The sequence below is a fragment of the Populus trichocarpa genome, chromosome 17, assembly GCF_000002775.5.
Source record: "Populus trichocarpa isolate Nisqually-1 chromosome 17, P.trichocarpa_v4.1, whole genome shotgun sequence".
Classification (NCBI taxonomy): domain Eukaryota; kingdom Viridiplantae; phylum Streptophyta; class Magnoliopsida; order Malpighiales; family Salicaceae; genus Populus; species Populus trichocarpa.
Genome location: NC_037301.2, coordinates 816,810 through 957,227, shown reverse-complemented (window position 1 = coordinate 957,227; position 140,418 = coordinate 816,810). Strand labels below are relative to the sequence as shown.

The following is a 140,418-nucleotide window of genomic DNA, read 5'->3' as shown; positions in this document are numbered from 1 at the left end:
GAAAATTGATTTTTTTTAAGTGTTGGATGATTTTAATGTATTTATATTGAAAATAAAAATAAAAATATTATTTCAATATATTTTTAATTAAAAATATTTTTAAAAAGCACTCTACATCACAATAACAAGACACATAAATTCCTTAAAATTTATACAAAGAATAGTTCAAATGTGAAATAACATAGTGACATGACACGATCCCACATAATCAAATTCTAAATAATGGAATCATATAAAAAGTGGTCCAATAGTAAGAGTTTGAATTAAATCAAAGGATTTGCTCCCCCTGTAATTTTAAGTTTAAGTTTTATAGTTACTAATATTAATAGCCACTGAAAATTTATATAATTATTAATTTTAGAGTTTATAAAATTAATTAAAATGAGCAAGCTGTATCCATGTTAACCTATAAAAAAAAAAAAACTAGATAGCGGTAGAGACAGCATAAAAATATTGATATTCATCTTCTCGTGAATTGCACATGTAAAACCTCTTATCATTATTGTGGATGAAAAATACATAAAATAATATTATTTAATTATATATATATATATATTCGCGCGCGCGCGCCCGCTTTACCAGCCCTAATGGCGACGGGCAACTGTGTTAGGAGTGGCGGGTGGGAAATTGAAAGTCGGGTGAGAGGGGACAACGTGGAGCCATGACAGCACGTGAAACGGTGACTTACGGCGTAGAGAAGCCGCGAGGTAATTGTGACGTGTCGACATCACAGAGACAAATGTTATCAGTGTGCTTCAAGATGTTCTTCAAAATATTTCTATATAAAAATATTTTAAGATAATATTTTTAAAAAATTTACAACATCAAAATAATAAATAAACACAAAAAAAATAATTTTTTAAATTTTTTTAAATTTGCTGAAACTTTTGATACAAACGCAACCTAAATATTACTAAATATAAAGAAAATTAATTGTTTTTTTAAAAAATCAAGTAAAAAGCTACCATGGCGCCTGCATACCTGCTGCCACTGTTTTGGACTTTTTATTTCCTCAAGTTCGGCGGTGGGACCTACCACCGCACAAGCTCACATCTTGCCAGCACGCTCGGGTTCTTTCCCTCTAAGCCAAACATCATGCTGGGCCCCAGGGATGGCTTTTCAGTCACGACAGATGTAGTTTCCCTATGACCATGGCTGGTTTCTGGCTCGCCTAATTGCTAAGGTGTCATGACGACGGCCATCTCTGCCCCTTTTTGAGAATCCCTCTTGTCTCCTTTTCGTCAAGTTCAATATTACTAGTCTTGAATCTTGATGCTGAAGCTTGATGAAGAATATAATAATAAACATATCAACATCCATCATACATATAACAATAATAAAATTTAGAGCTCTAAAAAAATAGAGCTTTTTTCATTCAAAAGCTAAAATATTTTAAAATTAACTAACATTAATCTTTCTTATTTCAAGTATGTTATATTTGCATGCATCTTAATCAAGTTATTTAGTGATTCCATGTATAAATTACAATCTTTTGTACGATAATACCCTGTTTGTTTTTTGCTTTAAAAGCATTTTTAAAAAAAATTAAATTACATTTTATTTTATTTTTTTCTTTACTTTAAATTAATTTTTTTTAGTGTTTTCAGATCATTTTAATGTACTGATATTAAAAATAAAAAAAATATTCTTTTAATGTATTTCTTAGTAAAAACATTTTAAAAAACAACTGCAATCACACTTTTAAACATGCTCTAATTTGTAACTTGGGAGGTGACTAAAAGAGTGTTTGAAATTATAGTGGAAAGTGTTTTTTAAAATAATTTTCTTATTTGAAAACATAAGAATTATTTAAATAAAAATATTTTTAAAAATATCTATAAATGAAAGTAAAAATTGTGCGGAACACGCTCTGAGGAGAATTTGAAGACAAGGGCTGAATTTCACATGGATTTTATTAATAAAATTGGGTTGATTGCAAAATCCAATTGACTGTAATAAAATGAGAAGAAACAAATTTGGTGATCAATTCGAGACTCGGTGAGAAAACAATTCAGAAATCTCCCATTTATTTTATCGAATCGTGCATCATATAAATTAATAAGGTTTATTATAACCCTTAATAAATGACCAAGACAAAACGCCCGCCCTAATTGACGTTTTTATTATTCACCGACGTTGCCGTTTTTAGCTATTCAAATCCAGCTGTAAGCCGCTCCAGTTGACGTGTCATCATCCGGTGCTATAGAGAAGCTAAACCGTTGGATTTGATTAACTCTAACTCTCCCCAGGACTTCAGTCTCTTGGGTTTATTTTCTGCGCAGCCAGTGTTCGATTAAGCTGTTTACATTCTATTTACTACAAAATCTAAATTACCACTACTACTTCTACAATTTATTTTTTAGAGAAATTATTTATTTAATTCAAGTAATTTTATCAACAACATAATACTAGTTTGTTACCAAACAACTTGATCCATTTAATTTTATAACAAAACATATATTTTTAGAAACTTCGAAGGATCATTCTGATGATTAAGAAGATATGCTTACTTCAAACTTCTTTAAAATTTATTATATATAAAATCTAATCTCGAGCTAATTCAAGAATATACTTTGTTAATGTGGTATAAGTTACTTTTTAAAGTATTTTTTTCACTTGAAAATATATTAAAATAATATTTTTTATTTTTTAAAATTTATTTTGCCATAAACATATCAAAACGATCTAAAAATACAAAAAAAACTAATTTTAAAAAAAAATTTATTATTTTTTTAAAAATAAAGCCTAACCACGAAACAAACCGAACTTTTATTATACATAAAATAGTGTTTGATATGCTAAATAATATTAATTGGATTGAACTAGACAAGGCTGGACATGACAGATAAATGTCTTGTCTTGTGTCTTGTATGTAGTGGACTGGATTGAACAATTTATTCTATTTTTGTGTTTGGTAGACATCAGGCAAGATAGAATAATATATTGTAATGATAATAATACACTTGTCTTGTTTAATGTTTGGAGTATAGATTATAATATATATTTTAACCAAAAAAAATAATTTATTTTGTTTTTAATATAATAAATAAATATTTTTTAGAAAAGCATTATTAATATTTATTTAATATTATTTTATATTGAACAAAATCTATATTTTTTATGTTAATTAACACGTTTTTTTAATAATCAACTAACTTGAAAGCACTTGTAACTGCGTAAAATTATCTTATATTTGGATTTTCGAAACAACTCCAAGTGAAAATTTTCAATTCTTTGATTTATTTTTATTTTTAATATCAAGTCATTACTTATTTATAGCCAATACTGTCTTGTATATCTCATAAACTTATGAAAAACACAGATTATGTTGAAATAAAGATAGCTATCAAAAAATTGATTGACATCGAGTTTTCAAGACTATCTGAGAATAAATAAAAACTTTTCTCTATAAGAAAGAAAGAAAGAAGGGATTGGATATCATTTTGGCAAACAGTTCTTATTCACCCCACTTTTGCTACAAGCATGCTGAAAATATCCAAACACGCAATTCAACATATGGATCACCATTGTTAGATTCTCAGCCATGAATGAAATCGTACGTGTAAGCTACAATAAAAAAGCCAGGTTCTTAGTGAAAAACATGCAAAGAAAATACCAATCAGCAGTAGTCTTCATCTTAAGATGGGTCTCATCTCCCTTAGGCTGATCCAAATTCCGGGAACCACCCCCCCTGCTTCTCCATATCTGCTTGGGAAATACTGCGCTGAACCTTCCACAAGGCTTCTTCAAAATCACACATTGCAACAGGATCATTTGAAATCTCATCCTTAGGCATGTTCTTAATCTCATCTCGTGCCTTGCTTGTTATCTTTCACCTCATGCCATTCAAAGAAGCATCTCTGCAAACGTTAGTTAGAGCATCTTCACTGTATCCCTCCGTCCTGCGAGCAACTTCATCAATATCTACATCAGTGGCAACCTGTATAATAACAATGATAATCAACGTGTACTCTATATGGAATCAAATGGACTAGCATGGTTGAGATTGCTATTTACAGGGAACCTTTGTAACAACAACACCAGATGGCAAAGTAAGGAAATGGAAGCAAACCCCAAAACAACTTGAGCTCTACATAAATCAAAGATCTTATTCCTGGAAATAAAACTTCATATATCTTGAATTAAATGATAGTAGTCACACAGGCAGAAAAAGTTGTCATGCAGCCAAGTATAGGAGTGCAGATCATATGATCAAGAAATGATATATTAAGCCATTTCATAACCGAGGAATTATTGAAAATCATCACAATGGCTTCATAGTATCAATGTTGTAGCATGGAATTATGAAGATATATCAAATATGCTCCAGTGAATGTGTACATTTATGTCCTAAATTGCTAAATCCATGTTTAGATATGATACGTGTTACACGAGTTATGATCCCAAAGTCAAGAGGTATTCAAATGATTAGCCTACAGAAATTGGCCGGAAGGTCTTGCAATAAATCTACAATGGCTAATCAACTTGCACCTCTGGCGCATTACCCTCTTTCCAAACATCCCACTGTCTGGCTACCTAGGTTAGGTAACAAAAGGCCTCACAAAATTTACAAATGACAGATAATGTTGGCTTGAGATTCTTAGCAAAGGCAAGTAAAAATATATATATATATATATATATATTATGAAACCTTTATGCGGATCATTAAAATTGCAGCCCTTTCATTCAACTCTTTGTTATCCACAACAATTGACCGGAGTTGGTACCATAGACAAGTGAATCAGGCAAACTATTCGTAAGATTCTGATTTTACTTATATTCTATTCTTTCATTCCAAAAAACAACCTAGAAACTAAAAACTGTCACTTGTGAATAATTCAAATTGGAATTATGCAGAACCCTTCTTAGCAATTGTCCACTTTCAGTTTCCGTTTGCCACCTTATGCTGCTTAGCATGGCAGTTTAACCCCAATGCTCAATTACATAGTTTATTATTACGTGAAGGAATTTCCTTCAAACCATCATATAGATTTTTACTACATGCTCAATTACATGGTTTATTATTAAGTTAAGTAACGTTGTTTAAAAGAATTATATTCACAATAGTCTTTATTCTTAACAAAAAAGAGGAACAGAACAAAGGTATCATAGATCAATACCTCTAGGTGACAAGGCGAAGTGTGGCCTAACAATAAAAACTCAAAGAATGATTTGATTTGATCCAAGATCTGTAATATACACCATGGATCAAAATGGAGAAAGACCTTAATCCAACAATACTGCTAGATATAATATCAGTTGGTATAGTCAATTTACCTCAATAGTTTTCAAATTGATCCTAATAAGCTCTTTACGACTCTCAAAATTTGGAAATGGAATATAAATATGCTTTTCCAACCTCCTGCATTGCATTTATATCACATAAGATAAAGCCAGAGTAATGAGGATGCTGTATTACATCTTGGATAGATTGCCATTTAGGATGGATCTAAGAATTCCAGAAGGCAAAAAAATCTCAAAAATATTTACCAGAAGACAACGAACCAATCTTAGTGCCTCATCTATGTCCCAAGAAAAGTTTGTAGCTGCCAAAACCATCACTATTTTCCGATGGCCATCTTCACAAGTGGGAATATTGTTTACACCATCTACCTGAACCAGAAGTTCAGATTTGACCCTTCGAGATGATTCATGTTCCCCTGAAGATTGAGATCATACGAAACCAGATTCAATCTTACGATAGAAAAAATAAATGATGTCATTTAAAAAAGCACATTTCTAACTCTAGCTAATTTTCAGACTTTAGCTACATTTCAAACTGAATGAGTTCCATTTTGTTTAAAAAAGCACCACCGCAACAGATGATTCCTTCAACAACTCATGAATGAACTACACGATGGTTCTTTACGTAGATTTTCCTAAAGAAAAGTCAATATGCTAATGGACAAACCACACTACCAAATCATCAGAGTCAATTATTGCCAAAATACTACAGTTTGCAAAGATAGAAAAAGCACCATTTCACCTTGTAGAGTTCAACTAGCACATTCTCAATAGATTCCCGAGAATCATAGGGGTAGAGATGACGAAAAGATTTGATCGCCTCATCAGCCCCATCCAATTGCTTCATCACCACTGCCATGTCTTTCAAGGAACTATTAACCCGATCCCCAGCATTGATAGCAGCCCATGATAGGGAAACAACCTTGTTTGGATCCTTATTCGTTAACTGTAATTAAAGATTCAATTATCAAAATCACAAACAAACACAGTAACCGAACCACGAGCATTGCAAGCAGCATAGAAAGCAGGTTAGTACATCTCGATCTTCTTCCCAGGCTCCCTCGGTGCCGGGACCACAAATCTGCCACTGCTCTTGCTGTCCATAGTGGTCGTTGACGACGATGAAGACGGAGAAAGCGATGGTTGTTCGGAGTGGAGGAGGTTAGAGAGGGAGAAAGGTTTAGCGGAGGAAGAAGAGGAGTAGAGGAAGCTAGGGGTCAGTGACTGTTGTCTGAGAGAATCCATTTTTGAAGAGAAATGAGAGTTTTTTTTTACGGCAACAGATACACAGAGATGAAGAAAAGATAACAAAATTGTTATATTTATAGAAAAGGGCAGTATAGTCATTTCACACCCCAACATAGCCATAACCATTTCCATCTCGAGCCATCGACCACGGGCAGTCTTCTCTCAAATCTGGCATACCCATTCCCTTTAGCGGGCCTATCAGGCCCAATAACCAAACCGGGTCCAGGTGGGTTAACATTTTCTTTTCTTTTTATACAAAGCAGCATTTACGAACAGGAAACTTCCTCATTTCATCCAACGGCTTTTTCTTCTCCCTCACAAGTCAAACACTGCTAACGTCCACACCCAAACACCTCTCCTCCCCCAGCTCTCCTCTCTCCTCCTCCTCCTCATATCCAAAAGTCAGTTACGGTAACGAATGCGTAGTCGTCTGGAGTTGATGATGTAAATCAATCAATCAAAGTCAATCAAAGAAAATGAAGCGGTTCGTCTACATCAACGACGATGAGTCATCGCCTACACATGATCTTTACTGCGACAACCGCATTTCCAATCGGAAATACACTCTCCTCAATTTCCTCCCTAAAAATCTCATGGAGCAGTTCAGGTCCTCTCTCTTCTTTAAATTTCAATTTGTAGTTCCACGTTAGCTACATAGGCCTTTCGGTATCTGATCGATACAATTTGATCATTTATTTATAATATTATTTTTCAGAAGAATCAGAAATGAAAATTATGATTGCTAATTTTGTAATTTCACCTGAAATAAGGGTTATCTATGCAATTTTGTGAGGAGATGGTGTTGATTTGATTAGGGTTTGATTTTGCAGTCGGTTTATGAACCAGTATTTCTTGTTGATTGCGTGTCTTCAATTATGGTCGCTTATTACCCCGGTGAATCCGGCGAGCACTTGGGGGCCGTTGATTTTTATATTTGCTGTGTCTGCGACGAAAGAGGCTTGGGATGATTATAATAGATATTTGTCTGATAAGAAGGCGAATGAGAAGCAAGTTTGGATTGTTAGGAAGGGGATCAAGAAACATGTATGGAAATGCTACTTACTTTTGGATGCTTTGGGCTTTAGGATTGATGTGGTTGTTGATTTTTTGATGTGTTTGTTGTGTGTGATTTGTAGATTCAAGCGCAGGATATATGTGTCGGTAATTTAGTGTGGCTTCGTGAGAATGATGAAGTGCCGTGCGATCTTGTTTTGATTGGTACATCAGATCCTCAAGGGCTTTGTTATATAGAGGTAAATGGTTGTTTGTATTAATCAGTGTTGTTAAAATTTTGTAGTGATCGTTGTTTCATTGTTGCATCTGCAGGGAAGTATGGATAACATATGTTAACAAATGTCGGGATATTCACAGCTTTAGAGCTGTGTTGATAATTTAACATCTACATTTTCTAGCTGGGATATGACTTCCTGTATATTAGATTGCATACAATTTTTGGTCTCTTTCAAGATTGAAATAGTTTGACTGCGTAAGGTTAAGGAAGATGAATTAGGCTATAACAACAACAACAAGGTGTTATACAAATGGTTTCTTAATTTCAATAAAGTATTTAGAACATTCCTGTGATTAAGCCTTCTAAGCAGCTGCGGGATGGATGTTCTCGAGTCATGAAACCATCTTTCTCCCTTTGTAGGAGCTTCAACTTACCAAAGTTCTTTGTTTGTCACTTTTCTTGAATTGATTTCTTGCTTTCCTCTGACATTATTGTTAATATATATGTTAAAGGTTCTTTTGTTTATATTGGAGTGATGGGTGGAAGCTCCATTGTTGGAGAGATATCTTTTTCTGTATGAAGCTTCTTTCACACCCATTGTTAGATTTTTTTTAATGTATATGTATGCCTTAATTCATCTAAAGTGTAAGCTTTCAGTTTTTGTATAAATATCCTTGCACGTTCTAGCTAAGCCTGTGGACTGGGATCCAATTTCCTATAGCATATTCTAACTCTTGTCCCCCCCCCCCCCCATCAAATATCTAGACCTGACCCTTGATTAGAAACTCAAAATTACCCCTTCCCCTGTCCAAATGGTAACTGCAATGTTCAATATGGTGAAAGATTGTAGTATGACTTTTGAAGTATTCTTTTTCCAAACATTTCAGGATCCTGATAATATAACATACTTTGCAGACAGCCGCTCTAGATGGTGAAATTGATTTGAAGACAAGGGTAACACCCTCTGCCTGCATGGGGATAGATTTTGAATTATTGCACAAAATTAAGGCAAGTTTTTTTTTTTTTAATTAAGATTTCATGTAAAAGTCATTTGTTTGTATTCCATTGGTCAATCATTCATTGTTTCCTTGTTTATCCTTAGGGTGTCATTGAATGCCCCAATCCTGATAAGGACATCCGACGACTTGATGCAAATTTACGCTTGTTTCCTCCATTTATTGATAATGATGTATGCCCATTGACCATAAAAAACACAATTCTTCAGTCATGCTACTTGCGTAACACTGAGTGGGCGTGTGGAGTTGCTGTCTACACAGGCAATTTCCTACTTATTGAAATGCAGTGAGCTTAACTATTTTGTGTTATTAGTTTATTATTCTCAACTTGCATAACCTTTTATGCACAGTGCCTTGGTATGGATTAGATTATTGATGCATTTCCAATTGTCTCAGTGAATTGCAGCAGAGTTAAATTATGCAATTTCTGTATTTGATACTTCCTTTTCAGGTAATGAGACTAAGCTGGGTATGAGTAGGGGTATACCTGAACCAAAGCTGACAGCTTTGGATGCCATGATTGACAAGTTGACTGGAGCTATATTTGTTTTTCAAATAGTGGTTGTTATGGTTCTAGGGATAGCCGGGAATGTCTGGAAGGACACTGAAGCTAGAAAGGTAACGTTGTTGTGCTTGCCAGACTGTGATGCTCTATTATTATTTTTCAGATAAAAGAAAATGCTATATTAATGAAAATGTAAAAGAATAGAAAGACAAATGAAGTCAAGTCATTCTCCATGGAAGCACAATAACAAAACAGAACACTTATAAATTGGGCACTGCTATCCCATAGAATGTCAACCATGGATAACCCTTAGAAGTGACAGGAAGCATGGCGCCATAAAGATACCATATCAAATTTCTAGAAGTATACTGGTTCTGAAAAACTCTTGCATTTCTCTCTAATCAAATGCACCAAAAATTGCACTGATTGCACATTGTCGTAAAACCTCAAATCCTTCTCTCAAATACCAAATGAGATCAGCATACAATCAGCCATTGTACTTGCAAATACTTCATATTCACCACCATAGCCTAATAATTAATATACGCTGTATAATTATTAAGCTGAACTTGAGGTCTCTGTTAAGTCGTTTGCACCTCTTAAGAATGTTGATTTCGAATAACATTGCCTTAACCAGGAAACATACTGGTTTCATAATAGTAGCTCAATTTGCCTCTTATTTCCATCCCATAACGTGGAAGTTTTATCTTGTAGTGAATTTTTTTTCTATGTTTTTTGTGTATGAAAATGTTAGCTCTCAAACACGTACTCAAGTTTTGATTTTGCATCCTTTGCAGCTATGGTATGTTTTATATCCAGATGAGGGTCCTTGGTATGAGCTACTAGTGATCCCTCTACGGTTTGAGCTTCTCTGTTCCATCATGATTCCGATATCGATTAAGGTAAGTTTGCATAATGTGGTAATTATTTTAGAGCACCCATATTATTGTTGTTTTGATGGTTTGGCTTCGATTTCACTCATGCCTCATGAATGCTGGAAGAATCATAGTCCAGTTGAGCAACTAAGGACATCATGGGCCTGTTCACTCCCCTGTAAAAGGATGGATGAGATCTTAGAGGGAGAAAAACTAAAAAAAAACAAACTGATTTTTCTACTCCTTTCAGCTAGAAGCTGAAGATTTCTCTATTATCCCATGTATGAACTCTAGAGAAGCTATAAATTGTTATGGCAGATTTATTTTTATTCATGAAAAAGATTTTGATTATTTGGAGGCCTTTGGTAATCGATCTTGTATAACTGTTGGAAAATTGTGAAGGGAGGGTTTATTTTTGTGCTCATGCCATATCAGTCTAAATTTCCAATCACTGGTGTGAGATTTACAATCCTGAAGAAATTACAATGATACTTTCTGCTTAATTTTAAAGTTACAAGTTTTGCCCTGTTATGTGTTGACACTGCAAACCATCTATCATTTTTCTGGTGCAATGTGATGATGAGTTTATTGATTTTTTATGATCACCATCTAGGCCAGTGTGTAAAATCTGAACTTCTTTCTGCAACAGGTATCTCTGGATCTTGTTAAGAGCTTATATGCAAAGTTCATTGATTGGGATAGGGAGATGATTGACCTAGAAACCGAGACTCCATCCCACGCGACAAAGTAAGTTATAGAATGAAAGTAAAGCACTTGTTTTGAACTAGATATGTAAATCCAGATATTCGAACACGTAATTGAAGTATCATTTGTTTTATGTGGCAGCACAGCAATAAGTGAGGATCTTGGGCAAGTTGAGTACATTTTGACTGACAAAACCGGAACCCTCACTGAAAATAAAATGGTTTTCAGAATATGTTGCATCAGTGGCAATTTTTATGGGAATGAGGCTGGGGATGCTTCGAAAGGTTTCTTTCCCCCCTCCCCTCACACTTTCTCTTGATTTTTCAAGCTCATCTTTTTTCCTCAAATTCAGACTTAATCAATTAATACATTTTCTTCACTTGTAGTTGCTGCACTTTGAATGCCTTCTGTTGTTTTGAATTTACTGTTTTAAGCTTAGTTTTGGAATCAGGTTAGAAGCTGTTAAGTCAATTTTGTGCCTGCATGTGTGTCGTATATAGATCAGTTACTTCTATAGGCATTTATAGTTGAGTTTCTTCTACAAGTTTGTTTCCTGAATAGCCGAGATTAGTTGTTTCAAAGCATACCTTGTCCACAACCTGTTAATTTTAATTATGCAATCTCCATAGATCCAAGACATATGTTGGTTTAATCTCTAGAATCAAACTCTTCACCATATTGCCATTTGTATGACTGGCGATGTAAAATATGTTTTCATTTTGAAGAATGCTTATGAGAAAGCATTCTGTTTTCAAGATCTACATGTAGATGTGTGTATGATTTCAAGGTTCCATAAATTAGAAATAGATAAAGCTTAAGTATGCATACACTTTTATGGATGTTTTGATCCATGTGTGTCATTTGTCTTTATTATATTTCTTATGTCTATGCATCTGAAGAATGAAAATATAAGTTAATGGAATTCATTGGAGCAGAATGCGACTGTCATGCTTTTAACTTTTTTTTTTATGAGATGGGAAAATCTTTGAAATAGAAAAAAGGCACAAAGGCCTATACAATTGTCATCATGCTGGCATCTGTTTCAGTAACTCATGCTTTGAACAAAAATTCCAAGTATTTTGCATTTTAGATCCGATGGGGAATGCCTTTTACTTCCAATCCTTGACCATATCACACTAATTTAAGTTTGAATTTTTTGACATTAGATTTCTGCTGTAATCCATCCAGGTTCTGTCATGCTTAAGTGCATTACCAGTGCCCCATCATCATTAGATTCATTAATTTCTTGCTTACTTCAACTCATAGTTAGTTAAATTTTGTATGATCAGAATTTAAATTTATTCCTCTATTTTCTTGGAAATCATTTAGCTTGCATGAGAATATATGGTTATTTATTGCTTACGTTTCTGGTTGAATATTCTTACTTTTGAATTCTGAACTTATGTTGCCATGAATCATAAAGAACAACAGATATTTAGATTTGTGTTTCTAATTTATTTATTTATTTTTAATTCATGCATGTTTTCTTGCATCAAAAATACTTTTCTGACGTGGGTATTCTTGGATTTTTGCTTCTAACTGTTCCCATTCTTGTTGCACAGATAAGCAACTGTTAAATGCCATTTCTAGTGGATCTCCTGATGTTGTTCGGTTTCTCACAGTCATGGCAATATGTAATACTGTTATACCTGTCCAAAGGTGACTCACATTCTTTTAATGATTAAATTTTTTTCCTTATATTCTTTAAAGTTCTTTTCCTTGTATTGAGGTTTTATCCTCACGTGCAAACCCATCAATGTGCTTGATAGCAACATCGTCTCGTCATTCTAAAATATTCGTTCTTGGCTTTTTCTGTTTGTAGCAAAACTGGAGCTATCTTGTACAAAGCGCAATCCCAGGATGAGGACGCACTTGTCCATGCTGCTGCTAAGTTAAACATGGTCCTCGTCTGTAAAAATGGAAATATTCTTGGTAAAACTCATTTTCATCTGGCTGTTGAGATGGCTCCAAAACTGGATATGATAAGATAAGTTTAATTATTTTAATGTTGTGCAGAGCTTAGATTCAATACTTCAGCAATTCAGTATGAAGTACTGGAAACTCTGGAGTTCACATCTGATAGGAAAAGAATGTCAGTAGTGGTGAGAGATTGCCAAAATGGAAAGATTTTGCTTTTGTCAAAGGGAGCTGATGAAGCAATTCTTCCTTATGCTTCTCCTGGTAAATTTATATATAGGAGCTGCTAATTGATTGTTGTAGGATAGCAAGAAAACATTTTAAGTTGCATGGATAAAATTATTCTTCCACATACATGTTCTCCACTTGATGGATTATGATGCCTTTCCATCCACATAATATTCTCCATGAATTTAGACCCTCTTGATTGTCTATATTATATAATTTAGGTAATCCAGAAATCAACTTGCTCCTACACTGTACTTGTAAGCATGAACCTCTTACAGTCTTTACTCCTCTTGTTCTTCTTGAGCCATATTATCTTTGAGCAATTGCATTTTTGCTTTAGGGCGCTAATGGTAATCCGGCACCATATCATGTCTTGTTAGGTGCAGCTGCTCTATAATGTGTTCCAAGTGGATTTTTTTGTTTACTTGGATGTCTGGGACCTTGAGTCATGGGTCTTTGTGGAGTTTATTGTGCTTTGTCTTAGAAAAAGGTCTATAAAGTGTCTACTCTACATTCAAAGATAAGGGCCCAAATTGACAACTTTGGGACCAGCTTCCCCATAAAACTCAAGCACCTCTCTCTCTCTCTCTCTTTTGTTTTTTTTTTTAAGATCCATGTTCAGATCTCATTCAAGCTGAGAACTCCACAGCTTCCGAACTCCTTGCACCAAGACTTTGAAATGTTTTCTTATTACATAACTGCTTTCTTGTCATTCTTAAGTTTTGGCCCATTGTTTCAGGCAATCAGTTGGCATCGTCCTACCTTTCATATTGAAGGATTGCCTATTTTATTTTGGATATTTTTCATTAATTGTTTAGGATTATTTTAAGGCACATGAGCTGCCTTCGCTCATCTCGAAAGCTTTGTTGTGCTTGTAGTATATTTGCTAATAGTTATCATCAATAGGATTGCATTCATCCATATCACTGTGGTTGTTCTGGGGTTATAACCCCAGGGATGATGCTATTACCTATACAGAAAGAAGTGTGCTTTAGTAGTTGGTGAACATTATTAGTGGTGGTTACTGGTCAGCTATTTCAATTTGTCATAGTTGCGGGTGTAGAACCCATATTTCAATTTGTCATTGCTTGACTTTGAATTTGATAATCTCAAATCAATTTCAGGACAACAAACAAGGATATTTAATGAGGCTGTGGAACAATATTCTCAATTGGGGCTGCGCACATTATGCTTGGCTTGGCGGGAATTAAAAGAAGATGAATATGAGGAGTGGTCTTTTATGTTTAGAGAGGCCAGTAGTACTTTGGTTGATAGGGAGGTAAAGGATACATCTCACTATCTCTCTGTTCATACTTAATTTTCTTAAAGGAGTACTAATTCAATAATGAATACACATGATCGGGTCTTATATGTTACTATTTCCTTCAGTGGAGAATAGCTGAGGTCTGCCAAAGATTAGAACGTGATCTTGAAGTTCTTGGAGTTACTGCCATAGAGGACCGTCTACAGGTGAATATTTTCAGAGTTATGACACTGAGATCCAACCTTTTGCTTTTAGATACAGACATTTTTCATCTCTATTTCTGACAAATATTTCAGGATGGTGTTCCAGAAACAATTTACACTTTAAGAAAAGCAGGAATACATTTTTGGATGCTTACTGGAGACAAGCAAAATACAGCCATACAAATTGCTCTCTCATGCAACTTCATTTCACCAGGTTGATTGAAATTCTTTGTAGTCCATTTTCTTGTCATGTGGAAGTCATTTGTTTTAATTTTCTCAATAGTAATAATTGTCAAGGTAGATGCATACAAATTTCTCTCTCAAGCAACTTCATTTCACCAGGTTGATTGAAATTCTTTGTAGTCCTTTTTCTTGTTATATGGAAGTCATTTGTTTTAATTTTCTCAATAGTAATAATTGTCAAGGTAGATGCATTTGTTCCAAAAAGCTGAGACATATAAGATGCATTCTTCAGCAACCATCACTTGTCCGTGATCTTCCTGCTTGTTTACATTAAATTTATCTTCCCTCTTTCATTCTGCTAAAAATCCGCTGGCAACCTAGAACTCTCTATGTTTCCATTATTGGTTCTTTATTTCTACATTTCCTCAATCCACATGACATTTTTTTTCCACAATCAAAATATAAGTAATCCTATATCTTGCATTTCTTTTGTCTAATTTCTTAACAGAGCCAAAAGGTCAGCTTCTATTAATTGATGGAAAAACTGAAGAGGAAGTTGGTAGAAGTTTAGAGAGAGTTTTACTTACAATGAGGACAACAGCTTCAGAACCAAAGGTACATCCAACACACTCCATTTTCAGTTTCAATTCATTGATGAGTTCCTTTTCCATCATTTGTCCTCAAATTCAATAGTCCCTTATAGACTTATTTATGTTGATCCCTCCATCTAACATATTAGGTTTAGTTAGGTAGATTTCACATTAGCAGCTCACTCTGTTCGTACTAAAGATTGTCTTCAGGAATGTTAGCTAACCAGGAGCTATAGCCCCTTGGTAGCTGCTGTAGTAATTATTGCCATTGTCGATAGAACAATGCACTCATGGATGTAATAGTCAAAGAGCCTTGTTTGGCCATAAATATTACGATGATTTTGGTATGCTGAATTTCTAGAGAGACTAGACAGATGAACTGCAGAATTACTTTTTACATCATCCTCAATGGTGCATGCTTTGAGTAATTTTTATGACACATACTTTTCTTTACAGGATGTTGCATTTGTTGTTGATGGCTGGGCTCTTGAAATTGCACTGAAGCATTACTGGAAAGCATTCACTGAATTAGCAATATTATCAAGAACTGCTATATGTTGCCGTGTGACACCATCTCAAAAAGCACAGGTGATCTTTGGCAGGTTTCAGTAATGCTGGCATTTCTTTGCATGCCCGACTTGGACTTCAAAATTAAACTGAGACTTTGAATGTTACTCAATTAAGTCCCTTTTTATCTTGATCCTTTAATTTTTATATATTAAAGTTTGATGTCACCGTCAACATAAGAAAAATTAGGTCTATTGAATAGCATCCTAAGCTTTATTGCGGAGAAGGATACAGGCTTCATTCATTTGGAAAAATAAAATGAATTGTTAAAATCTTTAGTGGAGGTAAATATGCGTATGCGGATGAGTTATCTGTCTATTAATTATGGCGGATGTTGATGGCATAACTAGATCTAGTCTGGTCTTGCTTCTACCTTTGAAGGGCTCAATAGCTGTTGAATGAATCTCACTTTTTCAAGAGACACTAGCCATGCAGTACCAAAGGAGGACAGAAAAAGATGAAGATGGGTAGATGAACACTTCGTTTGGGAGTTTGAAGGGAGGAAGAAGAGGGTATAAGGCTTAAAGGAGAACAAATAGTTATCCTCTACCTTGTTGATAGTCTTGCTCCTGTCTGTTCTAAAATGATGTATATATATGGAATGGAAAAGGTGTATTGTAGGAATCACAAAGACAATTCATCAATGTCTTATCTGTTTAAATTCTCTCAACATGGGGAAATTAAAGTGGGTTTGATAGGAGTAAGGAACCTCTTCTGAATGCCCAAAATCCCTCCCTCTCTGATAAAAGTACTCCCACCTACAACAATTTTCCTTTCATTGCCTTTCCCTAAGTCTTTCCATCAACCTAGGAGGAATTTTATGATCACATGGCACTCCTATCTTGCTCCTCTTATCTTTTATTACACAGGGATATCATTCTCAAGGGCCCCCTACCTTTGTATGGCAGAATTTCAGTTTGAAAAAATTGATCAGCTGTTGAAACAAACAAAACATCATTTGCTGTCGTCGGTGTGACCAAAATTGCAAGCTTGTATTCTGTTCATCTTGTAGAGGTTGGAACTCTTAGATTTAGGCCAGTCCTTCATTTCTCTTACTTTTGGTTTACCTGTGCTCTAGTTTTTTCTGTTGCTATGCTATCAGTAAATGCTATGCACTATGTGATATCTTCCTTGCTATCCCTAGTTAGCAGACAAAACAGCATCATGGTTAGTTTTCTCTCTAAAATATGATGGATGTCCAGGTAATATGTTTATTTGTGTCTTTCTCCAAGTCACTGTAGAAAAGATAATTCAATGACTCATGGAAACTTGTTTTTGCAGCTTGTACAGATCTTAAAATCATGTGATTACCGGACTTTGGCAATTGGCGATGGTGGGAATGATGTGAGAATGATACAACAAGCTGACATTGGGGTTGGCATTAGTGGGAGAGAAGGACTGCAGGCAGCCAGGGCAGCTGATTATAGCATTGGAAGTAAGTTTTTTCCTATTCTTTTTAATTTGCGAGTCATGTCTCAGTTTTATAAGGTTTGCATTGCATGATATAACTATTATAAGTTAGATGCTTAATGTACTGACTTGATTTAGAAAACTTGCTGCTAGCTGCTTACACTGTTGCTTCTTGTTTCTATTAAGGAACCACTCTCGTACTTCCAGGCATCAACAGTTAGAATCAAATCCTCTATCATGTTTGGATGCTAATGGTTTCAAAATAACTGTTCTCAAGCTGTTGGCGTTGATGACACTTGTTTAGATTTTAGGAACATTAATTTTTTTATTAAAAACTTGAAAGCATTAAATAAACAAAATGCTGGTTAATGGTTACTACCTAATAGTTTAAGATACATGATTTTACTAGTGCACTTCAGATTTGTAATTGTGAAACAGTGATCTTCTTGAAGACATGATCAAAAACTTGCACATGGTTTCTGGAAGCAAGGTTTACAAGAACATTACTATACCAAAGCCTAGATGAGAGATATTGTTAGCCGCCGTGTGACATGCAACTTTTCTTGACCAATGTATTCATGGGGCCTGTTCCACCCCCCCTCCCTTTCCTTGTTTTGTTGGAGGAAGAAACTGTAAAATTTTAATCATGACAGCTTAAATATTTCGACTGTTTTAATGCATGACATCACCCGAGACAATTTTTTTGAAAATTATAATCAATCACATAAAGTGGGGAATTTCCACCAACTCTTCTTGTCTTGTATATTTTGCAAGATTAGTTGATTGATGTTATGCAAATATTGTTTAATGTTATTTAATTGTGACATGCAAACCACCAATGAAAGAGGAAGTTATGTTTAGTATGTTTTGTTGTCGCAGTTTGATTCTCTTTTCAATTAGTTCTTCATGTTTGGCCTTTCCTGACCTACACTATTGGTTTCAGGATTCAGATTTCTAAAAAGATTGATTCTTGTCCATGGCCGGTATTCGTATAACCGAACTGCATTCCTGTCCCAGTATTCTTTCTATAAATCCCTACTGATATGTTTCATCCAAATCTTGTGAGTTTTTTCCACATTCAATGCCTTCTTTTGTTGCTTTCCCCATCTTGGTAGTAAACAGTTAGCACATTACTTTTGGTGGGATGCACTTTATGGCCTTTGTTTTCCCATTGCTGACATTAGTGCATTTTCAGCTTCTCTTTTATTTCAGGTGTCTCTGGGACCAGTCTTTTCAATTCTGTTAGTTTGATGGCTTATAACGTTTTTTACACCAGCATACCTGTTCTAGTTAGTGTCCTTGACAAAGATCTTAGTGAAGAAACTGTAATGCAGCATCCACAAATTCTGTTTTACTGTCAAGCTGGGAGGTACACCTTTTCTCTGGTTTAAACGAGATAGGTTGACAAATCTATAGGTAACTACAGTTCTTGTTATTACATAATCATTAAACTAAGTTATGATCATTCTGGATGCAGGCTTCTTAACCCAAGCACATTTGCAGGATGGTTTGGCCGGTCCCTTTTTCATGTGAGTGCCATTTCATTCCTTTTGTTTCCTTTCTGCTAATATTATGTGACTAGTGGATAATCAATGCTTGCAACTGAGATTTGAAGAAATGTCAAATGACACCGATGAAACTTGATATCAGTGATGGAAACATCAATGTATAAAGGACAACTGATTCCTTGGCTAATTTTAACAGGAAATGAACTAGTTGAAATAGTGAGATTCCATGGTTGAGAATGTTTACTTGTGAAACTGAAAGCACAACTTTCTACGAGATGTGGTTTATGGATCTTCTAAATGCTCAAATAATTGCCTTTTCTGATGGCTCAAATAATTGCCTCTTAGGTGTTAAGGTTTTGCATACATATACTTCATTTTCAGATTTTTCAACTGTAGAAGTTCCAAAATATTGAGCTTGTACAAGTGTGTGTGTTAGATCATGTGATTACACAATTAAAAATTCTTCTTTTTGTTATTCTATCTTAAAAAATGTTTTTGAAAGTTTACTTCATGAAAGAAACCCCAAAGTGATATGAAGATTTTCTATAAAATATTTGTTCATCTTGTGACTTTTATATTGATACTGGGATGACTTGCAGGCGATTGTTGTATTTGTAATCAGCATACATGCCTATGCATTTGAAAAAAGCGAAATGGAGGAGGTTGGGATGGTGGCACTCTCCGGATGTATATGGTTACAGGCTTTTGTTGTAACATTAGAGACCAAGTGAGCATCCATCTCTCCTCTGTCTTTTGTAATGTTCGAAACTTTTCTTTTGATTTTTAGACAAGTGAAATAAGGATGAAAATAGCTGCTGCATACAAAGGTTGCACAGGCTTTGTCTCTTGAATGCCCTGCGCTATGTGATTTAATAGTGGAAGATGTGCATGCTTGTGTTTGGTTGTTATATTTCTGTGAGCATATGAATCTATTTGGTGTTTCTAGGGAATAGAAGATCTACCATATGAATCTTCTGAATTCTGTAAATCAGAGAGTGAAATGGCGGATCACAATATTTCATGCCTCATTGAGGAGGAAAACGCTCAAGTCATCTCAAGAAATCATTGAGAGATCTGTCATTTCTCATGAAACTTTTCAAAATTGAAGTCAATGACTGTAAACATGGTTGAATAAATTTGTTTGTAACTGTCTTGAATTTGGCTCATGTGCAGCTCCTTTACAATTTTGCAACATCTTGCCATATGGGGGAACTTGATTGCATTTTATGTCATCAACTGGATTGTCAGTGCCATTCCATCATCAGGAATGTACACAATAATGTTCCGGTTATGTAGACAACCATCTTATTGGCTAACTATACTGGTAAGTGTCTCTTCCATCTTTTGCTTTATTCTTGTGCCTTTACTCCCCCTTTGGTCCAATAGATATAGGTCATAGAAAAGCCTTAGGCCCTTCTTTATTCCTTAACGGTCACAAATCCAGATGAAAATGAGTTTTGATCGAATGAAAATTGTTAGAAATCTTAGCAACAACTGTGTGATTTGATGAGCTAGAATAGCAGCTCCTCTCTTGTTTCCACCCCTCTCACTTACAAGTGACTGCTTACAGCATGACGCACCGTGGTATGGATGCTGCTGCTGTGCTCTAGGAAAATCTTAGTGTAACAGTTCTTTTTGGGCGTGGTGCTGCAATGACAGAGTTGATGTTCCAAAATGCAGCATCTCCCAAAAATGGTCTCCAAAGAGAGAACCATTTCCCGTTCTATCTGTAGTTATCTGTTTGTTGTCTGGTCAAGGATGGGGGAGTTGCATGCTTTCAACCCCCCCCCAAGACTTGACACTATTTTGGTTGCTAGAAAACCCGAGAGCAGCTTTGAAATAGCCTGGAACTCTTTTCCAGAACCGCGATTCATATGTTTGCTCATTTTTTGCAGCTCATCGTTGCGGCGGGGATGGGTCCAATTCTAGCTATAAAGTACTTCCGTTATACATACAGACCCAGCAAAATCAACACCCTTCAGCAGGCAGAACGTCTGGGTGGGCCAATTTTGTCTCTCGGTAATATCGAGCCACCACAACAACGATTGATTGAGAAAGAAGTTGCTCCATTATCAATTACTCAATCGAAGAACAGAAACCCGGTTTACGAACCTCTTCTCTCCGATTCTCCTAGCACCAGAAGGTCTTTCGGACCAGGAACTCCTTTTGATTTCTTTCAATCACAATCCAGATTATCTTCAAACTACACAAGGAACTGCAAGGACAATTGAGTTTTACGGGGTTGTTCTTCTTCTTCGCTGCGATAACCAACGTATAGATGACATAGTCGAGCTGTAAGCCGAAGCTTATTTATACATTACTTGTAGTCTCTAGATTGTAAAGGATACATTCCCCCCTCCTTACCCGATTCTGTTGCGCGCTTCCCCATATTTTTGCATCGGATATCAATTCATCCTCAGTAAATGTTTAAAACTCGCATTGAGCAAATTTTACGTTAAATGAAGTAAAATTCAAGCTGTAGTAAAGTTCGAGAAATTATCACGTGGATCTGCTCCTCTTGAATTCAATCAATTATATTTCAGTGATTGGCTACCTTTGTAATCATGTTGGGTTCATTTCCTTCAGTGTTTTTAAAATTCAAAAATCCCTGGAAGCATGGCTAGATCTGTGCTGCTCTAGCCGGATATTAATGAGGTCGGTCTAGCCACGGTCGAATGTCCATAGTTATTGGTAGTTAATGTCATAGTTGTCGTGGATTTTTTTATTTTGTGTTTTAAAAATATTTCTAAAAAATAATTTTATTTAATTTTAAAATAATAAATTTTTAATGTTTTCAATGTGTTGATTTAAAAAATAATTTTTTAAAAATAAAAAAAATATTATTTTAATATATTTTTGAGTAAAAAACATTTTGAAAAACAATCGGTATCATATTTGCTAACATCCTTTTAAAACAATGATATAGATTAACGAGTAGTCAGGTTGGGATGAAAGTAATTCGGGTCATTAAAAAACCAATTAGGGCTATCGGATTTTATCATGTTAATATTTGTTAGGTTAAATAAATTCCTAGATTAAGTTAGGTTTTGGATATCAAGTTTCCCGCGTAAACTCGGTGAACTAGATTGAGTTTTAACTAGTATAAGATCTGTGATGAGTTGAGAAGTTGGTAATTTAAAATCGTATAATTAATACAACATTCAGCCACCACCAGCTAAAGGATAGTACTCCCTCCATAGCTCCGACTGTCAATTTATCACTGCAGGGAAAATAATGGACATAGGGACTGACCATGCAGAAATAGATCTGCAAGAACGAGTATCCAAAAACGAACTCACTTTCACAGGTGTCAGCCATACCTGGCGTGAAGTGAAGGAGTCGCAGGCAGGCATTACAAAGTATGGGCTTCTTCTTGTCCCTTTCCATTCCTCCATTAATGAAATGAAACTTGTCATCCCCAAGCTCAGGGGAGGTGGTGGGACCCTCAAACACCGTCCATAGCCATTTTAGCATGGGCTGCTCCCTCACCTCCACACACCATTTCCTGTGAGTCGAAAACCTTCACCACCTAACCCCTACACTGCACCGAGACAACAAACCCTACCCTAAAGTAAGAATCATTCCAAACACTCCCTTATAGTCCTTTCCCTACCATCATAGCTGTCTTTTCAGATGAGTACTACTCCTAGGAAACAAATAATATGCCATCGTTGAGGCCACATCAATCTAGTTCTGTGCATCTTCAGCCGTTGATTGAGTCACAGGACCTTCTTCGGGTCAAGTTTTACATTAGATTAGTTCAAGATTTAACTAGGTGGGTCAACTCATTACTCGATGATCAAAAACCCGAGTGAAAATCAATTCATTTTTATAACTAAGAAGATCTGAATTAACTAGTATATGATAATTAAACTTGAACTATGGTTCAGGTTTTTTTTAGTTTAACATGGGTGTCCGGGCCAGTTTGCGTGCACCTCGACTAATCCCACGGGCCCTGAAGTTAACGACCATGTAAGCCTCCAATGGCCATCATATGAGCAATCACAGGGCTCGAACCTGAGACCACAGAGGGAGCAAACCTCTTGATCCCAAGTTTTTACCACTGAGCCACCACCTAAATGGTTACTATGGTTCAGGTTTTGCATTTTAAAATTTATATCGTTGAATCGATCAAAACCCGAGTAAAAATTAATTTATTTTTTATAATTAAGATGTTTTGAATTAATTATATAAGGCTGGTTTCGAGCATGGTTTCCAATTATTTCATGCTTTATTTATGCAGTAATCCACCAATAATTAAATGGCTGAAAAATGTAGGTGGCTGCATTAAAGCCAATGGTAAATATTGTCGTTAACTAGGATTATCATCAGTGACATTAAATAGAGTAGCCATTTTTTATGAAAGTAGACCGGTTTCTATGTACTGTACTAGAGGGCCTAGCTAGCTCCACTTCATGCATGGTGGTTGGGATTTTAAATCGTAGTGTATCTTCAGTCCAAGCATCCTATCTCCAAGGGCACCATATTATCTACCGACATATAGCATAAATTAAATCATATATATATATATATATATGTGTGTGTGTGTGTGTGTGTAACATCTATTAATTAATTATCAAGACATAACAAAGATCTTGAACCTATGATGTTTTTTTTCAAGTTATTAATCTAAGATAATAAGTATATTAATCTTCGAAAATGTTTGAAAAGTCTATTGCTTGAGAGAGTAAAACGACATTAAATCCCATGTTGGTTTTGTTAGAAGATGATATATTGTAGGTATTTGATTGTAAGATATATTGACAGGAAGGAGTCATGAAAATTTCTTAGGGGCCAAGATTAGAAAAAGTTAAAATTTATTAGTTTGAGCTCTAAAATTTAAAATAGTTTTTTCTATAATATTAATGTTTTTTTTTATATAAAGGCCTGGACTCCTGCCAGCCCCCCGTGTATTTAAGATGAGTTCCGTTGCATGAAAAATATTCTGAAGTATTCGTTTATCAGTTAATTAAGAAATATATATATACATGTAGTCCAACATTTCGATTTTGCATTAAAAATTTAAAACCTGAGATGCAATAAAGATGAAGATGTAACTGATCTTACAACATTCCCTACAATGGAAAAAATAAACCAGCACCGAAAATAAAAATCAATTAATTAATGGCTGGTGCATACATTATGTTTGTTTTTGCCATTGTAGGAAACATTACAAGAGTCATAATATAATGTAAGCTCTCCAATTAATTTATGCTTCTAATAAAATTTAGGTTAATTAATGGTTTGGTGCATGAATTTATGAAGAAGTCATAATGTATGCTCTCTCTAATTTACTGTCTCTACTTACTCAAGACCCTAAAATTAATTGCATTATTTGAGCTCTATTTATGTCTACAAGACCAAAAAGACTAAAACTTTCCCTTTTAAGCTTTCAACCTTGCAAAAAGAAAATTGCTTCTTCAACTGGGATTTTTTTATAGTGTTCGAACTGTAATTATCAAACATTAATATTTATTAATATAGAATAAAAATAAACATAATAATAAGAAGAAATAACATTCGAAACCATAAGAATTGGTAAGAATTCTCGATAAATTTTATGATGCTCAGTGAATAACTCGTGATATCCTATTAATCAGTTTGACCCGTTTTAAAGAAAAAAAATAAATTCATAGAAAAGAGATATCTAGGTAGATATATTTTCATAATTTTTTGTGGTTCATGGGCTTTGTTTTTTATCTCCTCTTTTTGTGTCTGTTTTTTTTTTAAGATGGTCTGAAAAATAACTAATATGATGCCACTAATTACTCCCGAGTGTCATAATGTTTTTTAAAATTCTCACATATTTTAAAATTATTTTGAATTCTCTCATGTATTTTTCTTTTTTCATTGTTTTTCGCTCATATACTATAAATATCTAATAATTACACTACAAAGAACTTAAAAAAAAAAAAAAACAGTTGATGAGAAATTCACTGAAAAAATTCATTATTACCAATACGAAATTCAAATTCGAAATCTATGATAAAAAATTGTAAACTCGAGATCTATAACAAGAAAGAAAATAACTAATATAAGTTTGAAGAAACCTATTTAATGTTAATTACAACTATATAAGTTTATTATTTTATTATTTTGGTAGCTAAGAAATAGAGTTTGAAGGAATCCATGGGACAAGCATCTTCAGACATGTAGAAAAAGCCAAAAAAATATCTGATGATAAGATTAGATCACTTTAGCTTAGCCTCAAAATCCTCACCTTCCCTGCATGCATATTTGCCACGTATCCATTATTCACTATGCCACCTAAGCATTCTATATAATCACCAAATTAATTAAATATTATACCTCTACATATATATATATATATATATATATATATATATATATATATATATATATATGAACCCTATAAAACCCTTCAAGATTTAGCTCGACCTAGCTTGAGTGGTAATGAATGGTAAATGGATTTTTTTTTAACTTTCACTTAATTTTGATATAAATCAAGAACTTAATTATCCAAGAATAATAAAAAAGAAGAGTATTAAAATAAAGTTGAAAAGAGTAAAAATGAATTAAGAAATAATTAACGAAAGATAGCCATTCCAATTGAAGATTTAATTAAATCTCAATACATATATATTCATCAAACATTAATTAACACTTCTTGAAAAGAACTTGAAGATTCAAGAACTCGAGGAACATAAGTACTTAAACCGCAAAATACAAACTAAATTAATAATAACATGATCATCATCAAAAGGAAATTAATCAAAAACTTAAAAGAGAAAGCAATAATAACAGCAATTTACACCAAATCCACACACACACACATATTTATAAAGCTCCATATGTACGGCTGGTGCTGCTGGCCTGACTTGTATGTACACATGATCCAATCATCTCCATCTGATCCATTCCCATCATCATCAGCTCCATCTGCTCTACATTAAGAGCTCATTAACCCATCCAAGGTCAGGATCAGAAGTACAAGCCAAACCACCATCACCAATATTATTATGATCATTAATCTTGTCATCAACGAACAGGCCCTTATTGCTTGAACAATCTCCATTGAAAAATTTTGATGAAGGGGTTGGAGTTGAAGGTGAAAGAATGAATTGTGGCTGATCTTCTCCACTGAAAGAGACATCAATATTCCATGGAGTGGTGCTGTTGACATTCCTGTTGTGATTAGTAGATAAGGACATAGGTGAAGAAACACTCGCTCCTTCGTTGAAATTCATTGCTTCTAAAGAACTCATTAGCTCACTGAGCACATCTTTGTAACTCACAACTCCAGCCCTAAACTTGCTCAGCGTTTCATTATATCGGGAGATTGGCGAAAACCCGGATAAGGATTGGTGTTTCACCGGTGATAGAGGTGGTGATAATGATGGTGACAATGGCGGTGACATGTGGGACATACCAAGGAGAGTAGAGGTCGGAGAGGAAGTCATAGAATGGCAAACAACACAACAATGACTATGATTGAGAGATGAACATGGTGAAGCCAAGCTCTTATTGCGTGAAGAAACCTCAGGCAAAATGCGAAGTTGGCGAGGGGAGTGAGCGAAGAAACAAACCTTTCGCTTACAATTCTTGCCATCTTTGCAAGCCTCGGTTCGATAACGAGAAGGGTGCAGCCAACACTCAAAAACACCATGAGAAAACTCACAATTCTCTCCACGGCTACACCCTCCACGCTTAAACTCAGGGCAAACAATTCCAGAGTAGTGAAACCTACGAGGGTCTCTCCTACGAGCCTTTTCGCCAGGATGAGCAAAGGGGCAGTCGGTCCAGTCATGGCTACGGCTGCGCGTGCAGCGACGAACTTTGAACTCATACATGCGGAAATGGTCAGAAGAGTACGGATCTAGCTCACCATCAAGAACCTTCTCATTGCTGTAGTCATTATAAGGAAGGAATCTCTGAAGATTAGTCTCATATGGAGACATGTCTAGGGTTTCTTGATGGGTTTTCTTTGTAAGGAGTTTTCCTGGTAGAATCTCAAGATCTCTGAAGGGTCTCTTGGGAGAAAGAAGTTGGTGAGGAGTGTAGGGCTTGTGTTGCTCGGCACAAATGGTGCTCATCTCGTGGCTAAGTATAAGCTAAAGGGTATAATAGTTACTAGTTAGTGATCTATCGAAGAGGGTGATGAAAGTAAGAGAGGAGGAAGGGGAACAAGGAGAAGATGTTGAGGGAGAAGGAAACAAATGGTGGGGCTGGATATATAGGTGGTTAGGGGAGGGAGAAAGGGAGAGAAATGTTGAAGGATGGAGGTAATTAAGGTATGGGAAAAGAAACGCGTGGCTTCATAGTATTAGGGTTCATCATGCAAAAAGAGTAGGTGGCATCTTCTCACAATTCATAGCCCACAATGCTTTGCTATGTGTATTCACTAGGGTTTGTTACCACGAAATTATATATATATATATATATATATATATAAAATCCATTGTCACTATACCAAGGTTTGGATTTTCTTTGGTAAAATGTTTTGGTCGCATTGATTGAAGAGTAGCTAGGTTGCATATATTGCTTTAGATATTATAGGTGTAAAAATTTATCCAAAAAAAAAAATGTAAGAGTCCACTCAACTAGATGCCAAAAGAATCGGTATCGAGAAATTTTTTTAAAATATTATTTATTTGAAAATATTGAATAATAATATATTTTAAAATTTTTTATATTAATACATCAAAATTATTAAAAAAATACTAAAATAAAATATTAATTTAATATTTTTTCAAAATAAACACATCAACTAAAATTAAAAACCTAACACCAAACAAGCTTTTGATTTCACCAGGAGGCCACAAATAATTATTTACTTAAAAGGCTCATTGCTCACGAGAGTTGGACTGTAAGCTTGTTACAGCTAGAGTCCCAAGCACAAATTTTTTATGATTAAAGTTTTCCTGGGACCATAGAATAGACATAAATATATTAATTTGGGTTAATCCTCTAAGATTTTATTCACAAAAATATTCTATATTGATTATGGTTTATAATTCAACTCCATCGAGTTGTAAAATCTAATTAATTAAATGTTCAAGGTAAGATATATAAAAATTATATATTAATAAGAAAGTAATTATAAATAATTTGTATTTTTTTTTTCATATTATTACATTAATTATTGGTATGCTTCTCTCAACTTGTTTAATCAGCAATTAACTTGACTTAGAAGTTGACATAATACAAAGTTTGAGTTACAATGTGTACGGATTAACCTGAATTATTTTAATATTTTTTTTTAAATCCTAAACAGCATCATTTGAAAATAACCTTTTTTTTAAAATTAACAAGTTTTTGACGTGGTTTTCACTAGACCAAACCAGCCATAAGGTAATTTGAGTTTTTACTCAGTCACTAGTGATCAACTTTCCTGGGTTATTTATAAAGAAATAATTTCAGGAGTGTGGTTGCAGTTATTTTTTAAAGTGTTTTTCATGCCGAAATGTATCAAAATGATATTTTTTTCATTTTATAAAAATTATTTTTGAGATCAGCATATTAAAACGATTCAAAATACATAAAAAAAATTAATTTTTAACAAAAATTAAAAAATTAAATTTTTAAAAAACACGATTTACTAAACATAATCGAAACCAGTACTAATTTCATATCAACTAGCCGGAACAGACCGGGTGTAATAAATACCTTGTTTGAAATTAAGGTAGATGTTGCCGAGCAATTCATGCTTGGTTGGTTGCCGACAGTGGAACTTCTTTTATTGGTGGCAAAATTGTGCAGTTAGTTTCTTCCAAGAGGAACCATGCTTCATTGGTCTCTACAGGCCTAAGCCCATTAGATTAGTTCCAGGCCCATCCTTTCCTAGGAAAATATGCCCTAAACCTCCTCCTTTTGTCCTCTTCTCCATCAATGGCAAGCCATGTAGTTAATGCAATTTTCAAAGAAGAAGAAGAACAAATTAATGCGAGGAATCAATTTTAAAGTACTCTTTTGTTTTTAAGAAATTTTCAATATTTTTATAGAACTTTTTTTTTAAAATTTCATTCTTAAATTTTTAAAAATGATTAACTAGGGACTTTCATCCATTCTTAAAGCTTTTCATCTATATTTTCATTCAAATTTTATTTTTATTTTGATAAAAAATAATATCTTTTTATAAAAAAAAATTAATGATTTTTGTTGAATAATTCTAGCAAAATCTTTAATTGAGAAATCAAAATAATTTCTAGATAAAATTGATATAAAAAATAGTTTGAAAATAAAATTAATATTTACAACTTGGGGATATATTTGATTTTTTTTAAACTATGTCAATTTTAAGTTAATTTTTTTTAAAACCCAGCTTAGATTGAAAACCATGTTAGCTAGGTTCTAAGTTGACTCCCGGCCAAGCTAGAATTTTAGACGGTGTTTGACATTTCATTCAATTATATTTTTGAAAACTTTTGAATTTTTTTTAGTTTTAAAATGGTTTTTTTTTTTTATTTTTGAATTGTTTTGATATACTAATATAAAAAATAAATTTATATAAAAAAGTATTATTTTAACATGTTTAAAAAACTATAAATAAAAAAAACAACATTTACCATGTTTGCATTTTAGCTACTCCACAAATATCCTGAAACTCGTGTACTTTGGTATGAACTTCTGGCCAATTTGGACGACACCGTTATCCCTAACACAACCTTAATGAATCATGCAGACCTCCCTTGCTAATTACCAGGACTGTCACTTGTAACTCTCTCTCTCTCTCAAGTCTCAACACACATTCACACGCGTAAAACAGACGACAGCATTGATTTCTATCTCCCTTTCTGCAGCATTGGCTCACAGATTTCTGGGCAACAACCGTAAGAATTCCTAGTACAGCAGCCTGATGTGCTGAACTCAGACAAGGAAGTTGATTTGAGCAAAGATGAAAACCAGAGAAGCATATGACTATGAACGTTTTGCGCATAAGAATCGAATAAAGGAAATGAACACAGTAGTTCTTTTCTCCCAGTTAATAAGATGCTATAAAATTAAACAGTAGTATTCGTAACCAAAAGTCCTTCATGAAATCACCAAACGAAAGCAACTGAGGATTGCCAGTCGTGAGTTTTCCCATTGCGGTAGAAGAAGATAGATATTCTCCCTGCCCCCAACAGCCAAGATACAAAGCTTTTGACCAACTTGAACCTTGCAATCTCAGCTCTTTACAATTTGAGCCAGGGCCAGGGTAGCAGAATGGGAACAGAAAATTCTCTAGTTTCTGTTCTCCAATAATGACGCCGGAAACATCTCGAAAAAAGAAACCTAGATGACTCAAACGACCTTTCTTATGAAAAGAACCTAATTTTTAATCTGATTGTTTATTGGATTGGGTTGTTGAAATTTTACGAGCATGTTATACATACGAGGATCGACTGGCTTTCATTTTCATGTCCAAATTAAGCTAGAAATTGTTTTCAAAATTATTCATTATTTTTGTAGTAATTCTAGTATTTCTTTTCTGGTTAGGTTTTAAATTTTTATTTGGTTTAGGTTTCTTTACCCAGGTCTTAGCTTTCATTTAAACAACTTTGTGTGTAATTTTTTTTATAAGAGATCATTTGATATTATTCGGAATTCATAAAAACATATATTTTCTCTACGATTTTCAATCTTTTCGCTATACGCTGTGTTAGGGAAGAAAGGAACAACAGAAAAGGGGTGGAGCTCATTGGATTCCATCCTGTTGATACATGATTTTCCTAAGAAGAAAAGCTTAAAATAGAGTCCGTTGTCGATCCTCACCCCTCCCAATACCATTCCTTAGCATTGCTACTGTAACAACTTTCACTCTGACAGATTATGCTACCATAGTTTGATAGAAATGTAATATGAATAAAACAATAATACAGACATAGTTTTACAGATTCCACTCTCCATGCAATTCAGCTATTAATTTCAGCATCTGAGGAAGAATTTCAAGTAATAAGTGAACTTTATTTTCTCAATTGTAAATGCAACAATGATTACAACATTCTATATAACAGAAGGGGAAAAGGTCTATGTATAGTATAGATGCACATATTAGCTAGCATTTCCACCGTTAATGGAAATCTCAGATTCTGCTTTCCCAAAGATAGTTATCATCGAAACCTTACAACTATGCAAGATATGTCATCCTTACTTTTCCTGGAAAGTGCCTCTTCTACCAGGTTCTTCGCTGCTGAATGAGCATCCTTAATGTGCTTTATACAGTCTACTGCTTCTTGGTTTGACATCACCTGCTCGGAGGTTGAGAAGGCATTAGAATATATGATACCTCGTTCAGTAATCGTGCATAGAGATTTTTCATAAATTACAAGTCTATTCTCTCATCTTTCCTAGAAAGATAAACAGAAAGAACATGCAGGCAATACATCAAAGAGTGACAGAGGCCAACCTTCCATATGCCATCACTTGCCAGAATGAGAAACTCTATATCATTGTGAATCATCTGCTCGGACATATCAGGTTCGGAACTGAGGTGTATCTTCAAGCTCTTGTTACCAAATGCCCTCGCTACAGCAAGCTGCCCATCGACTCGTGGGACATCCCCTGCAAGTAACATAGGCCGAGAAGTTTATTCTATGGCATGTTTGGTTATTTGACGTTTAGCAACAAGAAAAAGTCCAGACATGTCAAATGAGCTTTATGACGGAAAAAAAAAAAAAAACCAGCAGAATTTTTATCCAGCTATTGGTTTAGACTGAAATTTAGCGAGCGTGTTCTACAAACCCAGTTTGATTGCGTCATTATTGAAACCAGGCTGGTAAATTAATATAATGTTCACATAGCATAATCTATCGTCACCAAAGATGGATAAATGCTCAAATTACTTCTTAACAAAGATTCCCCCAATAATAGCCTCAGCTGCTGGACAACCATCCAAGAATCAATTTCAACTAAGCTAACCTAGTTTTTTATTTTTCTCATATATTCAAACTGTTTTGATGTGAAACAGAAACCAGTGGTATATGCATGGCTACGTACCAGGAATATTTGACACAAAACCACCTCGACTCTCGATCATTCCCTTTTCCCTGCTTGGCTCATGATCAACAGACAGCTGTTTGGCCACACCATTCTTGCACATAACTGCTCGAGAATCTCCCACATTTGCTACTACTAGCTTCTGGCCATTGATCAGTATTGCTGTAACAGCAGTTGATCCTCCCTTTCCTAAGGCAATCGCATTCTCCAATATCTCAGCATCCGTTGCACGATAAGCTCTCCTTATTGCACTCTCCGTATCAGTCCAGAAGTCATGCTGCTTGAGGAAAAAAAAAACAATAACAATAAAAATCTGCTTCCAATAGCTAGCTGCAGCCTGCATATATATCAATGACGCATGGCCTGAGTGGGCAAGATTTAGATCAATAAAAACCGATGTTGTTTTGATTTTTTTTTTTAAATCAAACTGGGTTTTGGTCAAGTCAACTCTCACATAGTTTTTTTTGAAACCTAACCTAGCCAAGTCTCGGATAAGCGGGTCACATTAAGTTGACCAGCCATGACAGGCCGGGTTTAATATATATTCACACACCAAATGCGAGAAAAATGAAATCATACGGCATATATAATTACCTCTTTCAAGATATTATCGAACAAATGTGTTTGTAAGTAGCTTGCAACATCATGTCCCAAATGACCATCAAATATAGCAAATAAGCCCAACTCTTTGTCATGCACTTGCTTGAAATCAGAGACTACATAATCTTCCATGGCATGATTTGATTTTCCCTCCACCGTATGATAACCATGTGTAATATGCTTTGACATCTTGCTCTTGCCTTTCCCTGTGTCACCAGATGCAGATGAACTCAATCCAGCCTTCACCTATAGGACCGACAATAATTAACCAATGGAACTATATTATATAGTGAATTGATAGGATCACTAAGAATCAACCAAACTACAATTTCAGGGAGTTTCATAATTAGATGCTCCATAGCCATTTGCCAACAATTACCTTAGTTCTCATCGGTTTGAGTTATCAATTCAATTTGGACGACAACCTATGAAAATTCTTTGTTACCAAAGTATAGGTACTCATGAACCACCCTAACTTTCATCAGTCCAGGCGTGTATTTGTTAACGCGGCCAACTGCGCAGTTGATCATGTTAACAAACAAAGCCTAAATTCGTGTTTAGTAACGCGGTGCAGATGCTATTGCAAAGATGATTTTGAGCTAAAAGTTCAATATTTGATGCATTTTTAGTTGTTTTTTCAGTAATTTTGACATTTTCATATCAAAATCATCCAAAAATTACTACTCCAAGACTTATCAAACCTCCCAACAAACACATCCAAGACTCATCAAGGTTGTCATCCCAATATGATTCACATCCCATGTGATAATATATATTGAAGCAAATTATGAAAAGCCTATAATTTTCATCATTCAAAATTCTCATTTTCCGCAATGAATCATACTATACATCCAATAAAGATTCCAAGTAAGAAACTTTAAGACTTGTTCAACAACACCCTTTTCTTCAAAATGAAAAAAAAAAAAAAAAAACTACATACCCAGTTTCCAAAGTACAGCTCAAAATTTCGAATACTAACATGAACTGCATATACATTAACAACACCAAGATCATCTCTTTACCTCCTACAAATAACACCAAAAGGTACGAAGTACATATGAAAAAAAAGAAAAAGCTTCCACTAACCTTCATCTTGTGGAGAATCTCCCTGCCCGTACTAGTCATGGTGTTGTGCTCTTTAGAGAGAGAGATGACTTTCTTCCTGTTAAGTTTTTTACAGGATCGAAGGGACAAAGTGGTTGGCATATATTTATATATATAGGTGAGGTTTGACCAATAAGCACACGTGACCTGCGTGTCACTTTTATCTTTCTCTTTTGGCGCGTTTCTTCTTCTTCTTCTACAAAAGTACGCGCTCTTGCCGACGACCTTTTCTTGCATGCATTGTTATTATTATTATTATTATTATTATTTCTCTCTATTTAAATATTTGCAAATTTTTTGAGTTCTTTTTTTTTTTATCATTTTAATGGTCAGATTTATTATTGAATTAATTTTTATATTAATTCTAAAAAATATATTTATAAAAACAAAAATGAAACTAAAAATACGCATTAGGAGAATATATGATTTCCTTTTGTTTTTGTTAATGAGACTAGATTACATTATTAGGGTATTTATTATTGACAATATTGATTAATTGCAAACTAAGTGTATTTGTCATGAAAAAAATATTAAATTGATTTTTTTTATTTTTTAATAATTTTAATGTATTGATGTAAAAAAAAATCTATAAAAAAATATTTTAGTATATTATCAAACAAAAAATATTTTTGTTTTATACAAAATACCAAATACATATATATAGTAAATAATTAAAAAAATTAAAAAAAAATACATGAGATATTGAATTAGTAAAGCCCATCATTAGGTATCAAATTAAAATCTTGATCCAATAAATCATCATGAGCTATTGAATTGTTTTTTTCACCCCAGTAATTTATGTGCATGTATTTTTTAACAATATTATCTTTAATGCTTTAATTATTGTTGAGATTTTAATATACTGATGTTAAAAATAAAAAAAAAATATAAAAATTTATTTTAGTATATTATCAAACAAAAATATTTTTATTATATACAATACCAAACACATAATAAATAAAAAAAAGAAATTAAAAAACAACTCATAAGGTATTGAATTAGTAAAGCCCATCATTAGGTATAAAATTAAAATCTTGATCCAATAAATCATGAGTTATCACATGAGCTATTGAAATTTTTTTTTCACCCCAAATAATTTATGTGCATGCATTGTTTTCATAATATTATCTTTAATGCTTTAATTATTGTTGAGATTTTAATATATTGATGTTAAAAATAAAAAAAATTATAAAAAATTATTTTAGCATATTACCAAACAAAAAAATAATTTTTTTCTATATAATAATATCAAACACATAATAAAAAATAAAAAATAAAAAACACATGAGCTATTGAATTAGTAAAGCCCATCATTAGGTATCAAATTAAAATCTTGATCCAATAAATATATCATGAGTTATCACATGAGCTATTGATATTTTTTTTTTCACTCCAAATAATTTACGAGCATGCATTTTTCATAATATTATCTTTAATGCTTTAATTATTGCTGGGTTTGCATATAAATGACAAATATATATTAAAAAAACTAGAAAAACAAAATAATTATATTTATATATATATAATAAATCTATAACTAAGTGACATGACTTCTTTAAACTTTAATTTTTTGTTAATTATATCCTTTAATTTAAAATTTATTTTATATATAAAATGCAGGTCTTGCAATCCCAACTCCTAGAAAATCATATATCAACCAAATCTGGTACTTCCATCCCTGTCTATATATAACATTATATTATTTTAGGTTTTTGAGATAAAGATAATGCCCATCAACTCTTACTAGTGCAATTAATTCTACGCGCAATTCTGAGCGACTTTTCAATACAACAATATTTTAAAAAATTAAGCTACGAATCATTAAAAATATTTCCAAAGAAAAAAATAGTTGTGTTACGGAGTGGAAAATAATAATATTTAATATTATAATAATTATTATTTTTTAAGCATAATAACTGTGATTCGAAGATGTCTGCTTCATCATAGGGTATAGCTTGTCGTCTATGTTTGATTCTTTCCCCGTAGCATCAAATTAGGTCAGAAAAGAAAGAAAAAACATTTAATTAAGTCCATATGTTCAATTTTTAATCCATTTATCTTAAAGTCAATGTGGCCAATTTGACAAGTTGAGTTCTCCATCTTTAAATCTTAGATAAGGTTTAATTGGCTCCCAATTAGATTTTTCTTTTGATTCAATAGTGGAAACAATTATTTGTATATTATTAGTGGCGTTTATTTTTTGTTTGTTTATACTTAAACGTATAACATTTTATTCTAAAATTAATCTAGAAATTGATTTGTTTTATTATATTTTTGTTGTTGTTTTTTCAATTAAATATGTTTTTGCCCTTGTTTCGAGACTTAACGTGAGTGTCCGGGCCAGTTTGTGCGCATCTTGACTAATCCCACGAGCCCTGAAGTTAATAACTATGTAAGTTTTCAGTAGCCCCGAAGTTTGTGAGACTCGAACTAATAATCTTTAGAGAAATAAACTTAGAATCTAAATAGTTGAGCTCCATTCATTAAAGTAAGATTTATATATGATCTTTGACGAGAGAGCAATCATAATGATGGAGAATGTTTATAACTAAGACTATTATTCAAGAAAATAAATCACACAAAATTCTCATGTTAATATATGTAATAATTAAAATTCTCATGAGAGATCAGTTATTTATTTATGAAACTTAATTAATACAACAATAGATATGAAATCTTAGTATGCATAGTTTATTTTTTCAAATCATTTCCCATTAAACAAGGTGTGCTCTATTTTTTTTTCCCATCAAAATTGAAAATATTAGATGCTTACCAAGGCATACGGAAAAAATAATATATGTGATAAGAGATAGCATACGATAAAACGCGGGAAAAAATAAATGAAGCTAGGCCCTAGCCTTAGTCATCATGGTATGTAATGATACCGACTTCTGATGCAAAATTGACTTGTTTCTAGGTTTAAAAATATATATATATATATATATATATTAAATTAATATTTTTTAATGTTTGTATTAATATATTAATGTTACAAATAAATTTTAAAAAATAAAAACAAATATTTAATAAATTTTTAAATAAAAAAATATTTTAAAGCATAACCAGATTTTAAGATACGGGAACTTCCGAGTTTAAGATCTCAATAACCGGTTCATGGACAGCCTAGTTGTAGAAACTGTCTTCGAACAAAGTCCCTGACAGCAATTTTCATGCCAATCCTGTCGCTTTTCATTCGCTTTATGCTACGGCGCGGAAATTAAGGTTCAGAGGAACTTGCTTTCGCACTCAAGTTCTCTGATTCAAAAGTCAAAACAACATAATATTGCTCAGCATCAGTTAAACATTGAGTGTTGATCCAGGAATAGGACTGTTTTAGATTAATTAAGTTCATGTTGATCCAGAAACAGGACTGTTTTAGATTAATTAAGTTCATGAACTCTGCCTCTCACAAATATTAAGCTGTGATTACCAAACTTAAGCAGCTAATGACAGTGGATGCATGCATGGTAGCCAGACGCAGATTGTCAGCAGTGTGGTGAATGGCTACAGTCATAATAAATTTTCCATCTCCAAGAAAACAAGAAAACAGAATCATACATGTAGTTCTTGTAATCAAAATTCTGCTGCTGTGAAAATTTATTGAGATATACCAATCTGATATCATTAGACTGCGTTGTTTAACATACACCATTTAAGACTCTGGCTTTATAGTTTATGCTTCTCAATCAAGAAGGCATGCTGTCCTGTTATCCCCAGATCTTCAACCTCTTATACAATCCTGCATCGATCCAAGAACAATTGGTCAATAAAAAGTTTAGGAGTGAGGGAAGCTGACTGAAAACGATAAGAGGCTATACGTATTGCAGTCCTTCCACTCAGAAATGGGGAAACTAAGATGTGTTTGGCACTTGGTAGGAAGTTCACTTATCCGATCAGCCCTTATTTGAGGCTCTGTGCCCCTCACCATGTATTCAATGCACCAACAGATCAACTGTGCTCCCAGTCCACGCTTCGCTAATCTGTTGAGTTTATAGATATGATCACAACATCTTTTTGATGGTTTATTGTAATAGCCTGTGAGAAAATCCAGGCAATAAGGGAAGTACTCGAACACAGGCTCGCATTTACTCTCCGAATAAGCAATATCTAGCCCAGAAGCCAGGAGGACTAGTAAGCAGCACCCAGCGAAACGCAGCATTGCTGGTTCAAGCAGGAGTTAGCTGGTATTGTTGGAAGCTGGAAATGCCAAAGATATCGTCGCCATTTATACCACTGAATCCAATAGGAGTTTTACTTGGCTTCATTGTCATGCAAATATCATGAGCTGCTGCTCTTGCTGGTTAGAATTCTCTCATGTAAAGAATCTGCTGCTTATACGCAAGAACCTGCTGGCTTACATACTTGCGGGAGCAACTCACTGTGACTGAAGCAAACTAAGAAGCAAGGAAACTGTTTAGTCTGGAAACCAGGAAATAAGGATCAGTGGTATAAATGGCTAGACATGTATCTGTCTCCAACAAATTATATCATACGTTTTTTGGACTAGTAAGAGAAGGTTAGACCAAAGAGAAGTTCTGGTCATGTAAAATCAATATAATAATTTAAAAATATTATAATATTTTATCTTACTTGGATTGAGTTTAAATTTTTATAGAAGGTTCCAGAAGTCCATTTCCTTAAATTAGGCTCACAAGATTGCAAGTTTTTCTTGATTTTTTTGGATATTTTTTGTTATTTTAAATTTTATATTATTTTCTTATATGTTTTAGGATTATAATATTATTACCTAATCTAGGTTGGTTTTTTAGCATATTTAAAAGATATTGTAAATCTTTAATGAGCAGATATTATTAAATTTTATTTTTAGAATAATAAATTATAAATGTAAAGTTTAGGGTTTAGTGTTCATTAAATGAGTATCGTGTAATCCGACATGTGGATCTACCTAGAGTAAGTACTGTGTCATGGATCAAGTGGGTTGATTTAGATCAAATTTTTTTTATTTTAAAAAAATAAAAAAAATGAAAAAATCACCAAGTTTTGATCGAGTTTTTCTCGAGCTACCCAAATTATGGAACAACTTGAGTTTCTAAATGGATCACACCATTAATTTTATTTTTATTTTTATTGAAACTCATTCCAGCAGATATCAGGTTATTCAGATTAATCTGTTAAATTAAATTTTAAAATAATTCTACATTATAATATAAGCATGTTGTCGTATAAATCAAGAAATTTTATATAAAGTTAAATTAATATAATACACACACTTTATTACAAACGACTCATGGAAATAAATGGAAATAAATAAGGGGTCATCAATTAAAAAAAAATGGAAAAAACAAACAAATAAATAAATAATAAAGTCATAAAAACGACACCGTTACAAAGAAATATAGCCGTTAGAAAAACAGCAAAGCGAAGAGCCTTCCCTGCCATCTCCTGATTAGTCAAGTGACCAAATTTCAAACAATCCGACCGTTAAACATCCATTCCCTTCATCACCTCTCATCGTTTATACTCCTCTCTTTCTTCCATTGATCTCCACTCTCTCTTCATTAAGAAAAAAAGAAAACCTTAATTTCCCAATCTCTCTCTCCTCTCTAGAAAAAACATAACTGAAGAGACTTTTTTGCGGTTAGAAAAATGGCAGCGGAGAGTGAGGATTCTTCAACTGCAACGACAATGACGAATACGACGACGTTGATGATGTTTGTAGATGAGGCGTACGAGTTTTCGGCTCCGAAGTTTTATGATTTTGTGAAAGGAGAATCGGATGAAGATTCTAGAAACGCTGAGCTTTGGTTCGATGTTACGGCGTCCTACGCTCCTTCTCGTATGCCTCTATCTCTCTCTCTCGATTGACCGGTCCATAGTTCTTTTAGTTTATTCTCTGTTAGTTTTGATTCACAGTCGAGACGCTGAAAAGAGGATTATTTTTTAGGTTTTAGGTTTTTATTGAAGATTATTTCTATTTTAGACGTGATTTTAATCTTGAAGAAGGATGATATTTTTATTTTTTATTGGATTAATTTACTTTTTGTGTGTAATTAGGATTTTGTTAGATTTGTTCTGCGATTTTAGGGTTAAATTAGGGTTTTGTTGGTTCTGAATAGGAATTTCGGGAGTGGAATTAAGCAATTAAGGGAAGGTAGAGTGGTTGTTTGTGATTTTTAGGGCCATGTTGTGTATTAATTGGTGATTTGGGATTTTGAGGGAGATTAGAGAGGGGAGAGAAGCTTGATCATGATTTTGAGGGTTTTTGAAGGGGGGAATGGAGAATTAGGAGGAGTTGAGGAATTTGTGTTTGATTTCGATTAATTAAGTTATTAAAAAGAGATAACTATAATTTGAGGGAGCTAATTAATTAATAATGCAAATTAGGGGACTGAATTGAATCTTTGTAGGTTTTTGCTGCTACTGTTGTTGCTTGTTCTTGTTTCTTGTGTGTGTGTTAGAGATTAAAGAGTTTAGTGGATGATTGATTCTTTTGTGTTTTTGTTTGATATGTTGCAGCTTTTATGCCTAGAATTAAGACTGGTAGATCATTTAAGGTAGAGACCTTATGTGATTTTAGCCAAGCAGACCAGTTTCACAAGGTAAAATAATGACTGCTCTTTTCATTTAAACCATTACTACTTCCTGTATCTATATTTATTTTTGTGAATTTTTCCCATTGACATTGAATTGCAGGTGGCAGAATCATCTGATTCAAAAGCTTCAGACAGTAACTCTCAATCAGAGGTCATGCCACCACCCGCAGAAGCAGCAGCACCTATTGGAACGGGGAAAGAAGAAAAAACTTCTGATGAGGATAACAAAGAAAACAATGCTAACCTTGTCAATGTAGTGAGTAGTTGATGCATTTTTCTCACCTGTTGATACTGTCTTTTGGGAATTTGATGTGTTCTCATGAAGTTGTGCGTATTTCAGATTTCTGCTGGTGAGGTTACTTGTGAAAAAGAGAAGAAGGTGGGGTTTGCATGTGCTGAAGGAAATGAAAGGTGTGTTATTTTGTTACTCTTCTCTTTGTCGATTTTTCAAGACTAAAATGGCCAAAGAAAAATAAAACGATGAGTGCACTTGTGAAGAAGATAATTTATGCTGTTATTCTGAAAGCTTAATGTGATTTTGTGTGTATGTTGCATTCCTTTCTGCTGACTTCAGTTTTTCTATCAGAAGCACTTCTTCTCTGCAAACTGAGAACGCTGATGGTAAAGAGAGCAGTAAAAATGAAGCTTACTGCACCCCTAAGCCACCAATGTCTTCTAGGAACAGAGGCCCGTTGACTGATTCCAAGAAGAACCACTCAGCTAGACACATAGCTAGCTTGGTTAGGAATCCATCTTTGCTGAAGCCAAAGAGTCAATCACAGTCTTCACAAGTTAAGGGAATCAAACCAGCAAGTGTCAAAAAGTACACTGACTTCGTTGTTAATTTCTGTGTTGAAATATACGCGTTTTGTAATTACCATATTAACGAGGCCTTCTGACATGCTTTTATTGTAGAGATCGTAATGTGAAAAATGTTGCTGGGACTACCAATTTAGCCCAAGAGAACCAGGCGATTAAGAAACAGAAGCTGGAGGGAGGGAGATCCAGACAGGTGATTGATTACTATTGCCACGTTCCTCTTTTTTAACCATAGTTGTCTGGTGATGCATTTTACCTGAACATTTTCCTTTTTTAAAAAAAAAATCCAGATTCTTAATGCCAAGCCCCCACAACCATTGACACACAAGTCCAAACTGGGACTTAGCAGTGGCAGTTCTAACTTGTGTTCATCTGTTGCTAATAAAATGAAGAAAGAGGAGAGAAAGGTATGTTACTTTTGTCAAGCTTCTTAATCCATTCTATTCTTTTGAAACTGCAAGGTACTAACTCGTTGAACGTACTTGTGTTATATTTATTTAAAGGTTTATGTTCGGGAACAAGCAGCTCCAGGTCCATTTGTTTCAACGGCAGAAATGATGAATAAGTTTCAATCAAATACTAGAGGATTGTCAATGCCACGCTTTAACAATTCTATCTCACATGTAATAACAAAAGCCCATTTTACTCATGCTTTGTGAAATTTGGCTGCTCCAAATGTGTGTATTTCCTTCCTTCGTTATTGTTTATCCTATTCAAATTTCCCTCATCTTTAATATTCAGGATGGTCCTGCATCTGTTATCCAGAGGAAACCTAAGCTCACACTGACAAGGCCTAAGGAGCCTGAATTTGAAACAGCTCAGCGCGTTCGCTCAGTCAAAATAAAAAGTTCTGCTGAGATTGAAGAAGAGATGATGGCCAAAATTCCCAAGTTCAAAGCTAGACCACTGAACAAGAAGGTTTTCCTGCTTGGAAACTATTTATGACTTCTTCCGTCCTACTAGGTCCAGCACAACTTGCTTCTTTTGCCATATTCTTGTTTTTTAACATTTTTTGTTGGATATAGATTCTGGAAGCTGCAACATTACCTGCATTGCCAAGAAGCACTCCACAGCCACCTGAGTTCCTGGTAAGCTATAAGAAATAACGGTCAATAAAAAATTTACTCAAGATGGCATTAGTCGCAGGCTTATTATTTCTTAATTTCTGTAGGAGTTTCACTTAGAGACAGCAGCAAGGGCAAATCAGAATGCAGAATCAACTTCAGTGGCTTCAACAGAAGTGTCTCATCAGGTTGGAGCATCATTTCATACGTGGCCCTTTTCTTTGTCCCAGCAGCACTAGTTCAGATTTACTCACTACTGCTCCTTTGTTACTTTCTACGACAGAGTAATCTATGGAAACCTCATCATCTTACAGAGCCCAAAACCCCTGTTCTTCATACATCTTTAAGGGCCCGTCCAGCAAGGGTGAAAAGTTCTTTAGAGCTAGAGAAAGAGGAGATAGAAAAGTTCCCTAAATTTAAAGCAAGACCTCTGAATAAGAAGGTAATAACTATACGTCGTTTTCTTAATCAGCCATTCAGTCTGCTGCTTATAGTAGTAACCATAGTTTTGAAATGAAATTAACATTGTATCTCGTGTAGATATTTGAAAGTAAAGGAGCGATGGGGATTTTCTGCCATGCAAAGAAGCAAGTCACCGTACCTCAAGAATTTCACTTTGCCACAAACGAGAGGATTCCACCACAAGCTGCTGTTGCTGATATGTTTGACAAGGTAGATACATCTCGTTGATCCTACAACTAATTGTAGCTGTAGCATATGAATAAAAGCTGTAGCCGCATCTCATCATACTGTTGGTCTTCTTTTCAGCTCTCACTGAGGTCAGAACCTATCCTTGACAACCCGATTCCAAGAAACACAAAGCCAAATCCATTCCATCTCCACACAGAGGTATGTGCATTCATTCCTTGGTCAATGGAGCAAAATCAGGTAACAACCTGTTCGTTCATTATTTTTTATTCCTTTATCTCCAGGAAAGAGGGGCCGAAAAAGAGAGGAAATTCTGGATGGAACTTGTGCAGAAACAGATGGAAGAGGAAAGAGCAAGAGTTCCTAGGGCCAATCCTTATCCTTATACCACTGACTATCCTGTGGTAAGAAATTCAACAATATGCATCTCATTGTAAACATCATAAGCTCTTTTATGCAGAAAATAATGGTTCTATATCTGAAAATTACTTCATCACACACAGGTTCCACCAAGACCAGAGCCCAAACCATGCACAAAACCAGAACCTTTCCAATTGGAGAGTTTAGTAAGGCACGAGGAGGAAATGCAAAGGGAAATGGAAGAAAGAGAAAGGAAGGAAAAAGAAGAGGCCCAGATGAGGATATTCAGAGCACAGCCAGTCCTTAAAGAGTATGCAATGTGGAAGACCGCAAAACTTTCCAGTGCCTATTATATGTACAAGTTGATCATTCTTTCCCATGATCTCATGCAGGGACCCAATTCCAGTACCAGAGAAAGCGCGAAAACCACTCACACAGGTTCAACAATTCAATCTCCATGCAGATCAGAGGGCTGTTGAAAGGGCAGAATTTGACCACAAGGTGAGTAGGAACATCCGATAGCCTAGCACAGCAGGCTGGTAGATTCTGGCCTCTCTGTGGTATATTTTAACAGGAAAGCACCGCCTAGCACAGCAGGCTGGTAGATTCTGGCCTCTCTGTGGTAGATTTTAACAGGAAAACACCTTTTTTTTGTTTTTTCAGGTAAAGGAGAAAGAAATGTTGTACAAGAGATACAGAGAGGAGAGTGAAACTGCAAAGATGGTATGTACCTTATTTTGTCTTGCATTCTCTTGCTGCAAATACTGGATTGCTTAATTGATCCACTGATTGCAGATGGAGGAGGAAAAGGCGTTGAAACAGCTGCGGAGAACGATGGTTCCCCATGCCCGGCCAGTGCCGAATTTTAACCATCCATTCTGCCCCCAGAAGTATGAAAATAAATCACTCACATTCTCTTCTTTCTTTTAACCAAAGATCTCGGTGATGATTGATTAATGTTACAGGTCATCCAAGGAAGCTACAAAGGCAAAGTCACCTAATTTAAGAGTGCTCCAGAGAAGAGAGAGAAGGAAGATGATGATGGTGAACGCTGCTTCATCTGCCGCCGCTTCTGGCATGAGATGATTTTCTTTCCTGTGTTAAAGCAGCTGGCTGTTCAAGAACCCTTGAACCACATTAATTCATTCTTTTCAGCATCCTTGCGCTGCTAATCATTCGTTGTAACATCAATTCAGGAATGTAACCAAAACAAACAACTTATAACCCTTCTTACCAAGATGAGAGAACTTGGATTGGGTGTGAGTAGGATGTTTTAAGGATTCCTCAAAATTAATGTAACAGTTGTATTCGGATTCCTGGATACCCAAAATATGTTCTCATGGTAACCAAATTGCTTTCAACACAGAATATTGATTGAACAAAAACAGACAACAAAATTAATTTATCGTCGTTTCAATGTCGACAGCTGTCTTCTCGAGACAGTAACCAAATGCTAGGTTATTACTGTTGTTGGGCATGGAAACCTCCTTCGAGACACAATCGAGGAGAATTTTGCAGATGAAATGAACCTATCTGCTAACAATAAACATAACTTTTCTCGTATAAAACTCGTATACAGGGCTTTGGGTTCAGGAAAGGAAGTAGTAGGAATAAATTAAAAGGCTAATCTAAAAAACTTGAAAAGGTAAAAAAAAAAAAAAAAACTAAGATTTCCATTCTCAGCAGCGAGACTTGCTTTAAAACAAAACAATGTTGGCAGTCCAAAATCTCCCCCAATGAGATGCCTTTTGTTTTTCTTCCAATGGAGCCATAACGTCAACTTTTGATGATCTCCTTCTGCCGATATGCTAGTATCTGCAAAACCAAAGAAACATGAAGTGAGTGGAGAAATTTTGCACACGATGATTGGGAAAATATCAATCACAGCCATAAATTAGGGTTCATGATACCATCTTGAAATAATTGAGATCAAATACAAAAAAGAGGCTAGAATTCTGAACAATCTGTATATTATAAATGCTTAGTCTTAACCTAAATACAAATAAAGTATATATAGGTTAAACTGAAAGAACTATTCTACCCTTAATAAATAAAACTACATAAATATTATTTAACACATGATATGTGTAGAAGATTGCCATGCAGCAAGAATAGCACTCACCAAATGATCTCTACTGGAAGAGCAACTTGCTTTAAGACCTGCAACTGTTTCTTGTCCCTTCAAAATTTGCAGCTCATCCATAGGGATCTGAGAATGTTTGGCTGACAAATTTTCAGCCTTCCCCTTAATTAACAAGAGTTCAACTTCCTCAGCTTGCAAAGTCGTCTGGTGAGCAACATACTGCATACAGCATTTTTAACACCACAAAATCAGATAGCATCACAAAAATTCAGTAAACACTAAATATATTGTCAAGATGGGCCTCTGCATGTAAAGAAATCGAGGCCAATAAAAGAGATCCGTATAACAGTTCAGTTCAGATCACATGTCGATGCTATTTAGCAAAAATTTTAAGCACAAAGACGACTTACTGGCATCGATTCAAGATTATAAATCAATATTGGCTAAGGAAATGGCAGGTCATACATCGTTCTGGCTCAAATACTTCCGAGTATTGTAACAACCCCATGGTGGAATTTGAAGCATCATGCTCAACATGCTTATGCATGAAGGCACTCTTGAACATTTCCAGAATTTCACATTAATTGGGCTTCACATAGGTCATTCAGCATAGCAGATTAGAATCATGGTCAAATTTAGCCAGTTTTACTATGTTCCACTGATGCATAGAATAGAATAATTATTGACAAAATGAGGCTTGCCTGCCACTGCTACCAAAAACAACATCTATCTTGACTAACTGATTTTCAAGTTGGAGAATTACAATTATAGTGTTCTATAAGAGAAAACAAACCATTTGAGGAATAATAACTTAAAAAATTTGCTTCTCAAGAAAAAAATTTATTTAAAGAATTCAGGTGGTGAGAGAGAAATCTCACTTCACATAGGTGTTTAACTGACAAACTGGGCCGGCAACAAAGGTAGGGCTGCTGCAAGCTTGGTGTACTTTGATTGCCCAAGGAAATAAGCTTGAGATGGATATCCAACTGCAAACACATAGCAGGATTATATTATACGGAATGCCCAAATAGCATATGAGGAAAAGGCAAAAGGGGCTTGAGGGGGTTTGACACTAATTAGGTCATTCAGTGATGATTGAAAGCAAAAAAAAAAGTGCTTAATTCCATCAGTTATTGAAATTACTCTTGACATTTTTAATAGTTCAGGCAATTTTCTCCATTGGAGAAGCAATTATTGCCATGTAGTTCATGTCGTTTTCAGTTTAGCATTTTGATCAGTCTTTACTTGGACTTCGAAGTTATAGACTATCTTGTAAGCAGTGACTTGACACCACCAAATCCTCTAAACACTATATAGTTTTGCTTACCCTTCCCATCGTTAAAATTAACACATTCAAACAAGTTTTCCAAATCCCTAAATCCATGTAACCAGATCCAAACCGTCAATCTGGACCTTTCGTTTCCACTAATACCTACTTGCACATCCTCTGGGCTACAAACCCAAACTGTTCATCAATAAAGTCTATCCTGAAAATCCAAATTTTATAATCTCTAGCCTAACAGAATGGCACAAGTAGACAGACAACAAAAAATTTTCCTACATCAATTTCATACTCATGCAAGATGTTTCACATTGCAAAAAAAGGTGATCTTAACACAAATCAATAAAAGTGAACAGCATCCAACATACCTCGTCATTTTTTTCATCTAAGCTTCTGAGATATTCTACTAGCTTGGATAAGCGAGTATTTCGTGAATTCTTGTTGTTGCAACCACTAGGATTGCCATATCGTGTGTGACTCCGAGTACCACCCCTGCCCCAAGCAAGCATTTCTGTGTTCCACGCAAGCCCAGGAGATAATCCCCTGTTTTCTCTGTTTGAATCTAAATCATTTTCAGCACCTCCACCCTCTGAATTGACTGCTGAAGAAGAAGGCTGGGAGGGCCACCGTCTCTTAGGCCTCCTATGCCTAACTTCAGTGGAGCGCTCATCAGCAGAAGATGAATCCTTGCCTATATTGTCATCATTTTCATCCTCAATGTCTTCAGATCCTTGAAAATCACTGCTCCGACTGTTCCGTCGCCTCCTTGTAATAGTCCGACGTGTTCGTGTCATGAAAGTTGACTCTTTACCCATTGTGCGTCTCTTAACTAGTGCTTCTGACTGTCTTTGAATTATTTGGGCAATTGAAGCTTGAATCTGTCAAAAACAGCAGGCAGAAACAAGGGACAGCATATTGAGTTTAGACAATGGCTCTGTCCTAAAGCAATAGTGGCTTGAATAATTCTACAAATCACAATCCTTAAAGACAAAAAATGCATGTAATTAGAGGTCTGCTGAACAAAGTAAGTGAGCCAACAGTGTCCATTGTAAAAGAACCAGTAGTCTTCTGCATTATGGAATCAAAACTCTCCACTCAAAGGGCAACAATCTCTGGGATTTTCATCTCATGGACCATAAACTCAGAAATTGAATTAACGAAAAAAATCAACGTGGACTGTCAGGTGAAATTTCCATGCTGTATGCTTCGTTCCAAGCATATGACAATCAAAGGCTCTACAAAGCAACATCATCATAGTTATCTTAATCACTGTTTTTCTTAACTTTATTCCCAGTGAAATGAAAATGAAGGTTATTACATACGCATGCAGGCAAGGGAATAAAACACAAATTAACACACCTGTTTGTTCCGAGTCATTTCCTCTTCGTGAAAAGCCAATTCCTGAGACCAAATATTGACTCAGAAAACCAGTTGTCCTTTTATTTTTAAACCAATCAAACCAGTTGCTTGATTAGATGAATACTTTCAAAAGCATTAGTTATGAAAGTAGATAAGCAAAATCACTTCTACCTCCTCCTCATACTTATCAATGTCTGGATATAAAGCTGCAATTAGGGCATCATAATTCGGATCGTCTCTCAAGGACCGCCGACTTGCACAATGTGTGCGGCAAGCAGGGCACTCATTGTTCCTGCAATATATTACCAATTCAGTAAGAAATATTGATGGTACACGGAATATGGAATTATCACAAGATTAGCCCAAAATATGGCATAATTAATGAAACATGATGTCGGGCTACAAAAAACACAGATCAAGAAAAGAGTGAGTTGTACATACCCCATTCGCATTGATTTATCAATACATTCCCTGCAAAAACGGTGCAGGCATTCCATTACAGTTCGTGTTTTCTTTATGATCCCTGTTCAGCCACCAGCATGAATAATTTACTAAAAGTTCAGCCAACCATGGATAACAAGGCAACTTGTAGGTGCAAATAATGCAGGTATTGCAGATTAATCAAAATCCTGAACAAGATAACTATGTAGCAGATAGCATATCAAACAAAATAGTATACAGCATAGGTATACAGCCTTAAATATGGTAGAAATAAAAGCACAAAGTCCAGTATTCACGATCCATGCTCTTTTTTACAATCTCAAACAAAGTGAATGCATTGATAAATCATTAATTGGAAAATTTTCCAACATTAGTTGGGAAATTTGTAAGAGTATGGAATTGGTGTAAGATTATAAACTAAATTGGAAAATTTGTAGAAGTTAAGGAAATACTGCAACCCTCCACAAATAAATCTTCAAGCTGACCACAAAGAGGTTGGTCAATTGATAATACACAATCTAGTCCAAACATCACTTGAGTTACATATAGGAGATGAACTGAGCATTCTTGGCTCCTTGTTGAAAATTGAAGGAATAATAGATTGCATTGCATATTAGAATTTCATACATGGCACCTAATGATTGTTATGAAGGCAGGCCATAGAACCAACCAACATTTTGCTTTGAACACTGAGCAAGGGTTATAAGCATACCTTCCTCTTCCTCGGGCTGCCATGCATACTTTTGAACATGGAACTATATTCATCACAGTTTAATAAAGCCAAATTTTATGAGTCAGATGCATCATGGCAATAGGTTTCCATGGAGTTCTCTATTCTCAAGAAAAAAAATGTGCCTCTGCCTAAAATATTTTTCCAAGAATTTAAATCACATCTAGCAAACAGAATATTGACAACATTTTGACACATGTTTAGCAAAAAGGAAAAGAGAAGAAAAATTGCAACCAATGAGAGTACCTAAACATATGGGACACTGCACATCTTTACGAATGTCCGGAAGTTCCACAAAGACAAATCTGCAAACAAAATAAGATGAGAGTGGCCCTCTAAACACGCTCATTTATATATACTAGTACAGTAGAACACAAACATAAGCTAGCTGTTGGAATAGAGCATATGCTATTTGTTTCCAGGAAGAATATACATACCTATTTCATTTCTTTTCTTTTCATAGAGATGAAAATAACTTTGAAAAGATATGGACTTCGGAGTACATCAAGATATGCAGTAAATGTGCATATGCACATCTTTACAGGCAGATGAGTAAGTAAATGTTAGCCCAAAGAAAGAAAAATTGTGGATAGAAATTTCCCCTGACAACTGCTTATGGAGGCCAACCAGCAATACACTGCTGGCTTTGATCTTCATAGCCAAGTTACACATACAAGGCTACGTTACTTAGAAGATTCCAACACTGTGCATCACGATACATACTGCTCGCAGATGCAAATTCATTCCACAAACACTCCAAAACAGAAAAGCTTCACTAAGATCACAGACATGTATAGACGGTGAATACAGTTGAGCTAAACTCGACCCCTAACTCATCATCTTACATAAATGTTTCAAAAATGTGAAGGTAACTACATTTCTCATTGTTCAGTCACCAACTTAGGAACCACCAATCAGTACTACTAAAAGACACTAGCAAACCAGCAATACTGCAAATGTTATCAAATTGGTGCAAATTCCTCGTAAAAATTTAACCTTTGACTTCAACCCCACCAAGAAACATAGATCGTGAGCATGCACCAACCAACCTTTAACGCATTTAATCACTCCGAAACTAAACCTCCAAAAAAATCCCATCAACCTCCAAAACAAGAAAGCAAATCCCCTTGTAACTAAAACCCCATCAAGCACCAAATCAAACCCAAAAATCTCAAAAACCCATATAAGAAACACAGCCAAAAAGATGCACTTGACTAAATTACAGAAACAAAAGGCAAGAAACGTGTAAGAAAGAAAGCATACTCAGGCTTTTCCTCATCTTCACAACTGGAAGAAGAAGATGACGAAGAAAAAGACTGGGTTCCATCAGATTCTGAAAAAAACAAGTAAACAAAAAAATAGCTTCGATTAATCAATTGTTTTTCACATTACACGTCAAGAAACGCTTAAACACGCTTAAAGAAACAAGAACAAGAAAAAGAAAGCACCTTCTTTCCCTTCTTCCCCATCCCCTCCTCCTCCTCCTTCCACTCCCTCTTCTTCTTTTTGAACTTCTTGTTCTTTGATGTCTACTTCTTCCTCTCCCTCTTCCCCTTCTTCTTGATGCTGGCCGTTTTGAAGGTGGTGTGGTTCTTGGTCAGTTGGATGACCGTTTTGTCGAGGAGGAGACAGCTCAGACAAGTCTCGTTGTTGCTGCTGCTGATGTTGTTGTTCTTCATTGTGGGGATTAACGTTGTGTGGTGAAGAAGGAGGGGTGTTGTCGGCAGGCATTGATGGATGCTTCTTCTGTGTGTGTCTCTCTGTAAATATGTGATTTTGTTGGATCCTAAAATATATATATCTTTTTCGTTGTGGTCTGCTGCGTGTTGTGTGTATGTGTAAAAGAGAGAGGAAGAGGAAGAGGAAGATGGGGGAGATTTGTTTTCTCTTTTTTATTTGTTATTTTTATACCTTTTTTATATTACTTTTTAGTGTTATTTTGTTTTCTTTTTTTCTACCTTTTTTTCTTTTATTTTTGATTTATAATAATGGAATTTCAACATCTTGAATGCTTGCATCCAAGAGTTGTTGGCAAGTTAGAAGGTTTGAATCCTTAAAAAAAAACCATTATTTTTAAATTTATTAATTCAATTATTCATATATCAAGTTTTGTAAGAATTATATATATATATATATATATATATATATATATATATATATCAAACCATTATTTTTAAATTTATTAATTCAATTATTCATATGGTAACTAGGTTATTTAAATAATGCTGGTGAGTTTGATAGATTAACTTAAATTTATTTTAAATTGATATTATTTTCAAAAAAAAATTATAAAAAAATTGAAAATACGTAATTTTAGATTAAAAAAATTAAAAAAACAATTCTTAAAGTTATCTCAATTGAGTTATACTTGGTTTGGTTAAGTCAACAACATCACGAGTTTCTTGTTAGATCAATCAATTTTAACTAGGTTAAAATCCACTCCGACTAAAAACTAAAAATAACTTAGACTAGATTTTGTATTGATGGTTTGCTAATTGAACCCATCAAGTAAGGTTTAAGAACTATAATTTAAACCCCACATTTGACAAAGAGAAATTAAATATATTATATGTTAGAGAATAAAATAAATTATATTTTAGAACCTCACCTAATATCTTAAGCTTTTAAGTTGAACTGGTTCTTTGACATGATATCAGAGCCTTAATGATCAAGTGATCATGAATTCGAATCTCATAATGCTCATTTATTTGATAAAAATTAAGCACAATGTAATGTGAGTCATAATATGAATTATTTATTCATTTGAGAAGTGTGTTAGAAAATAATATAAATTATATATTAGAACATCACCTAACAGTTTAAGCTATTAAGTTAAATTGATTCTTTAACAGTATATGAATTTATTAGCTAATTAAATAAAAAAATAAATAATTTAATTTTGATATACAAAGATTAGTTCAAGAATATAAATAATTTTAGTAAAAAAAAAAACACTTCCTTTTAAATTTGGAGATGAGAGTTTTTCTTTGTATTTACACAAGAACAAAAAACAATTTCTCAATTTTAAGCCAAATACTTTATGTTTTTTTTTATAAAAAAAATTAGTGTTTTGGAATTTATTTATTCTAATTAGGGAAAGAGAGATGAGAATCTGATATTATGCCACCAAAAGAAGAAGAACATGTTGCCTTGGTGAGTGTCCTTCTGTCTCTTCACTTTGCCCCTTTTCCTCTCCCTTTTTTAATTTTATGCAGCTATTTTAATTCCTTTTACTTTTACTTTTTTCTCAATGTTTTCTTCACTTTAAAAGCTAGCTTTTGTGACAAAATAAGTCATTTGATTAAATAGTTTTCACTGTTTTTGTTGATTTTGAAGTTGAATAGATTCTCAAACAAATTATTTACATCAAGATTATTTAAAACTCGGATATATTTACAAAGAAGGAAAAAATTTATCTATAGTTATAAGATTCGGTTTATCATATTATTTTAGAACCGTCAATTTTAAGATCTGTATTGAATTGAATAAAAAAAATTATTATTTTTATTAAAATGATATTATTTTAATTTTTTTAAAAAAATACTTGAGTTTGTCATCATCAATCCATTCAACCTACTACTTGTTATTATAATTATTATGAATTTACCTAATCTCAACTTATTGTTCTTCTCAAACTTGAATTTCTTAAATATTCCATAGAAATTATGAAATTAAAGGGAGACTTCACCGTGAAGCAAAGTTGAAACATTCATGGTAATTTTGTATTTTTTTTTAGAAAAAAAATATTTTTTTAATCGAGTTTCATCAAATTATATATTTATTTAAATTGATTTATTTAAAAATAAATTATTTTTTTGAAAATAAAATGATATTATCACGTTTCAGACTGAACGGTACGAAACCAATACATGGTAGGTCATGCTGATGACTCGTTCCGGGCATGGAGTTTAGGTCAACGATCCCACTTGGCCCTATTCAATCCATTTGCACCTCTGAACTTCGAAAAATTCTACACAAAATTGAATAGAATTGAGTTGACATATGATTGGTCCCTTTTGACCATACCCTAACTTGATCTGGGCCTGACCCCAGGGCATCTTTACCTTTTTTGGCCCACAAAATGATTAATTATTCAATATTTGGCAGTTAACTGTTAAAGACAAAGAAATTGCCCTCCAACGGAATCCCATGTTGGTAATGATGCGTTTACTATAATCAATGTCAAGCATCCCATGTTGATTATTATACTGACTCCATCGTGGTGGGTTGTTTGTTTTTGTAGTTAAAATTATATTTTATGAATTTTTTGATTGGTTATTTGTTTGAAATTAATATATTTTTAATATTTTTAGATAGTTTTGATACGTTGATGTTAAAAATAATTTTTTTAAAATAAAAAAATTATTTTCACGTATTTTTAAGCAAAAAATACTTTGAAAGACAATCGCTTCCACACTCTTAAACACTACCTAGGTATAGGAATGACGATGGATACTTATAAGTCGGATTTTTTTATATTTATATTCTAACTATTATTTATTGGGTAAAATATTTAGATATTTATAAATCATTTATCAGGTTTCGAGTATCTATATAAATATCTATTATCTACTATTATTTATTATTCAATAAAAAAAATAAAATAGTTAATATATATTTGAAGTATATATATGTATATTAAATGATTAAATGAAAAATATTATTCATATATATGTGTTATATATATATATATATATATATATAATATTGTATTAAAAAAATATAAATGTTTTACGAATATATCAATATAATATAAATATACATTTTGGGTTAGGTTTAAGTGGGTTTTGAGTCAGATTTGACAATATACATATATTATCCATTATCTATCAGGTAAGGTAACCATCCAAAAAATACTCATCTATTCGAACGGGTCAGATTGGTATCCCGTAGACTCAGATTAAATTACCACCCCTAGGTAGGTTTATTAGAATTTTCAATTAACGTTGTGGTTGATTGATGATTTGGTGTATATACAAGTATTTAATGATTTTAAAGATGTTTATATATATATATATTTCAAATATACCTTTCGAGATAGAAAGAAGAGATAAGAACATAAAATAAATATATTTTTAAACAACTTGGAGTGAATTTCTATCATTTCAAAATATAAATGGTACACCATTGTGTAAAAGGAAAAGAAAAAGACATGTAAAAAGTTCAATGTTATAGTTGCAAGGAATATAGATATATTGATACCCATTGTGTGAAGAAGTATTGTAATTATTTTAAAAAGCCACGACATATTATCAGAGACTTCCATATCCATTCTTAGAATCAAGCTAACCTATCAGGCTATAATTAGTTTTTCATCTTTTGTTGTTGGTGATTCATTTGTCATTACTCCTGAGATAGTCAAGCAAATGATTATTTATGCATTTTCAATATTGGGACTTCAAGGTAACAGTTTCCTACCATTAACATCTTGACTTGTTGATTCTAGTGCATCTAATCATATGACTAATTCTGTTGGCACTCTTCACAATATTCATCCATATACAGGATCATTATAAATTATGATTGATAATGGTAGTCAATAACCTATTCATGATGTTAGAGATGTTAACTCCTTTGTTAGATATGTATTTATATCTCTTGAACTTTTCACTGGTCTTATATTAGTAGGCTAGTTGGTTGATGATGATTGTGATGTTTTGTTTTCTTGTTATGGTTGTCTTATACAAGATCAGGTATTGGAAAAGATACTTGCGAAAGGGACCTAAAGTTGGCCGATTGCTATTTCTGCACTTTCTCGTTCCTCTAGTTATTTATATGGCTTAACTAGTATAGACCATAAAAGAGAAATATGGCACAAATGTTTAGGTCATCCTAACCCTGTTGTCTTATCTCATTTAATAAACTTCGATTTGTTGAGCAATAAAGATCAATTTTCATCTTATATTTCTCTTGATTGTTCCACATGTAAATTAGGTAAGAGTACATGTCTTTCCTTTCCTTCTCATAACACTTATGCTGAAAATATTTTGATTTGCTTCATAGTGACATATGGGGTATTTCTTCAATTATATCTCGTGCGAATTATAAATACTTTGTTACATTCATCGACGATTACAACAAATATACCTAGATTTGTTTTCTTCGTTCTAAATATAAGTTATATCTCGTGCGAATTATAAATACTTTGTTACATTCATCGATGATTACAACAAATATATCTAGATTTGTTTTCTTTGTTCTAAATCTGAGGTATTTTCTATCTTTTAACGATATGTTCCTTATGTTCGAACTCAATTTTCTTCAGGTATTAAAGTGTTAAGGTTTGAAACATGTGGGGAATACATGTCTCATGAATTTCATGAGTTTCTTAACCAAAAAGGCATAGCCTCCCAATGTTTTTGTACCTATACACATCAATAAAATGATGTTGTTGAATGTAAAAATCATCATTTACTAGATGTAACTTATACATTATTGCTTGAATATTTTGTTCCCATTAAAATCTAGGTTGAAGTTGTATCCATGATAGTCCATCTAATTAATAGATTACCCTTTAGTGTTTTGAAGTTTAAGACTCTTTATTATCATCTTTATTAATAACATCCTTGTTATCTTGACATGCATACCTTTGGTGGTGTTCGTTTTGTTCATTTGCCTTCTCATAAACACAATAAATTATTTGTTCAATATGTTAGATGTGCTTTTATAGTTATAATATTTCTCACAAAGGTTATGTTTGCTACGATCCATGATCTAATAGATTTTATATATCTCGTCATGTTATTTTCTTTAAAAATCAATATCTTTTTCCCATTCATGTTGCCTCTGTGTTTGAGATACCTGTTCTTATATACTTTGATGACTTGCCTTCTATTCCTGAACGTTTCAAGCCTGGAATTGTGTATGAAAGATGTTGCTTAACTTTGTCTCTTCTTGAGTCTGACCCGCTATCTAAGCCTATTCAAATGATGCCTTCCATGATTGAGCTGGATTCTAGCCCTATTCCTCATCATTCTACCATACTCTCTCATCCTCTTGATCGATATGGATTTTCTCCTACATCATTCCAAGCTACTTTATCATCTATTCCAATTCTTACATGTTATTTTGAGGCAATTAAGCGTGAATATTGGTGGGAGGCCATGGTAGATAAGCTTCGTGCTCTTAAGATAATCATACATGAGATGTTGTTCCATGCCCAACAATTGTTAAAGCTAATGGTTATAAGTGGGTTTACTCGATCAAACTTTGTTCTAATGGGACTTTGGATTGATATAAAGCACAATTTGTCACTCTTGATAACAAACAAGAATATAGGGTGGACTATGAGGAGAGTTTTGCTCTGGTTGCTAAGATGACTGCAATACGGACTATTATTTTGATTATTGCTCACAAGGTTGGCTGCTTCATAAAATAGATATCAAAAACACCTTTTTTCATGGTGATCTCAAAGAGAAAGCTTACATGACACTACCTCATAGTCTAATCTCCAACTCTTCCTTGGATGTCTATAAATTGAAGCACTCTTTATATGGACTAAAATAGGCTCCTCGAGCTTAGTTTGACAAGTATCAAGCCACCTTGCTTCAATTTTTTTTTCCAGCAAAACAAGTATGACTCTTTCTTGTTTCTTTACAAAACATCTACGAGTATTATTCTTCTCATTGTCTATACTGATGATATTATTATTACTGGGATAGATTCCATTTTGATTACCCATCTCCAATATCATATTCATGCCTCATTTTATATGATGGATCTTGGTCTACTGACATTCTTCTTAGGGTTATAGGCTCTCACTGATCCCTCTGGTAAATTACTGAATCAACATAAATATACGCAAGGTTTGATTACTTTGGCAAGTTTTTAGGATACCTCATCTATGGATACTCCTTTGAAGGTTAACATGAAATATCATCATGAGAAAAACGACCTCCTTCTTGATCCTATTGCTTTTCATCAACTAGTTGAGAGCTGGATTATTTAATGATCACATTCCGTGATATCTCTTTTATGATTTGACATGTTAGCCAGTTTATGCAATCTCCATGTTATATCCATTTAGCTTCTATTCATCATATCATTCAATATCTCAAAGGCTCACCTAGCCATGAGTTGTTCTTTCCTACATGTATTTCCCTTCGCTTTATTGCATTTAATGATGTTGATTGGGCTGGATGTCTTAATACTCATTGTTCTGTTACTGGATGATGCATGTTTCTTGATGAATCCTTGATCTTTTGAAAGAGTAAGAAGTAGCGTATGTGTTCGAACCTCTATAGAATCCGAATATCATGCTATGTCTGCTGCTTGTTTTGAGATTATTTAGTTATATGGTTTGTTAACTGAGCTCGGTTTCTCTCCGTTCAACCCCACTCTTCTTTATGACAACAACACAAGTGCCATTCAAATTGGGGTTAATCTTGTTTTTTACGAGTGTACAAAACACTTTGAAGTAAACTGTCATTCTATTCGAGAAGTTGTGGATACCCGGATCATCACTTTCTGCATGTTTCCACTGATCTTCAGCTTGCCAACATATTTGCCAAGGCTATAACCTGACAATGCCATCAATTTCTGGTTGGTAAATTGATGCTTTTTGATCGACCAACATCAATTTTAAAAGGGGTATCAGTCAGATATAGGTTGGCATTATTTAAGGCCATATTAATTATAAGATTCTAATTATATAGTTGTATATATGGTTTCTATATTTAGCTAGGTTGGAACTAGAAATCAGCCTTGTAATTAGAGATGTATTATGCTATTTGGTTTGATATAATGGAAGGAACTTTCTATTGAAAGACATTCAGACAAAACCTAATGTTTTTATTAAGCCACACAATAACATATACATAGTGCCATAACTAGCAACCCTACCACCATATATGATTGTCACGATATGACATCAGCAAGTGTTTAACCTAAAACAGGGTATTAAATAGATAATAAATATAGGAAAAAGTATCACTATCACTACATCCTTAGGATGACATAAGAGAAGGAATAATCAGTTTGGCTGATAATTGGCATTTTCTTGGATAATTATCTTAATTTTTCCATTTCATCAAGTTATCCACAAACCACCTGCATCATAACCATCCTCAATTAAGATACATCTTGATGATCTATGACATCAGAAAGGTCAAAAACATTATAAATTTGTAATTCATACAGATATATGTAATTTGATTAAGATACTTAACATGTGTGTACATATATGAGTCTGTGTTAACTAATGTCAAACAAGAACACAAGGGAAAAGTGCTGAAAACTTCATAAAATAAGGGAGCAAAGACATTAGATTCTATCTTTATTAATAAATAATTTCAATTTAAACATAGAGAATAGTTGTGATAAAATCCATAGCTAGAATCCTGCAATATACTAGACAAAACAAGATCATGGAATCTTTCAAGATCATGAAATCTTTTAATTATAAGAACAAGAAAACTTGACATTAAGACCAATTAAAGTTGACTAGAATCCTACAATAAAAAGTCCAAACTGATAAAATCGCTTGGATATTAATACAGGTAAAAAGAAAATCTTATCTTCTTGCTCTTACCATAACCTTTCAATAGGGATCTACTCATATAATAAAATATTATCCTAAAACCCTAAGTAAACACGAATATTTTAATAGACTAAGACAAACTAATTGTTTTGAAATCATTTTTTAATAGTTGTTCAACTATCTTGTCCTTCCACTATCTCTTTTTCACCTAACAAAGTTATGAAGTCAATACATTTGAGGTTCTCCCCTGATTAATTACTAAATTAGTTTAATTAAAAAAACTATTAAATCCAAATGTGTTTTTTTTTTTGAAATAACTAGAGATAAAGAGAGCTCACCATCAATATTATTCCAAAAATAGCTCATTTTCTTATTAAATCAAATCACAGCTAAGGGAAAATAGATGATCAATAACAATTAACTTTGACAACCCTAGCTAGTTACCCAAGTTTTAGCAAGAAGGGAAACAAAGAGAAAAGAACACGAGACTACTTTATCAAAATCTATACATTAAACAATAATTAGGACATAACAGGAAGCCTAAAACTCCCAATTACTTGGAAACCAAGTTGGGATCCGTCGTAACATAATTTTTGGATTTCCTAAAATTATTTTAGAAAAATACATATTAAAAAATCCAAAAATATCAAAAATTAAAAATATTCTTGGTACACGAGGAGAAAAGATTTTAAGCTGTAAAAGACCAAAATACCAGAAGAATAGCTAGATTAAAAGATTTCAACATGATGGGATGAAGAAAGAAAGAAAAGTAAGGTTGAGACCAATCACGACCAAAATTGAAAGAATTGATTAAGTTTAAGGACATAATTACACTTCTAACAAGTTTAATGGACTTTTTTAAGGACTTAATTGAAGCAAAAACTAAGTTTGAAAGTTAATTGGGCAAAAATTGAAAGAATTAATTAAGTTTAAGGACTTAATTAAACTTCTAGCGGGTTTCGCGGATTCAATCAATGACTCAATTGAAGAAAAACCAAGTTTAAAGGCTTAATTCTGATTAATTCATAAAGATTGAAATATTATAGGACAATTGAAACTTTGAAAGGCTAATTTGGTACATTCAGGGTCTTAATTAAAAGAAATTTGAAGTATGTAGTTCAATTGAGGATCACATTGAAAAAAAAATCCAAAACCAATGACTAGTTTGTAAAAAACACTGGAATTTGAGTGTTCAATTAAATAAGGCTAAGGGTGAAATTGTAAGGAGTTCAGAAGATTATGATTGATTGAAGGCTCCATTGCAAAGTTCCAAAGGTTTAGGGACCAAATTAAAAAAGATTATAATTTTACTATTCATTATCATCTTCCCAAAAACAAAAGAAAAGATGTCCAAGTACCCACTTTTTAACCCTAATTTCTCCCTTATCTTTGCACCACACCACACAAATCTTGTTTTAACATACACTTTGGTACTTATACTTAAATCTAAGCTAAAATTCCAGCTTTTATTGCACTAAAAACACTTGCAGATTTTCTGTTAAAAACATCACCTAATATTGTGTTGCCTGCAAAAAAAACCTTATGTTTTTCCTTTATCAGTTGTAGAGTATAATAAATTTTTGTCTTTAACTTTAATGAATGACTGAGATCTATTCCTTAACATCAAGGATTGAGATCCCATTAACCCATGAACTCTAGAACCTCTCCGTTTCTCCTATAAAAATCCCACAAAACCCTAACTCAAGCAGCCTAGAGAGAAAAAAGAGCATTGTCATAAACATTATCTCTTAGCTCAATATTCAGCCCCTAACAACAAACTTTACCATGCTCATCTATTTTCCAATGCCATCATCCATCATTTTCTCACCTGTGAGTAGTAGTGGTTATGGTCTCAGCCATTCCAACAGCTATAACAATGAGCAACTTTGGCAACAAGAGTTTCTTCTCAGTCACGGTGGTGTACCAAGAACATTCTTGAAGTATTTTCTTCAGCCTTAATCTCATCTTCAACTGTTTCAGCAATAGAGGACCTTCAAACAACAGCCATGACAGTTTCTCTTTCCAATGATTTTAACTTCTTTGCACCACCTGTAAAATCATGCCATTACTAAGTGAAGGATTAACTTTAGTTCAGCAGAAGTTCTCATCACTAGTAGAGGGTCAATTTTAGTCTAGCAGAAGTTTCCATTGCTAGAAGAGGTTTCATGTCCTCAGTCCTCTCCAGTAACTCAATCACAACAACAACAGAGCTTTAGTTTCAGCCTTCAATTGGTAGCAAGCTGACAGCTCCAAACTCTGCACCAATAACGTCTTTAACTCTCTTTTCTTATCCTTAGCACTTCACACTAGCTGAGACTTGTCACGGTGGTAGCCTTAATCAACAATATCACTCAATCTAAACCTCGAGATCTAAAAGGTAAAATAAATCCAATTTCATGTTAACATCCCTCTTGCATTCAAAGGTACAAAAACTACTGCCTTTTTTTTTTCCTTTTCTTTCTTTTCACGCCCCAGTTCATTATAAAAAAAATGCTCCTCTTAGTCCGTGCTCGCTATGATATGTATTTACTGCGATTCTATTGCTTTGTGAGTTATAAGGAACCTATCAAGAAATAGGAATCTTAAGGACCATTGGCCCCTTTCTTTTATTTTTTTTTATCCTCTATCATGGTAAGTAAAGGTTAAGTATGGATCACGACCTGAGGCCTTTTAGCTTCCTCTTACTAGTCTGTGCATGAATGAAATCTCAGCCTTTAAGGAAACCTTGTGCATGATGGATTTTTGGACAGTAGGGAGTAAACTCAAGGATTTGGTTTAAATGTCATGGGATGCATGTGATAAAGGGAAAGGTCTAACTTGTCTATTTCTTTTCTCCAGTCTACTGCTCACATGCTTTCTAATAAATTTTCAGCTTGGATTTTATTAGCTCCTTTTTTTTTTCATGACATAGCTGCAGAGATTCTTCACACTCCTAGAAGAACATTGTTGTTTTGGGTTTTTACATAGGGGAGGGGATGAACATGGTATGCTTTTTGTTTGATTATATGGGCCTAACATGGTATGTTTCTTCTGTTTCTTTTAGGCTAAATTAGTTATGTCATAGGTAATAGGTTGGGTGTGTATATGTTTGTTTACATGGGTTGTACATTTTTTTGGTTTTATTAAAAAAACAAATAAAAAAAAAAATTTGTTCTTTATGTTTTTAATTGTATATGGCTAATTCTCTAAAAAAAACCATATTTTCATAAATAATAATAAAAAAAAACACATGGCATCATTTAGCATCTTTAAATATCAAAATTCAAGAAAAATAGTTTTGTTGATATCTTTGCATCTATTTTTTGATTTAATAACTAGTTTATTAAAGTTATGAAAACTTGGTCTACATTTCAAAAACCCTAAAAATATATTTTGTTTCTTTTAATATACGATATTATAAACTTATATGTAAGACGTATTTCGATATTAAAAAGAAAAATATTTTTTTTTATTTTCATGTTTTGACTCTATAATGGCTAGACCTGACCCTTAAAGTTATGGTCTGCTCTACTATGGTGGATCGACTTTAATTATTAGACAAATCAACAATTAGAAAACACAACAGTGCTTTAGTTTATATCAGATAGAGAAACAATGCAACTTACCTTAAGTAAGATGTACGAGGAGGTATACGTCTTTCCTATACACAATCAATCCCTTTATCAAGACTTCGAGACCAATTATGGTTTCTAGTAACCAAAATACTAGGTGGCAACTCCATCCGTTTTTTTTTTACTAATAAAAGACAAAAATTCCTTGTTCTTTCCACTCATCACTACAAAGATCCTTGTTCAGGAGGACGATCGTCATGACACCACACATGTGTGACAAGCTATATGAATATCGCTACGATGCCACATATATGTGACAAACCCTATGAATCTTTTTTTTTTGTTCTTTTGTTATTTCTTCTTTCACACAGTTAAGTTAGTGTAAATAAAATAGAGAGAGGACACTTAAAACTATACAATTATTTATTAAAACAACAATACATAAAAAGTTTTCAATATTATTGGCCACAATTAAACATAAAGATCAATATTTTTCCAGGTATTCATGAAAAAAACAATGACAAGAAAATAAAATGGTTGCTCAATTCCAGCTTGCTATATTGCTGGTAAAACCTTTGCCTATTTCCAGTTACAAGCATAACCTGAGCCTTTGGTATGATATTCAAAAACCTTATGCTTATTGTGATATTGCTTTGCATAAGTCAAATCAACGATACAATTCTCTATTTGACAACACTTCATCCCTCCACCACCATCTGACACCTTTCTTCCACTACCACAACCACTAGTAACCACCATTATTTTTTTCCTGTTCCTTTCAAAAAATTCATCTTTTATAAATTCAACCTTGTTTTGCTTATACCCCTCATCATTCAATGACTCATTAACACTTCCCTTCTTTATTACTACCCTTCCCATCACCATCCTAATTTGCTTCAATTTACCTTTCATTTTTTAGAAATAAAAAAGAAAAATTAGGTTTAAAAAGTGAAGGTCCAAAGAAAGAAAAAAAAGAGAAAAAAAAACATATACTTTAGGTGGGAACTATAGTAGTTGTAATTAAGAATAAAAAAGCCAAAAGGAGCTAGAGACAAGAGCCCAAGACCATAACCACAAAATTTATTTTTATAGTTTCTCTTACTCTATTTTTCTACCTCTTTTCCCATTTAAGCATGGTTTTGTTTTGTTGTACTTAGGGAAAGCTTTAATGAAGGGTGAAAATTGTTGTTAAATTGTGTGTGCAATGTGTTAGATTTTGTGTACCATTTTGATTTTTGAACGGAACAATGCTTTGCTATTAAACAATGATCTGCTACACCTAAGGGACCTTCTCCACATGGCTATCAATACATAACATCTTGCCATTTGAAAAAACTAACAGGTTTTAGTGTTCTTGAGTTATTCGATTGGTGAATCTAACCTTCATATATGTACTTTTATGAATGTTAGACATGATGCTTGGTTTTTCATGCAGAGTGAGAGTGATTTGGTAGGTGAGAAGTGTTGATAGCTTGGTGATGTGATGAGATGATATTGGTTATATAAGGTGAGTGAGACTTATTATTAGAATAGACAAAAAGAGATTGAAACATGGTAAGGTTTAATGGGGTTGATGATGGTAAGTAGTTGGTTTGGAGAATTAGGTGTGTCTTACATCATTGAGTGGGGTATTGTTCCTATTCATAGTTGTCATAACCTAATTATGGGTTATTCCTTAAATTCTCTCGTTTTTCAAAATAATGATGGGGACTATAGATTCCTTTAACCTCTAAAAATCTTAAATAGATTGGGTCATGCTGAAATTGGTGGTAAAAAAACAAAAAAACAAGACCTCTAAGTTGATGATTACTTACACTCTAATGATAAACTTCTAAAGGAAACTAAATGAGTTGTTGGCTAAGAAAATGCTCCTTTTGTGTTCTACTTAGTGCCTTTCTTTGACCATTCCTTTAGATACTTTTCTTATTTATATACAACATAGCTAGACTCATGCTAGAAGGTAGAATATAATTCGCACATCCATCTCTTGTAAACTATTTGGTTCCTTGTTTATTCTAAAATCTTACTCTCTTATGAATTAATCAGTTAAAACATGTAGAATCATGGTGCTAGAGCATTCTTGCAAACATTAACATCCTATCTAAGAAAGAAATAATGCTTATATGTGATTATGAGGTAAATAAATGTATTCAAATAACTAATAAGTTTCCAAAGCTAGAAATCACAATTCTTAAATAAATGTAAATGTTGTTTGCTTAATAATAGTGTTTGGTTACTATTTTGAGACAAAAAAAAAACGAAGATAGCTGGGACATAGAAAATATGTCCCTTGTCTTTTATGTTTTGAAATAAAAAAAAAATTATTTCAAAACTATGAAGACCAATTTATTGTTATGTTTTTACTCTGTCTCTGCAATCAAACATATTTTTATTCCTTATATATCAAAAGACTAACCAAACATAACTTTAGATATGCTTGTTTCGGGCATGTTTCTATCCTTTCTTTTGAGCTCACACGTTTATTAATTTGAGGTTGATGCTAAATACATATAAGGGGACTAACTTAATAACGACTAAACTAATATTTGATGGAAATGTCATATAGCCTTAATGCAAGATGCAAAATTAACATGGAAGCATGAGCAAATTTCTTCAATTAATCCATAACATGGACACTAAATGACTATCTAAAGCTAGGTCACATCATATAGCCTTAGTGTGTGCTTCATATTATGGTGCATGATTCATTTCAAAAGTGATTTTTTCTTGAAAATAAATTTTCTCTTTAGATTTTTTATTTATTTTTAACATCAGTACATAAAAATCATTAGAAAAGGTATTTTTTTGATGTATTCTCAAGTAAAAAACATTTTTAAAACACAACTAAATATAATTTCAAACGCAAAAACAAATGGTGACTGACCTTCAACACCAACTGCTTTTTGATAGGATCTCAGCATATCATTCTCAATCAATTAGTTCATCCACCAAATATCTTATATCTCTTATTCTTCACTTAAATTGAGCCCAAAATTATAACATGCAAATCAAACAAATTAATGAAAAGCTAAATCATCAACATGGTTTTTTCAATGATATTTTTATTTCATTGATAAAGAGTATTCTCGGATGGAAAGTAAAAAATATTTTTGGATCAACTTGTATGTCATAAATTAAGATTAACATCATATATATTTTGAAGAAAAGAAGGGGAAATAAAAGAATGGAAAATAAATTAAGTCAATCTTCTTTGTTTGAATTAGGAGGGTGGATCCCAATTGTTTTTAAAAAATCAAAATGATGTTGTTTTGATTAAATTTTTTTTTAAAAAAAGTCCATGGGCTAATTTTCATGTCAACCGAGGTTTTTTTTATATATTTTTTCTTCAACGTGGAAAATTCAAGCCTAGGGTTGACTTGCACGGGTTAATCCGGGTTTTAAAACTATAGTTTGGATGGTAAAATTAGGAATAAAAAAAGGAAGGGAAAATGAGAAAATAAATTTTTAATTTTCCTTTGTGATACACAAATATTTTCTATTTAGAGAAGCTAAGAAAATAAAATAAAATATAATTTTTTTTCATAATATCTTCAAAAAATTATTTTTCTTTATATTTTTTTTCAACATACTCAAATAAATATAACTATATTTCCTTCATTTCCCTTGAACCATTTTTTTTCCTTAAAAAGAAAATTCATTATTGGGCCTTTAAAAACCCTGCTTTAAATAAGGCATAAAGCCCACAAAATATGAAACTCCCTTGACTTCGCACCAATGGAGTTTCTACACTGCAGTGACAGTGTCAGGGTCAAACAGAAATGAAGAGGCAGAGAGAGATGGGCAGGAAAAAGGTCAAGATGGTAATTTAATAGAAAAACCCTAGAAACTTTTCTTGCTCTCAGGTATAAAGGACCAATATTAGAAAAACCTATCTTCTTTAGTATCAGGAGGCAGTTACTGTTTTCACTCAGGTTTTTCTGCCTCTTTCTTTTCTTTTCTGTTTGGTTACTGAGAAACTGAAAGAAAATTTGAAGTATTTGTTTTATGTTTTAGCAGTTTTTCTTATCTGTTTAGATTGGATTTTTTTTTGCCTTTTTTTATGTTGACTTGTTAGTAGCATTAGATTATGTTAGAAATGGCTTAGGTTTTGACACTCAAATTGTAGGTTTTGGTTGTTTTAGTTGTCACTAACGTTGGATTATGTTGGAAATGAGGTGAGTTTTGACATTCAAATTGTGGTTTTTAGCTGTTTTAGTCGTTACTAACGTTGGATTATGTTGGAAATGAGATGGGTTTTAACATTCAAATTTTGGGTTTTATCTGTTTTAGTCGTTACTAACGTTGGATTATGTTGGAAATGAGATGGGTTTTGACATCCAAATTGTGGGTTTTAGCTGTTTTAGTCGTTTCTAAGATTGGATTATGTTGGAAATGAGATGGTTTTTGACATTCAAATTGTAGGTTTTAGCTGTATTGGTCGTTTCTAAGATTGGGTTATGTTGGAAATAATGAACACCCAAACCTTGGAGGTCTCACATGCTTTAGGAAGTTCCCTACTTCAGTCTAGTTCAATAGCTCCAATAGACGAAACAGGGTATGAAAAAGGTGTCTTCGACAATGATAGTGGCCCATTCTACATAGGCACTACCCAAAGCTTCCGTCTAAACTAAGGCATCCTCGATAGCGAGAAATGATTGCTAACTTTGGATTATGTTGGAAATGAGGTCTTTGTTGACACTCAAATTGTGAGTAAGGCAACTGCTTGTTTTCTTGTGTTTGAATGGTTGTAGTTCCTGATTCATGTGGTATGGTTTTATTTTTTTGATGCTTTGTGTTGTTGTTAGGTGAAAGTTAAGTAGATTTGTAATGGCGATCATGGTTCTCTGTTGGATTAACATGTACTTGTGTAGGTTCATATTTTTGCATTGTGAAAATGTGCTAAGAAAGCTGCTTTTGAAGCCTAACAATTTTTTTTGTTTTTTTTACCTTATGTTCAGATCACCATCTTGAGTAAACATGGCGGATGGATCTGGGAATCCATCGGTTTTCAGGAAGATACATGGGCAGTCATCTCTCATTTCAAAGCTTTCCTCAAACTTGCACTCCAGGAATTATATCATGACTAGTGGTGCACTTTCTAATGGTTTCCATGGCCATTTGCATCCTGCAATTCAGGGAACTGGTCTGGCACTTGTGCCACATGTTTCCCCAATATTTGTTGAAGCACCATCCGAGAAAGGTGCTAAAGGATTTATGATTGATTTTCTCATGGGAGGAGTGTCAGCTGCTGTTTCAAAGACAGCTGCTGCTCCAATTGAGCGGGTTAAACTCTTGATTCAAAATCAGGATGAAATGATCAAGGCTGGTCGATTATCTGAACCATACAAGGGTATCACTGACTGCTTTGCCAGAACCATCAAGGAGGAGGGCATCCTTGCTCTTTGGAGAGGCAACACTGCTAATGTTATCAGATACTTCCCCACCCAGGTCATTTCACTTCAAAATTTCCTTAGAGTTTGTTTTTCTCCTTTTTAATAGTTTTAATAGCTGTGCTTGACTGTGGCATTGTGTATATCACTTGACACCTTTGTACACATGAAATACCAGGCCCTGAACTTTGCATTCAAAGATTACTTCAAGAGGTTGTTTAATTTCAAGAAGGAAAGGGATGGCTATTGGAAGTGGTTTGCTGGGAACTTGGCGTCAGGTGGAGCTGCTGGTGCTTCATCTCTTCTATTTGTTTACTCCTTGGATTATGCCCGTACTCGTTTGGCTAATGATGCAAAGGCAGCTAAAAAGGGTGGCGGGAGGCAGTTTAATGGGTTGATTGATGTTTATAAGAAAACCCTCCAGTCCGATGGTGTAGCTGGACTTTATCGTGGATTTAACATATCATGTGTTGGAATTATTGTGTACCGTGGGCTCTACTTTGGAATGTACGATTCTCTTAAGCCTGTGGTTTTGGTTGGTGATTTGCAGGTATGTGCCATGTTTTCTTATTGCTTCTCTGTCAATCTCTTTTCTCCTGCTTTCAAGTCTTCTTTCCTGTTAATGGTTTTACACGGGAAATATGGTGTTTGATCACGACCGCCTATGTTGGCGGCACAAAACGCAAGATGAAATGGACTACTTGTCTTGTGGATTTATGCTACCATGTGCCAAGTATTGTACGTGTAAAACTGCTGTCCTGTATTTACCACCGTTTGATCAAACAAAGTCAAATTAAGCAATCTTAATGTTTTTATGTGGGCCTATGTTGATTCTCCTATATTTCATGAAATTTAACATGATCAAATCGTTAATACTGCTTTGTTTGGTCTCTACAGGATAGTTTCTTTGCAAGTTTCATGTTAGGATGGGGAATTACAATAGGTGCTGGGTTGGCCTCTTACCCCATTGATACAGTCCGTAGAAGGATGATGATGACTTCAGGAGAAGCCGTAAAGTATAAGAGCTCGTTGGATGCATTTAAACAGATCATCAAGAATGAAGGACCGAAATCACTCTTCAAGGGTGCTGGTGCAAACATTCTGCGTGCAGTGGCAGGTGCTGGTGTGCTTGCTGGATATGACAAGCTGCAGGTCATTGTCCTTGGCAAGAAATATGGATCTGGCGGCGGCTAATATGATTGGTGATACTGCAGCCATGATGACCACGATGATGATGATAAAAGTTAATGCTTTTGTTAGGGTTCTTTTCCCAACTTCGAATATTTTTTCGAGGAATGTTAGTGCTCTCTTGGGATTTCGTGTAAAAATATGTAGTCTGGACCATCTTCGATTTTGAGTGTTGTAATTAGTGGTTCAGCTTAAACGATGTTTGTTTGTGTCATGATGAGAATTAGGGGAGTTCAGAGTTTGGTCCGGTTAGGGCAAAAAAATCTAACCAAACTGGAAGTTGTAATTTCAGAAAAATTTAGCCTGGACCAAACTGAAAATCAGTTCAAAACTGGTTCGGTCTGGTTTTGGTTCGGTTTATTTACTTTGAAAACCAGAAAAACTGATAGCTCTAATAAAGTTACACCAGGAGAAAATTATACCACCAAGAAAATAAAATTTACAGGTAACTTAGTCTAGTACAGCAAATCAAGTACACAAATCAAACAAGCACCATCACGCTATTTTCTCTTAAATCCAACAATAAATATTAAATAATCACAGAGAACAAAACATCAAACCAAAAATACAAGATTTCAAATGGTTTATTACTCTGAAATTTTAAATTCAGGATGCAGAGCCTTTACCTTGTAATAGGAACTGCTCTAACTTGTTTTGTTATGAAAACAAAAAGGTAAATCATTTAACCCACTCTTTACTTTGTAACGTAGAAGCACAATATCTAACTTTGCATGAGAACAAAGAAAAAAAGATGGAGAAACAAGTCATAGAGAGATAGAGAAACGAGTCCCAGGAGAAAACGAAAGAGGGTGGGAAAGGGGAGGACAACAAAAAAAATAAATCAAAAGAGAAATATTTTTTAATTTTAAAGGTTGTAATTTAATTGATCAGGTTCTGGATTTGTTCTTCAGAGGTCACCAGTTCGAGTGCTACAAATCCCAAAGCTACTAGAGGTTTACATGGTCGTTAACTTCAGGGTCTCGGGGGATTAATCGAGGTACCTATAATCTTGCCCGGACAGTCACAGTTTAAAAAAAAAGAGAAATATTTTAGAATTAGATCAAGTTTTTATTTATATCTTTTTTTAAGTCAAGTTTAAATTTGGTTTAATTAGTTTCAACTTTTTTAAACCAAAATCGAATTGAAAAAAGTAGTTTTTCTTTGGATTCTAAATTTTTTTTTTCCAGTTTGGTTTCTTCAATTTAATTAGTTAATTTGTTTATTTTTTACACCCTAATGAAATAGTCTCACAAAAGCGCTTGTTTTGGAAGGAAAGTGTCCTGTGGAAATCTATTATGTTTTGTCATCCGTTTACTGAAAAAAGTTATTCATAGGATGATCGGTGCCTGCTTCAATGCCACTGCTGCAGATTTTGTTGAGCTTCCCCTGGCTGTTTCGCTAGCGTGATCTTGATTGTGCAGATCTTGTTTGGGATTGATGGAGAATCTCTTACCACTTTGTAGTTATGGTCAGCATGATGTTCCAAAAACTTTGATTTCCATTTGGTAGAAATCTAGGAAGAACACAGTGCTTATTTAATGGGAAGAATTTCAGTATGGTTCTTGGGCGTGCTGGTCTCATATAAGATGCAGTTGCAGCCGAAATTTGATGGGAGTTTTCCCATTCATTCAATGAATTAGAACGTTTTCAGCGGAGGTTTAGGGTTTGGTAATCTTATTTTTTGCAGTAAATTCCTTTGATCGTGTACAGGTTATGGAACTTTCAGCCACAAATTGTTAGTTTATGGAACTTTCAGCCATAAATTGTTAGTATTTACCTTCGCTCTAAAATCCTGGTTCGGTAAGTCAATGTTGGTTTGGTAAGTCAATACGAGACATGATTGATTCAGGATTTATACAAAGTTAAAAAAAATTAAATAATCTAGCTTGATTTAATCAAAAACTCAAATCACAATTCATTAATATTTTTTTTCAAAACAATATTTAATTTTTTTTTTAAAAAAATTCTTTTTAAAAGTTGACCCTTCTACTTTGAGAGTTTTGCTTCAGGTTTTGTAACTATAACTATTATATATATTTTTTTAATTATTGTATCATATCTGATAATTTGTGTTTGTTTGAGATTACATCTCAAATAAAAATTAATAAAAATTTATAATTTTATTTAAAATAAATTTTTTATATTTTTAAATTATTTTAATATACTGATATCAAAAATAAATTTTAAAAACTAAAAAAATATTATTTTAATATATTTTAAATAAAAACACTTTAAAAATAACTATTATCATTCTACCGCACATAATAATCCCTTAAGTTTGAAGGAATTCTCCTCTTATTCTTAGGGTGGCTGAGGCTGTCTTTCTCCTGCTTCACTTGAAACAACTGCATGCGAAAGCTACATTTAAGGAGGTGAGTCCTTATCGTGCGCATCGTCCTCCCTTTACACCATTTTTGCTGTCTTTGTCCTGCTCCACTTGAAACAACCGCGAAAGCTACTTGGAAGGAGGTGAGTCCTTATCGCGCGCATCGTCCTCCCTTTACACCATCTTTCCAATTGCATAGTCTGCAACTAATCTCCATGTTATTATATAGCATAAGATGTGTCCTAAACCTCCAAAGGACAACATGAACAGCGGGGATTGAGACAAGATGTTTGGTACGCTTTGAATCTTCAAGCTTATCTAGAAATGGCCATGCTTTAGGATCATAGGTTATGGTTAACTGTCGCTTTACCGGGTCGTTGTGATACTTTCTTCAGATGCTAGCATCAGCAAAGAAATCAATGTCTTCCATTGGACATGAACAACATGATTAATCATAAGACTGAAAGATGCCTTTGACAAGGAAAGTAGCTCCTTGCATAAGCAACCAAGAATACTACCTTAAACCCACGAAAATCAAATGGCTTCGTCTCTGCTTTGTTCTATCACTGGCCGTGCTTTACTTCTCTTGTCTAGCTATCTAGCTACAAAGCATAACTACCATGGTTTTATCACCGCCATCGCTCGCACAACCATTCTCCCACCTCAAACCCCAGGCTTCACCAAGCTTATATTGCCCTCCATGCATGAAAAAGAGTCATCTACTCTGACCGATGCAACTTCACCGCCAATTGGGTTGGTCCTTATGTAGGTAGCTATAAAGCAGTATATTGTACAGTCGCGCCTGATGATTCCAAAATCAGAGTTGTCGCTAGCATTGACCTCAACTTTGCTGATATAGCAGGTTTCCTTCCTGATGAATATTTAGGCCTCCTCACTGGCTTAGCACTCATCCATTTGAATAGCAACAGATTTTGTGGTATTATCCCACAAACTCTTACCTTTCACTTCTATATGAGCTTGATCTCAATAATTAACAACAGATTTGTAGGCCCTTTCCCTTCTGGTCTGCTCTCTCTTCCTATGCTAAAATATCTTGACGATCGTTACAATGAGTTTGAAGGACCATTACCTCAGCTTTTCCAAAAAAAATATCAAAGCGATATTCGTCAATCATAATCGCTTCACTAACGCAGTTCCTGCGATCTTAGGTGGAACTTAAGCTACTGTGGTGGTCATTGCCAACAATAACTTTGAGGGCTAGCGCCTGCCACCAAGTATAGCCAACTTTGCAGATACTTTAGAGGAATTGCTGATGAACAACACAAACTTGACAAGTTGTTTGCCACCAGAAGTTGGGTATCTCTACAAACTGAAGGTGTTGGATGTAAGCCAAAACTAGATAGTTGGTCCTATACCTTATATCCTGGCAGGACTAGCTCATTTGGATCAGATAAATTTAGCACACAATCTAATTACTGGGATTGTATCAAAGGGAATTTGCGTACTTCTAAATTTGGTTAATTTTACTTTCTCCTACAACTTCTTTTGTGAGGAAGGAGGGCATTTGCATGAATCTTACATCTAAAGGCATCATGTATGACGATCGCCGCAATTGTTTGCCAAAGAAGCCACTCCAGAGGAGCCAGAAAGACTGCTACGATACCCTCGAGCATCATGTGGACTGCTTTCAGCAACACTGTGTAGCCGGTGCGGGAGGTGGTATTGATAAGCTAAAGACATAAATAAACAAATAACATAATTTTGATGAACGAAAAGGGTTGCAGATATAAACCTTAAATTCATAGGTTTGTTCTCTTTAAAATAATAACAATGAAGTCTGTCATCTTAGGAGGTTTATAAAACTTTAAATAAGCTAAAAACCTTACCTCAACTAAAAAACAAAAAGAAATCTAAAAAATACAAAGTAAAGAAGCATAAAATCCAAAATTAAGCAAGAAATTTGAAAACACTTGGAAATTAACAAAGCTGTCAAAAGTAGGAGTCTAGGTGAGATGTTTGAGATATAAAGATTCAATGGTCCATATAGTGACATGCTTGTGGCTATAGGTAAAATAGCCTCTGGAAACTCTTGTAAAAATTTTAGCCCGATCCAACAATCGGATCAAAAGTTATGGTCCTTTTGAGCCACCATTTTGGTCTGCGCGACTACACCTTCTCTTGGACCTAGACCTGTCCCCCTAGTCCATAAATATATCTGTTAAGCCATCCATATAATTTGTTAGGGGCAGATCCTCATCTAATTATGGCAAATCTATACCTGACTGCTAGAATCATCAATTATCGCAAGCCCGACTACATCAAGTATTTTTGGTAGTGTAACTCCTTTTTCTCCTGCACTAGTGCATGCTACAACACCTTTTTTATTGATAAACTCAGAGAGCTTTAATGGAAAAATGTTACTTATCTCAATGGAGAATTTTCATTATATAGAAAGAGTACAAGTTGTATTAGCTAATTTTTAGCATTTAGATCAACAAAACTACCATATACAAAAATACCAACTTAGAGCTAGTAAATCCTAATTATAGAAAAGATTTAAAACAAAGAAATTAGTTGTTAAAACTTTATAAGATATATAATTTGTTGGCTTTAAATGTCCGGCTAATAGAGGAAAACTTTCTTTTGATATCCCCCTCAAATTGATGTTGGTAAATCTACAAGCATTAATGTGCTAACAAAGAAAGGATTTGGTGAAGATATTTGTAATCTATAGAATGGTGAAGATGTGTGGAGGAGTAATAACTTTATGGTCAAAGGCCTCCCAAATAGAGTGGTAGTCTTCATGCGCTCGTGGTAGACGGGATTAATAATAATTTGGATGGTGCTCATGTTGTCAGTATATAGTAGAGTGAGGTGAACCCGGAAGAAACCAAACTTTATGAGGAGACCACGTAACCAAATAATCTTGCAATAAGCAACAAACATGGCACGATATTTGGCTTCAGTGGGTGATTTAGAGACACAATCATGCTTCTTGTATTTTCAAGAAACAAACACAATATGGTAGTTGATTTCCTTGTGTCCGGGTAGCCTGCCCAATTAGCATCATAGTTGGCTTGTAACTGGAGTGAAGAACTAGTAGGGAAGAATAAGTCATAACCAGGTATGCCAAAGATGTATTGAATGATAAGGTGGATAACAGCGAGGAGGAGATGTTGAGGGGCTTGCATAAGCTTGCTAACAATATGGACAACATATGAGATGTCAGGCCGAATGATTGTTAGGTAGATAAGACTACCAAATAGCATCCTATAGAGAGTGGGATCCTCAAGAATCCCCCCCTTCATCACATTGATATTTCATATTTTTCATAGGGGTATCAATATAATGATATTTGAGAGTCATGCTAATTAAACCAAATCCTGAATATACTTGTTTTGATAAAAAAAAAAAAAGATACCCTGAGACCGACAATGCACCTTTAACCTCAAGAAATAGATGAGTTGCCCAAGGTCTTTCACGTGGAAAGTAGAATTCAATAATTTTTGAATCTCAGAGATGGTCATCATATCAGGACTAGTGACAATGATGTTGTCTGCATAAACAAGGAGGATGACTATCTCATTAGGTGTCTTATATAGAAAAGGAAATAAGTCATACTGACTTTGAGTTAATGAAAAGACAATGAGAGTGGTTTGAGATTTTTCAAACCATGCTTTTGGTGCCTACTTCAAACCATACAAAGAATAATTTAGTTTGCAAATATCAGTACGTATTGAAATAGACATACTAGAGAGAAGTTTTATATAAGTTTCCTCATTGAGATCATCGTGTAGAAATGTATTATTAACATCCATTTGATGTAAAGGCCAAGATTGATAGGCGACAAGGGCTATAATTATATGCACGGTGGTCATCTTGGCAACCAATATGAATGTCTCATTGTAGTCTAGGTCATACTTTTGTCTATTGGCAAGAACCAGTAACTAAACCTTGTAACGATCTCCATAACTATTAGATTGAAAGCTTAATAAAAAACACCCACTTACTCCCAACAAGTTTCATAGATGAGAGACATAGAACAACATCCTATGTGTGGTTGTCTTTAAGTGCTAGAAGTTTTGTTTCAATAGTTTTCCACCAACACTCATAAATCATGACTTATTTGTAACTTGAGAGAATATGAATAAAAGACAAGGTAGTTGTAAAAGATAAAAGAATGTCGAAACCAAAACTATATAGGGGTCTATGGATCTTAGTATTGTGTTTAAGAGGAACTAGTGATGTTGCTGGAACAAGATCAATAATCAGGGGATGAGTTGGAGAGGGATTAAGAGGTGTTGGGATCTGAGTGAATAGGCAGTGAGGTCATCTCTAGTACACTAAGAGAGGCTTAGGATTTATCAAATTTGTAGGATGGTTAGTGAGTAAAGAAAGAATAAAAAATGAAAGGGAAATATGATGATGGTGAGTGGAAAAAAATATTATAGTTTTCTAGAAAGATTACATTTCTAGAAACCCAAATATGATTTAGATTTGGATCATAACAAAGAAAATATTTATGATGTATAGAATATCTTAGAAAGATATGTTGGATAGACTAAGCCGTGAGTTTTATGCGTTTGTATGTGGAGAAGAAAATCTATTTATGAAATGGATAACAGTGGGGAAAGCTTCATACCAGAACCGAGAGGACACATATGATTCTAATAAGAGGGTGCGAACAACATCAATAAGGTGATGGTTCTTTCTTTTAGCCACTTCATTTTACTAGGGGGTTGGAGGACAAAACAATTGAGAGATTATGCAATTTGTTTGTAAAAATTCTTGAAATAAGTGAGGCATGTACTCACCCCTATTGTAAGGGTGTAAGGTTTTTATGTTGGTAGAAAATTGGTTTTGAATATGTGCCTAGAAAAATGTAAAAACAAACTCACCCCTATTGTAAGGGTGTAGGGTTTTTATATTGACAGAAAATTGGTTTTGAATATATGCCTAGAAAAATGTAAAAACAAAAACTACTTCTTCTTTAGAGCGTATAAAATAAATCCATGTGAATCGACTATAGTAATAAATAAAAGTGACAAAGTACTTGTAATTAGCATAAGAAATAATGAGTGTCATACCCTACACATTATTAGGTATTATGGGTAGACTACTTTTAGTGTGTGAGTGGAAAATAACAGTTTTACTTTCGCCAAGTCTGCAAGAGTTACACTCAAATTGAACAGCATTAAGAGATAGTGACTTTGTATTTCCAAGTAAACCAGAATCAAACAAATTATGAAGTACATTAGAGTTTGGATGTCTGAGATGTTTATGTCATGTTCAAAAATCAACATGAACACAGTTAGAAGTGACATAAGGTAATGAGAAACTTGGAGATAAAGGTAAATGGAGAGGGAAAAGACATTCCATTTTAGCCCCCTTCACGATCATCTTCCTTGATTGTTGATCTTGCACAACACAACTAGATTTAGAGAATTCCACTTTACAATCAATGTCAACTAATTGGATGACTTAAACAAGACTAATGACAAGGTTAAGAGAGACAAAGACATCAGTTAGAGAAAGAGAAACATCACTGGTTGTTGTGATAGGTACAAAATTGCCATTGATAGTAAGAATATTGAGATTACAAGAACATTTGTACATATAGGTAAGAGATTTAACATTGTTTATCATATGATTGGAAGCCACAAAATCAAAATACCAAGGAAAAGTTGTAGAAAATATTTATCTAAGAGTCTTAAAACAGAGAATGCAAAAATGATTGGATCATTTCAGCGATCATATGTTAAACAGAACTAGAAGCATTTTATGTTATGGATGTTGTAACCACAAATCCATTAACATTAAAAGAGTTAATTACGGTTGTATATGCCATTTCAAATTTATTTAATGGTTGGGTAAGGCATTTCTTGATAACGTGACCATTATTTTTTTCAGTAGTTGCAGAATGTTTTAGAACAATTTGAAGCAAAATGACCAAATCCTTTGCAACAAAAGCATTGGACAATACTCATGTCCCAGTCTCTTGGCTTGCCTTGTACTGTATAAGTCATGTGAACAAAATAAGAGATCGAGCTATGTTGCTCCAGAGTGGTTTGATTGAGGAAGCATTTCTCCTCAAAAAAAAAAAAAAAAACTCATTGAGGCATGTATTCAAAGAATTGATAGATTCTCAGTTCATAGTTCATAAGATTAGATCGGGTGCCTTCAAATTTAGGCCTTAATTTCATAATAAGCTAGTCTTTCTTAGTAGTATTATTGACAAATTGAATTATACTTAACCCAAAGACTCATGATAATCAGAGATAAAAAGACTGTTTAGTGGAGTATGGCCAATTCATGTTCAAGCTAAAAATGTTGGGCAGTGTTGTGCTGACCGTATAACTTCTTCAGGTAAGTCCATATTTCAGCAACAATTTTAGAGGGTATGAGGTTCAAGACGAGTTGGGTTCTATAGACCTAAGAATCCATACCCTAACTTGGACATCCTTGACTTCCTACTTGGCATACATGTCTTGGTCTTTGTCTTTGTCTTTGTCTTTGTCTTTGTTAGGAGCAGGAGCAGGGTTGTCATTAGCATGGCCTCATAAACAATTTACTTTGATAAAAACCTTGATGTGGAATTCCCGCTAAGTAGTTTTTGTCATTAAACCAAATCAAAAAAGCATCAGACTTGTTTGGTGATATGATGTCAGGGGAACTAATAGCACAAGCTTTACAAGCTGTACAAGCTGGTTTTTAACCTTTAGATGATCAAAACTACCATATACAAAAATATTTATTATTCATCCACAACTAGTATATCCTACTTAAAAAAAAAGATTTATAATAAAGAAATTAGTTATCAAAGTTGTACAAGGTATAGAATCTGCTCACTTTAAATAGTCAATGGCTGTCAATTTGAGGAAAATATTTTTTTGGCAGTTATTACTGTGCTCCTAGTTTAACGTAACTAATCATGTAAGATAGTAACAGTAAAACCAAAGTAAGAATAAAAAATTGGCTTCTTACGTAAATATGAATCCTCTTGTTTTTGTTTCTTTTTCTTTCTATATACAAATCATGATTTCATGTATAAAATCCTTGAAAAATTTCTATGCTTCACAATCCTAGAAGCTTTCACGGGCTTGTGTTTCCGAGGTAAGCAACTATTTAACTTTGAATTTGGAAAAAGTTAGATTTAAAAGGTTAAAATATTTTTTATTTAGAAATATATTAAAATATTTTTTTATTTTTTAAAATTTATTTTAACATTAATATATCAAAACAATTTAAAAATATTAAAAATATATTAACTTGAAAAAAAAAATTTAATTTTAACAAAAAAAACAAGTTCAATCTCAATACCAATATCTATTTAGATGGGATGAATTATTTAAACCAAAAAATTTATTTAAGTTATTCAACCTGAAAGGAACAGAAACATAGGAAATATGATAAAAAAATATATAATAAATATTTCTAATCAATTTTGTAGTTAATAAAAAAAGTACAAGAGAATATCTTTTCTATCACCATCTCGAAACAATAACCAAAAACCATTGAGAAACCATATGGTCTCTTCAAAAGTCTTGTAAAGAAAGGACAGAAAAAGGATTGACTTGATTGTGTCCATTTGATCCATTATTCCATGCCAACATGAACAATGTTCAGAAATTTCCTGCTTGATTACCAAAGACTTATATGCTGATAAAAATTATCAGGGCAGACACGTTCATTTACCTAAATAAACTGATGCATATAACCGGAGAAAAAAAATCGACAACAATTCTTTATCAGGGGAAATCAATCGTTTTGCCTTCCTATTGCCAATTTCATGATTCATATAAATGCTACAAGGGTTAATTTATTTGCAAGAGAGCAAAAAATCTTGTGTGCCAATTATAGAATTGAAAATAATTTGCATTTGTGAAATTTCTGCGTACTGATAACATTATACGATTAACAAAAGGTGGTGTCAAATACAAAGTGTGGCAGCATCAGGTAACGTCGGCATTGCTTATGGCTCTATATCAGGTATCTTCTGAAGCTGTATCAGGCGTAATATCGGCTTTTCCCAACCTGAAATAAAACAGAAATAAAACAGAAATAAAATAAATACAAAAGATATATCAAAAACAGGATCCAAAATACACCTCAATCATAATTTCAGAAAAAAAATGGAATGATGCAATAGGGAATCAGAAATGTTTAGTAAATGCAAGTTTTTGCATCAGCTCATTACCAGAATCAACAAGTTGGGCAGTGTCAATCAATCCTAAGTAATATAAACAAGAGTGTACTAATATCCCTAGGCTGGTGGTAGTGGACGCCGGCAAGTTGGACATTCCATCTTGATATCCATCCACCTTTGTAGACAACCAGAATGAAAGAAATGATCACATGGAGTTACCTGCCAGAGATTTGCAATTTAGTGGCTTAGGCGCAGGTGCCAACAAAGTAAAGGAAGGGTGGAAGAAAAAAGAAAATCCTGGTATGTACCATGCAATCATTAGAACGATGAGTGAGATCAATGGAAGTCATGCAGATGACACAGTCTGTAGCATGATTTGCATCCTTATCAAACCTTCTATAGTAGCAATATTTCTCAGGTAGGATCTGCAAACAAGCGTAGCAAAGTGATGTAAAGCAGTCACAACATGCTTTATGTGAAAAGAAAAGGATAATATATTTGTGACTATGTTAACTGCCCCTTGGTCAGCATAGGTCTGCATGGCTGTTTAACCAAGGTAATTTACCAACTTAACACAGCAATCAGTGTGTCATAAATTATTGGAAACTGGGAAAAGAAAAAAAATGGGTTTGGGTGGGAAAAAGGAGAGAAGAAACTGCACCAACCTGTCGAGGAATGAAACACCGAGACCCAAGATAGTGTTGAAGAAGAAGAATTGATGCTTGCAATCCAATGAATATACTCAAACATATACACCAAGTCTTGTCAGGCTCAATGCGCATAAAGTTGTAAGGACATCCAAATATATACAATGGGATTGCTAGACGAGTAACAGTCATGCCTAAGATGTAATGAGGATGCAAAGGTTTTCTTGAGTCACGAATGACATTGGTAATTATTTGAGGTATCCAAAAGGAGTACATCAAGAGAAGAATGGGTCGAAGATAATTATGGAACTCGTACATAAATAGAATGCCTCCCAACAGGATCCCATCTGCAAATAATTGTAGCAGTTAGATCCAATTGCACCAGACATAAAAGAAGGAATTTTATATTTTAACGCAACTAGTTGAATCCATAATAAGCCAATTGATGATCGCAAGCATGTGGCAAAGAATTCAGGAGATCAAGAGATGAATATTTTGAAAATTTCTAGCTGGTTACTCATTCAAAGGAGTAACTGAAAGCAAGAACCATGCTAGAGTATTTAATCAACACCAGATCATTTCCAATGAATCCTAGAGATAGAATTCGACCTACAGATTGATTTCCAAAAGAGTACTTACAGAAACGACTGTATAGAACTGATAGCTCACGCCTCATTGTCTCCCAACCTTCACCACTATTCATAGGCCTGCTTGCCTTCCATATAGCAAGAAGATATCTCATCTCAAAAATTGAGAAGACTACAAACTTGAAAAATGCGGCAGTTGCAAAAGCATTAAACAAGGATTCTGCAGAGGAAAGTGCAAAAGTATTTGCTTAACAGAGACAGAGAACAAGCCAGTGCTTAGCAACAATGTGCAGTAGGCGCACAAATTAAATATCAGTGTACAACAAGAATAGAGTTACACTGATTCGGTATGATAAGCATATGCATGAAAAAAAAGGGCACAATTCATGCACAACGAGACAGAAGAATAATTTTAAGAAAAGTAAAACCACTGGTATAATTTAATTTTGAAATGACATATGAGTAACTTAGGCCAGGTTGCTGGTTGTGAGTTTTTTCAAATGATACCTACTAGTATACTTTAATTTTGAAATTTGAAAGGTTGGAGAACTAATTGTTGTATCAGAAGTGAACACAAATTGGGCAGTTCTTCTACCACTCAAGTAGTCTGATGGTTTCCAAGAGAGTCAATGCAGAGAATTGAAAAACTTGTCCATTTTGTAGTTTGCAAATGATTTTGCCAGCAAATGGAAAATACCCATCAAGTATCGCTACATGATAAAATTAAAATATAGGTAGATCACCAGACAAATGGAATCCTTACAAATTTTTGTGTTCACAAAGTGTAGAGATATTTTTTTCTGAAATATATCCACTGCGAATCTAAATTCCTAATCATGCCTTTACTTAAACAGATCTATTTTTCAAATAATTGCAATAAGCTTCCTGCAAAACATAATATACAAATTCCATTGCATCTGAAAGCAAAACCAATCTAGTAAACTGCATAAACTGGAATTTTACTTACCAACTAGTATTCCTGCTGTTAGGTGTAGAAGACAAAGATAAGCATCCATGATGGCTTGCTGCCCGATCATTAAAATCGAAACTTTGGCAGCTCCCTGAGAAGAGGCGCATCAAAATCATTATCAACCACTAAATGCTAAGAATAATCAAAAGAAAACATTGATTGAAATGGATGTCTAAAGTAAAATGTCTTACTGATTGAGTGTTGCCGTGTTCCATTTGCCGAATCAACAAAAGAACTTGAAGGAACGAGACCTGATGCAAAATGTTAAGGAATCCCCCCAAATCTAGCTAATGGAACATTAGGATGAATCAACAAGATTGATGATATATCACATATAAAGGATACAAAGGTGACCATCAAGGTATAGTTCACTGCTTTGTTATAGTAGACCTCAATGTTCACAGAAGTAGCATTTAGTAGTAAAGGTGAGAAGCATTCCCCTTCATCGTCTGTGGCAGGACTCTCCATTATTCCTTCAATATGGAAACGGTCACGATCTCCATCTACAAGAGAGGTCAGAGATTTTAGTAAACAAGACACATGATTTTTATTATAATACTTTATTATCCAAAAGTCTGTAATATCAAGTAGAATGGTTGAAACCAGACAAAAAATTGCTCCGGATACCATAAATATGACCGATCAATTAAATTAGATTTTCTCAATACTTCATGGAGAATAATAGGTAAAAATTTCTTCTCCACTATCTCAAAATGAGAATGATTTGTACAAGGCATTGTTTCCAAATTATCAAGAATAAGTCCTGGCTATGTTACAATATCAACACCAACCTCTACACATAAAGGAAATAATTCATAGATATTTTGAAATTTATTTGGGAACAACACAAGGATATTAAGTTATAAGAAAAAAATCATAAAGCTGGGAGAACTCAGGTACCACTTTGGGCAGATGACAAGCGTGTAATTTGGGCTGCAATTTCAATACTACATTGCTTCTCCATCTCATATATTGGTGCTGCAATATCATGAGGTAAAATTTACGAAACTTCTATGTTAGCTCAAATTTGAAAAGGCAAAGTGAGGTACAGAACATTACAATTTTTCCTTCTCCATATTTTATCTCGGGGAGAATCTTGGAACACCTGAGATGAAAATACTCCAAGCTGTTCAAACAAAGTAGCAAACACAGGCTAGAAGTTAGAACTCAGAGAATCCATCAACAATAGAAGATTATATAGAAAGATGACACTTTCTTTTTCTTGCTCAATGTATATATCCTTATTGCAAGACTTGTCAACCTGTGGCCAAGCTTAAGAGGATCTAACTGGAACCATGTGAAGCATTAAGAGCTACCAGTCCCAAACAGCATACAGTTTTCAAAACCATTACAAGCATGCATCCCCACTCCCACCCCCTCCCCATACTTTATGAATAATATCAAACTGTGCAAAGTAATAATACGAGTTCCTTCTGAGGCCAAAAAAATCAGCCAGTCAAGTAATGAATCTACAACTATACAGATATTAAACATACCACAGGTTATGTGCCTATCCTTAAGGTACTCTAAAAGTTCACATAAGAAACGACTAGGCAGCAAATAACCAAACAGCAAAAACAAAAGGCAATATAAAAAAGATGGCAAGCTGAGCTGCAGACAAATGCTATACAATCAATATAAATAACAAATATATCACACAAAAGCTGAGTGGGAAGTGTTACCAGATGATATGGATTAGATAAGATATATTCTTCTTCTTGGCTCAATTCTCCCTCTTTACCACTGTCATAGTGCATTAAAAGAAAGCTATTAGAGCTAAAATGCAACAGACAAACCAACTCATGACATCTATCAACTCAAAAAATGATGCGAGTAAACAAAAAAAAATGAAATTACAGTTCTGTATCTCCAGAAACGAGGACAGAGAAGAAGATGATAAATTTTATCATCAATTGTAATTTTTAATGTAGTGTTGAACAAAGCATGTGCAACTTACATGCCCTTCAACTGTAATAAGTAGTGACATAAAGGAAATTTTACACTTCTTACTACACAAGCATCCCTCTTACTAACCACAAGACAGTCCATACTTGGGAAGAACAGGGAAAAAAACATTTTCTAATGTTGTTAGATATTTACCTGTTAGTTACCATTCGAAGTTGTCTAAAAGGCCATATATAAACACCTTCTACCCTTATTTGAGCACCACCAACATTGTGTTCATTGTTGAACACATCATGGAAAATTATTACACCCTGTTGTCAACACCACAAGCAATAAAATATAAAAGTTTTCTTTCTTAAAGCCATGACCATACCTTGAAGAACCAAAAACATTTGAATCAATCAAGAATTTTTCTTCCCAGGAGTGAAAATACGAGAATTTAAACCCTAGCTGGGAAAAAAATAAACCCGCACCTGGACATAATGTACACCATTTATCTTCGTTGGTCTGCTGAATAATTCAATGACAGAATCACCATTAGATTTCCTAAGATCCGGGAACTTGGAAGAGCTATTTGTAGAATCGAGAAATTTCCATGACCCTAGAATTCACATGTCCAAAACATGTTCACTGAGATAGCAAAGAAGACCTAAACTAATTGAGTGTGCATTGCTGAACATGATAAATATATTTATGAAACTAACCAAGTTAACTTATAATTTTGTGAATGCATCATGAAGGAAAAAACAGTCAATTACTTTTCTGCAAGTTCTACATCAATGAATGCAAATAATTTTCAAAAGTATGTGAGTGCATGAGTCACTGAAGACAAACCTCGGTAAGTTCCCGTTATGTTCCACATAGAAAATGGACCCAAATCGTTTTCATCTTTTCTAATAAATAACCACTGTGAGAAGCAAAAACATTGACAAGAAAAAAATTAGGACCAATTATAGTCATAATATAAAATAATTGCATTTCAGCATCCTTGGCAATCAAATTGAGCTAAATTTCATGCTAAGTAATAAATTCTACTCAACGAATTACTGAGACATCAAGTGCCAATCCTACTCACGCAACATGACCTTAGTTCTTATTTACCATCTTTCACTGTGAAAAACTCATTGGTTTTTGATGATCAACACTACAACGTTACATTATAAGCTATCAAACATGTCACTTCCTGTTTTCACTGCCTTAGATCATTTTCAAGGATACACTACCACAAACACCTAAATGCAGCACAATAGAATTCACAAGTCAAACCCCATCAAAATTACACGTCAAGAAAGCAATTGAGCTAACTTCGACAAAGCTAAACACAAATATCATCACTCAATCTCATTGAAAATCCCATGAAAGCACAAGCAACAACAAACTTCACCAATCAGAGTTACATTCTTTAGAATCCAAATTCACATTCTTGCTAACAAACTCCAATCAAAATCTAAATCCAACCCACAATCAATCAAAAACAAAAACATCAAATTCCAATACAAACCTCATCGCCCCATGACTGAGCACGCTCTCTCAATGGCCTTAACCCCACCACAGGCTGTAACAAACCCAAAAACACAAACCATAACCAAAAAACAATCCAAACCACAAACCCTAACCCTCTCCTCCACGAAAATCCCTCTGAATTAACCATATCAAAAAACCCAAAAACCATCAACTCCAATTAAGTTCAAAGACTGAAACTTTCTCCACAAAATGACTCTTAGTCACAAAACCAAAACAACCCATGAGTGTAAAACAAACAAGATAAAAAGGGTTTGCTTCAAATGGAGTCAAACCCCCATTTTTGTAGAGAAGTACTAACAAACAACCTGAACAAGAAAGTGAGAGCTCAACAACTTAAATAAAACTTCTGAAATTAATAAAAAATTAATCCCTTCACCAGTAATATACTAACTACTCTAATTAATTAAGCAAACGCACACCAAACAATACTTAGCAGCCCTTCATCAGTTAAAAACCATGTAAGACTGATAAAGATGCGATCATTAAGAAACAAAGATGAAGATTTTCGTAAATGTTGACATGTCAATTTCTTGTGTTTTGTTTTGGTAAAATGGAGGTCAAGAGAGAAGGTGGAAGGCTCTGTGTTCTGTTTGATTTCTGGTCCGGCTACGCGTGAAAATGGGAGGTGAGAATCACGCTCTTACCACATTCGAAGGGGTTAACATGAGAAATTTTATTGTGTATCTATCTAGCCGCATCCAATAAGTTAGTTTGTATCATTATTATAAATTATAAAAGACTCTATAAGGTACCGTAATGTAATTCTACAATATAATTATTATTTTGCCTTTTTTTATACAATTTTTTTTGCCCAGCTAGCAGGATAAAATGGCGGTTTTTGAGATCCAAAAGTTATTTTCAAATTAATTAGGAATAATTTATTATTATTTTTTCATATGATTTTTTTTATATTCTCTATTTGGATAAGAAGCAAATTAATATTTTTTATAAATAAAAAAATAATTATAAAAAAAAAGTTATTGATGCTTGCGTCGCACGTGTCAATGATTGGACGTCATTCATGCCTTTCAAGCAACGCGTTTAACATAGCACGACGACCAAAATTTCTCAACTATCGTGTTGTTAGATAGAGGTGTAGTTGTTAGGGCATCGTATGTTGCTCAAATCACGACAGTTTAACAACGATTGATTTTTTCTCCTTCTCTATTTTTTTTCTTCTTTTCTTAGCATTCATTTTAGGTCAGTTAGATCAGGATTCTCCTTCCATTTATTTTGTCTTTCAATTATGTTCTTCTTTCTTTTTTTTTTATTGATTTTTATTTGTTTTGGATTTCTTTTTAGATTATTTTTTAAAATTTTATCCATTTCCATTTAATTTTGTTTTTTTATATATCAAATATGACACTCATTCTTTTTTTTATTATTATTCTTTTCTTGATTTGTTTTTTTCTTTCAATTTTGTCCCTCAATATTTTATTTCATTTCTTTTTTGTTTCTAGATTTAGTTATCATTCTTTTAATTACTCTTTTTTATCCTTTTCTTAAAACATTTTATTTTATTTGTTTTTTTATATAATTTTGGTCTTCATTCTTTTAATTACTCTGTTTTATCCCTTTTCTAATTTATTTTTTCTTTCAATTTTATCTCTCAATATTTTATTTCATTTATTTTTTCTTTAATTTTGATCATCATTCTTTTAATTGCTTCTTTTTATTTTATTTCTTGATTAAGTGTCTTATTATTTTCTTTTATTAGTTTTTATACTAGTTTTGAGCCTCATTGTTTTAATTACTATTTGTTTTCTTTTTTCTTTTTTGATAGTTAAAAATTTTGTTCAAGTTATTTTTTTTTATTTTGCAGGGTCATCTCAGTCTTATGATCAGGGTTGCTGAATCAAGTTGTTTTTTTTCAAGCATTGAAATTTCAAAATCAACTCTTATGAATTAAATATAGTCATTTCTCTTAAAATTTTAATATGATATTTGATGAGTCACAAAATTCAAAGTGCTTAAAAATAAGGTGATTTGTTGGATAATTAATTGATCTCTTAGTTCAAGCAATTTGATTCATTCTCTATGGTTAAGGTATCTAGTAAATTGATATGAAAAGCTTATAGGGTTGGAATAGATAGCAGTTGATGTTTGGTAAGTCAGGTGACCGGTAACTAGTATCTGCAAAAGGTCTCCTTTAATGAACATGGGGACTCTTTGATGATAAAGTTAATAACTTTATAAAGAGAGAATGTACAATAATATTCTAGAGAGAGATGCTTTGAAAATATATATGTAGTAGAAAATGAAGAGATTGTGAACCTTTGACTTAAAAGATTCATAGTATATTTATAACTCATAAATCTTATCTTTTTATGGAGAAGAGATGCTAGAATGTAATTTTACTTTTGTGATATTTTAAGTTTTATTCTAATTAAAATAATATGTATTAGATTAATATAAAATATTAAGGAACTATATCAAGGGCGTTAGGCATGTCACACATGCACTATGCGTGATAGCATGCCTAAAATGGGTGTACACCAAGCATGGTGTGGGCTCGAGCTTCTTACCTGAGCTCATGCCCTTTAGAGAGTTGGGGCCGAGCTACCACACCCGAGCCTACTTTTATTGCCCCTCCTTATTGTACTTTAGGCTCAAGATACCAAGCTTGAGTCTAATGAATGTTCTTGTTGAGTTTATTTTAGGGGAATGTTTTAATTCTATTTTGGAGGTTTTTTCGAGTCTATTTTATATATATCCGTCAATATCTTTATGCTCCTATCTTATATAACATATTCTAAAATTTAAATCCTATATGATAATATAAAGACAATTTTTCATAAAGACAATTTTTCATAAGTTGAAGAATATTCTATTTATGTCTCTATTCTAAAATTTAATATAATATTATCCTTGTAATTTCCATATATTTTCAAACTTACCCCTACACATTAAAGATTTTTTATTTTTATTTTTTAATATATATATAAGCATAGTTTTAAAACTCGATCTAGAAAAAGCTAATGTCATATGTTGGAAGGGTTGACTTAATTTTTTTTTAAAATCAAAAAAATATTATTTTAACTATGTTTTTTTTTAATAAATAATGAGCTAGTAGTTGAGTTTTGATTGGGTTAAGCTTTAGTCAACAAGATCACTAGGTTAATCCAAGTTTTTGATCAAGTTAATTAAAAAAATTTTCTTGAACCTGAACTTTTTCAAATCCTGGATCAACTATATACCAAGTTGACCTGTCAAGCTACTTCAGATTTTAAAACTAAATATTATGGGTGTTTACGATCTGGTTCGGTCTGGTTTTAACCTAAAAATTTAACTAAACTGGAAAATAGTATTTCTTGTTAATATAACCCGGACCGAACCGAGAACTGGTTTAAACCAAACCGGTTTTGTTCGATTTGGTTTGGTTTTTTAGCATTAAAAACGAGAAAAATCAAAACCATTTAAATAAGAGAAAACTTGGATAAAATCCTTGTTAAAAACTTTGAATTCGGGCCCTTCGGTTGAGATTTGAAAGACCTCCCTTAGCCGAATCAAAGACACTAGATTTATCCAAGTTAAAACATCTACATGTTAACAAAGATTCCAATAGCATCCCACAAACTACTAGGACGAATACCGGGACCTTACTAGCACAGCTACATTTTAATAAAACCAAAAACAAGGATTTTGCTCAAGTTTTCTGCCAGAAACTAAAGCAGAGAGTAGAAAAACAACAATATGAGAGAAAAAAGCACAGAAGAGAGGGAGTGGGAGGGAGGAGTGGGGCGGCTGGAAAGGTAGGGTAGGGTATTTAGGTTTAGGATGTTTCCTTTTATATTTTTTTTAGATTCAATTAAGTTGGTTCGATTTGATTTGGTTCAATCGGTTTAAGCTTTTTTAAACTGGAACCGAATCAGATCGGGTGGTTTTTTTTATTTTTTAATTGGTTTATTTGGTTTTTTCTATCGATTAAGTTTTTTTAGTTTAATCGGTTGGTCGGTTTTTTAAAATACCCCTACTAGATATATAAGTTGATCACGTGGAAAAGAAATTGGGTGGAAAAATTAGGGAAAAAAGGTTTGCTTTCAAAAATAAAACGCAGCGTTGCAAGCTCGCTTTCCCCTGCAAAACCCTTCCCCTTTAAACTCTCCTCCCCCCCCCCCTCTCCCTCTTGCTTGATTTCTCTTAAAAAAAAATGGAACAGGCAGCAGCAGGAGGGAAGGGAACAGTGACGCCATTAGCGTCAATGTTTCCAGTGAACGAAGCACAAAAGGCAGCGAAACGAGTTGAAGAGAAGATTGGAGAGAAGCAAAAAGAGTTAGACTGTATCAAAGAATATGTTACTGAAAACACCAATCTTATTAACCTTGTCTCTAGATTACCTGATGAACTTAATCATGATATTATGGTAAGCAAGTATCACTAATCACTTAATAATCAATAGTTTTTTGTGTGGGTTCTTTTCAGTTTCTTGTTTTCTTTCCCTTCAAAAACAAAAAGAAGAGGAACTTTTTTTTGAAATGAAAGAGAGTGAACAATCTTTTAGTTTCTTGTGTAGTTAATGTTGTTTTTGTTGTGGGATTTTTTTTTATAGGTGCCATTTGGGAAAGCTGCGTTTTTTCCTGGTAGATTGATACACACTAATGAGTTCATGGTAAGCAAAGCTTTTTTTTTTTTTTGCTTTGTAGATAATGGAGAATTTTGTTGAATTGGATGATAATAAGAGAACCCTGTTGTAGTTTTATGCGGATTTTACTTGAATCAGAGGGTTAGAAGAGAATCCTTTCGTATTTTTTGGTTGAAATAGATGATTAGAGGAAGACCTTTTTTTTGTTTATGAAAATTGGGAATTTAGAGGTGATGGTTATGTGTTGTTTTTGTGTGAAGGTTCTTTTAGGAGATGGTTATTATGCTGAAAGAACAGCTAAGCAAACTGTGGAGATTTTGACAAGGAGAGGGAAAGCTTTGGATTCTCAAGTTGAATCTCTTATGGCAAATATGAAGGATCTTAAAGCCGAGGCTTCATTTTTTGATGTTACGGCTTCTGAGGCTGCTGTAGGTTTTGCAGAATTTGATTATTTTTTTTATGAGGCTTAATCCATGCTTGTAATTGAAAGAACCATGAATAGATTTTACAGTACATGATCTTTCTGAACATTTTGAATACTTTATTGTCATCCTATACAAATGTGCTCCAAAATATTTCATTTTAGGGTAGCTAGTCTGTAAAGTGTTCTTTTGATATGGTTAGTTTTTGAAAGAAAGATACAGGTGTTGCATTTGTGTGCATTTTATTCTAAACATTACAACAGCATCAGTTTTTCCATTTTCTACCAATATCTGTTTGGAGCAAACTCATAGATTTGCATGCTATTTTTTATTCCATTTTTAGAACATGTGTATATGTTCTATGCTACTTGTTAATTGCTTCTTCTTTTTTTTTTCTTTTTTTTCAATATGTGCAAAAGGAGGGTCTTGTGGAAATAAGGGAAGATTACGTGGAGGAAAATTCTTGGGAAAAACATTCCAAATCAGGCTAGTCTCTTGCCTCTCAACCTTTTCATCAGTAGCTTTGTTTCGGTGGAGTGACAAATGCAAGTTAAAGTTTTTTAGGCATACAAGATAAATTCTCATGTTTTGGATCACCTTGGAACTGATATATTATTATTGTCTGGTCCATGTAACTTTCAAGTTATATGTTGCTTCTGCTTTCTGTTGGCACACAGAACTCATGCTTTCTACACAAGAATTTATACTTACAGTTTAAAAGATTTCCTGCTGTTGTTTTGATGATTTGTAGTAGATCACATTCAATCACCGATTCACCATTCTAAATTTGAGATATCAACTTTTCTTTTCATGACACAGATGACAAGAATAATGACAAAAAAGTTGCATTTGAAGATGATGAATATGCCCGCATAATGTCTAGGTTGGATGAGCTGGAGAAAGAAGAACTAGAAGCTGAAGATGAAGAAGTGGATGCTGAAGATGATGATGAGAGTGCTGTTGAGCAACCTGATGCAGCTGAAAACGACGATGAGAGTGATACGGATGAACAAACTGATGCAGCTGAAAGTAATAGTGAAAACCATGATAACACACAACCTAAAGCTAAATTCAATCAATTTCCGCATCAGATTCATTCAGAGGTAAGTGTTAGTATCTGGCTTTGATGAATTAATTACTCAATGATATTGTTGCCATGTTTCATTAACAAAATACGAGTGTAGTTCAATCACTTGACTAATATGAATTACAGATAAGGAAACCACTGCAGCAGACAACTGCCGAAGCATTATCAAATAAGTATCTTCCTCAACAAAGTATTACTGATACATCAAATGTAAGAGATAAAGTCCTTTCCTCTTTCTTTCTTGTAAGTTAGTATTACGTGAAGTGTGATTATTCTATATGGGGTATGCGGCTCTGGTGCGCTATGAGAAATCTCTCAACCATTGACTTCTTGTTTTGAAGTTTATGGTTTTCAAATATTTTAGGAAGAGGTGGTGAGACACCTTTTTCCATCGAAACCACTTTTTTTTCACATCTCTCTAAATGGTGAAACATGTAATGGATGCTCTCTCTCAGTGAAACCTTGCTTTTTATGTTTGTTGTGTAAAGTTTGATAGGAAGATGATTTATGCTAGTGCAAATGCTAGAATTGCAAGGCTAATGTTGCAACGGTCTTGTGGGATTAGAACAATTTGCATGTCATATTGTTAATGGACACTTTTCAGCAAGCATTTTTCTGGGAGGGAACAAAAAAAGAAATTTGATTGTCCCAACAAAAATGCTGTTTCCACAATAATATGCATTCCCAGTTTTGCATATACAGTCTTCTTAACAACGCATCTTTATTTTCTTTCTCATAGGTGCTCATGCAGACTCCAAAATCAGGATTCAATAGTTCCAAGGTATGTTTTTGCACCTCTGAACCATGTCTAGTTGATTAGTTGAAATGAATAGTATTTGATTATTAGCTGGCATCTTCTAGTTATTACACACTATTTACTGTGCAGGCTTTCACAGGCTCAATTGCGGAGAGTGCTGACACTGTTTCAACAAATTCCAGACAACAGGCTGTGACTTCATCACAGGTATAGACTTCCTTTCTTAATATGTTTTTTGGTTGGCACTGGGCAGATGGGCATCAATTGATCCATGATAATGCTCACGTATCTGAATCTGAACTGCTTAATATGTCTCCCCCTTCCCCCTCAAATACGCATGCAGGCTTCAGAACCAGCATTTGACAGTTCCAAGGTATCCTTTTGCAATTGCAATCCTTGTCTCATCGATTAGTTAAAATGAACACAAATTGATTAGTAGCTGACCTCGCTAATTATCACTACTTACTATTTACTATGCAGGCTATCATAGGTTCCATTGTGGAGAGAGCTGACACTATTCCCAAAAATTCACAACAACAGGCTGCGACTTCATCCCAGGTATGTTTCTTTCTTTCTTAAAATGTGTGTGTGTGTGTGTGTGTGTGTGTTTGTGAGAAGTGGGGTTGGGGGGGGGGGATGTGATGATCATGAGTGTCACTAATTGGTTCATAATAACACCCTATCAAGTGTCTTTTCATTGTTTTTAATCATAATTGCTTAATGTGTTTTTTCCATAACACACGTGCAGGCTTCAAAACCAGCATTTGACAGTTCCAAGGTTTGTTTACAGTTAACTTGTCAGTTGGTTGAAGTGAACTGTAGTTAGTAGTTATGTAGCCCTAGTTATGTAGCCCTAATCGATCATTCATCTACTGTACAGGCCTTTACAGGTTCTGTTGTGGAGCGCACATACAACTTACCAACATCAGGACAAGATGCCGTTTCATCACAGGTATTGTTGATCTATTTGGATAACAATGCTGTACAACAAGCCATTATCTACCGATCACAATTGTTATTGAACTTTGCAGTCATCCAGCTCTCAACCTTCAAAGCCAGTTTCCAGATTCAAGATACGGAGATCTTAGCTGCCATTGTTATAGAAATGTGTAAATTGAGAAACCACACGCATATTCTGTCTTTGAGCAGTTTTTGGAGATCCGCTTGTGTTAAGCTAGAACAACATTAATGGTCCAAACAGAATCCATCCTTGCATGTATTTGATATTTGCGTGAAAGGCTTCTCGTGTGACCCCTCTGCTCTCCTCTGGTATATTTTGTTCTAGTTGGCAACTTGACATGGGTCATCGGCACCGGAAACCAGAGGCAAGTTGAAGTGCTGTTGATAGTGTAGTACAATATTGATGTGTTTATAGATGCCTCATGCTTCTGGCTAGTCTATGAACGCTGTGCTGTGTCTAATGGAATTCTGTTTTTGTTGTCATACTAATGACTGGTATAGTGTAATATTGATCGTCATACCAATGACTGGTCTAATGGAAGGTGCCTAATGGTGATGGCCTAGCTTTCTCATGCCTCCTTGCCTTGCTGTTCCCTGTCCAACAAACCTAACTTAAGAAAGTAAATTATCTGGTTGTTAGGTTTTCCTTCAATTCCTCTGCTGAAATTGGATGAACAATCACATCTGCCAGTTGGACAAATTTTAAAATCAACCCAGGATCCCAAAATCCCATACAAATCTCTTGAAACACAAGTCAATCATATCTTCTGAATCTATTGTCTTCGGAAGGACGCTAGAAATGCCAACAATTTCTCATTATTTAACTTTTAATATATTTAATTGATGGCAACCTAACAGCTAATACAGAGGGCGGAAATGAAACAATGCTTTTTCACTTCCAGCATCTTTTTCTTCCTTTACATCTATCTACCTGTACAATATTGCTAAAATATGCAGAGAGTAGAAATTTACAAGGGAAGCTATTTTGCTATTTTCAACCATCAGGCATCTTCTCCTTCCTCTTCTTGTAGTCCCGAAGCGCATTTTCTCTCTCTGAAGTGGTTGCTGATAGAACCCATTTGCTAAATTCAACCTCCCCCATTCCCATGAACTGAGCAAGGAGACTATATTGGATCTTTTTCCAATCCTTGGATGGCAAATCATTCCTTTTCCCACCTACATCATCTGGTTTCCTTCGCCGCTTAACAGGAGGGTTGTTTATGCTATCTTTACCAGGGATGCTTTCTTCTGTGTTCTTTCTAATTCCAGGTCCAATATTGACAATGTCCTCGTTCCGATGAGTGTAAAGAATACCTGAACAGCAAGGAAATTATATCGCATTGAACAGCTTGTACCATCTCTCTCTCTCACATGCATGTGTACGTGCACATTCTTTAAAAAATCCGCAAGCTATCTAGTAGTAAAATAGGAAATTCTCCGGATACAAAACACTCAAAACTTTTGCGGTTGGTACCTTCATCCCTTACATACTATCTTCTAGTTTATTTTTTTGTTTTATCGGTTTATTTTAGTTCTTATCTAAGAACTATATCAGTTAAAAAACTTGAATCAATGGCCATTTATGACAAATCCATCTTAGCAAATTCTCATCTACCTCAATTGCAGCAAAACTTGCACCTTTTTACAGATAGCTTTATTCTTATGCCAAAATATTCTCATAGAAAAATCACTGCTGAATGAAAATGACTGCTAAATTGTGCAGTAGTATCTAATACCATGTGAATTTAAGTGTAAAACTTTATAACAACATTTTGAGGTATAGATTGATGCAGTGCATTTGAATATTAACCAATCTGAAGAAAACAAATGATAAGTAGAAGAAGATACAAACAAATATACTTACCTAACTCTTCAAGAACAGGTTTCTTCCTTGTAACACTCTCATGATTCCCATTGTCACTGGTTTCGCATGCTGATGAAGTTGTTACAGCTGCTTGGTCAGGATGAAGGAAACAGGTCCCAAGTTCAGGCAACTCTTGCATTGTAGTAGAGCATTGTCCATCACCCTTTCCCTGTTTCTCATGTAGTTCAATGATTTCACTGGTAAAAAGCTTATCAGATAGATCACGGAACAGATTGCAAATACCAAAAAGCTCACCCTGAAATTCTTTGCAATCCTGAAAATCCCAACAAAACAAAGGGAGAAACTCTGAATTTTTCAGTACAAATAGAAAAAAAACCCCAAGGAAATATGAAACCCACACACCAGCCCTTCCATTGAAAAAAGGGTACCTGAACGCCTTCAAAATACCGGTTTTCTATCTTCCCTGAAACAGCAATATTTGACAGCTGCTGTTTGTACACTTGACGGGAATAAACAAGTTCCTCAAAAGAACCAGCTGCAAGAAGGCGGAAAACCACAACATGCCGCTTCTGTCCAAAACGAAACGACCTGTCTTGGGCCTGCAAGTCTTGGGCAGGATTCCAGTTTGGATCAAATATAACTACGCGATTTGCGCTGACAAGATTCAATCCAAGCCCACCAGCTCGAGTTGATATAAGGAACACCTGCAAAATAAAAAAGATTAAAGTTGCAAGAAATTTGGGGAACAAACTTTTTAGTCATCTGTTTACTTGAAAGCTACCTGTTTGCTTGGACTAGAGTTGAAGTCATCAACCAAAGATTGACGCAAGTTAGTTGGAGTAGAACCATCAAGTCTCGAGAAGCTATGCCCTTTGCGTATCAGAAATTTTTCCAGTATGTCCAGCATCCTGGAAAAAAAGAGTTTAACTTTAGAAGTGGTAAAACCAGGATGCTCGAACAATAGGAGTTATGAAAATCATTTATTACAGCTATTCTACAAAATCAAATATTAACTACATAAACAGTCACTTCATGACAGAATAATATACATCAACGGGCAAGATGAAAAATTTTATTTTCTTAGATTTATATATTGAATTTCTGAACAGAAAAAAACATGTGTTGATCAAATTTATTATGTCACTATGAGAGAAACATCTAGTATAACGAGAAAAATAAATAGTCGCACCACAGGCAGGTCTGCAAAGTTATGAAGCATTACCTGACAGAATAGCTGAAGAGAAGAATTTTGTCACCTCGTGAAGCCCAGGAAAACATTAACTTTTCTAATGCTTGCATTTTCCCACAATGTTTGACATCGCTCAAGCCCATGAAATTTTCACTTTGGGCATTTCCTCCCACCAAATCTACATCAGCACCAAAGACAGCAGAGGCAAACTCTGCATCCTTCTTCTGTTTATCCGGTTCATCCCTAGGGTTAGGCTTAATCAGCTCGAGGTGATTGCTTATCTGTTAGTTGGATCCAAAAGTGAGTATGAGGAAATAGACAGGAAGTCTACTTTCCAACGATCACTCATCACAAAACAAGAAATAGAAAACAGAAAAGTCCTTTCACCTGTTGGAGTTTCACAAGGCAAGGAAGAACAAGGCAATAGGGGCACGAATCACAACCTTCAGGGTTATCCCTATGAAGGTAGGGCCATATAATTCCATCTGGCACAATCCTTTTGCAGCATTCCACCTGTTTTAGAGGGCTGCCACAACTACATGGAAGATCCTTATTTACAAGGCACTGGATGTCTGGCAGTTGCAACATGCTCCTATAAACCCGCCTTTGCAATTCACTCATGGAACAGAACACAACATTGTCTTCCTTTCCCATCATAAGATGTCCAATGGTCTCCTCCTTTGTCCTTCTAAGCATGTACTTACAAAGAACTGACACTAGGTGCTCTTTGCGCTTATCAGCTTTCCGGACAAAACTTTCAGGTGCAGTTGACCTTTGGCCATGCTTGAGAGGTTCATCATAAAACTCTCGAAAGTGTTCCCTTGATCCCAGAGACCCGGGAGCAACCCAATCAAGGAGATTAAACAGCTCAATAATTTTATTCTGCATAACAGTTCCTGTGAGACCAATACGTTTTCTCGTTTTAATTTCTAAACATGCTAGATATAATTTTGACTTTTCATTTTTAAGCCGATGCGCCTCATCAACAATCACAACCTCCCAATCCACCTCTGACAAAATGCTGCCATGAATTCTGTACGTGTCAAAACTGGTAATCAGTATCTCAACTCCACCAGCTTTCAGTTTCTCAAGTATCAAATCACGGTTTGTCCCATGGTAAAGAGAAACACTAAAGCTTGCCCATCTAGAGAATTCACTTTCCCAATTGTGGATAACAGAAGTGGGGCAAATTATAAGGACAGGGCCTTTTTTACCTACTTGGTTTCCCTTTAATGTTATGGACTCACCGGATTCTTCATCTTTTTCAAAGATAGCAGCCAGGAAAGCAATTGTCTGAATGGTCTTGCCTAGTCCCCTGATCCATTTTTTCAAAAACAAAGCCAACAGATATCAGCCCACCAGAAAATTCAGGAGTATTCATACAAGGAATAATATGTAAATTCGTAAATGCATACTCCATACATGCATAAACTCAAAATTAGCTTAACAAGAAAATGCCATTATTGTTGGTCAAATATCTACAAGTGATAAACGACTCAGGCAAGAAAACACTTTCAGTGTCTGACAAGGACAGTAAATTGTTGTCAAAATGGGTCATGCATAATCATCTGAGAGTAAAACTGTCACATATGAAATACAAAACTTATCAAGAAATCACATATTTCAACACAACAAATATACTGACATGTCATCACCAAGAACACCTCCATGGTTGTCTAGGTATAGCTTATATAAAAATTTTACTCCCTCCCTTTGATGTTCAAGCAACCTGCAGTTAATAGAAGCAGGAACCTGCAATCAAAATTAGCAGAAAAAAAAAAATCATCCACAGATTCCCAAAAATTAAAGAACTCTCTATTCTGTGTGTGTGTGTTTCTTAAATGTAAATTAAGCAAGTTTTTTACGTGTTCTTAACTTCTATAATCCAATTTTGCTATTACAATTCAAAATTTACTCTTCTCCAAAGTTAATCAAATTCTGTAACAATTGCACTACACATAACATACTTCTAAAAGAAGAAACAACTCCTTAACATAGAAAAAAGTGAACTTTCTAATTCAAACAACAAAAAGACACATACTTTCCAACACAAAAACAAAACTTGAACCCAGAAACTGCAATTACAAAAGAAATAAACAACTGGGTCAAAACAATTCGAAGCATAAAATGCATAATTATCAATTACCCGTATGACAGGAACCTCTCCAAGCAAAGAAAGGACTAGTGGCTCAAAGGGTCCAGTATGTTCAAACTGAAACTGACCCAATTTAGTTCTCCCAAGATCCTCAAACTCCCTCTCCTTCTCCTCTTCTTCCTGCCTATCTTCAGATTTTACAACTTGGGCTTCATTTCTAAGCCCTTGTGAATTCTGGGGTTGTTGAGTTCTTGCATTTAGTGAGCCATTCTGTTGTGATAAAGGACGAAAAGGTTCTCCAAGACGTTGGAGTTGCTTTGAAAGAGAGGATTTTGGTGGCTTTCTTGAGATGGTTAGTGCTGGTTCTGGTTCTTGGGAGAATGATGGCTGTGTTAAAGAAGAAGAGGATGATGATGATGTTGTTGTTGAAAGATTTGAGCAGGGTTTAAGGATTTCTTTCAAGGCCTTGAAACTCGTGAGAAGAGACATGACATGACTTGAAAGAGAGGAATTTGTTGCAAATCTTACAATGTTTGTGGGAACTGATGAGTACTTTTGATGTCTGTGGTTTTCTTGGTTTTGAAATCAAGAAAACAGACTCAACAGCTATTTGATTCGGTGATTCGTGATTGAGGGGCCGGTTTTTAGAGGAACGGTGTCGCTGAACATGTAACTTTTTCCCCCATCCAGCCGTCGGGTATTCTTAAACCGGCTCCTAGCTGATCTTGAAAAAAAAAAAAGAAAAAAAAAAGAAAAAGAAAAATCAACTAACTTGGCCAAAAAAAATATATAATAACTCCAGTCATATATAGTTAAAACTTAAATTTTTTATCAAAATAATATAATTTTGATTCTGTTAAATTTTTTAGGTTTACTCATGTCAATCCTTTTGATTTGTGGTTTAGATCTTACTCTATATCGATTCATGGATTAAGTTTTACAATTATAATAGCTACTTTATTTATCAATTTTGTTGTTTTAACAATAATGATTTTATAATATATTTTTTATGTTAATATTAAAAATATAGAAATTTTTAAATCTTAATTTCGTTTTTTTAAACATAAAAAGTCTAGTAAAGAAATATAATTTTTTAATCATCATAATAATATTTTAAAAACTTAAAATTAAGTTTTAAATTAGAATTTATAAATAACCTGAGTTAATTATTTACATTATTTTGGATAGAACGTTGGAATACCATCACTTGTTTTTACATTTAGAACTGTATTTTAAAAATATATTTAATTTGAAAAAAATAAAATTAATAATTTTTTAATGATTTTGATGTAAAAAATAATAATAATAATTTAATACATTATCAAATAAAGTACAATTTAAAGCTCTTTAAAAAGGCACTTGAACAAAAGTCTATACACTTTTTACCTCCCATTATGAGAACACAATTTTCATATTTTTCAGGGACGAGAGGATCCTATAGTATGAAGAAGTCAATGATAAAGCATCGATCATCAATATTCCTTCTCATATTGTAGCGTATTCCCTTTTATTATGGTTTCTCTTAGCTACATGCAACTCCTCCCTTATTACCATGGAAAAGATCTCCCCTGCATGAGAAGTAATTTTCTTAATCAAAGCTGTCGAACAGTAAAAAAATAAGAATAATGGTTTTAATAATTATTGTTTTTTTTAAAGTGTTCTCTAGTTAAAAACACATTAAAATATTTTTTTATTTTTTAAAAAATTATTTTTAACACCACTAAATATACAAGATATTAATTTCATAGTAACATAGCAAAGGGAATAATATACAATTTTTTTTTAAGGTGAACGGTATTCTCCAACTAATTTATTCATGAATTAAAATTAATTTTTGAAAAAACTATCCTAGCTATCCTTTAGTTTGGTTGGTTTTACACTTACCCCTTATATTTTAAAAAATTACAATTTATATCCTAAATTTTATAGCGGTTGTATAGTTTACATCCTAAATTTTTGTATAGTTTAGTCTATTTTTCATTTATTAATGATTTAAATTATATTTTTTCAAAACATGCAGAGTAAAAGTAAAAACAACTAAATTATACTATGGTCAAAATAATGTTTTCTTAATCTTTTTAACCATCCATCTTAATGACTCATCCCCTAATGTATTTAGTGCATTTAGAAAAATAAATTCTTATAATTATTAGTTTTAAAATTATAACGTAATAAATTATAATTTCATTTGTGATTGCGGCTTAAATGTAGGTTAGTCAAAATTTAATTTTTTTTATTTAAATTAATTTTTTATATTTTTAGATGTTTTTAATATTGTGCTGAAGTTAAAAATAAATTTAAAAATAAAAAATATTATTTTAATATATTTTTAAATAAAAAAAATTTTAAAAATAATCTCCATCACAATTTTAAATTTCCCAACAAGAAAGAAATAAATTTCTTTGAACTATCAGACTAATACTTTAAGATTACAATAAACAAGATTTATGGTGACCTGAATTCCAGCTTTGATCTGCATGTACGGGGAATGAAAGGTGCAATAATTGTAAACATTAATATCCATGTGAAAAATTTAAAATTTAAAAATTAGTAATTGAATTTTCAATATCATAATATAATTTAATGCTACAATTGGTATAAAAAATTAAAATACCAATCCATCTGCGTTCACCCGAATATTTCAAAATGTTATTAAAGTGGGTTTTCAATGCTCTTGTAGCTAGAATCCGAGAAGAAGGCATCTCTTGACATTAATTTAATGTTTAATTACAAATTAAATTTCATTATAGTCTCTAATTAAAAAAAAAAGTTCATTCCAATGATGAAATGCATTATTTTTTTTACTTCAATCATGATCACCAGCCATTTCCAACAAAACTTTGTCTCCTTCTAAACCTCTTTTCAATTAATTAAAATTGCGGTAATTTTGTTTGTAGATATTTTTTTATGTGTTTATTTTTTTTTAAATATCATATTGTTTATTTTTTTAGTTAAACACTTTTACTTCAATATCAAACTCATTAAATTGATAACTTTTTTTCTCTCTCAATCACATAGAAAAACAATTATTTGTTTATTTATGTTTTTTCACATATTAATTACATTTCAAACTTTAATTTTTTAAAAGCTAAATAATATGTTTTTTATTCATAAAAATTTATTTTATATGTAAGAATTCATTTCATAATAATTTTAACAAAATAGTTTTTTTTTGTTTTTTTTTTAAATTATAACTATTTTTTTTTTAATTTCAAACACAAAATCTACCATAATATCAAACTTGGTGCTCACCTCTCTTCTTTCATTCATGAAAACAAAAGCAAATACAAAATTGAACAAAATCAAGATTTTGAAGTTAATTATCTTCCTCATAGCTAAAGTTGTTTCAAGTGATTAAAGTTGACCCAAAGAAACTTTTAAAGGTTTTGAAAACCCCCCTAGAACTTATCAAAATCTTTAAGACATTCTTACAAAATGGTCCCTAAAATTAAAACTATAGCTTCTGCCCCCTCCCAAGTCCCTACCAGGTTCGGACTTCTCCATGCTGATCCCAATTCTATTAAATTGTTCAAAAAGTCCAACTTGGAAATTTTTATAGTGATAAAATCATAATTATTAGTAGTTAAAACATAGAATCTCACCTTCACTTCTCTTCAATCACAAAATCCCGTGTTAGCCATCTGCGTGTCTAGCCTGCCTCTCATGCATGCAGGAGATTTCCAAGAGGCAGACTAGTTGGGCCGATGGCCATTATGCCCTTGCTATAACCTCCTATTTTACTTGCCTTTTGATCACACAATATTGCAGAAAAAGGCACTCAACACATCCTCTTATCTAGCTTTAATTTTAATTTTTGGAAGCTTTAATTTTTCAAATATGAGAATAAGTGAGACTTTATCATTTAATCTGATAATTTATGACACATTCAATTCAATAATAAAGAGGGGGATTTTAATTATTGGAAGCCTTAATTTCTCTTTCCTGCCAATTAATTCCTATATGAAAATTGAAAAAAAATAATCATTATTTTTCCATGTTTTTTTTAATCATTAGAAGAGCCTAGCTAGCTAAAATCATTAGTATATGAAAAATAATAATAATTAGAAACCCATAATTAACTAAAATCAATACTTCTTGTATGGTAACAGCTGTAACTCCGACTGTTTAAGAGTGTTTGCGATTGTTTTTTAAAATGCTTTTCACTTGAAAATGCATCAAAATGATATTTTTTATTTTTTAAAAATTATTTTTGATATTATCGCATTAAAATAATCTGAAAACACTAAAAAATATTAATTTAAAATAAAGAAAAAATTAAAATAAAATTTAAAATTTTCAAAAACGCTTTTAAAATGCAAAACGTAAAAATCCCTTTTTTGCAAGATAAAAAAAATTATTTAGATAATGAATCAGAATATTTCAAAATTCCAATTTAATGAATTTCAATGCTTTTCAAGAAGATAGTTTAATTAAGAAAATAAAAAAAATCAATTGATTTATTATAATTTATTTTTTCTTAAACCATCACATGCATGCATTCCCCAACAAAACCAATTCTGTCTTCTTCTAAACCCGTTTTGCTCAGAAAATTATACAACGTTACAATTCATAAACTTGTTCTCTCCTTCTGTAAAAAGCAAAAGCAAAAGCAAAAGAAAAAGAAAAAGAAAATTTAAGAAAAGCAAAAAACAATCTACAGTAAAATACCTCTAAACCTCATAACCGTTAAGTCCCTTGCATGCTGAGACGTGTAATTAATCACTCTCTAGCTATTGAAATTAAGAAAATAACAGTTTCTTCTTTTTCTCTGAAACGCATGCAATATTTATTAATTAACACGTAGACTCAAAAACCAGCCAAGCATTGACACCAACGATCTCATGCTTTACAACGGTAAAATCATCACAATCTCCCTATATAATTCACACCAATCACACCCTCAATCCCCATCAGTTCTTTCTCAGTCTTTCTCTAGCAAAACTTGGGTTGCTGCTTGAGCACTTGCTGTGGGGTTTCTGGTATTGTTTTCTCGTGTTGGAAAATGGGGTCTAAGAGATTTTCTGGTTCTTTGTTTGTGATGCTGGTCTTGGGGTTTCTTCTTGGGGTTTCTCGGGGTTATAAATTCTATGTTGGTGGTAAAGATGGTTGGGCTACAAACCCTTCTGAGAGATACAGTCACTGGGCTGAAAGAAACAGGTTTCAAGTCAATGATACTCTCTGTAAGCTCAATTCCTTCGAATTGTTCACTAATTATATGTTAAGATTATTTCGAATTAAAGAAAATAATTATTTCTTTTATTTATGGTGCAGTTTTCAAGTACAAGAAAGGATCGGATTCAGTCTTGATAGTAAGCAAAGATGATTACAACTCATGCAACACCAAGAACCCTATAAAATCCTTAACAGATGGTGACTCAACTTTCATCTTTGATCGTTCTGGTCCTTTCTTTTTTATTAGTGGCAATGCTGATGATTGCAATAAGGGTAAGAAACTGATAATCGTTGTCATGGCTGTGAGACCAAAACCCCTCCCTCCTACTCCTTATTCTCCCATAACACCAGCTTCTTCACCTCAACCTACTAGTTCTCCACCGGCTGTGTCTCCGGATGCTCGGAGTCCTTCGGATTCCGCTGGTCCTGCGCAGGCTCCATCGACTAATAGTAAATCGGGTTCGTCGGGTCTTACTGCTGGTTCATTGTCAGTTGGGTTGGTTTTGGGTGCTAGCATAGGGGTTAGCTTCATATTGGGTGGCTTTCTTAGGGTTGTTTAAGTTGGTTTCTTGATGTTAGTGAGGATTGAAGTTAGAACAAGGGTCGCTCTGTATTGTTTTGTTCTTTATTTGTTTTCTTGTAGTTTGGTTTATCAATAAAAACCGTGTCTGTTTTATTTTCACATTTTTAATGTTCAATTATGAAATTTTAGTTATTTTAACAATATTGTTTGAGAATATATATATATATAAAATGACGTTCTAGAAAATAATTTTTTTTTTATTTTTGATTAATGTGGGTGTTCGGGTTAGCTTGCGTGTACCTCGACTAATCTCACGGGTCCTGAAGTTAATGATCATATAAATCTCTAGTAGCCTTGAGGTTTGTAAAACTTGAACCGATGATCTTTATAGAACAAATTTAAGATCTGACTAGTTAAATTACACCTATCGGGATTCAGTGTTAATAATTTTAATATTTACATGAGCTTCTACGTGATCAATTATGAATTTGAAATAAAATTTAAACCTTGTTCAATATATACTAATTTCACAAGAACCTCATTGATTTATCAAAGGAATATTAACAAATTCTTTGATTTCAAATTAAAGAAGGCTATCTGATCTGCGAGAGCCAATAATTCTCCGATATAGTGATTAATATGATCTCAAGAATTAATTGGTTTAATTTTGTTTATATATGAAAAACTAAATAATTTTGTTATGGTCACCAAAATGAAACCAAATTGGAGAGAAAGTAGAAGGAGCACAAACATGATGCAATAATTACACGTGACCTCAAAAAAACCAGGCAACTTTAAGCTTCTTAAAATATTTTTTTTAAAAATTATTTATTTTTATTTTAAATTAATTTTTTTTATATTTTCAGATTATTTTAATATCTTAATGTTAAAAATAAAAAAAATTATTATTTTAATATATATATATATATATTAATAAAAAAACATTTTAAAAAATAATAGTAACCATTTGATACATCAACTTAAACCATTACTCCAACAAATACATGCTATTGAAACGAGATTGCAAGCAACTCAAGAAGAATTGCAATTGGTATAATAAGAATAAGTTCAATTCTAATCAGAGAACCACCACAATTCCTAAATTGAAAACCTCATCCTCTCTAATCTCCTTCTCCTAGTAGTCACGACCTCTAAGATCGAATAAGAGAAGTAGGGTGGCTGATTTCAGGTGCGCTTGGAGCTGTTTTGCTAGCGAGGGAGAGAGGGGGTGTTGCTGGTCCGGATGGTGTTGTTTACAAGTCAGATCTAGTGGTGTTAGTTCAATTGGAGTTTGTGGCTATGGGGTTGTGGTGGCTGATTGTAGCAAAGGGCGTTGGGCTGGTTGTGGTGGTGTTGGGTTCGCTACAGTGATGGAAGAGAGAAGTGGGATGCTGGGTTGTTAAATTAACAATTCTAAATAATACTAAAATAATTTTATGTTTTCAAAATATTAAAATGCTATGTTTGTTTTACATTCCAAATTTTCTTATATTTGTTTATCATTAATAAAGTTGATCAACGGAAAACACTTTTCAGTCAAAGAAAAATTTAGCTTGGTTTTCAAGAAAGTGTTTTTCTGAAAAATTTGGGCGGAAAACACTTTTCGGAAGTTGTGAAAATTTAGAAGTATCATATTATTTGCTGATTATATCAAATTTGGTCCTTAAACTTTTAATTTTCATATATATTTTGTTTTGAATATTTATTTTTCAATTTCATCTCTTAAAATTTAATTTTTATATTAACTTTGGTTCTCATTTTTATAATTATTATTTGCTTTTCCCTTATCATTTTTTAAGGGAAATTTTTTATCTATCAAATTTTGTCCTCATTCTTTTGATTGTTACTTATTTTATTTGAAATAATTTATGAAATGTTAATTATTATTATTATTTTAATTTCTTCATCTTTTTTTTTTATTTTTTAGATTTGATTTCTATTATTTTGATTATTATTTATTTTATCTGAGATAATTTATGAAATTATATTTTTTTCAATTTCATTCTCATTCAATCTTTTAATTTGTAAGATTTGTTCCTCATTATTTTAATAAACTTGAAAAAATAAAACATTAATAAGTTATTTTCCAGCTCATTTTCCATGACATAACCAAACACTGGAAAGTGTTTTCCAATTTATTTTCCATTACACTACTAAACATCGAAAAATAATTTACTTTTTAAAATTTATTTTTTCAAAATTCACTTTTCAAAACAAAATTATTGTCCAGCAAATAAACCAGTTTAATGTCAGAAAAATTGTATTCCACCTTGTCCGAGTTTGAAATGAGCGGCACAAAAGGAAGTCACAAATATTATGCAGAAGATTAGATTAATCCTTAATTTCTCGGACAATATCGACCATGTGATAGCACTAGCATTCGAAAAATTGTTCCTTTGAATGATCAGAACCAGTTTTGTTGCTTCACATTAACTGAGCAACATGGTTGAACATTCGGGTTATTTAGATAAAACAACTGCTAATTTATTTTTTTCTCCTATCAAATTAATTACAAAAAGAATATTAAAAACCAATAATAAACACAAGTGTCTTTCCATCAATAATATTTATTTTCTCCACTCATCACGAGATTGCTTTGCTTTAGTTATTATGAGACATCGTAAAATTCACTTATTATTAAACATCTACAACTCAATGCATCTTGAAATATTTATTAACAAGATGAGCTGGTGTTATCAAGATCTATAAACACCTTAATCTATAAATAAACATTCAAACAACTCCAAGATAATTCAAGGCATTCAAGTAAGAGCTTTCATATAAATACAAGCATTCAAGTTCTAACAAGAACACTCACGTGTATATTCTCTTACTTTCTTTATTTTTTCATATATTTTTTTACTCATATAATTAAGGATCTATAATTCTGACATGTTATAAAAAACAGCGAGTCTGAAGATAAAATCTAAATCCTAGCCCATACACTTCAGCTTAAGATAATCATGAAAAACCCAGTAAAATCCTGAAGTTTTTACAACTGAGGCTACCTTCATCCTGAAGCAACAATATGGGCAAGGTGGTTTCTCAAGCAACCAACATCATCATCAACCCTCTTCCATATGCCTGCAGTATATACTCCTTTTCAAATTACAATGCATGTAAGATGCTCAAAAGCAAAGAATTGAATGGTGCACACAGTCTCCTTCGATGATCTCAAAATTCAGCATTCAAAAATTTGGGTATCCCCATCAATATAGTAGAAAATTTGATTCACATTCATTGATATTTATTAGTTTGTGTTGAATCCACAACTATATTTATGGGATTTCGTTTCAAGAAGAGGAAGACAATTAATCATAGAATTATACAAATAGCACAATAAAATACAAAACATTATTCATTACTCAAAGAAACTTCTTATTTGATTATTATGTAAGGAAACAGAGAATGACTGCTCCTATTGAGTTACATGGATCAACGGTATATTACTCTGCATCTCTTTGTCAACGACATATTCAAACCGAATTCTCTAAATTCTACTGATAAAAAAACTGTTTCATACCATGCGAATTGCGATGCTTTCTTCAGCTTTATGCGAGTCTATTGTGCTAGCGCTTCAGCTTCCCAGTGTTCATTTCTATCCTTGAATGAGACCAGGCTCCCCCGATAAACGAAAATTCCTTCGCACGAATGAATATCTTTTATATATCCAAGATAGGTTATTTCTTGGGTAATAATGTCAAATAAGGTTAGTTCCTTACAAGGGCCACATTCAAAGATAAACTTACTATTCTTCCAATGCGCAATTGGTGAAATCCGTCCATATGAACTAGTCCCAACAGTGAATTGTTTTGTCCAACATCCCTCCTTCAATGTCCATATCTCAAGAAAATGCTTGATATCATGAACAGTAAGCAAAGCAAGGGAGTCATGGTATACTGAAAGAACAGTTTCCCTGGCTGGCTTGTCATAGTCTGGTAGCTGCATATCTTGGATCAAATCAGTAGCCATATCAAAAGAAATAATGGCTTCGTCATAAGTTTTCCCACCAGAATAATCTGATCCCAACCAGTAAAAAACTCCATTCAAACAAATGTAACATTTATTGTTGCTCAATAACTTGTAATTTTGTGGCAAATCTCCCCAATATCTCCAAGAATCAGTACTTAATGAGTACACAAAGACTGATAAAGGATAACGAATTTTGCTATTTGTTTTGCTCCAACTTTTAATAACAATCACCTTGTAATCTTTAGTTACTCTATCAAATCCAAAACCAAAAACTTCCTTGACACCAGCATAAAAGCTAAGGGATGGGAGATTGGGTTTCCTTATTAGTGGAGGTAATGTTTTCAGTTCATTGGTTGCAGGGTTCCATAGAGCACGATGATCCCTATAAGAATAACGGTCCAGGTAGAATATCCCATTGCAAGGACCACAGATAAAGGAATTATATATGGGCCTATCACGCAGTTCTTCGTATGATAAAATTGTAGATGTTTCATCTACCAAGAATTCATACAACGCAAGTTCTCCTAATTTCGTTACGAAATACTGAGCAAGGAAAGTATCAATATCGTTATAGTTGTCATAGTAATTATTAAGATGCTTGGATATGAAAGCTTGGCTTGTAATGATCGCATACCATGACTTGCAAACGCACTTGAATTGCAGTAGAGCTTTCACCGGCAGCCATGATAGAATCTCAGTTATCAAATCTTCAGGTAATGGATCTTCGATCTTGATTGCCTTTCCTTTCAACATCTCTCCCTTTTGGCTTCTGCAACCTTATATATATATAAAAGTCAGAGATAAAATCATTGTCACCTTGCTTTTAAAATATAACTGAAAACCCTTTTGCTAACGTATTTAAGGAAAGTGTCACCCTACACCCTACACAATCAATTATAATCTTCACAGTTATGTCCTAGAAGTACGAAGAAGAAGAGAACGAAACACAATGATAGAAGTACGTAATATTGTAATAACAAAAAAAGAAGAAGAATAAAATTGAAGTTGAAACGTGAAAAATTAATGTATAAGGTTAAAGAAAGCAAACCTCAGACAGATTTAAGGTTGAAGGAAACAAACCTCCGAGTTTGATAGTTAAAACAAGGCTCCCATGCCGAATACCCTAATATATAGCTTATTTTTATACTGGCAAAAGTCCTGACCCTAAAAAGTTTGTCTCATTGTCTCTAAGTTTTGGACTTTTAGTAGTAAGCCCATAAAACCATTACAGTTTAAATGAAAAATTGATTCTGGGGAGGCTTTCCCTGACCCGTTGGGCTCCTACCTGATATATATATATATATATATATATATATATATATATATATATATATATATATATATATATAGTGCGAGAGGTTAATTAATAGTTTCAATTTTGTAAGATCGATGGTTTTGATTCAAATAAAGAAAAGAATAATAATAAATAAAAATAAAAATATAAAAAGCGAGATTTGAATTAATAGGACTATTTCTTATCTTTGATTTTGTCTAATGACTGTTTATAATATATTGAATAATTTGTTAAAATTTGTTGAGGCTTTCACCAAACGAATAAGAAAAGGGTATTTTTCTACATGTTACCCAAAACAAAATAGGAGCCCAATGGGCCAGATATAGCCTCTCTATAATCATTCCATTAATTTTCCATAGATGAAGGGTTAATTGATGGCAAGGATGACTAGGATTGCAAGCAACGGGTAACTATCAACTGTGTAAGTAATGGAGTTTTGTGTGCATTCATATGCCAAGCAATTAAAGCAGCTCCTTGTAAAATCCAACATATCTGCAATTACATGCAAATAACATATTTTAGCATATGATCAACAAGACAACGCAACCCTTCTATTACTTTTCACCTATTATTTCTATTTTCCACAGAACATGAATTAACTACTAAGAATCTCAGAGTCATCAACCAACCAAGGCTCCAATCACCCAGTAGACCATGCTTTGGAACATGGCATCTACCACCCCATAACTGAAATACAAATTTTCTTACGACAGTGTTAATTCGTTATTTATTAATTTTAATTATGTGTATTAATTTCCCAATTTGTTCTATTAATGGTCAAAGCAATTTCAAAGCACAACAAATCCACAAACATATATCATATAGTCATGTTCGATCAAAGTGAGCAAACACTAGGAGTTTTTTCTTCTTCTGTTTTTTTTATTTTTTTTTCACTTCATTATTTTTCACTTCTCTTTCCATTTCTTCGTGATTTTTTTTATATATATAATTTCAATTTTTTTAATTACTAAATAAAATAAAAAGATTAGTGGCAGTTTTGTAAATAAACAAAATAAAATAGATGAGTACAATTAGTTGCGAGTTGAGGCGTGGAGCCTCGGGTCAGGCTACAGGCCAACACACTGTGTTGTTTCACTATTTAAATATCTTTTTTTTTAGACTTTCCTTTTTTATTTTCTAACTCTCTCTCTTCTTCTTTGATTTCTCTCTTTTCTTTCTTTAAATCTAGAAAACAATGATATTGCCTCTATACCGTTCATCGTCGCAAACTGCCATCATTTGATAAGATTTCCGCGCAAAAAAAAAAAAACCTTTTTCGAAAGCACACCACCTCCTCAATCCAAAAACACCCTTCTTTTACCCTAAACAATTAGCATGTTGGAAAGTACTTTCTTTTTGAGTTCTAGTCATTAGCATGTTGGGTTATGGAGGAGCTAATCCGGCTTTTCGAGTGTGTTTGATATTGTAGTAGCTGTTGTGGTTGTGGTTTGAAAAAAGTTATTTTATAAAAAGTACTTTTAATTGAGGTTGGTTTGGAAAAATATATGTTTGGTTAAAACTGTGGTTGAAATTGAGATTGAACAAAAAGTAGTTTAATGTGTTTGGTTAAAAGAATGCTTTTCAAATTGAGGTTATAAAATAATCATCAATATATATATATATATATATATATATATATATATATATATTGATGATTTTTAATTTAAATATTATAGATTTAACTACTGCTATTACATCATGAAATAAATAATATTGATATCAAATATTTCTTATTGTTCGATCAAATTCTGCAAATGCTACATCATCAAACGATCTTCTTCTAATTTTTTTGAATAGAACACAATTAAAAATAAAAATAAAAATAAAAATTGAATTTTTTTAACTGGGTCGGACCCGACAAGAATAAAATTGGGATTGTGATCAAATTCTACATCATCAAACGATCTCCTTCTAATTTTTTGAATAAAACACAATTAAAAAAAATAAAAATAAATTTTTTTTAACTGGGTCAGACCTAGTTCAATATATTTAGCTTTGGACCGGACCCGATCCGACCGGAACAATGAAGAGAAAAGCCAAGCGTTTTCCCCTTGTGTTAACACCCCTCCCCTCCCCTCCCCTCCACCGAGATATTATATGCCTCTCTTTATCTCTTCTTTTCCGTTAACCATACCTCACGCAGATTCAGGTTTTATTTCCTGCCAGACGAAGACAGAGACCTACCCATGTAGCTGTTTTTTCCTCAATCCAAAAACACCCTTCTTTTACCCTAAACAATTAGCATGTTGGAAAGCACCTTCTTTTTGAGTTCCAGTCATTAGCATGTTGGGTTATGGAGGAGCTAATCCGGCTTATCTTAAGAGTGCTTTACTTAACTTACTTAGTGAAGCATGAGTGCTAACTTCAGTATTAACAAAATAGTATTTTCAACTCTCAGAATTATAGTTTAACTGGTCAGGTTCTAGGTTTGTTCTCTAGAGATCACTAATTCGAGTCTTACAAATCTTAGGATCACTGGAGGCTTATATAGTTGTTAACTTTAGGACCCGTGAAATTAATCGAGGTATACGTAAGCTGACCTGAACACCCACATTAATTAAAAAATAATATTTTCATCGAAGCATTATTTTAAATTTAAACCAATATCTCAAATCAAATCATATATGTTCACACCTAACATGTGGGGGTTACTACTCATTGTATAGTAGTAGTAGATGCGATGAACTTTCTAGTGTAGTAATGAAGAAAAAGAATCTTAAGAATTCACCACCCTGCCTAGTCATAATGTATCCTCCACGACACCTGCTTTTTTAAGCTAATAAAGTTGTGCTATCAAAATATGGGAGCACTAGCCATAATGTTTTATTTCCAATCAACCAATCGATACCACCGCTTATAGTTGATTATGAACACTTGTGTTCACATCAACCCGAAATATTTGTCATCAAGAGAATGTTTTTACATGGTGAAAAAGATATATTCCTAAGTAAATTATGTAACGTGTTTATTAAGGTTGCTACAATAATGTCATGTCATGATGAATATGGGCCGACATTAATATTTTTTTTATAATAATATTAATATTATAATAACCGACAATCATGAATGCTGGGGCAGTACTACTAATTGTGGGGATCTCTCTTTCATTTTTCTTGGATTCACATCCTGGACAGCATCTTCTAATTATTAAAAAACGATTTGGCTTTACAACGATTTTGCTTCATTTTTGTGAGCCACCCTTGAAAACAATATTGCTTCATTTTATGAGCCACCCTTGATGTGACCACCCTTGATGCTTGATTGATCCAACCATGGCTTTAAAACCTGATTTTGAAAGAGGTTTGTGATACAATGCAAGTGAGTCTGCATTCACATGCTATACAGTAGTTTGAAATAGGCAATCATGAATGCTAAGGCAGAAATCGTGAGAATCTCTCTCTCTCTCTCTCTCTCTTTATTAATAATTGAATTTTATTGACGACTCCATTAAATATATGAATTCTTGCTTGAAAAAAACTTTGAAAGGAGACATGCAAGAAAGAGAAAGACTTACATGATAAAAAAAAGATAAAAATAAAATAGGGACATTAGTTTCTATCGCTAAAAAGACTAGTGGGAATCTCTCTTTTTATTTTTCTTGGATTCACATGCTGGACATTAGTTAAAAACTGTTACACTAGTGTGAAGTCAATGCTCTTCTCTGCGTAAAAATAAAATAGGGACCCGAATTGGACCACGTCAAATCACAAAGTCAATTAATGGTCTCCCCCGGATTTTTATTTTATTTTATATACTATGTATTTTACTTCTTTTTGTGTTCTTTTATTTTTCTTTTTCATTTTTTTGTTCGGTAAAATGATTAATAATGATTCAAAACTATGAAATCTTAACATCATTTGATCATAAGTTCATAATTACAGGCTGGGTATAATAAATGATTACAAACTCAAATTAATATAATTGATATGTTGTGATTTATAGTAGGCAATGACTTGCGGTCTAAGAGTTTTTTTTTAAAATATAATCGTGGTTGTTTTTAATTTAAAAATGTATCAAAATAATATATTTTTTATTTTAAAAAAATTATTTTTGATATTAGTGCATCAAAATGATCTGAAAACATTAAAAAATATTAATTTAAAGTAAAGAAAAAAATTAAAAAATTTTAAATTTTTTCAAAAATACTTTTGTAATGCAGAAACAAACAGGGTCTAAGTGATGACATGTCAAGAATTTATAACAATTGTGTGTGAGGTGAATAAAAGTTAAGACCGATAGAAAAAATTGTTTAAATTTAGTTAAATTGGTTCGGTTGGTTTGGTGTTACCTACAGATAAAAAAAAGAGGATATTGATCAGAAGGCTGAAGAACTTTTACACGTAATGGTGCACAAACTATAATTGATATTATAGTTTTGAGTTATAATATTAATTAAAATTTTATTATGATTTTTAACGAGAACATCAATTTAATTATTATTATTGTCAAATACAACAAGCAAGTTCAAAGTGTGCTATTTTGATAAACTTTTTAGGTTAGGTAGTCGTTTTTATTTTGTTTTTTCATTGCCTTTAGGTACGTTCTTTTGCTCGAGAACAAGTAAAAGATAAGTACGAGGGGATTGATAGGACTGGAAAATATACGTATTTTAAGTCCTCTATACTTAGTATTTTGATTGTCTTATCACCAATTCTGTGTAAATTTATGCTTTTTTTTAAAAGTATATTATTTCATCAATTTTTTTTATTATAATATTAATTTCTTATTTATTTTAATTATGTGTATTAATTTTCCAATTTGTTCCTATTAATGGTCAAAGCAATCTCAAAAACAACAAGTCGACAAACATGTATCATATAGTCAAGTTCGATCAAAGAAGGACATTATTTTATCGATCAGTGAGGAAAAGCTACGAGATTCGTCGTCGATGATTTGGTTTTATTATTGTTGACATTAAAATATTAATAGTATTATTTATTTATTACTATTAATATTGTTGTTTTCAGCATTAAAAAAATGATGAAAATTAACAAAAAAGAAATAAAAGAATAAATTAATAAATCAAAACTTGCATACTTGGACAATTGGCGAATTTCGCTAAAAAACGCAAGGACAAACAGTCGGATGGAAATTCGTCAATTTCCTTTCCTCGTTTTTTTCTTCTTTTTTTTTTCCACTTCACTATTTTTCTTTTCTCTTTCCATTTCTTCCTGATTTTCTTTTATATAAATATTTTTGTAATTACAAAATAAAATAAAAAGATCAATGACAATTTTGTAAATAAATAAAATAAAATAGATGGGTATAGCTAGTTGCGGGTTGAGACGCGGACCCTCGGGTTGGGTGATGGGCGAACACACAGACTTGTAGGTGTAAAATGGTGTCATTTAATCACTATTTAAACATTTTTTTTTAGACTTCCATAAGAGTGGTTTGGTGAGTGTAAATGTGGACGAGATCTGCGCAGGAGGGATCTTGGATGTCCTCAGATGCAGATGCGACACTCTTCCTATTAATTACCTGGGCCTTCCTCTGGCTTAATAGGATTTCCACATGGAAACCTGTGATATCCAAAATTCATGGGAGACTTAGCTCTTGGAAAGGCAAGCTATTGTCTATGGCTCGGAGAGCTGTTTTAATTAAAAATGTGTCAATTGCCATTACTCTCAATTGACATTACTGTAGAAACCTTAATAAACACATCACATCGATTTACTTAGGAAGTAAAACCAGATATTAAGGCTCCCAAATAAAAGCAAATAACTATAAAACGCATCGGTTTATAATTGAATTAGATTTCACATGTCTAATCAAGGGGGTGATTGTTAGGATATTGTCATTTGTGGCAATACCCCACCACCAAGCAAGTTGAAGCATGAATTGTGCCACAATTCATGCCATGGTTTAAGACTTTGTTGACCCCTCCATGTTGACAAATGTGCTGGAGGGGCTCACCATGTTTGCCTATAAAAAAGGCAATTATTTGAGAGCAAAGTGAGAGGGTTGAGAGAGAACGTGAGTGTGTGCAAGAGAGTGGAGAGAAAGAGAGAGCTGTAATGGCTGCTGCCATTGCAGCAGCTGCAAGTGCAACAAAAGAGCTGGGAGTTGAGTTTGAGTGAAGTGATCCTCCTCCTCCATGTATGTTGTAATCATTTCTCTATATATCTCTAATAATATGGACTCTCCCGTGGATGTAGGCGGTTTTGCCGAACCACGTAAAATATTGTGTCAGTGTGCTTTAATCCTTCGATGAGCAACTATCAGTACACCCCCGGTCCGCGCATGGGAGAGCCGGAATTCACCAACATATCAGTGAGAAGCAATTTGATGGTAAAGTTCCCGATGGCAATGATGGATTGAGATGGTCCAGTTAGCGAAGCATTTTGACCTGGCTTGATGGATTCTGGGTTGCTGCTTGTGCGGTTGTAGATGTACTCTATATTTAGTCCATCGTCGACTGTGATTGTGCCATATAGTTGTCCGGGATCCTCTCCATCTATGTTATCAATGCTCACCGAGAACACTTCCACAAGTGGTAGGCCCAAAAAGCATTGTCCTTCATCAAAGGTCATGCGTGGGAACCTTCTTTGTCCACTGTTCCTGAAGCAAAGTCCCAACAAGATGCCAAGTATTGCTGCAGCTTGGGAAATAGTTCTTATTTCCCTGTTATCTGGTGGAAGCCGCACGACATTTCTTCGAAGTTGAAACGATTCATCTGGGTAAGCATCAGCACGCAACAAAGCTGCAGAGAAAGCGTCCCAAGCACGAACTAAGGTAGTAATCCAAGGTTGGATCTGGCCTTCTCGGTTACGATTGTCATAACTATTGTAATCATCAGAGCTAGTGCCATGCGAGTTGTCAAAATTGGTAGCCATATAGTCGGATATAGGAATTAGTCTGGTTGATTCGCAGATCATCATAATCACACCAATCAGATAACGTGCCCTAATCTTCCAAGTTGTCGATGTAGCAAGCTGATTTATACCGTACCCTAGGTTGTAGAAGCCAACTCTTACTTCCTCCATACTCAGGCCAGCAACATTTGATAACATATTGTAGCTACCATTGAAGCCTAGGAATTCGGTTCCTTGTTCTCGAATTAGATGCACACCGGTTTCGTTGTTGAACTCCAACCACTGCCCGTTCTGCATCTGGTAGCCAATCAAGTACAGGTTATCCATTCGCAACCTGAACCTCACAGAGTGATCGTTGGTTCGTATTACCAAATCGAAGAATCGAGTGGGTGGCTCCTCTTGAACAGCAAGTGCAGGACGATTGTGGGAAAATCTCACGCCCAATCGATCACGCAGTTTCTCAATGAAATCTCGATAACCTCCCCTGGTGCTGGTTTGAACATTGATCTCGATCTCAAACTCCACCGGCATTGTCTTTGATCAAATTGCTTGTGCAACGAGATAAAGTTCAATCAGTTGCAATTTACAGCCAAGACAAAAGAAGTCAATGACAGTTCTAACCAAGATGTTGAAGATTAATTAAATGCCATTCATAATCGAAAAGAAGAACTAGTAACAATTAAAAGAACAGGAGAGAGCAGGACATCACAAGGTACGTAATAAACTTCACATTGTCGAACTCGGAACCATAAACAAAGTAACAATACAACGTAGGTGTTACAAGAATATTACACTGTGAAAAGTACCTTGGATAAATCGCTTTTCTATTTGCTTAGTCGAATCTGTTGGGTGTTGAATCTCCTCAAGCTATGCAGTTTCTGTAATGGTATTGGGATGTATATATAGACAGAAAAACTAGGAAGAGAAAGCACGTGGAGTAATTTCTCATACAATGATTTATCCTTCTCATTCACATGCAGGAACAGTTTGTCTTTTTGGACCACATACATCTAGAATAATGATAAATACAAGCGTGGTTTGGAAAATAGTGCCAATTATCAATATCAAAAAATATATTCTGATAGAAAAACTCACAAGTACAATATGCGAACAGGGAATACATTCCATTCAATGAATCCTTCACTCTATTGGGTCGATAAACATAGTTTCTTGTCCTTATTGGATTGCCTTATTGCACGTTTTTCTTCCAGTATGACAGATTTTTCTACCATTATCAAGAAAATATATTGAAATAGAAAATTTCACAGCTACTATATGCGAATTATACGGAGTACTATATTTCTAAAGCCTATAGTCCACCTTTGAAGAAATCTTTCTTCTTTCGAAAACACTCTGATCACTTCCCTTACGAGTCAAGGTTTCATATGGAATTTTTTCCATCCATCATTTTATCTAATTGACAAAAGACACCAATATCAGTGATGAGTGAGGACACACTCAAACGCCTTGTAAAATTCTCTTATTACCATAATAATCTAAGTTTTTCTTATCGTTTTTAATATCAAATTAATCCAAATTGTGTTCCATCGATCACTATATTTAACACTCTTGCAAGTCTCTTTATATCAATAATATATGTACCACTCAAGTTTTATCATCTAGTAATTAACACGTAAGAAATCTTTTTTTGTGGCGATAAATCTTAGAATTGTCATATGCTGTAGTTTATATTGCACGTTTTCCTACAATAACATATGTAATATAATTTTTTATCAATATCAAAAAATATATACTTATAGAAAAACTCACACGTACTATATGCGAACAGGGAATATATTCCATTCAATGAACAATTCAATATATGACAAATTTTGTTTGCAACCACGTAAGAAATAAGTCTTAGACAATGCTAATTGTCTTATATATGCTGTAGTGGTCCGTGACAAATAAATTTTTGGATTGCATTATTAAAGTTTATATTGCACGTTTTCCTACAATAACAGATGTAATGTAATTTTTTTTATCAATATCAAAAAAGTTTCTGTCTTTATCGGATTGCAATATTTTGCACGTTTTTCTTCTCATTGTTTGGATATTTGAAATAAACAAGGGAAAGAAAATGGAAGGTAAAACACTTAATCATTCTTTTTTTCTCGAGGGAGTAATAATGTTTTGCACAAATTGAATTTATGTTAGTTTAGGATTTAATTTCCTTATTAAGAAAATTTTGACAAATAATTAAAAGCATACTTATAAAATAATAAGGTTTTCCTCCAAAACCCTCTAACATTGGAGTAACTTAAAGAAAAGAAGGCTTTTGAAGGATTTTAAAAGGTTGATAAAAATAAAAAATTCTCTCGTTACTAAAACTCGCAAAGAAAGGGAAAGTTTTTTCTTGATCTGTCTATATATACCTCCCTCCGTTTCTAATCTGTCTATATATACCTCCCACACAATTACATTAACCACCACATAAACGACAGATACATTCAACATATTCGTCTAAGCAAATGGTATGAAACTATCTAAGGTATATTTTCATCACATGCTAATAGATATATGGGTTTTGATGATGACTACTGGTTTGTTCTCAGGCATCCTTGGAACGAATCATTTCATTGGGACCATGGGGAGGTTTAGGTGGAGACCACTGGAGTTACAGGGCAAGCGGTGGGATAACTGAGATAGTCCTCCGTGTAGAAGGAAATATCAAGTCCATTTCCTTCAAAGATGCCAGTGGCCTGGTTTCTGGGACATTCGGTGGCAGGGGCAACGACCCTAATGACAGGGGTGAACAGAAAAAGGTGACTTAGCTATTCATATATTAATACATTTACAGGGAGGCTAGTTCCATAGCTGATGGATTGGCAAAATCGTATTGCTGACTTGGTAGCATTTTTGTAGATCCTTTATAATCTGTCTGTTATGTTTTTCTTTTTGGGTTTTTTATCCTTTTTATCTCTGTTTTGGGGTTTTTATCTCTGTTTCTCGCTGAATGTTTTTGTACTTCATTTCCCTTTATAATTTTAATACGTTGTGCCTTAAAAAAATAAATAAAAATATTAATAGATCAGCAGCACTTACCTTTTATTTTATGCGCGCGTTGTGTTTTGTATAGATTGAGATCCAATGGCCTTCAGAGTATTTGAAATCTATAAGCGGAACTTATGGAAGCTACAAAGGACTATTAGTGATCACTTCCCTATCGTTCATTACAAATCTCACTACATATGGACCTTTTGGAACAGCTCCTGGTGAAACTTTCTCTATCCCGATAGCAGATAGCGCCGTGGTTGGCTTCCATGGGAGATGTGGTTACTACCTTGATGCACTTGGTATTTTTGTGACACCGGTAAGTTCATTCAACTATATTTTATCAGTAAATATGGTTATTATTGTGGCTTGTTTTCTTTTGAAGTAGGCGTCCTCGGCTGAGTCTTAAAATTTCACTTCTCTTCGGATGAATAAAGATGGATTTTATGAATATTGTTCTCTTTTAAGCTAGCGTCCTCTTCTATATGTATATCAGTACGCCATTTTGCTGTGACATTTTACAGCCTCGTCTAGTATTTCTTAGACATGTATCCTTTTGGGTTTTGAGACATTCGCCCAAGTGTTGCAATGCAGGTGAGTCAAGCCATATGGCTAGTAACAACAGAAATAATTGACTATGAATATTGCTTTCCGTGCAGGCAAATTCACATGGAAGCATTTCAGTTGGGCAATGGGGTGGTCCAGGTGGAGATCCTTTTAGTTTTAGGGTGGGAAGCTGGATAAAAGAGATAATTGTTCATGAAGGAACCAATATCAAGTCCCTCTCTTTCAAAGACGGCAATGACCAAGAGTACGGAAAATTTGGCGGCAATAATGCTAATGACACTGGTGAAGAAAGAAGAGTGAGTATGGCATTTATGGCTTGCACAGGATAGCAAATCAAACGAAGCATTTCCTAATTTAGCTACGCTAATACTATATTCTATGATGCAACTTCTGTGTAGATCGAGATCGACGGGCTTTCAGAGCATCTAACATCCATAACTGGGACATATGGAAATTATGCTGGAATTGTGGTGATCACATCACTATCATTCATAACTAATCTCACTACACATGGACCTTTCGGAACTGCTACCGGCACTTCTTTCTCCGTACCAATTGAAGGTTCTGTCGTGATTGGATTTCATGGAAGAGGCGGCCACTACCTTGATGCAATTGGCATCCATGTGAAACCTGTAAAGTTTTTTTTAAGAAAAAAAAAATATTTTGAAGGGTAGTTTGAATCCCGGTTAGAAAAAAAAAAAAAACTCCGTAACTTTGGTTATTGGTAATGATGCAGAGGGACATAGAAGGAACTATCTCAATAGGTCCATGGGGAGGCCAAGGTGGGAATCCATGGAGTTACATGACAAATCAAGGTATAAACCAGATAGTCATCAATGTAGGATCAAACATTAAGTCTATATCTTTCCGGGACACAACTGACTTGGATTCTGCAACATTCGGAGGCAACAACCCCAATGACATTGGTGAAAGGAAAACTGTAAGTATTCCCCCTTGTGGTGTGTTAAGGTTTTTCGATAGAAAATATTTCAAAAGAAGAAAATTATCATGCATCATGTTTTTTGCCGTTTGAATTGTCAATTTTTTTAAAAAATTTGTTCGAGCTTGGCATATATATACATGGGACGGGCTGGGATTCTGATTGTCCCAGTCCCGTCAAATTTTATTCAGGACTATTCTTTCATGTATGGAAAACAATTATTGAAACAACAAGGCATTTATGGTTCATAAACTACTAATTAAAATATATCTATAGTTCACGTATTTTGCTTTGCATTATTTGCAGGTTCTTATTAACTGGCCTTCTGAACACCTGATATCCATAAGTGGGACATATGGCAATTTCAGCACTTTATTAACGATCACATCGCTGTCATTCACTACAAATAGGGCTACTTATGGACCTTTTGGAACCGGTTCTGGCACTCCTTTCTCCATCCCGATAAATAATAATACGGTGGTTGGATTCCACGGAAGAGCTGGACACTACCTCGACGCCATTGGCATCTTTGTCAAACCAGAGACGACAATCTAACTTCTTATTGGAAGAAATAAGTTGTCTTATCTCTAAAATATCCATGGATACAATGTCACTGCGTCGATGCTTTGTTCATGATGTTGTTCTTATATGCTCTAATAATGTACGGAAATAAATGTGTTTTTGTTGTTTCTTAGTGTTGTTTACGAGGGCTTTCATAGCTCTGTAATGTGCTAGGTTTCTTGATGCTTCGTTGTATCATGTATCAATAAATATTGCGACTTTGAATAAAAGCAGGAATAATGGAAACCCTATCAGTGGTTGAAATCCCTTGGGAGGTTCTAATTCTTGTAACTCGGGAGTTATTTATATAGTTCCTGTTTGACTTGAGATCGAATAGTTTTGTTATTTTTTTTACTTCAAATTACTTTTTATTTTTTTTAATTTTAAATTATATTTTTTATTAAGTGCATGCAGTATTGAACACGACCTCAGAGAGGTGAGGAGATGAAGATAATATTATCAAGAATATTTTTGTGATCCCACGTTAAGATTTGTATGTTTTTGTATTTTAAAAATATTTTTAAAAAAATTAAAATTTTTTTAATTTTTTCTTTGCTTTAAATTAATTATTTTTGGTGTTTTTAGATCATTTTAATACATTGATTTTAAAAATAAAAAATATTATTTTTATATATTTCTAAATAAAAAACATTTTAAAAAATATTTACAACTATATTTTCTAAATAAATCCTGAAAATTCCAATCGGGACGGTGCCCTACTGGGTGTACCGAGGCAAGAAATCCAAGAAGTACGGGAACTCCGGGACCGCTCTTAATTTTGATTTTTGAATTTCCCTTGTATCAATGTCACTTGATTAACTACTGTCGGAAGATTGATAATTATAAACGAAGAAACTTTTTATTGGTATATTGTAATGGTTTTTATTGATATAATTTTTATTTATCAGTAAATATTAATAGAAAAATTATCTTAATATATATTAAAAAAATCACAATGAGTAAATAAAAAATAAAAATAAAATCAAATAGTATAATAACATGTAATTTTTAGAGACAACATTACTAAAGGAATGAACTTAACAGTAAAGTATGTTGACAAAACAATTTCTTTGATATATACCAAGAGAATTAAAAAGGGAATTATAGTGGGATTTAAAAAAGCAAATCATATGATGACGTGATGTTTTTACTAACATAATAACCGACGAAATAATTATATTGGTTCAATGATATTTAATTTATGACATGGCGATTAACTCTCTTCTCTCCCTCCTCCAATTCTCTTTTTATCTTATGCATTTTTTTCTGCAACAAACAGCCCCCCTCCCAATCTCAACACAATTCAACCCTCACAAAAAATTCAGCCACCACAATACTTAGTTTATCAACATTCGAGTTCTGATTCAAATTTTTTTGAGGATTCCGTACTTTAACTAAGCAAATCTATCTTTTTTTATTTGAACTTAATTTTAAAATATTGATTCTTTTTTTGCAAATTTTTTATAGTATATGTATTTTGATTGGGTGTTTATTTATTTTATAGTTTTTTTTCATACAAATTTGTTGTATGAATTTATGACTTGTATATGTTAGGGTTTGTTTAAGATTTTATAAAATTATATTTATTTGTAAATTGATGAAATTTATGTTGAATTTGTGACTTAGGTGTTTTGTGATGAAATAAATAATGACTTATTTAACGAGTTTTTTTTTTAATATTTTGTTAAATTTATTGTCGAGTTGAAATTTTTGATAAATGTATAGAAATTTGAGTTTATGTAGATAATTGATAATGAATTAATAGTACTATTAAAATAGATTGAATAAATTTGAGCTAAATGAATATTTTTACAAATTATTTAATTAACATAGTTAAATAATACATGTTTTCATTATTTTTTTATATATGTTTGATATAAGTAATAAATGATCGTTCATAGATATTTAGATCTTCATCCCAAGGGTTGCGGATGATGAGTTATTGTATTGGAGTAATTTTTTTTTATTAGTTATGTACTATCTAATCCGAGAAATATTAATGGAGAGAATATTAGATGTTCATGTAAGAGGTGTAAAAATAAAAATTTTCTCGATCTTGACCTTCCTTTGGGCTTAAGTCAACGTTACTCCTTCTATAGGCTCCTCAAGCCTTTTTCAACTGTTTCCCATATATTTTAAGAACTTAGCCAAGCTTTTACTCGAATACACCAGGTCTCATAATTGTTCTTTTTTGAACAAGGACATTGAAATGAGAAGTTTGGAATGATCATCTCAAATAATTAAACACACGCTCTAATACCACTTGTTTGAGAAAATGATAGGTGTGGTAAAAACTATACTTAAAGAACAAAGCTAAAAACACAGAAAAATTGAGAGTAAGGATATTTTTCATTAAGTGTTTTCTCTGAAGATATACACTATAAACTCTTCTTCATAATTATCTATACTTATAAATTGTAGTCTATTTATAGGCATTAAATCTTAGACCATGAATGATAGACATTAAATCTTAGACCATGAATGAATTAAACTACTTAAAAAAATTTCTAATCTAACAATAATTCTAATAAAAAAGTCTAACACAAATTCTCTTTCCTCAAGGATTCTTACATTGAATAGAATTTTATCTAACAGATATGTACTGGTTCTCAACAAGTCATGGTTGATTCTTGAATCTTTACCATATAAACACCCTATGATTGCGATCAAGCACAGGTTTAGAGCCTGTTTATAATGTTTATAATTGTGGCATGACCGTGATTTCCAAAAAACTTTAATATTTTTTTTGCTCTAAGTCCATTTTTTTAGTATTTTTTGAATTATTTTTATGTACTAATATTAAAAATAAAATTTTAATAATAATAATAATATATTATTTTAATATATTTCCAAATAACAAACATTTTAAAAAATAACCTACAGTACTAATCCAACTTTGTCCTAGCATTTTTACCCGCAACAGCTGTATTGACCATTTATTGAAAAAATAATGAAAAGCAAAGAGCTAAACTTTCAATTATAACTTGTCAATTTTCAATATCTACTCGAAACTCCTTCAGAAAAGAGATTGATCACTGTTACAAGACAAGATTGCAGTGTATGACTATGAATAAACTCATAAATCTGAACAACAAAAAAGTAGATGCAAAATTACTAATAGCCATAGGTATAAGAAACAATCAGCAACAAGGAAGACAAGTATAATAGCACTCTTGTCAGAGTCACCGAGCACAAGTTGAAATATTGCAGACCAAATAAATCGATCACAAAAAAAGGACCTTCGTAAAACAAAAGAGCACAATCAGTAGTTTTAACAGGTCTATCAGTTGGTGTTGACAAAGTAAATTCATCTGATGATAGTAAGTTCTGTTGCCAAACTTTTAGCTTCGCTCATTGCTTTGCTCTCTGAATAAACCTGGATAGGACCTGTCCAAAACTTCAAATTTCAAAGACTCAAAATACAAAAAATCGCAGCTAAATATCACCAATTCCCAACCATATGTTTGTGTGTGCGTAAAATGATGAAAGTGGTGAATTGAGTGTTAAATTATTACCTGAAATTCGAGATCTGGAAGTAGAGGCAATAGGAAATCACTCTGTTTCGAAGCTCAAGTTGGTGGTGGAGCTGCACAGAAAATGGGAGAGAAGAGAAGAAAGATAATCTTGATGAGTACTTAACATTTGATTATTTCTCCTAAAACAAAATAAATGATCCCACAAAAACAAGAACCTAAAAACACTTTCCGGACCAGACAATTATTGTTCATAATTTTATGCTATACATTTTTTAGAAGAAGAAAATAAGTTGTACGAGTAGTAAAGGTAGAAAAGGCAACTTACGAATGAATTGAGGTGCAAAACAAAATTGGGATGTCCATGAGAGAAAGAAATAAGCAAATGTCAAGAAGCATAGAAGAAGGAGATAACCCTTTCGGTGGGAGAAAAAAGACGTTGCTGGGCTAGTCTTGCAGGATTTTAAATCACCATTTTCATGATCAATTTCATCACCTGAATCCTCAGCAGAAGAACTGCTGGAACAAAGAGAATAGTAATCATCTTCTTGGTCACTCAAATCCTCATCAGAAATGCTGAATAGATGTCGATTCTCATCAAATAGATGATAGACCCCACAGCTTTTCACCTTGCAATGCTTTTCAATCTCACGCAACTCCATCTCTGAAGTGTTCCGATCGAAAGATTTCGCTTTTGCTTTCGGGTAGAATTCAAATGTAATTTCTTTGTCAGAGTATTTACTGAAAGAATCTTCTTTCCAGTTCTCGTGCCACAATAACATGTGATCCGAGTCACGCATCTTTGAATCCTGGAAGTTATATATCTCACATTCTGTCTTGAAAATGATATCATCATGTTCACAATTATTACTTTTGGCATGGCATTGCCATTTAATGTTTATGGCTTTATCTTCCTGAAGCAAATCATTTAATGGAACTGTATGGTGAACAATCAGGCAGAAAGCAATTGCCTTGAGCTTATGACAGTCTGAGGGCAACTGAATGGCAACTGAAGATCCCCAACTTCGATTAATGAACCAATGTGGAATTTCACTTCCTGGTGAAAGAATCTGAAACATGTCTCCAATATTTCCAGACTGTATGACAGAAATTATATTATTAGAATAAGTAAATCTAATCGACCATGTGTGTGAGAGAGAGAGGGAATGTAGAGAGACCTGAATTTTCAATTGCATGTCTTCCATTATTGCATTCTGATCAAATCTGAAGCAATTTGCAAGATTCAAACGTATCGATTGGCTTAAAGTGCCGCTTGATATGGTTTCTAATGATTCACAATCCCTTGCTGATAAAATACACAATGAAGGTGGAAGCTCCAGTAGCTCTTTCATAGATGCTCCATCTAACTCAAGAAATATCAAAGATTTCTGATGCCTAATTGATGATGGTAGCTTCTTAATTGCTGTTCTACCCAAGTAAAGTGTTTTCAAAGATTTCATAGGCCTCTTGATTTCTGGGAAGGTCTCAAGTTTTGAGCAACCAGATAAATAGAAATTTTCAAGAAATTTCAATTTACAGATGCTGCTTGGGAGTTTAGATAGCCTTTTACAGTCGAACATATGTAAAGACACAAGTTTCGTAAGAAACTCAATTGATGAAGGCACCTCTTCTATAGCAGTTCGATCCAAAAGCAACACTCTTATATTTTCTGAAATCACTGGAAACTTAGTAATATTTTTGCAACCAATCAGAGAAATTTGTCTCAACTTGATTGACAAGGGCACCTTTTCTACAGAAGTCCCACTTAAGTCTAAATATCCTATATCCGCATAAGTCTCTGGACAATTCCTGATATTTGAGCAACCTGTTATAAAAAGTTGTTCGAGACATTTTGAATCAATCTTTCTAGGAAGAGTTATTAGATTATGGCAGTCGGTAAGATCAAGGCGTTTCAGTTTCTCCAGATGTTGAAAGGACGATGGAACCCTTTTTAAACTTTCACAACCACTAAGATTTATATACTCTAAATTGTTAGCTTTTGATAAATCTGGCAATTCAGTCAAATAACGAGAGGAACTGAGGTTGATTCCTTTTAAATTCAGAAGATTCTGTTGCAAAAAATTGAGAGGATTAGAATTTGGTACTCTATAATTCATAGATAGAAATGTTAGCAGCATACCTGTTTTCCACTCCAAAGTTTCTCTACCTTGCTCTCAGAAAAATCAAACTGGACGAGGTTTTCAGCACTAAAATCCTGTGGCAAAGATTTGGAAGGGAATCCATCCCAGTGGAAATATCTAAGCTCATTGGAAAGATATTCAAGGCCAGAGTAAGGAAGGTGCACTTTGTTTTTTTCGACCTCGAAGTAAGAGGGATTATAGAATATGAGAAATTCAAGACAGTTCATCCCTGCAAAGGAATCAGTTTTCAACCTCATTTTCCTTGATTTGGACATGTCAAGGCATATGCCTTTAACTCTTTTTGTCCCCTGAAATATAATAAAAAGAATAAATTATTCATAAAACATGTGGAAGCAAGATAAAATATCTATCAAAAAGAGGGAAACAAAGCTCATGAGTTTAACTTTAACCTTGTTTTCCTTCAATACTTTATAGATATCCTCAGGATCAAACAGCCTGCTACGTTCACCGGGATCCTCAGATTCTTCATGAACAATACTATAAGCCATTTCTTGTAGTAAATCATGCATCCCTAGTATGTTGTCCGAAGCCAATACGAGAGATTTATCAATTAGAACACTTATATAGTAATGCACAGCAGGACACTTATTCTCTAATATTCTTGTAAAATGGAGTCGGTTGATTCCTTTGAAGAAACATGCAATGTGAAGAAAAATACTTCTTTGCTCCGTATTCAGTCCATCAAAACTGACCCTCAACACATTTAGAATTTCAACATTTTGAATCTGGCCTAACCCATTCGATGCACTGTACCAATCCTCTTTGTTTTTGTCACAGAGAGCTGAGCCCAAAACTACAAGAGCCAGTGGATTGCCTTTTGTATAGGTCACCATCCTGCCCAACAAATATATATGATCAATTGTGGGACAGGTTTTCTTGAAGGCTTTCGATTTAAAGAGCTGAAGAGCATCCATATGATTCAATGCCTTTACCTCGTATGTTGCATCAACCTCTTGGTTTAGCACTTGCTGATCCCTACTTGTTACCAGAATTCTACTTCCAGGACCAAATGCATCACGTTGCTCGAGTAGCAATTCTTGCAAGACCATTGAACTATCTACATCATCAAAAACAATGAGCACCTTTTTTCGGCGAAGCCTATCTTTTATAAAAGGGCTCGTCTCCCAAATTTTCTGGTCAAGTATTCGCGAGAAAAATCTTCTTTGCAAATCAAACACTGTGCGTCTTTTTAATTCTTCCCTGACGTTCGCCATAAAGGAAAACCCTTCAAATTTGGTGCAAATTTTGTTATACACAGCTCGAGCGATAGTTGTTTTGCCTATACCACCCATTCCCCATATTCCTACAATCCGAACATCCTGCGTCTCCATATCCAACAAAGATTCAATTTTCCTTACGTGTTCATCAATTCCAACAAGATTCGTGGGGTGGACGGGGAAGATTTTGCACAATTTATTCAGAATATCTTCGACAATTACCTCGATAAATTTAGACTCTGACCTACAAATTTAAAGAACATACATTTGTAAATTGGAATGGACATAATAAAAGATAGAAAATGACAATTTAATGCATGCACGTTATAAATTTATATATGTGTACACAATAAGATTGTTAAGCCCATAAACTAAAGCTATTAGATGTTGTTTTAACATATAATTTATATTATTCATTAATATTTTTTTTAAAAACTTAAAATTTATACAGGCCAACACTAATTTGTATTATTAATTAATTTTAATTAGAAGTGAGAATGAAGGTGATAAAATTTAAACTTATAGTAATTTGGTCAGTAATGCTCTAATACCGTGTCAAATAACCATTTCAGTTTAAAAGCTTAATCTATTTTGCAAAATCACATGATATGATTTATATTATTTTTTAATATTAAAAAATATTCAATCAAAATTAAAGATAATGTTGGCTTAAATACTGCCATAATTTTTGGAACCTGACCTAATTTTGCCTCTAATTCCTATTCACAAAGGCAGCTGATTCTGCCGCTGGTTACTTTTACCTTAAGGGTAAAATTTGATTATTGCTTTAATTATTATAGGTGACAATTTTTTATGGATGGAATATGAGTTATTAAATTCATTTTCTCTTTATCTTTTTCCAGCAATGATCTACCAAATAAAGTTTAAGAATCTAAATATAAAACTATAATGGTAAGAAACAAAAAAAACCAAGAACTTAAGTTAATTATCACGTCATTCAGCGTTACAGTAACTTTAAAAATGTTTTTCTCCCTGGGCTAGGTAAGGACGCTCGGAATATATATATATATAGACTCCTATCTCTGTCAGAGTTGGGGGCTTTTGACTAATATTGTTGTTGGAGGGCTAACAGTTAATTTGGAATCTATAGAGAAATTCCGGATCCATGTTACCGTTCTTTCGAACACGACCATTCTCATTACACGAGAACCTAAGAACCACTAGCTAGTATTACGAGAAGGAATTAAATGCCTAGATTGGGCTTGCTAATCTTGACCATCCATAGTTATTCTTTGGAATTTCATAATTTAAATGGGTGGCTTTCACATATTTGATTTTTTCTTGCATGCATAGTTATAAAAATCAATCTAATTTGATTAATTTAGATTGAGTTTTATTTTAAATTGATTTTTTTGAAAAAAACTCATAAAACAAAAAATTTTCAAGTTCTTTCTTTAAAAAAAAAAAAAAAACATCATAAATTAAATTGACCTATTATCCCGCTCCTAGATCTTGAACCAAATCTACCAGCAAGTTAAATCATATAACTATGCTTTCATGTAATTTTGGGCTTTAGCCTTGTTTCTTAATGAAAAAACAAAATATTTGAATTGAATTTTGCTTGTCTTCACATAATATGTCGAAGCCTACCATTTTAATTGGATTTTCCTTGAATTGCTTGAAGCATCTGATTTAGTTCTTATTGATAAAAGTCTTTCAATTTAGTCCAATTATTCATAATTGTTTTGAAGATGTTTATTTTGGATACAAACAATCTCATAATTTTCAGATCATTGAAATAAAAAAAAAGTTAGTTAAACATCAAATTATCAAATCAATAGATGTATTAGAATAGAAAATCAAAAGCTACATGCAATCAAAACCCTCTATATATAAATGAATCAACCAATATTATACATTAAAGAAAGCTTACTCGATCTTCCTTGAGTCATGGCCAGATATGTTGGCAGCTTCGTTCAAAGCAGCTCTGAAACATTGCTCCTCCTCCATCTTCAAAGCTTTCCTCTTTACAAGTTGCGCAAATACATCTCCAAAGCTTCCACTTTGCTTTCTTATATCAGAAGGATCAACCTCGTAGAATACTGGAATAGCAATCTGCCCTCTAACTTTTCTGCTTTCAAGAATCTTCAATAGCTCATCTAAGCACCATTTGGAAGATGCATAGTTTTGGGAAAAAATGATCACAGAGAGCATGGAGTCTTCAATTGCTTTTACAAGTGATGGAGAAATTTCTTCTCCTCGCCTAAGGTCATTATCTATGAAAGTTAGGATGTTTTTCCGTTCCAAAGCTGCATGAAGGTGGCTGGTAAAACCAACACGGGTGTCTTCCCCTCTAAAGCTAAGGAAGACATGATGTTTTTTTGGAAGGTTGATGGTTGATGTAGAAGAAGAAGAAGAAGAAGAAGAAGAAGACGCCATGAGATCAAAAAATTACACAAGGCTGTAGGGTGAAATTCTCTAGATCATATGAGCTGAAAGACAAGAAGGGACAATTAATCGGATATTCTTCACCTGATCTGCTTCTCCAACCATAAATTGCTAGAAATTGAACCACATTTGGGCTTAGCCTTACAGGGAAAAAGCAATCTAATAATTGAAGAGGTACGAACACAAGTGAATAAAAACAAGAAAAAGTGAACTGATGACAAGAGACATCGTGTGGTTTGAAGTCATTTTGATATTTATTACCGAACAGTAACTTCACTGGTGAGTTTGAACAGGCCTCCTCCTCCGGTAAAACTTTTTTCTTGGTTTCAAATGTAAGAAGGTTCGTGGAAATTTCACAAAGGAAGGTCTTCCGCGTTATGGAATCAAAGGCCTTGCAAGTCTTCACTTTACCATCACGTCCTTAGTCCTTACTTTAAGTGTACAAAGCTTTGCCGCAACGTGTGGGATGATTATTCTTCTGGATTTGTACTATAAAAACGATATATATATATATATATATATATATATATTGTTTATAAAGACCCGGAGTTGCTTTCAAATATTTTTATTATTAAATTTTTTGAATAAGAGAATTAATTATGTACAGGAAAGATAATATTATCTTTAATATATTATATTTAAAATAAATTTTATTATTATTTTTTTATTATTAAGATTTTTTTTGTGTTTTTCTCAATATTAGTTTGTCTATTGGTTAAAACAAATTTACTTTAAGAAGATAGATTATGACTTTATGGATCAAATCTAGCAATTCTAAAGTTAATTTTTTTTCTTTTAATATTAAGAATACATTTTATATATAAGTTTGTAATTCTTAAAATTAAAAAAAAAATAAATTGGTTTTTCTTGTATATTTTTTAAGACCCAAGTTAATCATAAAATAGTACCTTTTTCTTAAAAAAATATATGAAAAATAATTAAAATTAAACTAGGGGGTGTTTGGCAAAACAAAAAAAAAAGTTGTGAAAAAACATTGGAGCATGTTTGGCATAGCTAAAAATCACAAGTTTAAAAATTATCTTGAGGATATGTTTGCCAAACACGCTTTAACAAGCCAAAATTTTTTTTTTTTTTTTTGATGAATCTTGGATTTGTCAAACATGGCCTTAGGCTTTAAAATGATCAGCCTAATCATGTGAACTAGATTTCCTAGCTTGACCCAAAACCTGAAGGCTCAACCCAATCAAGTGGATTAGGCTTCATGGCTTGGTCCAAACTTATAAACAAAACATAAGGTCAAAACAAAAATTACAAAGATCAAACATGGATTTTTGGTTAAACATCTCAAGAACATGAAAAACATGGCTAAAAACACATAAACCAAATCAGAGATAAAAGACCAAACTACATCAAACTAAAGCCACATAAAAAAGAGAACATGTAAAATTATAGCAGAAAGACATATTGAATGGGATCAAATATGTCAGATATTTCTCGAACCAATCCAAACGGTTTAAACCTAAACTCAAGTCTTCATCATGGTTAAACGATTAATTGATCCAAAGCAAGCTATAAAATGATTAATTTTGAGTATAAAACACTCATGTATGTGGGTTTGATCAAAGCACACAAGACATGCCAAAAACTTTGGTTTGTAAGGAAATCAAAGTGGTAGCATATGAACACCAACTCGAAAATGTAGAAAAAATCCATAAAAGGCTTTAAACCTGAAACTGACCAAAATTCTATAATAATAACCTAAACTCATTAAATTTAGCTTAAACATACCCTTAATGACTTGCTTGAACTATAAAAAAATCTCAAGAAAACAAACAAAAGAAGCAATGTAACAGCTAATTTAGACAAACCATGAAACTTCAAAAATGTATTTCTAAACACCGTCACATTGATTATAACATTTGTTTTCAATCAACATTATCATGAACATGGCTTAATTAAACACAACATCTAACTAGAAACAACCTATCATCACAATTTCGATAAATCACTTATCAACACATGTAATCAAAACAAAATCCAATGACTAAACTAAACATCAAAACTAACTTGGTTGCCATTTAAACAAGCTCTTATTATAACCTTAGCTATCCTAAAACATCAAACTATGCATCCAATACCATTTTTAACATACATTCAAAGCATGCATATTACTTCAAAACATGATTTGATATACTAAAACACATTTATTGCCTATTAAACTAATGACTAATTATAAATAAAGGATGAACAATATCATTTAAGGATTCAAAAGGCATTAAAGCGGGGTGTGCCCATTAAACTACACCAACTCATCGAAATGCAGTCAAAATGTAGCCTTTTTTATATATATTATTGCTTATTTCCTTTTTGTTTCCATCTCCATTTCAACCCTTTGTTCCTTTACTTTTTTTCATGTTTTCTTTCCTGAACTATGTTTTCTTAATCCCCTCCTCTTCTCTAGAAAGATACCCTTTTATAGGCTAAAGCAAATTCAAGAATTTACAAAATCACTCACCATTTTCATGGTGGTTTTTCAAGGATAGGTTAATTTTTGAAAGATTATCCTTCCCTCCCTCTCTTTCTTCTATAGCCTTCCTTAAAAGTTATGATGTTTAGTTTCCTTTTGTCTTTTATACAATAAACTTTACCAAGAGAGAACAATCTTAAAGTTGGCTCTTTTATAGGTGATCCTCTTCTTTAATCAAGGTTAACTAGGTAATATACTCTTTTATGCAAAGAATTAATCATGTAGTTTGAGATGTAAACATGTTATCAAAGGACCTAAAACATGTAGATAAGATATAGATCAAAGGACCTAAAACATGTAAATGAGATATAGATCTATCACTATGAACAAACCACATTCAAGCTACATGATTAATTCTTTGCATAAAATGTTATCATAAACCGTGGAATAAAAAATTGATAACATGTTTTACAAAACATGTTATCATACTTCATGGTTCGTAAATCGTGGAATCAAAAATTAAAATGTCCCCAATTATAATTGAGGTTTCTTTCAAGGATGTGTAATTAAATTGTTCTAAATAACATTTTGGGCATAAATCTACCCTTATGTTAAAAACGAACAAGTTGTATTACTCTTAACAGTATTTTGAACATTTACCTTTTATAGTTTTCTTTGTCCTTATATTATTAAAGGATAATGACTTATTATTTCTAAAAATATATTTTGGATATTAACCACTTGGGGTTTCTTTATCCAAATATTAACGGTGAATAATAGATGAATTCCCCAAAAATAAGATTTTTATATTTTTTGGAATATTGCCCAACACCCTTTGGAATTTACAAACATGTAAAATCCAAGAATGCAAGAAAAAAAATATTTTTTTTTGTGTTTAAGAAATCCATGCTAAAACACATTTTCTTTTAAACTTCAAAAGCATGTTCAAAAAATTTTAGGGTATTGGTCGTATGCAACACACAAGAAAATATTTTTTTGTTTTGTCAAAACACAAACAACACAGATTACACAAACATCTCAATTAAAAAAAACATACTCATCTATTCCAAAATTCACAAGAAGCCTAAAATAGTTTATCTCAAATAAACAAGATTTGGCACACCAATTTAAACTTGAAGCCTGAACAAATCTGAGAGCCAAAGCCTGAATAAAGATTAACTAAAAGAAGGACCCTCCCTCACGTTTTTCACTCTCTCTTCTGCACCTATAAGCCACAACTATTCCTATACAACGTTCCATTGTAAGAAGACGCTCGAGCAAAGGGAGGAAGGGTTGATGAAGACCTTTAAAGCTCACGATCCTTCACAGCAAAAAGCAAGAAAAGAATACATAGCTTTAACATAAACAATAATCCAACTCAGAGCCATGGAAAGGACAGTGGATAAGCATACCACCTTTTGTCCCAACAGAAAATGAACATCTAGAGCAAAGGAAGAAATAGGTTCTAGAACATAACAAACCACAGATGCAAAGTTTGAATATAGCAAGGAAGAAGAAGCTGGAAACTATACCTGCAGATCTTACTTGCAGAAAAAGAAGTTCAAACTGAAATGCAGTCCCTACTTGCTTGTGGTGATCTTAAGAAACCTTACTCTTTTTCGTTGTTTTCTTCTATTTTCTACTCTCCACCTCCTTCCTCTCCTTTGTTTTCTCTCCTACCTCTGCTCTCTTTTCTTTTTGTTACCCTCTATTTTTCTTTCTCTCTCTCTGTTTACTTGTTTCCTCTCCTCTCTCCCTTTTCTTCTTCTCCCCCCCACTTTAGGTCAGCCGAGGAGGCATATATATAGCCTATACATAACTCTATTTTAGGAAAGACTCACACATTAATCTAAGATATAAACTCGGTTGATTTATAATCAAATAAAGCAAGTTAGGAAACCAAAATATTCTGTGATTCATACCCCGTGATTCCAGTAATTATTCTTCATGTTAACACTCTCATCCCAGCCATTTGTGTTAGGGATAGAATCTCAGCCATTAAATGGTGGTGAGGCTCTTCTCCGTGTTTTTTTTCAGAGCTGGCACAATGAGGTTCAAAGTCGTTTCCTTTGGATCGCCACTTTTCTTCCCCGCTTGTAACAGGTTTTCTGCATGTAGAACGCCATTTAATTCACCCTCGTTTAGGTCATCCTCAACCCAGTTCCTAAGGGGCGAGTCGCAACCCGTTTTTATCTTGGGGTTGGTCTTAATCCATTTTCTCATGGGTCACGACCCGGTCCTTCTCCTCCCAACTGCTTTTTGTTTAAGGCGGTTTGGGTTTAGTTAAATTGAGGCTGGCAAAAAAAAATCTTTAGTTTGAATGGGACCACACAAAAGTTTACAACAATCTACAGCATTACGTTCCTAAAATTGGAATGCATTCGTGGTATCTCTAAATCTCCTAATCATATAAGAAGAAAACATATTTGTCAACAATACCTTATACCCCACAAGGAAAGTGTAATTCGGCCCAAACATAGAGAAAATGCTTAAGAAATAAAGTTTGTACAATCCCAAGTTTTGTACTGCCATTAGACGAATTAATAGTCTAAGATAGACCTTTATATATGGATCCCAGAATAGGAGGAGCCAAACTATAAGTGACACCTCTCGCCATAGTTGAAGCAGCCTTTATTATGCCAACATGAATGAAATCCTCATTCTAAGGAAGTAGAAATCAACAAAGCCAAAGACTCAAATAGGCAGCAAGTTTTAACTCCTTGCAATCTTCAGGTGCCCAATCAAAGTCTAAGAGAGTGAATGGATCTTCTACTCTTGTAGATCCTTTTAGGTGCCTTGTATGATAAGAGATATCTTCAAAAGGTCTTTTTATATCAAGAGACTCTTTTTGCTTCCCACGTGCATCACATTTTGACTTTGCAATACATTTATACTATAGTGACAAATAAGGAATCGACATGAATGATTCATAATTAATCAAACAAAAAATTAGGCCACATGATAGATTCTATCAGAATTCTTTTCTCGTGCGATCAAAGCAAAATCTCAGAATAAATAAAGGCAAGTCCTAAACAATGAAGACTCGCCTTCAACATACAAGAACTCTTTAAAACTGGGGACAACCTCTTCATAGTACTCTCTCAAACTAGATAAGCTAGTGATGTTGCACATTTCTCAAATTGAAATCCCAATTTCACCATTTAAAATCAAGAAATGTTCTTAACAGGACACCAAGTCTCTATCAATGCATGATACATATTATTCGAACGATGATAATCAAAAGAGGCTGAATGAATTGCATATGCCAATTTGTTGTTCAACAACACCTGGTAGGCTTCTATAGACCAATCACAAAATCCTCTAAGATACTGGATTTCTCCTTGTGAATCAAGTTTATTTCCTCACATAACTTTTCTTTTGTTGATCAAGTTTACAACATAGGCCTGTGGAGCATCCTGCTCATTATTATGGTGGGAAGGAAAACATAAAAATGGTTGATGATCTGACACAATAACATCACCAGACACCATTTTTTTCTTCGTTGGTTACACACTAATGGTCCTCGTATTTAATTTTGAAAGTGGAGTTATCCTTTGACATCCAAGAACCTGTCATGGGCTTATGTACCGCAAGTCTAAGCTACACCATTTTGCTAATATGATGGTATTTCACATCAATTCATGGAAAGTAAATATTTTTTTTTTATTTTGTTAAAATCTTTAGCATCAGCAATCCATCCATTAAATGGACGTGAATGATTAATGGCAATCTTAGACTTTACTTTGGGTAGAAGCCATTCCTGCAAAAAAAAAAAAAGGGGTAAAATTTTTGTTCCGAAAGTCCAGAGCAATACTCACCAACAATTTGTATATCCAAGTGTACTTAAAGCTCCAAGATTTCAAAGATCCTTCAAAAGGATTCACCAAAGTTCAAGTCCTCAAGTTCACCGAAGTTTCAAGTTTTCAAGGGATCCCTTTTTAAAAGATTCACCAAATTTCATGTCACCATGGATCACTTAAAAAGATTATCACCTGATCTTTAATCCTAACAAGATCCTCTTTTTAAAAGATTCACCAAATCTTATATTACTAGGAATCACCACCTAATCTTTAAGCTCATAAAAATCCTTTTTAAAAAAGAAAAATTCACCAAATTTCATGTGACCAAGGATCACAAAAAAAAAATCTTCGCCTGATCTTTAAGTTTACAAGAATCCCTTTTAGCTTCACTAGATAATTAGGTTACGTGTTGTAAAAGAGTTTCTTGCGGCATGTACTTTTTTTTACATATATTTTTTTATCAGACCCGCATTGTAGGGAGACAATTATGTAGTTTCTTTGTAAGGCAATTGTGTGGACCATACATGATGTTCCTTTTCACCTTGTGATGAATACATTGACATCAGAATTTGGGGCCATCGGAAATGAAATGGACGTATTGTAGTAGTCCATGATGTAAATAATATGTATGATTCTGAAATAGAACGTGTTCAACACCAAGCTAGAAAAGGGTTCACCGTAAGTATACTAAGATAAATTACTCAAGTGATTTAAGTTTTTTCATCCTATCAATTTACTTAAGATGTTCTCTTCTTCCTCTGGAAACAAAGGAGACCACCTGCGAAGGAAGTACAGAATGCCACCCAGACAGGCAACTCACACCACCAGACACATTGCAATGCCTTCTCAATTCGTTTCCGTGTTCTTCGCCGCCATAACAAGCCATTGAAGCGTGGAGGAAACCACCACCAACAGTCCAGCAATGGCAGGACTGTTGGTGTCCCAATCCGGCCAAAACACAAAATCCCAGGCCTTATCACTATCATGGAAGATAGGCAACGGAACAGAATGCCTATAAAAGGCAGAGGCGTAGATGACGAAAAAGAAGGAGAGAAAAGGAAAGAAAAAGAACAGAGATGGGAGGGGAGATCAAAGGAGAAAACGAGAGAGAACGGGAGAACAAACGAGAGAGAGGGAGGAGAGAATTAACTTGGAAAAAGAACCCGAAAGAAACAGAGCATAAAAAAAAAGAGAAGAGAAGAGAGAATTAACATGGAAACAGAACCTAAAAGAACAAAAAAGAAGAAAAGGCAGAAAGCAGAAGGAAGACCAAAAACAGAAGCTTCGCCCACCACAAACCTGTAGATTTCTCGCCCAGAAAACGCAAGCACCAAGTAAGCTCCTATTTCCCCCTCTTCGCAATTTAATTAACTGGACACTGTGGCAAGCGTGCGTGAACAGTTCACGCACGCCTACCGCTAAAAAAAAGAGAAGGCCGGTTACTGGCATGGGCCAGTAACCAGGCTGCTGGGTCTAGCCCAGTAAAAAAGAAAGAGTGGGCCAAGTCTGAGCCTCATGCCCAGCCGGCCCAAATTAATTTTGCTAAGGGTGTGTTTTGTAAAACATAAAGGATTTCATTAATTAGACGAGAGAAGTTTAATAATGGTGATTTTTTTTTATAACCATGCTAGGAAAAGTAGATTAGGTATCATTAACATTTTCATTTTTTTGAGTGATTTTGAGATTTTTTGGGGTTGGTAAGTGATTTACAAAGGTTATACGATGTGTTTGAGATGTTTTTAATTGAAAATAAATTTTTAAACCAACTCGTCTTTGATTTTCAACAACCACACTAGTGGCTGGATCTTGGGTAGTAGCAAGAAGGAAAACTGTCACCAGAGGTAACTTGTTGCCCAATTAAAAAAAAATGGATAGCGTGTCACCCACACCGTGAGAAAAAAAACAAAAAAAAATAACATGTGGGCCTAGGTTGGCTAGCCCATGCACCTAGTTTTTTTAAAGGTTTAGATATGATGGGCCACACAAGCTTGATCCGCTAGCCTTTTTTTCTTTGAATTTTTTTCTTTGTTTTTCATACTTTATTTTGGTTTTTTTTCTATAAGGTTGTCACGGTTTTTTTTAAATGCCTCAGTATGTGGTTGGTGCTTGATTTTACACTCATCTATTTTTGTTATCATATAATTATGTAAAAAAGTTGTTTAAAAAAACATACAACAAAGTTATTAAATGTAGTAAAGTTCATATCCCAGGTCTTAAGTTTGACGGATTAAATCAAGAAACAAGAGTCAATTTAATATGTTGCTCTCTTAATATTTTTTTTTTAAAAAATGTCATCTTATTTTTTTAAACCAAACCAGGCTTTCGCTAATTATTCAGAATGTCTTTGACCCACCTAGTCAAGTTGTCAAATAAAAAATAATCTCTATATAATTTAATTTAGTCATCCTCTTAAGGTTGACTCTTTCACTAAGTTTAATGATAATAAAGAGTTTCTTGCTACATGTTTTTTTTTTTTTTTACCTTTTTTTTTTATCAGACCCCCATTGTAGTGCGACAGTCATCTAGTTTCTTTCCAAGGCAATTGTACGTGTGGACCATACATGATGTTCGTTTTCGGCTTGTGGGACTCCGTTTCGGACCCGAGACTCTACCTTTGTGATGAATAATACATTGACATCAGAATTTGGGGCCATCGGAAATGAAATGGCTGCTTGTTAGGTGACGTATTGTAGTAGTCCATGATGTAAATAATATGTATGATTCTGAAATAGAACGTGTTCAACACCAAGCTAGAAAAGGGTTCACCGTATGTATACTAAGATCAATTACTTTATCAAGTCTTTTATCAGTTGAATAAGTGATTTAATTTCATCTTATTTGTTCTCTTGTTCGAAACCAAGCTCAAGATGACGGAAGTCAGGGATAAAGTCCGGCACAAAAAGCAAAAGCCTTCGTGAAAAAAAGAAAGAAAAAAAAAGAAAAGAAGATAAAGATACCGTATAACTACTCTTCCTAGCAACTCCATGATACCGTATAACTCAGACTCCATTTTATGCATTCTACCGTATTTATGGCATCACCAGTATTGTATGTTTGGGCTTAATGGTTAACCGACCTTACTGGTCTGTTTACTAGTCTGTATCATGTAGTTGTGGCTCTTAAAGGAAAGCTACCGAACTTTCTCAAATGTGTCAACATTAAATTGCTATTTTTTCAATTACAGTTGGTGTTGGTCCAGCTTGCTGGTGTCTTTATTAATTTCATATATCCTAAAATTAACAATAAAGTAAATCTCCAGTAATATTAAGATGATTCGAATTCGTAATTATTAAAAATCAACCTTAAAACTTAACTAATTAAACTACCTTGCATTAAATTGCTATTTACTTCCTTCGCTGGGAGTGCTACCTACCTATATAGGCTTTTAGTTATTACAAGTTGATGTAAAGCATTAACTACGGGTTCCACCGACGGTATTTTGGTCCAATGCCAAAATGTGAATAGGGAAATTATTTAATTTGTTCTTCGAATAATTTATGCATTTTAATCCTGCTTTTCAGGTTTGGAATTTATACTCTCCATCATGCTGTATTGAGAGCTTTTTCTATATGCAATTCTTTGGTCAATTTGACAGTGTAGCTCCAGATGGTAACATTGCATTAAAGTGGCAAGCTCTCAATACATACCTAAATTAACGCGTGAAATAAATCTTCTCTTCTACTTATTTTAGAAAATTAAACGAAGAAGAAGAAGAAAACTAATATGAGATTATATCTCACAACCTCTATTCTTCTCTAATTAATGAAATATTAATCATAAGGAAGTGGCTTGTCTGTGTAATTTTTAAAATTAAAAAAGCTTTTACTAAAAAGAAGGTGTAGTGCAAAATAATATAAAATTATTTATTTTAATTTATTTATCAAATAATCAATTCAACCTAATAACTTAAGTTGTTAGATGAGGTTCCAAGATATGATTTATATTATTATCTAACACACTCTCTTAATTGAAAGCCATTTGAACTTGAAACTTGTATAAACTCATATTATCTTGTGCTTGATTTTTATCAAATAAATGAGGGTGGTGAGATTCAAACATGTGACCACTTGGTTATTAAGGCTCTTATACCATGTCAAAGAATCAATTCAACCCAATAACTTAAATTGTTGGGTGGGATTTCAAGATATGATTTATATTGTTCTCTAATATCATTTTACAACTTAAACTTTTAATTTAAAATTCAAACTATACTCCACTTTCTAGAGTTTTAACGATTTATGTTATAACCAGGACTTCATAAAAATCAAAATACATTGGAAAAGACATCCATCAAACATCCATTTATGAATCAAGGAAATCATAGATGTTAAAAACATCAAGTTCAATATTCATAGCCTTTTTCAATGTCTATGAGAAGAACAAAGAAGGCATCTTGTCTAGCATGGACAAAGAAAAAGAAAAGTTAGAAGGAAAATAGTCTTTGTGGTAGCAATCACCATTGACATTAATATTTCACCAACCACTACCTGAGATCCGGGATTTAGATTTTGCCTCTCAACTGTCAATTTTTACAGTAATAATCATAACTCTCAGTCCATCCTATCAAGATGAAACATTACACAAAGTTTATTAGACTATTGTTCGATTAAAATTTCAGATTAATTGGAGTTCAATAAAGCACCGTGATATAACCTATAAACGGTTGTATGAGTTTTGCTATTTAATTCATTTTGATTTATAAACTTTTTATTTGTCATGAATTTTTTTCCTAGTAACACAAGGGCATTAGATTTTCTTCAGCTGCGGAGTCTTCATATGACCAAACACAAGGTTAATAGCCTTTTTTCAAGTACACTTACAGTT

At 33.5% G+C, this 140,418-nt stretch overlaps 15 protein-coding genes, 1 long non-coding RNA gene and 1 pseudogene across 29 annotated transcripts; 7 read left to right on the top strand and 10 right to left on the bottom strand.

The window, feature by feature from the left end:
• Nucleotides 1–3,323: 3,323 nt before the first annotated feature.
• On the bottom strand, nt 3,324–6,521 carry LOC18106785 (uncharacterized). 3 transcript variants are annotated; one of them, XR_002978722.2, is made up of 6 exons: nt 6,281–6,521; nt 5,987–6,190; nt 5,491–5,660; nt 5,278–5,362; nt 5,121–5,189; nt 3,324–3,940 (listed from the first exon to the last, which is right to left on the bottom strand). It is a non-coding gene; the product is annotated as an uncharacterized LOC18106785 (long non-coding RNA). The 3 variants fall into 3 exon arrangements; XR_002978723.2 differs by lacking the exon at nt 5,121–5,189 and having other exon boundaries at nt 5,979–6,190; XR_002978721.2 differs by lacking the exon at nt 5,121–5,189.
• Nucleotides 6,522–6,779: 258 nt separating this feature from the next.
• On the top strand, nt 6,780–21,193 carry LOC18106784 (phospholipid-transporting ATPase 2). 2 transcript variants are annotated; one of them, XM_006372669.3, is made up of 24 exons: nt 6,780–7,099; nt 7,323–7,536; nt 7,629–7,745; nt 8,639–8,731; nt 8,826–9,000; nt 9,191–9,357; nt 10,042–10,146; nt 10,769–10,866; nt 10,966–11,108; nt 12,387–12,483; nt 12,647–12,756; nt 12,841–13,005; nt 14,094–14,248; nt 14,359–14,439; nt 14,530–14,650; nt 15,128–15,234; nt 15,666–15,797; nt 17,058–17,211; nt 18,130–18,247; nt 18,382–18,555; nt 18,664–18,715; nt 19,294–19,421; nt 19,868–20,018; nt 20,590–21,193. In XM_006372669.3, exons 1-24 carry the CDS (start codon nt 6,969–6,971, stop codon nt 20,923–20,925), a joined length of 3,324 nt encoding a protein of 1,107 aa, XP_006372731.1. In that variant the 5' UTR covers nt 6,780–6,968; the 3' UTR covers nt 20,926–21,193. The 2 variants fall into 2 exon arrangements, with proteins under 2 accessions (XP_006372731.1, XP_024444638.1); XM_024588870.2 differs by lacking the exon at nt 6,780–7,099 and having other exon boundaries at nt 7,520–7,536; nt 8,611–8,731.
• A 4,048-nt stretch (nt 21,194–25,241) lies between these two features.
• LOC18106783 (zinc finger CCCH domain-containing protein 2) lies at nt 25,242–27,096 on the bottom strand. Its single transcript, XM_006372668.3, has one exon. It carries the CDS (start codon nt 26,746–26,748, stop codon nt 25,600–25,602), a length of 1,149 nt encoding a protein of 382 aa, XP_006372730.2. The 5' UTR covers nt 26,749–27,096; the 3' UTR covers nt 25,242–25,599.
• Nucleotides 27,097–30,580: 3,484 nt separating this feature from the next.
• Nucleotides 30,581–33,479, bottom strand: LOC18106782 (probable protein phosphatase 2C 58). Of its 2 annotated transcripts, none has more exons than XM_024588537.2 (5): nt 33,320–33,479; nt 32,228–32,479; nt 31,634–31,970; nt 31,044–31,198; nt 30,581–30,885 (listed from the first exon to the last, which is right to left on the bottom strand). In XM_024588537.2, the coding sequence occupies exons 1-5, from the start codon at nt 33,437–33,439 to the stop codon at nt 30,748–30,750; spliced, it is 1,002 nt and encodes a 333-aa protein (XP_024444305.2). In that variant the 5' UTR covers nt 33,440–33,479; the 3' UTR covers nt 30,581–30,747. The 2 variants fall into 2 exon arrangements, with proteins under 2 accessions (XP_024444305.2, XP_006372729.3); XM_006372667.3 differs by having other exon boundaries at nt 31,634–31,910.
• Nucleotides 33,480–36,829: 3,350 nt separating this feature from the next.
• LOC18106781 (non-specific lipid-transfer protein 13) lies at nt 36,830–37,546 on the bottom strand. The gene is made up of 2 exons (XM_006372666.3): nt 37,156–37,546; nt 36,830–37,076 (listed from the first exon to the last, which is right to left on the bottom strand). The coding sequence occupies exons 1-2, from the start codon at nt 37,494–37,496 to the stop codon at nt 37,067–37,069; spliced, it is 351 nt and encodes a 116-aa protein (XP_006372728.2). The 5' UTR covers nt 37,497–37,546; the 3' UTR covers nt 36,830–37,066.
• Nucleotides 37,547–38,650: 1,104 nt separating this feature from the next.
• Nucleotides 38,651–44,112, top strand: LOC18106780 (protein TPX2). Of its 2 annotated transcripts, none has more exons than XM_052448594.1 (20): nt 38,651–39,134; nt 39,815–39,897; nt 39,992–40,144; nt 40,232–40,302; nt 40,478–40,714; nt 40,807–40,903; nt 41,001–41,117; nt 41,214–41,333; nt 41,452–41,628; nt 41,736–41,798; nt 41,882–41,962; nt 42,058–42,216; nt 42,315–42,446; nt 42,543–42,623; nt 42,707–42,826; nt 42,926–43,092; nt 43,175–43,283; nt 43,446–43,505; nt 43,578–43,672; nt 43,748–44,112. In XM_052448594.1, the coding sequence occupies exons 1-20, from the start codon at nt 38,945–38,947 to the stop codon at nt 43,866–43,868; spliced, it is 2,433 nt and encodes an 810-aa protein (XP_052304554.1). In that variant the 5' UTR covers nt 38,651–38,944; the 3' UTR covers nt 43,869–44,112. The 2 variants fall into 2 exon arrangements, with proteins under 2 accessions (XP_052304554.1, XP_052304553.1); XM_052448593.1 differs by having other exon boundaries at nt 39,992–40,147.
• Nucleotides 44,113–44,152: 40 nt separating this feature from the next.
• LOC18106779 (putative E3 ubiquitin-protein ligase RING1a) lies at nt 44,153–50,558 on the bottom strand. The gene is made up of 10 exons (XM_006372664.3): nt 50,126–50,558; nt 49,941–50,010; nt 48,924–48,982; nt 47,948–48,029; nt 47,678–47,798; nt 47,507–47,548; nt 46,516–47,025; nt 45,744–45,851; nt 44,905–45,084; nt 44,153–44,597 (listed from the first exon to the last, which is right to left on the bottom strand). Exons 1-10 carry the CDS (start codon nt 50,406–50,408, stop codon nt 44,559–44,561), a joined length of 1,494 nt encoding a protein of 497 aa, XP_006372726.1. The 5' UTR covers nt 50,409–50,558; the 3' UTR covers nt 44,153–44,558.
• A 14,859-nt stretch (nt 50,559–65,417) lies between these two features.
• On the top strand, nt 65,418–68,644 carry LOC18106777 (ADP,ATP carrier protein 3, mitochondrial). Of its 3 annotated transcripts, none has more exons than XM_024589341.2 (4): nt 65,418–65,527; nt 66,665–67,154; nt 67,275–67,646; nt 67,994–68,644. In XM_024589341.2, exons 2-4 carry the CDS (start codon nt 66,684–66,686, stop codon nt 68,288–68,290), a joined length of 1,140 nt encoding a protein of 379 aa, XP_024445109.2. In that variant the 5' UTR covers nt 65,418–65,527; nt 66,665–66,683; the 3' UTR covers nt 68,291–68,644. The 3 variants fall into 3 exon arrangements, with proteins under 3 accessions (XP_024445109.2, XP_006372724.2, XP_024445108.2); XM_006372662.3 differs by having other exon boundaries at nt 65,474–65,638; XM_024589340.2 differs by lacking the exon at nt 65,418–65,527 and adding an exon at nt 65,545–65,569.
• Nucleotides 68,645–71,237: 2,593 nt separating this feature from the next.
• LOC18106776 (leucine-rich repeat extensin-like protein 4) lies at nt 71,238–72,313 on the top strand (annotated as a pseudogene).
• A 5,999-nt stretch (nt 72,314–78,312) lies between these two features.
• LOC18106775 (transmembrane E3 ubiquitin-protein ligase FLY2) lies at nt 78,313–85,028 on the bottom strand. Its single transcript, XM_024589279.2, has 15 exons — nt 84,328–85,028; nt 83,661–83,733; nt 83,300–83,427; nt 83,022–83,137; nt 82,604–82,664; nt 81,981–82,047; nt 81,822–81,899; nt 81,267–81,424; nt 81,113–81,172; nt 80,919–81,012; nt 80,004–80,171; nt 79,383–79,711; nt 79,026–79,142; nt 78,769–78,936; nt 78,313–78,605 (listed from the first exon to the last, which is right to left on the bottom strand). The coding sequence occupies exons 1-14, from the start codon at nt 84,496–84,498 to the stop codon at nt 78,835–78,837; spliced, it is 1,722 nt and encodes a 573-aa protein (XP_024445047.2). The 5' UTR covers nt 84,499–85,028; the 3' UTR covers nt 78,313–78,605; nt 78,769–78,834.
• A 3,424-nt stretch (nt 85,029–88,452) lies between these two features.
• Nucleotides 88,453–92,730, top strand: LOC18106774 (uncharacterized). 4 transcript variants are annotated; one of them, XM_052448534.1, is made up of 13 exons: nt 88,456–88,713; nt 88,900–88,959; nt 89,193–89,360; nt 89,774–89,840; nt 90,174–90,457; nt 90,568–90,651; nt 91,181–91,222; nt 91,328–91,405; nt 91,542–91,571; nt 91,679–91,756; nt 91,947–91,976; nt 92,079–92,150; nt 92,230–92,730. In XM_052448534.1, the coding sequence occupies exons 1-13, from the start codon at nt 88,501–88,503 to the stop codon at nt 92,284–92,286; spliced, it is 1,263 nt and encodes a 420-aa protein (XP_052304494.1). In that variant the 5' UTR covers nt 88,456–88,500; the 3' UTR covers nt 92,287–92,730. The 4 variants fall into 4 exon arrangements, with proteins under 4 accessions (XP_024445048.2, XP_024445049.2, XP_006372720.3 ...); XM_024589280.2 differs by lacking the exon at nt 91,679–91,756 and having other exon boundaries at nt 88,453–88,713; XM_024589281.2 differs by lacking the exons at nt 91,542–91,571; nt 91,679–91,756 and having other exon boundaries at nt 88,454–88,713.
• A 228-nt stretch (nt 92,731–92,958) lies between these two features.
• On the bottom strand, nt 92,959–97,949 carry LOC18106772 (switch 2). Of its 2 annotated transcripts, none has more exons than XM_024589278.2 (8): nt 97,319–97,949; nt 96,818–96,924; nt 95,560–96,487; nt 95,206–95,453; nt 94,765–94,891; nt 94,412–94,687; nt 94,023–94,296; nt 92,959–93,472 (listed from the first exon to the last, which is right to left on the bottom strand). In XM_024589278.2, exons 1-8 carry the CDS (start codon nt 97,754–97,756, stop codon nt 93,153–93,155), a joined length of 2,718 nt encoding a protein of 905 aa, XP_024445046.2. In that variant the 5' UTR covers nt 97,757–97,949; the 3' UTR covers nt 92,959–93,152. The 2 variants fall into 2 exon arrangements, with proteins under 2 accessions (XP_024445046.2, XP_052304492.1); XM_052448532.1 differs by having other exon boundaries at nt 96,818–96,901; nt 97,319–97,466.
• Nucleotides 97,950–102,164: 4,215 nt separating this feature from the next.
• Nucleotides 102,165–103,123, top strand: LOC18106405 (early nodulin-like protein 2). The gene is made up of 2 exons (XM_024588259.2): nt 102,165–102,447; nt 102,539–103,123. The coding sequence occupies exons 1-2, from the start codon at nt 102,270–102,272 to the stop codon at nt 102,997–102,999; spliced, it is 639 nt and encodes a 212-aa protein (XP_024444027.2). The 5' UTR covers nt 102,165–102,269; the 3' UTR covers nt 103,000–103,123.
• A 2,929-nt stretch (nt 103,124–106,052) lies between these two features.
• LOC18106770 (putative F-box/kelch-repeat protein At1g12170) lies at nt 106,053–108,095 on the bottom strand. Its single transcript, XM_006372654.3, has 2 exons — nt 107,983–108,095; nt 106,053–107,710 (listed from the first exon to the last, which is right to left on the bottom strand). The coding sequence occupies exon 2, from the start codon at nt 107,685–107,687 to the stop codon at nt 106,524–106,526; it is 1,164 nt and encodes a 387-aa protein (XP_006372716.3). The 5' UTR covers nt 107,688–107,710; nt 107,983–108,095; the 3' UTR covers nt 106,053–106,523.
• A 5,854-nt stretch (nt 108,096–113,949) lies between these two features.
• On the bottom strand, nt 113,950–115,991 carry LOC18106409 (protein synthesis inhibitor II). Its single transcript, XM_006372265.3, has 2 exons — nt 115,850–115,991; nt 113,950–115,591 (listed from the first exon to the last, which is right to left on the bottom strand). The coding sequence occupies exon 2, from the start codon at nt 115,572–115,574 to the stop codon at nt 114,450–114,452; it is 1,125 nt and encodes a 374-aa protein (XP_006372327.3). The 5' UTR covers nt 115,575–115,591; nt 115,850–115,991; the 3' UTR covers nt 113,950–114,449.
• A 175-nt stretch (nt 115,992–116,166) lies between these two features.
• On the top strand, nt 116,167–120,432 carry LOC18106768 (mannose/glucose-specific lectin). The gene is made up of 8 exons (XM_006372652.3): nt 116,167–116,170; nt 117,490–117,517; nt 117,599–117,808; nt 118,123–118,356; nt 118,697–118,900; nt 119,003–119,236; nt 119,341–119,544; nt 119,851–120,432. Exons 2-8 carry the CDS (start codon nt 117,515–117,517, stop codon nt 120,097–120,099), a joined length of 1,338 nt encoding a protein of 445 aa, XP_006372714.2. The 5' UTR covers nt 116,167–116,170; nt 117,490–117,514; the 3' UTR covers nt 120,100–120,432.
• A 2,758-nt stretch (nt 120,433–123,190) lies between these two features.
• Nucleotides 123,191–129,587, bottom strand: LOC112324753 (disease resistance protein RPS6). Of its 3 annotated transcripts, none has more exons than XM_024589140.2 (7): nt 128,852–129,587; nt 126,130–127,201; nt 125,719–126,027; nt 124,757–125,647; nt 123,907–124,675; nt 123,621–123,691; nt 123,191–123,502 (listed from the first exon to the last, which is right to left on the bottom strand). In XM_024589140.2, exons 1-6 carry the CDS (start codon nt 129,355–129,357, stop codon nt 123,675–123,677), a joined length of 3,564 nt encoding a protein of 1,187 aa, XP_024444908.1. In that variant the 5' UTR covers nt 129,358–129,587; the 3' UTR covers nt 123,191–123,502; nt 123,621–123,674. The 3 variants fall into 3 exon arrangements, with proteins under 3 accessions (XP_024444908.1, XP_024444907.1, XP_024444909.1); XM_024589139.2 differs by having other exon boundaries at nt 123,191–123,492; XM_024589141.2 differs by having other exon boundaries at nt 123,191–123,481.
• Nucleotides 129,588–140,418: the final 10,831 nt, after the last annotated feature.

Coding starts and splice junctions, on each gene's coding strand:
- LOC18106777 (XM_024589341.2), top strand. CDS start 66,684: ATGGCGGATGGATCTGGGAATCCATCGGTTTTCAGGAAGATACATGGG. Junction 67,155..67,274: donor TCAGATACTTCCCCACCCAG/GTCATTTCACTT, acceptor ATGAAATACCAG/GCCCTGAACTTTGCATTCAA. Junction 67,647..67,993: donor TTTTGGTTGGTGATTTGCAG/GTATGTGCCATG, acceptor TGGTCTCTACAG/GATAGTTTCTTTGCAAGTTT.
- LOC18106772 (XM_024589278.2), bottom strand. CDS start 97,756: ATGTCTCTTCTCACGAGTTTCAAGGCCTTGAAAGAAATCCTTAAACCC. Junction 96,925..97,318: donor GAGAGGTTCCTGTCATACGG/GTAATTGATAAT, acceptor TTTTGATTGCAG/GTTCCTGCTTCTATTAACTG. Junction 94,688..94,764: donor ACTCTAGTCCAAGCAAACAG/GTAGCTTTCAAG, acceptor TTTATTTTGCAG/GTGTTCCTTATATCAACTCG.
- LOC18106783 (XM_006372668.3), bottom strand. CDS start 26,748: ATGAGCACCATTTGTGCCGAGCAACACAAGCCCTACACTCCTCACCAA.
- LOC112324753 (XM_024589140.2), bottom strand. CDS start 129,357: ATGGCGTCTTCTTCTTCTTCTTCTTCTTCTTCTTCTACATCAACCATC. Junction 127,202..128,851: donor CATGACTCAAGGAAGATCGA/GTAAGCTTTCTT, acceptor TTAAATTTGTAG/GTCAGAGTCTAAATTTATCG. Junction 125,648..125,718: donor AACTTTGGAGTGGAAAACAG/GTATGCTGCTAA, acceptor TTTTTGCAACAG/AATCTTCTGAATTTAAAAGG.
- LOC18106774 (XM_052448534.1), top strand. CDS start 88,501: ATGGAACAGGCAGCAGCAGGAGGGAAGGGAACAGTGACGCCATTAGCG. Junction 89,841..90,173: donor GGAAAAACATTCCAAATCAG/GCTAGTCTCTTG, acceptor TTCATGACACAG/ATGACAAGAATAATGACAAA. Junction 90,458..90,567: donor CGCATCAGATTCATTCAGAG/GTAAGTGTTAGT, acceptor TATGAATTACAG/ATAAGGAAACCACTGCAGCA.
- LOC18106405 (XM_024588259.2), top strand. CDS start 102,270: ATGGGGTCTAAGAGATTTTCTGGTTCTTTGTTTGTGATGCTGGTCTTG. Junction 102,448..102,538: donor TCAAGTCAATGATACTCTCT/GTAAGCTCAATT, acceptor TTTATGGTGCAG/TTTTCAAGTACAAGAAAGGA.
- LOC18106768 (XM_006372652.3), top strand. Junction 117,809..118,122: donor ACAGGGGTGAACAGAAAAAG/GTGACTTAGCTA, acceptor TGTTTTGTATAG/ATTGAGATCCAATGGCCTTC. Junction 119,237..119,340: donor TTGGCATCCATGTGAAACCT/GTAAAGTTTTTT, acceptor GTAATGATGCAG/AGGGACATAGAAGGAACTAT.
- LOC18106775 (XM_024589279.2), bottom strand. CDS start 84,498: ATGGTTTTTGGGTTTTTTGATATGGTTAATTCAGAGGGATTTTCGTGG. Junction 83,734..84,327: donor CTCAGTCATGGGGCGATGAG/GTTTGTATTGGA, acceptor TGCTTCTCACAG/TGGTTATTTATTAGAAAAGA. Junction 83,428..83,660: donor CATAACGGGAACTTACCGAG/GTTTGTCTTCAG, acceptor TGTGAATTCTAG/GGTCATGGAAATTTCTCGAT.
- LOC18106781 (XM_006372666.3), bottom strand. CDS start 37,496: ATGCTGCGTTTCGCTGGGTGCTGCTTACTAGTCCTCCTGGCTTCTGGG.
- LOC18106779 (XM_006372664.3), bottom strand. CDS start 50,408: ATGCCTGCCGACAACACCCCTCCTTCTTCACCACACAACGTTAATCCC. Junction 48,030..48,923: donor GCAGTGTCCCATATGTTTAG/GTACTCTCATTG, acceptor GTGGCTGAACAG/GGATCATAAAGAAAACACGA. Junction 44,598..44,904: donor CTTCCAGTAGAGATCATTTG/GTGAGTGCTATT, acceptor TTGGTTTTGCAG/ATACTAGCATATCGGCAGAA.
- LOC18106784 (XM_006372669.3), top strand. CDS start 6,969: ATGAAGCGGTTCGTCTACATCAACGACGATGAGTCATCGCCTACACAT. Junction 13,006..14,093: donor TCTTCCTTATGCTTCTCCTG/GTAAATTTATAT, acceptor AATCAATTTCAG/GACAACAAACAAGGATATTT. Junction 15,798..17,057: donor CACCATCTCAAAAAGCACAG/GTGATCTTTGGC, acceptor TTGTTTTTGCAG/CTTGTACAGATCTTAAAATC.
- LOC18106409 (XM_006372265.3), bottom strand. CDS start 115,574: ATGCCGGTGGAGTTTGAGATCGAGATCAATGTTCAAACCAGCACCAGG.
- LOC18106780 (XM_052448593.1), top strand. CDS start 38,945: ATGGCAGCGGAGAGTGAGGATTCTTCAACTGCAACGACAATGACGAAT. Junction 40,303..40,477: donor TGTGCTGAAGGAAATGAAAG/GTGTGTTATTTT, acceptor TTTTTCTATCAG/AAGCACTTCTTCTCTGCAAA. Junction 41,629..41,735: donor CTAGACCACTGAACAAGAAG/GTTTTCCTGCTT, acceptor TGTTGGATATAG/ATTCTGGAAGCTGCAACATT.
- LOC18106770 (XM_006372654.3), bottom strand. CDS start 107,687: ATGTTGAAAGGAAAGGCAATCAAGATCGAAGATCCATTACCTGAAGAT.
- LOC18106782 (XM_024588537.2), bottom strand. CDS start 33,439: ATGCCAACCACTTTGTCCCTTCGATCCTGTAAAAAACTTAACAGGAAG. Junction 31,971..32,227: donor TCGATAATATCTTGAAAGAG/GTAATTATATAT, acceptor ATATATATGCAG/GCTGCAGCTAGCTATTGGAA. Junction 31,199..31,633: donor TTTTGTGTCAAATATTCCTG/GTACGTAGCCAT, acceptor TGTTACTTGCAG/GGGATGTCCCACGAGTCGAT.